The sequence below is a fragment of the Chanodichthys erythropterus genome, chromosome 15 (assembly GCF_024489055.1).
Source record: "Chanodichthys erythropterus isolate Z2021 chromosome 15, ASM2448905v1, whole genome shotgun sequence".
In the NCBI taxonomy this organism is placed as follows: domain Eukaryota; kingdom Metazoa; phylum Chordata; class Actinopteri; order Cypriniformes; family Xenocyprididae; genus Chanodichthys; species Chanodichthys erythropterus.
The window spans coordinates 10105708-10249886 of NC_090235.1; the positions used below are offsets into that span (position 1 = coordinate 10105708).

Consider the following 144179-nt stretch of genomic DNA (forward strand, 5'->3'; position numbering starts at 1 on the left):
ACCACAAGGGAGCGACTGTGGTTCTCACTTTCTGTGCAGGCATAAGCATCCGTTTGTTTGCTGCCAAGAATTAGCCGATCTAAAGCACTCAGGTCAAGTTGTTATATGTGGAAGGAAGACATCATTGCCAGAGTCCTTTTGTTTGGATCCCTCACAGTTACTGAGACGGTATTGTTTAATAAAATGGAAAATGTTGGAGAATTATTTGCATACAAAGAGGATACCTGGTGGGTAAGCCAAATTTTCTCTGGCATCACTGTTGCTCTGCTCCAGAATCTGAGAATCAAAAGTGACTGATTTTCAATGACTTGTGGAATTGTAAATTTGTCTAAAACTAGATAAGGCATCATAGAGTTGCTGCCCACCCTTTGGAACTTTACAAAAATGCATAATATTTACATGTATGGATTAGGCAGATGCTTTTATCCACAGCTCTATTTTTATGAGAAACATAGAAATGATTGGGACTGAGATATGTTTGCATTCTGGGATATGTGAGCATTCCTGTAGCTCAAACAGAAGAGCATGGCTAGCAACATCAATGGGTTTGATTCAGGGAATGCATGAACTGATAAAATTGCCTTCATTGCAATGTAATGTTTGCTACATGCACAAATGTAAATATGCTAATATGTTTAATCGCTGTCAAATGGAAATGAATAATGTATTTTAACTTTAAGAAAATATTATAGTGTTATATTGCTGGTTACCCAGCATGCTTAGCAGCTAAGGTCAAATAGAGTCAGTTTGATCTGACTGTTAGTTTTGTCTTTTTCGAAAAAAAAAAAAAAAGTCTAGGTTTTATTCATTTTTATTTTTTGTTTAGTTATTTTAGCATATCAAGTTCAACTAAATGACAACGTTGACTTGGCAAGTTTTTTATATTTTATTTAAATGAATGTTTATTTTATTTCAAGTTACAAAAATAGTCCGAAGAGTGTAGTGCTGGCTTTCCAACTGTATTTGCTGATGTTTTTTTGTTTGTTTGTTTGTTTGTTTTGTATTTTGTTATTTGTTATTACTGTTGCCTTCTATGTAAAATGTATGAAAGCCCATTTCTGCCACATAAGGAAAAAAATCTTGCATCTGTAAATACATAAAAAGTAGAGAATTTATGGCATATTAAGTCATATTTATGAGATGAAAAGATGGCTTTAAGTCATAATTTTGACTTTTTATCCCATAATTTCGCTTTTTGGACTTAGTCTATCATAAATCTGACTTAATTTGTCATAATTTCATCTTTTTCTGATAATTATGATTTAATATGTCAATTTTAACTTTTTATGTCATCATTTCAACTTTTTAAATCTCATAATTAGGATTTAGTGTGTCATAATTTCGGCTTCTTATGTCATAATTATGACTTTTTAAACCAGACTCTTGACTTTGAATGTCATAATCTCAACTTTCTAAGTAATGACTTTGACTTTTCATCTCATAATTTTGATGTCATAATTTCAGATTTTCATCTCATAAATATGATTTGATACATCAACTTTACTTTTTATCCCATAACTTTTTAATCTCATAATTCTGACCTGGTATGTCATAATTCAGTTTTTTATGTTATAATTATGACTTAGTATATCATAATTTTGACTTTTTGTCATAATTACAATTTACCAAAGCATTTTTTTTCTTATTTAGTAGAAATAAGCTTCCATAAAAATGAGAGATGTTGGATATTCTAATATTATATTATTAGCATTTTTCTGGCCAGTGATTTCTTACCAGATCATTTTTGAAGGGGGATGGGACGGACTTTTTTCTTCTTAAAAAAAGTCTTTGTGTGCACATTATCAGGGCTTGAACTCCACGTCCTCATCAATTCTTAAAACAGTCACCAGCTCTGACTTTTCCCAGATTCTCTCCAACAGTTATGTAACCTTTTTGGTTCTCAGTGAGCGTGTGAAATGGCAAGCGTGTGTGGATCCTCAGCAGCGGTGTGTGAGGTGCAGGTCCCCAAACCTTCACAATGGCTCCAGCTCTATCAGACCTCCCCAGACATCAGCTCATGGGTCTCACCTTCCGGTCTGACCCAGGCCTGACATTTTGATGAGGCATTCAGGCTGTTCTAATGAGCCGTCAGCAGGTTTGGCGTCTCCCTGCCACCCTTCACTTGCTGCAACGGAGGTGCTGTTTTTATCCAAGACATTCCAAGCAGTTCCACTGACCTTTCCATCATGAGCCCTTGGAAAGCTCTGATTAGATAGTGTTTTTCTTAAGGAAGAATGGTCAGGATAACCAAGATTACATAAGGAAGATGGCTTGAACTAACTTGCTCAAGATTTTCTTAAGAGAAAAACAGAGCATAGAAGAAGACACTTTTGCGATTACACTCAATATAGCGCCCCTTGAGGCAGTGTTGAGAATGCAATTCATATTGCTTCACATTGTGAAATATGCTCAGACACATTTTAAGATGCAAAAATACATTAAAGGTACAATTTGTAAAATTTTTGCAGTAAAATATCCAAAAACCACTAGGCTAGTGTTATATATTTTGTCCAGCTGATTACTAACAATATCTCTAATGTTTTCAACTACTTGTAAATCTTGAAAATTCCCATTCTAAACAGTGACACGGGGCAGTGCAGTCGCCTGTCAATGACGCAGTTACCTTTGTTACCGCCTTTACTGACGTAGAAACCACATGAAAACAGTGCTGTGGACAAATGCGGAAGTAGAGTCTAGCGTCCAGCAAACCACTAGCTTGCTTCAAGCAGTTCCTTATTTACTTCTTGCACGTTTTATGGTGGATTGTGTTAATTATTTATGGAACATAATTACTGTTTACCATCTGCCGCTGGTTCTGTCAACAAGGACAGCTCCCGTAAACTCATGACCGAAAAAGCGGAAGCGGCGCCGGCGACTGTGTCATAATAAAAGTCCCGCTGCTCGTGAGGCGTGTGTTGATCGATCGCTCCAGCTCCTCGTTCAGCTCCCGCATCACTCGGTCCTGCTCTGCTTCATACTACAGTAACGTTAATAATCGCATCCACGAACATGAGTTCTTCCAGACTCCAATCCCTATTCTTTTGCACCGTCCGTTGAGATGGAGACTACATGTCCCAAGTTTCCACTCTAAAACTTTACGTCATCAAACTAGGCCTTTGTTTTGAATAGGCTTCTAGCGACCTCTAGCGGAAAAAAATATCACAAATTGTACCTTTAACACTACCTGTGTTTTTGAGACTGTTTGTATGGAAGCTTGTTTCCACCATGAAATGAAAAATAAAAAGGTAATTACGACTTTAATCTCACAATTCTGACTTTTATAACAGAATTGTGAGTTATAAAGTCAGAATTCCGAGTTATAAAGTCAGAATTGCGCGATATAAAGTCAGAATTGCGAGTTATAAAGTCAGAATTGCGAGTTATAAAGTCAGAATTGCGAGATATAAAGTCAGAATTGCGCGATATAAAGTCAGAATTGCGAGATATAAAGTCAGAATTGCGTGATATAAACTCAGAAATGCGAGTTACAAAGTCAAAATTGCGAGTTAAAGTCAGAATTGTGAGTTATAAAGTCAGAATTGCATGATATAAAGACAGAATTGCATGATATAATGTCAGAACTACGTGATATAAAGTCAGAATTGCGAGAGATAAACTCAGAAATGCGAGTTATAAAGTCAGAATTGCGAGTTATAAAGTCAGAATTGCATGATATAAACTCAGAATTGCAAGTTATAAAGTCAGAATTGCGAGTTATAAAGTCAGAACTGCGTGATACAAAGTCAGAATTGTGAGATATAAAGTCAGAATTGCAAGATACAAAGTCAGAATTTCGAGTTATAAAGTCAGAATTGTAAGTTATAAAGTCAGAATTGCAAGATACAAAGTCAGAATTGCAAGACACAAAGTCAGAATTGTGTGATATAAAGTCAGAATTGCAAGATACAAAGTCAGAATTGTGTGATATAAAGTCAGAATTGCAAGATACAAAGTCAGAATTCCGAGTTATAAAGTCAGAATTGCATGATATAAACTCAGAATTGCAAGTTATAAAGTCAGAATTGCGAGTTATAAAGTCAGAACTGCGTGATACAAAGTCAGAATTGTGAGATATAAAGTCAGAATTGCAAGATACAAAGTCAGAATTTCGAGTTATAAAGTCAGAATTGTAAGTTATAAAGTCAGAATTGCAAGATACAAAGTCAGAATTGCAAGACACAAAGTCAGAATTGTGTGATATAAAGTCAGAATTGCAAGATACAAAGTCAGAATTGTGTGATATAAAGTCAGAATTGCAAGTTACAAAGTCAGAATTCCGAGATATAAAGTCAGAACTGCGTGATATAAAGTCAGAAATGCGTGATACAAAGTCAGAACTGCGTGATACAAAGTCAGAATTGCGTGATATAAAGTCAGAATTGCGTGATATAAAGTCAGAATTGCGTGATATAAAGTCAGAACTGCGTGATATAAAGTCAGAATTGCGTGATATAAAGTCAGAATTGCGTGATATAAAGTCAGAATTGCGTGATATAAAGTCAGAACTGCGTGATATAAAGTCAGAACTGCGTGATACAAAGTCAGAATTGCGTGATATAAAGTCATAACTGCGTGATATAAAGTCATAACTGCGTGATATAAAGTCAGAACTGCGTGATATAAAGTCAGAATTGCGTGATATAAAGTCAGAATTGCGTGATATAAAGTCAGAATTGCGTGATATAAAGTCAGAATTGCGAGTTATAAAGTCAGAACTGCGTGATATAAAGTCAGAATTGCGTGATATAAAGTCAGAATTGCGTGATATAAAGTCAGAATTGCGTGATATAAAGTCAGAATTGCGTGATATAAAGTCAGAATTGCGAGTTATAAAGTCAGAATTGCGAGTTATAAAGTCAGAATTGTGAGTTATTAAGTCAGAATTGCGTGATACAAAGTCAGAATTGTGTGATATAAACTCGCAATTGTGTGTTATAATGTCCTATTGTGAGGGAAAAAGACATTTTTCTTATATCTTTAGATACATTACTTTATATCATGCAATTCTGACTTTATAACTCGCAATTGCCTTTTTTAATTTTTTATTTACTGGCAGAAAGAAGCTTCCATATGTTTGAATCCCTAACTGTAAGTATCAGGACTTGTACACTGTAAAAAAAATATTTTTTTTAAGTTGTGAATAAAAATATATATATATTATTGGCGTATATTTGACAAGTAAATACTATTTCAGTCTTTCCACTACAAAATGTTATGTTTAATTCAATGTGTTGCTTACTGCTTCTTTATAATCATTTGTGGAAATTTACTAGCAATTTCTGAGTAAAAATTATTTTGAAGTAAATCGTACTTTTTTTTCAGTGCAATTGCGAACACCCCTAATTATCTCCAGAACTTTTGCTTTTGTAGCAGTCAGAGTGGCAAAGAAAGGATCTAAATAACTTCATAAGCAAGTTAGATATAAAGGAACACAATGAAAACATGAAAAGTAATCACTCTTGACTAAAAATAGATTTGGTACATGGAGATGCCTAAACCAACATTCTAGGCGGTATCGAGGGGGGTAAAAGCAAAGTGAAAGGGTGTGAGTCATCGCCGCATACCCTCCCTGTCTGGGTAAAAATACACACACATACACGCTCTCAGGAGCATACGGTCTCCACGCGCCACTGGTATTACCTAACTCCAAGAGTGGGCGGCAGCCATCGCCATGTTTAATTCATCAACGCTGAATTAAATCAAGTGAAAAACTTGGAAAAGCATTATTACACCTTCAATCTCTTCTCTGCACTTTTCATCTCATTTATTTTCCAGTTTTGGTCTGCTATACAGGTTCTCAATAAAGAATGATTCATATGTCTCATCAGTTATGAACAAAAGGGAATAAAGTTCACCAACAGTGTGAGCAAAAGTTTTCTGAATTACCAGTTGATTTATTTCAGCTAAAACATTAAATTGTGCATGCCATTAATCCAGTGGCGGTTGGATGGTTTTGCTTCAAGATGCACATTTTGCATTGGATATCAAGTGTTGAAAAATTAATATTAAAAGATTTAATAATTTATTGCCAGGTTCCAAATTTGCCAAAATACTGTAAAGCTGGATTGGATGCACGGCCTGAGATGTCAACAGCAACAGACAAAGAATTTCTCTTCCATTGGATATTAAAGGTGCCCTTGAACCCTTTTTTACAAGATGTAATATAAGTCTAAGGTGTCCCCTGAATGTGTCTGTGAATTTTCAGCTCAAAATACCCCATAGATTTTTTTATTCAATTTTTTTATCTGCCTATTTTGGGGCATCATTAAAAATGCTCAGATTCTGTGCGAGTTCCCTTTAAATGCTCGCGCTCCCCATCCCCAAGCTCGCAACTCTATAGTACATAGCATAAACAAAGTTCATACAGCTAATATAACCCTCAAAATGGATCTTTACAAAGTGTTCGTCATGCAGCATATCAGATCATGTAGTATTTATTTGAATGTTTACATTTGAATCTGAATGAGTATAATATGCTGCAGCTAATGGGGCTAAAGCTAACATTACACATTGTTGGAGAGATTTATAAAGAATGAAGTTGTGTTTATGAATTATACAGACTGCAAGTGTTTAATAATGAAAATAACGACGGCTCTTGTCTCTGTGAATACAGTAAGAAACAATAATAACTTTAACTACATTTAACAGTACATTAGCAACATGCTAACAAAACATTTAGAAAGACGATTTACAAATATCACTAAAAATATGATGTCATGAATCATGTCAGTTATTATCGCTCCATCTGCCATTTTTCACTATTGTTCTTTCTTGCTTACAGGTCTGCATAACTTTTGTTGATTCGGCTGTGCTGCTCCAGATGTTAATACTGGCATGTCTAATGCCTTGAACATGGGCTGGCATATGCAAATATTGGGGGCGTACATATTAATGATCCCGACTGTTGCGTCACTGTGAGATTCTAGAAACATCCTTGTGCCGTCTCTTTTCATCATGTGATCTTTCTCTGTAAGAGATGCAGGCCTCACGAGTGACCTTATATTCCTTTTATGTACTTCAGTCACTGAACTGCTAGTTTCACTTCTTATATTCTAATTATATAATGCAACTCTGGACAATAAACTGTGTGCCATGATTGAACTGCACTTTATGTGTCTGTCTAGTCATTGGTACCCAGGTATACCTGCTTTTCTGTGCTACATCGCTCAACCTGAAAGATCTTCTTAAAATACTTCTTAAAAAAGATCTCCAAAATATTTTATCTGACAGTTTGGGGGCTCGTCCGGGATACGGGGGGGATTCTCCCTGTGAACTGGGAAAAGAGAAAAGCGCGCCGGGGATCGGAGGACCTACGGAAAAGGGGGTAAGTGTTTTTGGATATTTCTTAAATGAAGTATGCACTTACCCCTGTAGGATCCTATTATAACCTCTCGTGGAAATACGAGAGGATTTTTTTTGTAATCACTAGTAACTAGTGGAATATATCCATTGTTGTTACACTACGGCTGGCAACAGTAGTTTTAATTAACTATTAGCATAAGAGTGATTGGGTTGAATCACCAATTGTTAGTGGAATTTATTTTCCATTGTTGTTACACTTTGGCTGGCAACAGTAGCTTTGATTAAGCTATTAACTGGGGTGGTTGGAAGTGCAGTACTGATGACACTGTACTTCGGATCACGGCAGCGTATACTAATTTGCGGAGAAAAAAAAAAAAAAAGGAAAAAAGTTTTTTAATATTTTGATATTGATGAAAATGATTTCAATTGTTATTGCATGTTGATATATTGTGACATAAAAAAAGGTGTTCTAGGGGCGACCCGAATTCAGTTTGGCGGGAGCCGGACTAATTTGGCGAGAGCCCAAAATTAGCTGAAAACACCCAAAAAAAAAGAAGGTGACATAGTGGCAATCAGGACGAAAAGTCTTGTGCGAGCCTAACCTAGGACCATCACCCACGTCACAATACGATGCATGTACGGCAATTGAGGTTGGGAAATTGAGTACAGAAAAATTTGCGTACGCTACTAACACTGAAATCAATTACTAACACTGAAGTGGAAGATGGGGGGTTCGGTCTCTAGACCACTACCTAATGAAATGCCAGTTGAATTCATGTTTAGAAACAATCAGGGATTTTACATTGAACCTTATTTCAGTAATATGGCAGGGTGGTCAGAACAAATTAAACCACAAATTGAAGTATCATACCCCCGAGAGGGTTCGTTTACAGAAGAAAATATGCAATTGGCTAAACGATTAGTGAAGCAGGGATGGGGGGACCCGCAATGGGATTATGATTATATGTCAAAAAGTTTTAATGTCTGGAAAGAAATAAAGAAAATTTGGGATGAGGGGCCAGAAAAGAAACAGATAGCTGCTTATGTAGCCCAGAAAAAGCACTCGTAGCAGAAAAAAAAAACCCATCCTACTGTATGGGTATTGAACCATCTGCACCTTCTGTGATAAAACCAAAAAGTTGCAGAATGATTCGAAAGTTGTAAAAAGGGGAAGCGAAACTGAGGCGCCCAGCCTGAATGCAATGGTATGGCTAAGAGCTGGAAATGCGATATCTGTGAAACCACTAAAAATGTCTGATATGGAGTCAATATGTAAAAGCCTGCCTTCTCCTCAGAACCCTGGTAAATTCGTGGCTGTTCTGCAAACACATACAAAATATGCTCACCTTACAGGGGCAGATTACAGAGCAGTTCTGTTGAGAACTTTGGTAGGAGATGTCACTGAGACATTGTTAATCGATGAATGTCCAACATTGAAACGTGAAAATGATAAACCAAAAGGCTCAGGTACAGCTCCCTCACCCCATGTTTATTACTGTGAAGAGCCTGAAAACCGTAATACCTTTTTTTAAGGAACTGAGAGCTTTCTTAGTCAAACGCATCGGTGCAAAACAGACACCTCAAGGGATAGTGCATGACCAAAAAGCAGAAGTAAAACCACCCTTGACCCAGCTAAGAAACTCAGCAATAGTTTGCTGTTACTGTAGGTGAGAAGGTCATATACGCCGTGATTGTAGGAAATTAAAAGGTCACCAAAGGAGGAAGCAATGGGTGAAGCCACAACAACAGAAAAATAAACCACCATTAGCCACGTATCCCACTACAGAGCATGATAACCAACAACAAGGGAGCCAGAGTTCCCCAGTCTGAGTCAGTTCCGACTTATCAATGATGACCCTAACATTTTCAAATCATAGTGAAGATTTAGCTTATATTACATTGATGGTGCATGGTCAGCCACAAACGTTCCTTTTGGATTCGGGAGCAGATGTGACATCAGTGACCTCTGCACATTATGAGGGTCCAATCTCTAATCAAGTAGTTAACTCTGTGGGTATATCAGGAACTGACATCACATGTCCCGTAACACCTCTTGTAGAAGTAAGAGCTCCTGGATTTAAACCATTTTTTCATAAATTTACAATTATAACAGGAACTCTAATTAATTTATTGGGGTATGATATGTATAAATTGAACATGGATATTAAATTTACTGATAAACAAGTTGTGTTTTCCTTCCAGTCCAGTTTGCAGGTCTCAGTGAATCCTTTGCCTACATGGGAGAAGCCCAGTGAACCACAGCCTGTCTCACCACAGCCTGACACACCTCAGATGGTACATCACATGATTAACCCATCATTGTGGTCACAATACAATGACAACACAGGTTTCATAGACATATATATAAAGCTTATAAAGCTAAATTGAAGACTAACAAACCAGTCTATATTAAACAATATCCTTTGTCTACAGATACGGAACATGGTATCAAACCATTAATTGATAATTTTGTCCAGCAGGGTGTCCTCGTACCAATACATTCGCCGTACAACACGCCTGTGAATCCAGTGGTCAAGGCTGATCGAAAAACTTGGCAATTGACCCAGGACTTAAGGGCTATAAATCAGTTGATAACACCGTTGGCACCGGGCATCCCTGACGTTCCAACTGTTAACTCTATCCCGTGTACGCACAAATATTTCACGGTTATTGATTTTTGCGCAGCATTCTTCTCTGTACCTGTACATCCAGATACTCAGCCCATTTTAGCTTTTACGTTTCAGGGTAAACAGATGTCGTGGACATGTCTTGCTCAGGGGTCCATTGATTCACCCACCGTTTTCTCGGCAGCAGTGCAAAGAACATTAGCTAAAATGACTGATTTGCCTTCTACAGTTTGTGTGCTTCAATACGCAGATGACATCCTGGTTTCCGGGGAGACAAAAGAGGACTGTGAAAAGGCCTCCATCATCGTCTGCAATGTGCTCGCCCATCGGGATTGAAGGCCTCGAGAGACAAGCTTCAGTGGGTCAAGTCTAAGGTGACATACTTGGGACACATTATAATGCCAGGTTTGAGAGCTATCTCGACTGATAGGGTCCAGATGATCAGAAAAATGAAGTCCCCTCGAACTGTACAGCAGCTACAAAGCTTTCTGGGGTTAGTGAACTATTATAGATCATGGATACCTGATTGTGCCATACATGATAGGCATTTGCGAAACCTGATTGACCACAAAGCTCCCCCAAGTACTTTTTTGAAATGGACTGATGAGGCAGAGCTACATTTTACTGCCTTGAAACAAACCATCACTACGGCACCCGCGTTGGGCCTTCCAGACTATTCTCGAGATTTTCATTTGCATGTCCGAGAGGCGGAAGGGGTGGCTCTTGGCGTCCTGTTGCAACAAAATGGCTCCACGTATAGACCATTAGCATACCTATCTAAGAAACTAGATAATATAGCTTCAGGTATGCCAGCATGTCTTTGTGCTGTAGCTGCGGCTGCTCTGGTTGTACAGATGGCAGAAATAATGGTTTTATCGCATCCACTGATCCTTTATACCTCTCATCAGGTAGGAGCTATCCTACACAATATGCAAAATACAGCATATGACAATGCAACGACGCTCAGGCCATAAGGCAATCCTGCTGGCTACCAAAAACCTCAATATTAAGGAAACAGCATCCATCAACCCTGCGCTATTAGGCGTTCTAGGTATGGCTGGCATGGTAGATAATGCGACAGATCATGACTGTATCATTGAATTGCCTTCCTCATGTTCTTCCAGGGCCGATCGTTCGGATACGCCCCTGGATGGGGGGGTGGGGGGGGGGGGGGGGTGGGGAGGATATTTATATTGATGGGTCATGTTCAAAACCTTCTGATGGCGTCTACCTTTGTGGCTATGCTGTGGTGTCAGACACTGGAGAGGTAATAGAGGCTTTTGCCTTGGATTATAATTCAGTCCAAGCTGCTGAATTAGTAGCGTTAACTCGAGCATCTGAACTGATGGCAGGAAAACATGTAACTATTCACACTGATTCGAAGTATGCATGGGGGGTGGTGCATAATTTTGCTAAAACATGGGAAGCTAGAGACTTTAAAACAGCAGATGGCAAACCCATAGCACACTCTAACCTAATAGGACAATTGACTAAGGCAGTACAGTTACCCTCCGAAGTGGCCATAGTAAAGGTTAAAAGGTCAAGCACCAGGGGATGATGAATAAGATGCAGAAACAGAAACGCAGATGAAGCCGCTAAGGAAGCGGCAAAGACCCAAATCAAATCGACATTTGTTGTGGGTAACCAGAGTCAGGTAACTATGACTACTCATATAACGAATATACCTAACATTGACATTAAGATCCTGCAGAGTCAACCAACATAGGCTGACTTGGAGCATTGGGGAAAACATGGATCCTTATCAGGCACTACCAAGGCTTGTCACACATAAGCTGTGCAAAAGTAGTACAGGTAATCAATCAATTATATTGTATCGCAGATGTACACAAAATGGCGAAGCTCGTTTTAGATGCATGTTTTACATGTGCAAAAGTAAAACCGCACAGACCAGATAAACATAACACACTGCCGCATCCGCAAACACTGTTTCAGAATCTGCAGATTGATTTTGCGCACATGCCGCCAATAGTACTTTGAAATACCTTTTGGTAATTGTGGATAGATTTTCAAAGTGGCCAGAAGCATTCCTATGTCCGAAAGAGGATGCTAAGTCTGTGGTAAAGATTCTAACCAAAGAAATTATTCCTCGATTTGGTATACCTACCACTATTGAAAGTGATAATGGGACGCCATTCGCGTCTAGGGTAACACAGCTCTTGGCCAAAGCATTGTCGATTGATTGGCATTTCAACACAACCTTCCACATTGTCAGTCATTGTCTGATGTGGAACAACTTAACCAAAACCCTCAAGGGAGGGCTCACAAAAGCCTCCATAGGTACCAGAAAGAAATGGCGAGATTTGCTACCCATGGTGTTGACAGAAATAAGAATGACTCCATCTTCCACTACTAAATTATCGCTGTTTGAAATACTAATGGGTAGACCTTTCCTGACCCCATGGGTCAAAGGCCACACAGGCATTACTTCCCTAGGTGATCTGGAGCTGATACAGGAGGACTACGTAACTTCCCTCATCAAGAAACTGAATTCTGTATATGCTGATGTTTTTCTGTCTTCCTCTCCCCTTAGAAAAGCCTACTTACCCCTTTGTTCCAGGACAGACTATGCTGATCAAAAGCCTGAAACTGACAAAGGTGGGAGAACCGAAGTATCTTGGACCAGCTACAGTGATCGCCAAAACGAGGACAGGAGTTCTGACAGATGACTAACCACAGTGGATACACGCATTGAGAATAAAGCACTGTCCTACAGGAGAGCAGGCAAGCTCCAATTCAGAATAGAATCTCAAATGGGGATTCACCTTACTGCATAACAGGGAGGAGCAAAACATTGATTAAGCTGAGGAAGGAACTACCTCTAATAGTGAGGTGGGGGTTATCCAAAGCCAGAAGATAGATGGCCCATTGAGCCAAACCATGTTAACTCCTTACACACCTCTGTATGCACTAAGGGCCAAATTTTATTAATGGATATACCACCTCTAAAGTTTTACAGTGTTCAGTTGCAGAAGCTGTTGCAGCATTCAGCAAAAATATTGTTCAATTAGCTAAGCGCTCCCTAGAGGAAGAACCAAGATTGGAAGAGATAATTTTTGAGAGACCATATTCAAACAGAATCATGTTTTCCTGTTCACAACAAAGTATGGAAACTTCAAAGTGTTTAAAAAAAGGATATATGTGTATGTGTGTGTATGTCTACAATAATCAGATCTTATGTGCACAATGATGTTCCATAGGTAAGACATTCTGTCTTAAAGTGGCCATTGTGAGATTCTAGAAACATCCTTGTGCCGTCTCTTTTCATCATGTGATCTTTCTCTGTAAGAGATGCAGGCCTCACGAGTGACCTTATATTCCTTTTATGTACTTCAGTCACTGAACTGCTAGTTTCACTTCTTATATTCTAATTATATAATGCAACTCTGGACAATAAACTGTGTGCCATGATTGAACTGCACTTTATGTGTCTGTCTAGTCATTGGTACCCAGGTATACCTGCTTTTCTGTGCTACATCGCTCAACCTGAAAGATCTTCTTAAAATACTTGATCTCCAAATTATTTTATCTGACAGTCACAGTCGGTGTTATGTTGAGATTCATCTGTTTTTCAGTGGTCTTTTGCACAAATCAAATTAACATAAGAAGGAGGAAACAATGGTGTTTGAGACTCACTGTATGTCATTTCCATGTACAGAACTAGTAATTATTTAACTATGCCAAGGTAAATTCAATTTTCAATTCAAGGGCACCTTTAAGCATATTTATTTAGCTATCCTCTATGCACAAAATTATTTTGTTAATTGCATATCATTATTTGCATTTTCGATTTAATTTTTAGAACAGACCCCATTTTGAAGTGACCTACCAGCAAAGAATCACTGAACTGTAAAATAAGTTCATTTAAAGGGGCTGTAAGAATTTTTAAGTATTATTTGCTTTTTTCCCAGTGTGTGAACAGCTTAAAAAACGAGCCCTTCCCAGACTTCTTAGGTTGTCTATGAAAGTCTGTAGACTGATTTTTAAGAGAAGGACTAGGGACGTTTTTGCCGGGAAAATCAAAAGAATGTGACATTTATGCGCGCTCCCGAGAGCCTCTCTTCCATTCTATGACACATGAAATCAGTGCTTATATCCTATATGTTCTGGATAATGTCGTAAAAGCTATTAGGTTACTGTAATATCATTCTAAATTAGATTAATTCAAACTACAGTCTCACATAGTCAATAGGGTCTAGTGTACTCTCAAATATACTTTATAATCTGTGTAATTTTAATTACCTCATCTGTCGATAATGCCGGTGTTGTGTTTAGTTTAAGTGGAAGTATTAAGTATTTATCGCTGCAAAGGTATCTCAAACTTATTTTTACTCCTAAAGAATGAAAAAGAACTTATAACAGCACGATAAACAACATCGGGGCCTTCAATCATGTCGTTTAGTCTCTAGTCTAGTAGCTACGTCACGGGTGCAAGCACGAGCAATAAGTTGCTGGCTGCAGTTGACTTAACGTCCACGTGACCAGAGTCACTAATAACAAGAGTTTATGGATTCTACATAACAATAGTAATTAAAATCAGTTGCATAAAAAAAAAAAAAAAAAGTTATTTAAGTTGCATAAATATTGGTGGAAGATGAGCAAATAAGTGACTGTACTTGTGCTTTGGATGAAATGGAAGAATAGCTCAGGTTATTCACCCGATATTGTGCTGTTTTGCTTTAAAAACAAACCATAGAGACAAATTATGTAAATGATGCAAGCATTTTAAAACAACGCTGTAATCTCCTGCGACTCATTATACCAGAAGACCCTTCAGGTTCATGGAAAAAACACAAGCCTTTTCTGCCTACAGCCCACAGGAGGCGCCAGAGCACAGACTGGAGACGAGGGAAACGTAAGTGGACAAGACAAGTACAGAGCATAGTTGACCCAAAAAAGACAATTGAATTCTGTCATGTTGTTTCAATCCTAAATGCTGTTTAAATTTTATGTTTTTGTTTTGAAACACAGGCAGTCTTCACACAGCTCTTCTGAACAACAACAGTTTTACTGTGAATGAGATCTGTTTAGGCATGTAACAATGAGAAAATAACTGAACAACGACTTAAATATGGGTCTGTTTCTCACACAAAATTAGCATAAGAGTTAAGAATACTTATAATGTTGCACACAACTTTGCTCTTTAGGATATCATTTGTTCTTTTTGGACGGTCGTGTTACTATATGAGCTGTTGATGTATGGAGAAGAGATTCACGGAGATTATTTTGCTTTGTGTTCCACAGAAAAGTAACAACATACAGGTCTGGAACCGCACGAGGGTGAGTAAATGTTAATAAAATGTTACATTTTTGGGTGAACTATTCTTATCAGATCAAAACTTAACAACACAATAAGTTTCAAGTTTATGAAAGTCTGAGATGGTTTCTGTTTGTTAAAGTTTCAGTTTTATGACTGTCTGATGACATTGGTTTCTCTTTCTTATGATAAGGTGAAAGTTTAATCAAGACAATGTTCTTTTACAGAATTATAAGATTAAGTTGTATGTTTTACACAAATATATGAATGTATTTTATACAACACTGACTCAAAATGTGCTAAAAATTGAAAGTATTTAAAGTATTATTTCACTACTATAATGATCCCTTTATTTACCATACCATTTCTTTTTATTACCTTTGATGTAGCAAAACTGCACATCTTTCTGTTAAAATTGTTTAAAAAAAATGAACCTTAAAGCCTCCACCATTTTGGTTTTTATTTTTACAGTGAATTTTTCTGGATGAGGGCATGTAAGGGACAAATCATAGAAACATGAATATATTGCATATTGTGTGACATGCACTGTAATTTCCTTTCTTCTCTCTCCCATTAGAGTTCAAGACTCCAGAACTTTCTTGCTCAGCTGTAAAGCGCCTTCATCGATCGGCACTGTGCTTCCAGTGGGGGCGTTTCACAGACAGTTACCCAGAGATGATGCCCTTTCTGCAGGTATGTGTCAGTGTTCTGGTCCCTTGAGCTGTGGAGCTCGAGGAGGATTATTAGACTTGGTGTGTGGACCATAAATCAGCTGATGTATGATCCAGCAGAAGTCTCCCCCGAGCAACGGGATTCACCCACTAAATCCAGGATGGGTAATAATGTTCTTTTCTTCTTGCTGGCAGGGTTTTGGCATGATTCCAGATCCGTTTGGATGATTTAAGAGAATAAAATTAGTAAGAGCTAAAATGATTGCTTCATGGGTTCTTTGAACTGAAGGAAGTTTTGCTTGAGAGGCTTGGGTTAAGTTTAAAGACATGCTGTGGGTTTTATCAACAGCATTTAAGGCGTGTTGAAAATTTTAACTCCTCCTTCAGTTTGAAAAACAAACAACAATCACATTTACAGTAATGCAGTTTACAGTGGAAGTCTACATTTGGCTGATATAAACAATATAATTTTGTATTATGTTATGTTATTAGAATGCAATAGTTCAAGACTTTATAAAAGTACATTACTGGAAACATGCATGGTTTTACAGCCGAGGGACGAATCAATAGCAGGCCTCAGATGCTGTCTAGAGAGCTCTACTTGTTTTGGAACAATTCATTTGATTGTGGCTGGAATTTTGCAAACCGCAAACCTGACTCAAATTGAACTATGGAGTGATTTGATTTATATTCATTTGGAAGTGAATGGAAAAGCTCATGCTGATATTTTCCTCACTTTCTACTGAGTTATCTGTACAGGTCTTTATTTGGCATGTTCCGTTGAGACGTCAACCCATACCGACAATCTGCCTGCTGCTTCTTCTGGAAATGTTGACTCTGTTCTGGTAAGTACTGGATGCCCTATAATGTTGCCTCAGTGTTGTTTAAACGTTGTATCCGACAAAAATGGAAATATAAAAAAAAAACTAAAGTCATGACAGTGAGAAAGAAGCACTTTAATTCCTCATTGGCTGCAAATAAATCCCTTTCTCAGTGACTTCTAATGACATTCCCGTCACTTACAGATGGAAAAGAAGGATATTTTTTTCTCCTCAGACTGGTTTGGTGAGGTTTTTCCCCTACAAGAAAAATCCCCTTAATTTTTTTTTTTTTTTTTTTTTTTTTTTGTCAGGACATTTAGGCTAAAGTTTTTTCAGTCTGCCATGCTGGATGGGACATTTCCATTGGTAGCCATAGAGGAATGCAGATGCATTTAGTCCATTTTGATTTTGTGTTTAAACCACTTCAATTCTAGCACAACTATTATTCCTTTTCACATAAATTATGATTATAGGAGCAGATTATCAATTAATAAACTTGTCGCTGTGTCCCTTGACCTCAGAACACTTTTACTGTAGTGCATTTTAAGCATATACATTTTAATTTTTGCATACATAATCAGCTCCTTATTTATGGATTTTCTGACATGATAAACTTGCTCAGTAGCTGGTTCTTGCAATGCGGAGAACTCTGGTACGAGGAGTGTGAAACACGACACTTGACAAATGAGCTCAACACGTTGTAGAAACAAGCTAAAATGGCGTGGTGGCATCAGCAACTTTTTTTTTTATCTCACATTGCTTTTGCTCACACTGTCGGTTTAGCATAGAGTTTTGTTAAATGTAAACTGGAAATTCACAGTTGCTTGTTGTGGAAGAGCAATAGGAACATATGTGTGTGGTGTTATGGGAAGAATTAATAGTGTGTTAAAATGATCACTCAACTGTAAATTTTCAGTTTAATTTCTGTATAAATAAAAATATTCTTTTTTGGGTACTACAGTATTGACTTTTCCCAGTACCTCTTAGAAGCTCATCCAGCTAGACAAAACTGACATTCTTGGATATTATAGAAAACAGTCAATGTCAACAAAAAAGTAGAAAAAACATGAAGTTTTTAATATAACAAATACTTGCATGGTGAAAAAACATCTAAACATTTTGACCAGTTGACCAATGGTCAATTTACTAACACAATAACTAGGTTTTGAAGCATGCCTCTCGACTGGACTCCTTTCTGTTTACGGACGTGACGTAATGACACACAGAGGAACTGCTACATGCTTGAATTTCCCGCGGAAATCCGCCATGTCGCTCTTATTATAAAACATTATTACAAGCTTACTGTCGTGAATCTAGACAAGATAAATAGATAGTTTTGAACACTGGCTGGTTATGTACTTGTTCAAAAGTTGATTTTGGATCATTTTTAACCAAAAAAAGTTGTGGACTGCAGCTTTCAAAACCAGATAACTATGAACAAAAGTTCTATTAATGTTACTGCAAGAATGTTTGTTCATAACTTTGAGAGAACCTTGCCAGAACGTTTGCCAAAGTTCTGAGAACATTCCCTGTTAGTTGGGCTGACATCTGTTTCCATCCACCTATTTTTATGCACATTTTGAGATATCGCTTAAAAAAATGCTGGATGGAAATGGCAAAAATGTGCATTAAAAACTTATGCACTCAATTGAGGCGGATACATTTTTAATCTGATAAGAAAACAAGCACAAACTAAAATGGAAACACATTTAACAGTTAAATCCCTCGATGCGCAACAAAATACTTTGCATGGAATGGATGTGATTGGATAACTGGACTAACCATCGCACAGCATCTTACATGTTGGTTTGATCATTCTGAAATGCCTGAGCCAAAGTCTGCCATCAAAATGATTTGGTATAATTCCCTGCCAGAAGCGTCATCTTTTATCATTTTTATTACAGATATTTTGTACCAATTTCCCTGGAAGTGACAGTTTTGTTCTCTTGAACCCATAGGATGGAAACTCTGCTTTATTTGAAAAGGTTTTATGCAATATTCCAATTTTGCATATAAATTACATTCACAATTTTGGATGGAAACATAACTACTGTCAACAAAAAGCTAGAACAAAAATAACATTTTGGTTCTGAATCCTGAATTGTATGTTTTGGGTGAGTAACTACATTTTGCAGACATGTAGTAATGTTGTGATTTCCCATAAACCAGACAGCTGCACTTACGGTTTACAGAATGTTAAGACTGTTTAAAAAATGAACCAAAGTAAATGAGAAAAACTGTAAAATAATTTTGCAAAAATGACATCTCAGACACATATTTTCATGAGATTGGACCAGTTTTTAAATCATTCAAAAAATATTTTTCAGAAGACTCTCTCATCATGTAGCCTATAATTGCTCCAAATCCAACCTGAACACTTATGAATCACAAACATCTCAGAGCAGCGGGCCATGCGTCAGTGCCTGAATCATATCGGCAGAGCCACCTGTGGGCTACCTCTGCAAACACACTATAAAACAAGCCTGCTCAAAAGACATCAAAACCTTGGAACGATTTCCGTAAAGGTGAAGAGGAATCAAGACGGTTCTAAAAAGAAAGTAAAGAAATAAATCAAGAGAGGCAGCTTAAATGGAACTTAATTGATTGAGTCCATACGGAAAGCAGCATGCATTAGGAACACCTGCACTGCCGTCCGGACTGAAATCGCACGTAATGCAACAGCCTAGCAGATGGCTGGGAACAGAGGTCAAATGCCAGATGAATGAAGAACAGAGGAAATACTGCTGTCTGAAAAAGCACTTAGCACTGTTGCTTTAGGTCAGATCACAGAGCGAAGACAGATGAGGTTAGACCCCAGAGAGGAGAAGACAGAAGAGTCAAGAGAACCGGAAAGTAAATGACCTTGGTGCAGTAATAAAACGAGGATCACACAGCCACAAGCTTGAAAAAAGAGTCACAATGTTGCTATTGATATCATGCTTGTGTACACAGTTAGCAGCCATCCTTTTCTCATTAGGGCTGTTTGGGATATTCCAAGGTTTCCAAAATACAGTGTTGTTTGTTGATCCCACAGGCATGTTTTCATGAATACATTTCACGCCACTTGAAATGTAAGCAGATTTTAACAGCAGGGATATAATGGCAATATTGTGGTCTTGGTTGCCAATATTAGAGGCCTTTTATTCATTTATGACCTTTCTTTTCTATAAATAACACAAGAAACAACAAAGTGTGATTTGTTATTGAATACAGTTATTTACATTGGTATTATGGAATTACCATGTTTTTTTAACAGAACCATAATTCATCACTTTTTGACATGAAAAGTATTAAAAAAGAAAGTTAATAAAAATAAAAGACTGCTGTGAAAATAAATACAAATAATAAATAAATATCGTAAATTACATGGTTTTCTTTGAAGTACCTTGGAATACCATGGTTGCATGTGGTAATTTTACAGTACCGTGGTGTGCATGAGCATACCACAGTAAATCTGATCCCGTAACTGTACCGTATAAGAAAAGCCCATTCCAGAACTGTGGATGACCAATATCCAGAGCTTTAAACTGCTTAAACTCTTAGATGTGGGGCAACTGAGTGTCAACTCATTAGTTTGAACGCAGCATGGGGTGGAAGGATGTTTGCAGGGGAGAAGGAGGGGCGGGGCGTGGGAGTCGGGCAGTTGCCGTGGCAACAGCCTCAGTTATGTAACATCATATGGTGGTGTGTAAACAAAGAAGTCAGTGCAGTGATGAGAGAATGGGCTTCCCCCGCCCTACACCACTTAAAACCATTACAGCACATCACATCATCCATATTACATAAAGCCGCTCTGCAGAGCCCATCGGACAGTTAAACACTTGACTGCAGTTATCAAGGCTGACTGACCATTTTAAAACAGAGTTTTAAAAATAGTTTGCATATGAAAACTGACATGGTTTCAGTGCTGGTAACAGAATGATAGATTAAAGTGTCGATAGTCAAATTGAGATATGAATGATCCTAATTTGATAGGGATAAAGCACACATTGTTTTTTCTCACAGTCTTTTGCTTGGGGATCTTTTGCAGTTATTTAAGAATGTGAGAAAGCAGAAGTGAAAGAAAAAAATTGAGAACGATAGATTGAAAGAAAATGTGCAAGAAAGAATTCAAAAAAGGGAAACTGGAAAAAAGTTTAGAAAGAAAGAAAGAAAGAAAGAAAATAAATTACAAAAGGAAGATTTGAAGAAAGTATGAAATGATTTAAAGAAAATGCATGCAAAAGTTAAATAAAATGAACAAAAGAAAGGCAAAAGGAAAAATATGAAAATAGATAAGACAGACAGACAGATAGATAGATAGATAGATAGATAGATATATAGATAGATAGATAGATAGATAGATAGATAGATAGATAGATAGATAGATAGATAGATAGATAGATAGATAGATAGATAGAGTGGGTACGGAAAGTATTCAGACCCCCTTAAATTTTTCACTCTTTGTTATATTGCAGCCATTTGCTTAAATCATTTAAGTTCATTTTTTCCCTCATTAATGTACACACAGCACCCCATATTGACAGAAAATCACAGAATTGTTGACATTTTTGCAGATTTATTAAAAAAGAAAAACTAAAATATATCACATGGTCCTATAAGTATTCAGACCCTTTGCTCAGTATTTAGTAGAAGCACCCTTTTGATCTAATACAGCCATGAGTCTTTTTGGGAAAGATGCAACAAGTTTTTCACACCTGGATTTGGGGATCCTCTGCCATTCCTCCTTGCAGATCCTCTCCAGTTCTGTCAGGTTGGATGGTAAACGTTGGTGGACAGCCTTTTTTAGGTCTCTCCAGAGATGCTCAGGGCTCTGGCTGGGCCATTCAAGAACAGTCACGGAGTTGTTGTGAAGCCACTCCTTCATTATTTTAGCTGTGTGCTTAGGGTCATTGTCTTGTTGGAAGGTAAACCTTCGGCCCAGTCTGAGGTCCTGAGCACTCTGGAGAAGGTTTTCGTCCAGGATATCCCTGTACTTGGCCGCATTCATCTTTCCCTCGATTGCAACCATTCGTCCTGTCCCTGCAGCTGAAAAACACCCCCACAGCATGATGCTGCCACCACCATGCTTCACTGTTGGGACTGTATTGGACAGGTGATGAGCAGTGCCTGGTTTTCTCCACACATACCGCTTAGAATTAAGGCCAAAAAGTTCTATCTTGGTCTCATTAGACCAGAGAATCTTATTTCTCACCATCTTGGCAAACTCCATGCGGGCTTTCATGTGTCTTGCACTGAGGAGAGGCTTCCGTCGGGCCACTCTGCCATAAAGCACTGACTGGTGGAGGGCTGCAGTGATGGTTGACTTTCTACAACTTTCTCCCATCTCCCGACTGCATCTCTGGAGCTCAGCCACAGTGATCTTTGGGTTCTTCTTTACCTCTCTCACCAAGGCTCTTCTCCCCCGATAGCTCAGTTTGGCCTGACGGCCAGCTCTAGGAAGGGTTCTGGTCATCCCAAACGTCTTCCATTTAAGGATTATGGAGGCCACTGTGCTCTTAGGAACCTTAAGTGCAGCAGAATTTTTTTTGTAACCTTGGCCAGATCTGTGCCTTGCCACAATTCTGTCTCTGAGCTCTTCAGGCAGTCCCTTTGACCTCATGATTCTCATTTGCTCTGACATGCACTGTGAGCTGTAAGGTCTTATATAGACAGGTGTGTGGCTTTCCTAATCAAGTCCAATCAGTATAATCAAACACAGCTGGACTCAAATGAAGGTGTAGAACCATCTCAAGGATGATCAGAAGAAATGGACAGCACCTGAGTTAAATATATGAGTGTCACAGCAAAGGGTCTGAATACTTAGGACCATGTGATATTTCAGTTTTTCTTTTTTAATAAATCGGCAAAAATGTCAACAATTCTGTGTTTTTCTGTCAATATGGGGTGCTGTGTGTACATTATTGAGGGGAAAAAAAATGAAATTAAATTATTTTAGCAAATGGCTGCAATGTAACAAAGAGTGAAAAATTTAAGGGGGTCTGAATACTTTCCGTACCCACAGATAGATCAGACAGACAGACAGACAGACAGACAGACAGACAGACAGATAGATAGATAGATAGATAGATAGATAGATAGATAGATAGATAGATAGATAGATAGATAGATAGATAGATAGATAGATAGATAGATAGATAGATAGATAGATAGATAGTAAATAGCAAACACAAGTGCATCCATGTGATTTGAGGAAGAGGGACTCAGGTCTTGAGGTCTCTGTACAAGCGGATCATTGTTTCTAACAGTGTGACAGGCACATGTCGTCCTGCTCTGAACTCCCTCCAAGTTATTAATAGCTCAAATCTCCCTTTGCTTCTAGTGTGGAAGAGCCAGAGGAGACTTGCTTCTGTTTTCTAGTATAATGTGATAACATAATATAAGCCTATATTAAGTAAGCCCATCCAAAAATAAAAATTCTGTCATAATTTACTCACCCTCATGTCATTCTAAACTTGTATTAAGTTCTTTATTCTGCAGAGGATATTTTGAAGCCTGTTGGTAACCAAAAAGTTTTGGTTCCCTTTGACTTCCGTTGTATGGACAAAAAATATAATGTCAAAAAAGTCAATGGGAACCGAAACTGTTTGGTTATTATGATTCTTTAAAATATCTTCTTCATTTTCCACAGAAGAAGAAGAAGGGTTTCATGCAGGTTTGATGAAAGATAACCCAGGATTAAAAATGACCTTGTTTAAAACATTTTATCCCATTAAGAGGTTCAGAACTTTCCAGAAATCAGGCACACACAGATAAAAACATGTTAGATATTAGGAAGATAGAGGGATATTACAAGTTCGTTTATGTCTGTGCTACATTTTTGATGTTTGTTAAATTTAGTAGCTAAACCAATACGGTTCCTGAATTCTTCAATCTATAACATTTTTGACCATTAACGGATTTCTATTTCCCAGCATGCTATGCAATGGAGTGGATTGGGAGAGTACCTGTAGATGTTAAAATTAAGTGTTATTTTATGTGTCTTTGTCCATTGGCTGGTTCTCTCCACCTATTTTTATGTGCATTTTGGGATATTGCATAAATAAAATGCTAGATGGAAATGCCAAGATGTGCATAAATTCTAAAAATGCGCATACATTTTTAAACTTATGCACTCAACTGAGGCGGATGCATTTTTAATCTGATAAGAAAACATGCATAAACTACGATGGAAACACATTTAATGACGAAATCCCTCAATGCACAACAAAAAACTCTTGTGACCTTGCCTCAACAGTAGATGTGACTGGATAACTCGACTAACCAGTGGACCAATCAAATCGCACATCATATCAAATGTTGGTTTGATAATTCTGAAATGCCTGAACCAAAGTTTGTTACCAGAATGATCTGGTTTAATCCCCTCCCAGAAGCTTCTCACACGAATGTGTTCCCAAACACCAGCATCCGAACACATGATCACATGACAGCGTTTATTGAGTTTAGTCTGCCGCAGTCGTGGCCTAAGTGTTAGAGAGTCAGACTGGTAACCCGAAGGTTGCGGGTTTGAGAATGGGTTACCATTCTTGGCCTTTTTCACTAGTACGTGGAGCTTTAACTAATAAGTGCTAACATGCACCGTTTCATTTAGTTTAATATTCTTTCCACAGTACAAGAACTTCAAATGATGTTGTTTAACATGGTTACAAAAAGGAACTACAATGGAGTCTTAGACACATATATATAGGAAGTACAGCAGCTACAAAATGTAGCCCTGCTAGATTCCATATGCTAACAGCTAATTTGTTTATCTTTAAATAGCCTCTAGTTAGAGATAGTGAATGTAAAGGACGTCCAATGCTGACATGCTATTATATGTTCGGTGAGCATACAAAGGCATCAGCGCAGTGTAAGATGACACTGATTTCCATCTGCGCTGGATGAAGTGCTAGCTTGGGTATGCAAATAACTTATTATTTTTGATGTGGTGCGGCTGAAACACGATTGTTCCCAAAGGACGTCTGTACAGTCTCCAGAATGCACTTAGGATCAGACCGCATGTCACACGCACACGTCTCTAGCATCGCTCAAGGGATGATGCAACACGCCTCATTCATTGAATGTTGACAAACTCTAGCTAGAATTACAGGCAATTACAGATATCCATATGTTGATGTGACAAGCTGTTGTGTATTACAGTGATTTTACCATCATTAATGTGACACGCAGCATTTTAGCATGTTTTTATGAAATGGCAACAGCAACGATGATCAAATAATACATATTCATTTAGTATATTCAGATCATTTCTAAAAAATAAGATACACAACAAGAACAAAGATAGTAAAACAGTGATTAAATAGCTATTAATAGTTTTAGTTTAATATTGCGTGGCCTATAGGTGGTCAACTAAAAAAGAAAGTTGATGAAATATATATATATATGTCTAATTTGACTTCATGCTTGCTTTAGGGATTCATGCAAAAGATATAAAAATAAAATAATCATAAGCAAATTCTTACCAGTTAAGCTAAGTTAAATCATATATCTTTGAAACAATTTAAAGTCAGCATGAAACAGAAGTGTAGGGCGGGGCTTGATTTTGTCCATTTGGATGAATTGATTGGATGGTTCTGGCATGCTATTGGTTGATCTCTTGTGAGTGACAGGTTGCCCCGCCCTCGCTCCAGTAAACACATCATCAGAGAAGAGTAGAGATGTTGCTGCAAAAGGTAGGGGAAGTTATTTTGATAACAGATCAATCATTTATAATAAATACTGCAATATTCCATTAAAAATAAAAATTGTCAATTTTGATTTCATGGTGACTTTAACAAAAGTTTGTAAACATTTCCAAGCAAACGTATTTAAGAGAAACAGCAGAGGCATAAAATGTAGGATGCCATTTTTGTAATCCGTGGTGGTTCAAAGCGAGTGAGTCATAGAAATACTAATATGTTTATTGATATCTCCACTGCAGGCCATCATCATCATCCTCAGTTTTATCAGATGTCAGTTAATTTAACCATTTAAATGCAAGGTTTGTTCATATATGCATGCGTGTGAGATATATATATATATATATATAATTATTATGTGCACTGATGACTCATTTACAATTAAGTTTACGTTAGAGATTGATGCAAAAGCTAAAAACTATAAAACAACTCAAAAACAAATTCTAACTAGCTTAGTTAACTAATATCTCTCAAACAATTTAACAAAAGTTTGTAAACATTTTCAAGCTAACTTAGTTGAGAGGAACAGCAGAGGCATAAAATGCACGATGCCATTTTGTAACGTGTGGTGTTTGAAGGCGAGTGAGTCACCGTGTCAGAATATGGAGCATGTGCGGGCGGCTGGCTGTCATCGAGGCATCTCTGAATGGAACATCTTCACCCCCTCAAACTCAGACGGGGGCTCTGCACAGGGACCTCAAGGGTACGTGTGATGTGACGTGCATCTGCTCTGCGACTACAGTTTGTGGGGGGTTTGTTCTATGCACCAAATGAAATTAATAACGCGCAGTTGGGTCCATCATTTTTCTGGTATTTTTCAGCCGCGGTGCAGGTTGTTGCTGTTGGCCTACCTCAGCTGAAATCGCGGGGGCCCTGAAAGCTGGGGGCCCCAAGAATTGTCACCACCTCTCTCCCCTGCATCAATTAACAATTAAAAATAGTTCATTTTTAGTTTAGTTAATTCAACATTTACTAATACATTATTAAAATTAAAAGTAGTGTTTGCTAATATTATTTAAAGGTGCTCTAAGTGGTCACACGTTTTTAGGCCAAAGCATTTTTTGTTACATACAGCAAACATCTCCTCACTATCCGCTAGCTGCCTGTCCCCTGAACACACTGTCGCCACAAGCTCCGAAAATGGCAATAAAACAAGTCACAGCTTGCGACTGCCTTAAAAAGCATAAACAAAGTTCACACAGCTAATATAACCCTCAAAATGGATCTTTACAAAGTGTTTGTCATGCAACACGTCTAATCACGTAAGTATGGTATTTATTTGGATGTTTACATTTGATTCTGAATGAGTTTGATAGTGCTCCGTGGCTAAAGCTAACATTGCACACTGTTGGAGAGATTTATAAAGAATGAAGTTGTGTTTATGAATTATACAGACTGCAAGTGTTTAAAAAATGAAAATAACGACAGTCTTGTGTCCGTGAATACAGTAAGAAACGATGGTAACTTTTACCACATTTAACAGTACTTTAGCAACATGCTAACGAAACATTTAGAAAGACAATTTACAAATATCACTAAAAATATCATGATATCATGGATCATGTCAGTTATTATTGCTCCATCTGCCATTTTTCACTATTGTTCTTGTTTGCTTACCTAGTCTGATGATTCAGCTGTGCACAGATCCAGACGTTAATACTGGCTGCCCTTGTGTAATGCCTTGAACATGGGCTGGCATATGCAAATATTGGGGGCGTACATATTAATGATCCCGACTATTACGTAACAGTCGGCGTTATGTTGAGATTCGCCTGTTCTTCAGAGGTCGTTTAAACAAATGAGATTTATATAAGAAGGAGGAAACAATGGAGTTTGATACTCACTGTATGTCATTTCCATGTACTGAACTCTTGTTATTCAACTATGCCAAGGTAAATTCAACTTTTAATTCTAGGGCACCTTTAACATTAGTTAATGCATTATAACATGAACTAACCATGAGCAATACATTTGTTACTGTATTTGTTAATCTTTGTTAACCTTAATAAAAATACATCTGTTCATAGTTTGTTCGTGTTACTTCACAGTACATTAACTATGGTTAACAAATACAACTCATGAGAATGTTAGAAAAAATAATAGATGTTACCTTTGTCAAGGTCCAGCTGGTGCAATTATTTTATATTATAAAAGGGAGTTTTAGGTCATTTAACTCATCTCATACTATACCTCATACCTCTAAACAACAGTTATGATTAGAGGATAAAGAAAAGATTACAGAATATGATGGTTAATTTGTACATAATTGTAATTTTCAATCATTGTTTAACACTTATAGCACTTTTTTCCAAGTCTTCTTTTTTTCTTCTTTCCTTTTTTAAATATCGCAATAAATATCATATTGTGGACTTTATATCGAGGTATTATCATATCGTGAGATTTTGATATCATTACATCCCTGTCGTTTACTGTAGAAAATGGTGATGCAAAATGGCGAATTCGAGGAAAGTGAAGAAATGGCTCATTCTAAGGTAATAAAAACATAACAGTTCATTATGTAAGGTCCTTATACACCACTGAAAACATAGTTATGTATACTATATTGCATTTGTGTCAATAGATCCTCCCAAATATTACACATTGGACCTTTAACATGAACTAACAATGAACAATGAACTGACCTAACAAGGATGAATAAATAGGCCTACTGTAACAAACGTATTGCTCATTGTTAGTTGATGCATTAACTGATGTTAACTAATGAGATCTTATTGTAGTGTTACCACAAAACCTGATGATCATGATCTCCAGCATGATTTGATATGCTCCTGCGCTTCAGTAAAAGCTGGAAAATCTGGAGTCACATGATCAGTGTCACTAATTTGATAAATGACCTAAAAAGAGTTGTTTTCTTTGCATTTTGCAAACTCTTAAAATTTTGTTTATCCCCAGCTTTAGAAGAAAAAAAATCCCAGATTTTCAGTGTGCCAAATCCCACTGTTTGTGTGCTTGTTTGGATATAAATATAGAGTGTGAGATAGGGAGAAAGAGAAAGGCAGCGAGGGGGAGAACACACATATATATATCCAGCGTGACGCTGTTCGCCCCCTATTTTTCGTCACCAGCACGCGTATGTATGTGTCCCTGTGGGCTTGTTGCTGGAGGAAGGATAGATCAGACACCTCACCTCTTCCACCTTCATTAAAGTACTATTTATATTCTCAGGGCTGACCTTTCTCATTAAGCGGTGTTTTTTTTAAACACAAACACCCGTGGACGTATTGCGAGATGCTTTGAATGTGGGTTAAAAATAGCAGAGCAGCATTATTTGTGCTATCTGGTAAAGTCTCAGTGTGGTTTAGTATGTTTTTGGTGGATCCTGTGGTCCTGCACACACATGAGGCTCGAGGTCAGCATTCAGTGCATCGCTTCTTGCAATCATGGCAATCGTTTATATTTTGGAAAAAAATAATGACATCAGGTATTGTGAGAACAACCTAAACGTCCATCAATAAATCAGCTTTAATGTGATTCTTGTTGGTATTTGGACTATTTTGAAAAGGTATTGATTAGTTGGTTTGCCATGAGTTGTGACTGTCACTCACTCAGAACAAGGGTCATTTCTGACAACAGACAGATGTGACAGACTGAACTGCAAATATAGATGACTAAGCAAGCATTTAATCTTGCTTTTGGGTCTATCTTTTGAAATACACACACACACACACACATATATATATATATACCATTCCTATATCACCACTGCAGGCCATTAGCATGCATTTTTACGCTTGCCATTTTCTGTAAAGCTGCTTTGAAATGATCTGCATTGTGAAAAGAGATGTAAACAAGAACTGATTTGAATCATTATAAAAAATATTCTAATTATTTTGAATATACGTATACATATCAATATACATATATAAAATATATATAAATATATTACACTAAAATTATAAAAATATATAGTGTAATATAGTTTTCATTGGAATAGCCCTAAAACGGTTTCTATTGACTTACACTGATTTTCTGTTTAAACACAAAATGAACTTGATTTCTCGCTAAGCTCCTCCTTCCTCCTTCGTACACTGCAACAAACTTCACCGATCTGTTAAAGGAATAATGGAATACCTATAGTAAGGCGGATATCTCCAATATTATTCATTTTAAATGCATTATCAAACAGCTTAACGCTGACAGTGACATCAGTGCATATTTTTTTCCTTAGAGAAACATCATTACTAAATCGAGTATACTGAGTGCTTTCAGTTTTGCATGACTGTGAAACATTACAATTCAAGCGTTTACATGTACGAAATGATTTTGCGTATCATCATTACATCGCAAACACACTCTGTGCTGCGTTCTCCATTGTTTGCCTGGATCTGTGCGGGAAAGCCCAGCGCTGGTTGAGGGGCACAACGTGACCTAACAAACAAGGAACCTCCGGGAACACCGTCAGTCCTGAACTATGCGCACAAGGGCCCAGTCTAAGGGGCTCCGCGAGAAGCGACGCTTTGGAAATGACGCTCAAAATGCGCTTTTGCGAGTGACGCTCGGTAAAATCGCATTCATTTCGCTGTAAATGTGACGTTTATAAGGAAGGTTTACAATAATAGTCACTCAGATGGTGCTTAACGCGTTTTATTCAACTGTTCCATCGGCCGTCAGGACACTCCCTGAGCTCGCTTGCTTCGATTGGGAGGCGGAGACGGGACCCCCGTTGACGTCAGTGGGCCTGTCGGTTTCCTGCAATAGAAAGTGAGAGAAGATAGAGCGAGAGACAGGGAAAAAAAACAGACCTCTGACCGTTGAAACCCTTGACAACAGTTCAGACTGCACCTGTAAGTACCAAAAGTTTAGAAATACACGCGTCTTAATAAGCGTTTGGACGCATGGTCCAGTGCGTCGCAAACGCATGCTTTGCGTAAACGCATCTCCAAGTGCTGTTGTTTTGGAACACACTGTTTCCAAAAGATTTTATGGATTGCTTAAACTTGTGAGCATGTTTGTGTGAGTTTTATGCTGATTTTGGCTGGTGTCGGTCGCTCTGTACTGAGCCGGCCCGTGTTTTGTATCTCGCCGAGAGCGCACGTCTCCAGAATCCTAATACGCGGGGTGTAAATGTTTATCAAGCCCGCAACGCTGTTGGAGAGAGTCGCCGAAGCGCCGACCGCGACGGCAGGTAAGCGCAAAACACCTTTCCTCGACCATGGGATGCAAACTGTCGCGTTTCGGATGCGCTTTGCACGTCTTCTGCTGGTTTAAAGGGCATTTTGTTGTCGAATTAGGGAAGTGTTTCTTGTTCATGTCCTGTTGCAGAGGGGTTTTCCCCGGCTCCGCCCTCTTCATGTGTTTCTTAAAGGCAGTAATGCGCCATTCATCCTGAACGCACCTGGATTTGGCGCTGAACTGTGGCATGTAAGCGCAGTGGCTTTTATTGGAAAAGGTTGTGGTTTTGTAGCTGTTAGGTTTGGACACATGGTGACTCATCGCATGCGGGTCTTATAAGCTGTAAGCATGTCAGATTGGCACTTGCATGGTCTGCCTTACAGGAGCAACCCCTGTTTAGTGCCATCTTTTTTTCTTTTTTCTTTTTGTCAGAGCATGCATGCCAAGTAGGCTACGTATACTGTATGTCCCATGTGCAGTAGTTTCTGTTGGCACCATTAGGCTGATTTCAGGGTGTTTCCTAATGGCTTGATTGGCAGATTCTTTATCATTTTGCATTTATGTATTTGACTGATGGATGGCAAGGCATGCACTTTATTAGTATGTGTGTTCCATGGGAATCAAACCCTTGACCTTGGCACTGAAAACCAAGAAAAACATTACAATAAACTACAGTGGCCTCAGCAGTAACTTTGTAACATTTCAAATCTGCAATTGACAAATTTGGCAGTAACATTCAAAATCTGAAATAATGTAATATTAAAATTCTGCAGTAACACTAACATTTAAGTTTTGACAAAACCTAATAAAATTCTGAAGTAACATTCAAATTCTGAAATAACATTATAATCAAATTCTGCAGTAGCATTGTAACATTCAAATTTTGAAATAATGTCATATTAAAATTCTGCAGTAACATTGTAACATTCAAATTTTGAAATAATGTCATATTAAAATTCTGCAGTAACACTAACATTTAAGTTCTGACAAAATCTAATTAAAGTCTGCAGTAACATTCAAATTCTGAAATAACATAATATTTGAATTCTGCAGCAGCATTATAATAATCAAATTCTGAAATTATGTAACATTCAAATTCTGCAGTAACATTGTAACATTCAAAAATTGAAATAATGTAACATTCAAATTCTACAAAATGTAACATTCAAATTCTGCAGTAACATTGTAACATTCAAAAATTGAAATAATGTAACATTCAAATTCTACAAAATGTAACATTCAAATTCTGCAGTAACATTGTAACATTCAAATTATGAAATAATGAAATATTCAAATTCTGCTGTAACGCTAACATTCAAGTTGTGAAAAATCTAATCTTATTCTGCACTAATGTAACATTGAAATTCTGAAATAATGCAGCATTGAAATTCTGCAGTAACATTGTAACATTCAAAAATTGAAATAATGTAACATTGAAATTCTGCAGTAACATTGTAACATTCAAATTTTGAAATACTGCAGAATTTTAATATGACATTAACACTAACATTTAAGTTCTGACAAAATAAAAGTCTGCAGTAACATTCAAATTCTGAAATAACATATTCGAATTCTGCAGCAGCATTGTAATATTCAAATTCTGAAATAATGTAACATTCAAATTCTGCAGTAACATTGTAACATTCAAATTCTACAAAAATGTCATATTCAAATTCTGCTGTAACGCTAACATTCAAGTTGTGAAAAATCTAATCTTATTCTGCAGTAACGTAATATTCAAATTCTGAAATAATGCAACATTGAAATTCTGCAGTAACATTGAAATTCTGCAGTGACATTCAAATTATGAATGCAATATTCGAATTCTACAGTAACATTTTAACATTCCAATTCTGCAAAAAAGTGTCATATTCAAATTCTGCAGTTATATTGTAACATAAAAATGATAAAATAACATAATGATCAAATTCTGCACTGAAACACTGTAATAATATATTATTCCAATTCTGCTATAGGCTAGTTGTGATTAAATACTTTTGAAAAGTGTGCATGTCCTGCAGTGTAATATACATAAACAGAATTTTGCTGATTATTTTATACTTCTTATAATTGGGAAACTACATGGAATATTTTTACTTTCAAAATATTTGTCATCGCAGAAAGTTTAAAATGACTGTGGAGAAAAAAACTAGAAGGCTACATATACACACATATATATATATATATATATATATATATATATATATATATATATATATATATATATATATATATATATATATATATATATATATATATATATATATATATATATATATATATCCAGTATATATTAATTTAAAATATTTAAATATGTGTTGATTTAAAAAATGGAAACATATTTTCAGGTCATCCTAAGATGATCCTTGAAAAAAAATCAAACACACCTAACTATTAGACGCTTCATGTCTTGAAATGGATGCGTCAAATAATCCAAAATGTGTGGTGCAGGGGGGCTTCCTGGACCAGGAGTGACAAACACTATTCTAGGAGTGTGTGTGTGTGTGTGTGTGTGTGTGTGTGTGTGTGTGTGTGTGTGTGTGTGAAACATGGTGCATGCGCTGTGTGTGTGAGTGTATGCTCGAATCCTCGGGGAGGTGATGTCATTGGCGTAGAGCTGCATTCGGTGGGAAATCATACACACTCGTAGTAAGCGTTATGTAATGCGGTGAGACGGAACATTCGCGTGGAATCTGGCACACGCTGGGACTGGATGCATGCGGGATGCATGGGCGAGGCATGTCAGATGTTTGCTTCATACTGCAATGGAACTGAGTAACATACAGAAACAAAAACCTCCTAAACGTTGAAACAAAGAGCATCTTGTGTAGAATGTGGGGTGTATTTACATCTATTCCTGCAGAGCCAAGAAATGCATTTGCCATTCTGAGAGTTGCAGTTTTAAAATGTTTTGAAGTCTGGTGATATTTATTGTAGACAACATTAGTGAGAGAGGATAACAACCAGGCAGATACATTTCCTATTTATCTGCACGGATGCAGTCTAAACTTTGTGTTATAGTCTAAACTTTTGTGTAAATATTATGTAAAATATTTGCTATCATCAACCTAAATTATATTTTAGCATTATATCTGCCACCTTGATCTTTAGATTTTAGTAAATACATGTTCCATTAAAAATGTATCAGTTAACACAAATCAGTCTCTTCTGGTCTATTTTCATCACATTTATGGTTTGCATTAGAGCCGTTCACCCTGAAAGCATTAGAGGGACGTTTTGAATTGGCATTGCCTCAATATTTTCATTTATGTTGAATGGACCTTTACTAATCAGCACTGTGCATTATTCAGAATTGAATTCAGATTGCTTTTTAAATCCCAATACATCACAACTGTTTTCTTTTTTATATATTGTTCAGGAGGTTTTTGGTTTCTATATAAATATATCAAATTAATTTTTAGGTGCTATTTTGTATCTGACAAATTACTTCATATCTCATGACAGTGCTATAAAATAAATTGATCTCGATTAATCGTACATAACATAAAAGTTTATATATATATATATTAATCGCATACAAGTTTATAAATATATTACATGTGTGTATATATAAATCGCGATTAATCGCATCTAACATAAAAGTACAAGTAAATATGTGTGTGTGTGTATGTACACACACACACACACACATATACATCAATGTATGATTGCCCTTTGTTTTTTTGTTTGTTTGTTTGTTTTGTCCAGAGGCCTTAATAATAATAAAAACAAAGACTAGATCTCTTATTAAATTCAAAATGTTTTAATTATATTTTGCTACAAATAAAGGTATTTTAAAGATTTTGAATTAGGGCTGTCAAACGATTAATCGCGATTAATCGCATACAAAATAAAAGTTTGAGTTTGCATAATATATGTGTGAGTAATGTGTGTAAATAATATGTATATATAAATACACACAATTTAATGTATATATGTAAGAGAAATGTTATTTATGTACAAAAAAAATTATGTATATCATGAGGTCAGTATCATGTGACATCATTCAGACACCTGCAAAAGATGACATGATCATGAAGCAAAGTAACTTACTCTTTCTTAACTATACTTACTCATACGCATGCTCCGAAACATCAGGTCATTCGGTACAACCGCTATAAAAGACGGAAAATATTGTAATATTTTAAAAACTTGTATTAAATATAAAATGTTTGATTTGTCCTTTTGCTAGCTAGCTAGATGTCAGCCTTTTAGCAGTGTTTGTAAATATCGTCATTCGGTAAAACCGAAATTTTGGTTAAACCAAATTACTTTTTGGTAACAAATTTTGTCCATCTTGTAAAAAAAAAGACAAAATCAGTGTTAATTGATTAAAAAAACCACATAATATCATTATTAACACTTGATTATATCTCCATTATGTTTTCTTTTTACACTTTAAAAACTTTGTTCGTCAATAACCCACATATATTATTACAAACTTTTAGGATTAATTGATTTTGCAACACTATTTCATGAAGTTGTTAAAAAAAATGTTTGTGGGCCCTTTTAATGTCGCAGTATAGCTAAAGTGTTTTAATGGCTGTTGATTGTCTTGACAGTATTGGTTTAAATATTTAACAGTATGTGTAATATTGAAATGATTCTGAATTTTGAAATTCCCTGCAAGGTTTGCAACACGCCGGAGATGACAGTGTCATTTCTTTGTTTTTGATGTCAGAGGTGTGTGTAGAAGTGCAGTTAGTCAAAGCATTGACTGCAAAAGACCATTTAGATCAGAAATCTGATTCCTGCGCCACACTTGTGTATCTGTGTCAGTCTATCTAAAAAAAATCAGTTCTTACAGACAACACTAGTGATCTGTCACAGTAGCTGGAGCTAAAGACAGAGGAAGCCATGGTTGAGTTGTTTCAAGCAGCAAGAATATGTGTTTGTGGCCTGTTTTGCGTTTTCTTCAGTTTATTTGTCTCTCATCCATCCCAGATGTGCAGATGGTGTCTTTCCTGTGTGGAATAGGAGATTGTCTTTCCTCCCTGTGATCGCCCGCATTCCATCCAGCATCTTTCCGTACGATGTTTCACTGAGCCAGCGGAAAACCACCGAAAATGCCACGTACGAAGCAGAACAACCCCAAAAACCTGAAAGGTAAGTGTTCGCTTCCGTTCGTCCAGGATTTTGTTAGCTTAGGTTGTTTGTTTATTGGGTCGCACTTTTCCCTTTCACCGGTGTCAGGAGGCTTTGATGTGGTTGAAAAGTGTCTCTTTTAAAATGTCTGTGATGTTCATGAAGGGAAATGTTTGCATAGTTAAAACAAAAGAGTGTAGGGTTCATTAGTACATTTGCTGCTGTAAAATACCGGCATTAACACATTTATTTTCCACAAATTAGTCAGTCGTCAAGTTGTCAACTGGTGGTTTCAATTCGACGTGTCTTTCAAAGGTTTTTCTAGTAATTGTAATTTGACGCATTGTAAAATTAGTTCAAAAGCACAGTTTCCTTATTCCACGTTGATGTACTTCCTGTTGAAACAGGAAGTTGTGGATAGTTGGTGGCAGGTGGTATTAGAGGGAGGGGCATTCTTTTCCTATAAATAATTTGCATGGAACCAGTATTTATTGATATTTTGGTCTGTTTTCCTGGAAGAGAAAAGCAGTGAATTGTAAATGCGTAGGCTATATCTGCTCATAGTGATTTAGTTGATGTTTACGAGTACACTAGCATGTTGACAGTGCCTGTTTAATTACAGCTATATAGCAGTATTTTATGTTATCATTTATCTCTGTGTTTTAATTCAAGTCATTTTCATAGAGTTAAAAACTGTACTTGCCATAGCAGAGTATGTAGCAACCCAGATTTTGGAGTGTTTGGATAATCATTGCTTTGAGCTTGGCCAAACAACATGAATAATTTAGTTTGATTACTGAACAGCATCCACTGGAGACAACTGTGACTTTTCCCAATATTAGTATTATTAAATGAAGAGAGAAACAAAAAGTGAAAAAAGTCTTGCAAAGAAATGACCATGATTCTTTCTTGATTAAAAGCAAGTTTAGGCCTTTAGTTTTTGAAGTATATGAAGTTTTCATTACATCTCAACATTTAAAGGTTTTGTTTATCCAAAAATGAAATTTCTGAAGGAGATCAAAGACTGAAATTTAATCACGTTTTTGACCGTCTCAAGAACTGCTTTTATTATTAACTTTTATTATGACAGTCGCCAGTGCTGCTTCCGCTTTTCCGGTCATGAGTATGAGGTAATACAGCTCTGTTTATCATATTAGATACATTTGAGGGTGTTGAGTGTTCACACGGCAGCTGCCGTGAGACACTTGTTTGAGACACACTGCAGTAAGATAGATTGATTTTAGAATATCATATTAAATGCTGGATGTCTTGTGTTGATAAATGGCATGCAATTAATTTTAATACGTTTTATATGATGGAGAAAACTACTGTTAGCTGCATCTGATTATGCTATGTTAGCTACTTCACAAAATAGTGTTTTTCTCTGAGGCATGGTAAAGCATGGTACTCGCAAAAAATCAAGAAAATTAGATTCAAACAATAAGACTAACTGTGTTGCGCTATATAACAACAATTAGTTTTCTGTCTATAAATATATCAAAACAGTCATTCCCTTGTCTAGTAAAATGTGTACAAACCCAATTCCAAAAAAGTTGGGACACTGTACAAATTGTGAATCAAAAAGGAATGCAATAATTTACAAATCTCATAAACATATATTTTATTCACAATAGAATATAGATAACATATCAAATGTTGAAAGTGAGACATTTTGAAATGTCATGCCAAATATTGGCTCATTTTGGATTTTATGAGAGCTACACATTCCAAAAAAGTTGGGACAGGTAGCAATAAGAGGCCGGAAAAGTTAAATGTACATATAAGGAACAGCTGGAGGGCCAATTTGCAACTTATTAGGTCAATTAGCAACATGATTGGGTATAAAAAGAGCCTCTCAGAGTGGCAGTGTCTCTCAAAAGTCAAGATGGGCAGAGGATCACCAATTCCCCCAATGCTGCGGCGAAAAATATTGGAGCAATATCAGAAAGGATTTTCTCAGAGAAAAATTGTTATCATCATCTACAGTGCATAATATCATCCAAAGATTCAGACAATCTGGATCAATCTCTGTGCAAGAGGGTCAAGGCCGGAAAACCATACTGGATGCCCGTGATCTTCGGGCCCTTAGACGGCACTGCATCACATACAGGAATGCTACTGTAATGGAAATCACAACATGGGCTCAGGAATACTTCCAGAAAACATTGTCGGTGAACACAATCCACCATGCCATTCTCCGTTGCCGGCTAAAACTCTATAGGTCAAAAAAGAAGCCATATCTAAACATGATCCAGAAGCGCAGGTGTTTTCTCTGGGCCAAGTCTCATTTAAAATGTACTGTGGCAAAGTGGAAAACTGTTCTGTGGGCAGATTAATCAAAATTTGAAGTTCTTTTTGGAAAACTGGGACACCATGTCATCCGGACTAAAGAGGACAAGGACAACCCAAGTTGTTATCAGCACTCAGTTCAGAAGCCTGCATCTCTGATGGTATGGGGTTGCATGAGTGTAAGCTGCCCATGCCACACGCACATCTGGAAAGGCACCATCAATGCTGAAAGGTATATCCAACTTCTAGAACATCATATGCTCCCATCCAGATGCCGTCTCTTTCAGGGAAGACCTTGCATTTTCCAACATGACAATGCCAGACCACATACTGCATCAATTACAACATCATGGCTGCGTAGAAGAAGGATCCGGGCACTGAAATGGCCAGCCTGCAGTCCAGATCTTTCACCCATAGAAAACATTTGCCACATCATAAAGAGGAAGATGTGACAAAGAAGACCTAAGACAGCTGAGCAACTAGAAGCCTGTATTAGACAAGAATGGGACAACATTCCTATTCCTAAACTTGAGCAACTTGTCTCCTCAGTCCCCAGACGTTTGCAGACTGTTATAAAAAGAAGAGGGGATGCCACACAGTGGTAAACATGGCCTTGTCCCAACTTTTTTGAGATGTGTTGATGCCATGAAATTTAAAATCAACGTATTTGTCCCTTAAAATGATAAATTTTCTCAGTTTAAACACTTGATGTGTTATTTATGTTGTATTCTGAATAAAATATTGAAATTTGAAACTTACACATCATTGCATTCTGTTTTTATTCACAATTTGTACAGTGTCCCAACTTTTCTGGAATCGGGTTTGTAATATATTAAAGCATCTTTAGTGTTTCCATGGTTTCTACAAAATAAAACCAGAAACCGAGAGTAACGCGGGTATGACGTAATTGACAGGTGACTCCTCACATGTCCCAGAGCCTTGGTTAAAATTGCAATTTTCTCATGATTTACAAATAGTTGGAAACATTTGGGATATTGTAAGTTCTCAAGTGAACAAAATATATAACACTGGCCTAGTGGTTTTTGGATATTTTACTGCAAAATTCTTACATATTGCACCTTTAATTAAATAACAGAATGTGACACAAAAAAGAGAAGACACTAAATTGTTTATATTAAATATAATAATTTCAGATGCATATATCAGATACATAGATACATATAAAATACATATAATGCGATTGTAACAAGGTTCGTAAATGTGGGAAGAAGGAGGCGGGAACCGGCGAACATTCAACAAAACTTTAATATAAAATAAACAAACAAAACGAAAGTAATGCCGGCAGACCCTCGCGGACGTCTGCCGGCCACACAAACATAATAAAACATAAAATAAAGTCCAGGCCTGGTCCTCTCTCGTCCTTCACTGATGTCGCTCCTCCTTTTATGCCTCCGGAGCTCCTCCGTGAGAGACTCGAGGCCGGCACGCCTCGCAGGTGACGCTCATTATCACTCGCGTCACCGGCCTCGCGCCGTTCCCTCACGGCTCTCGCCCGCCCTGCTCGTCACAGCGATGTTAAACCATTTATAAGATAACTTACAGTAAACTTACGTTTTTATATTATAGCATTTTTACAGAGTTTTTCTGTAAAAGATTACACATTTTTTACAATGTTAATAACAAGGTACTAAGCAGTTCTTGAGACAATCAAAAACGTGATTACATTTCAGTCTTTGATCTCCTTCAGAACAAATTTGTGTTATTTATTAACATATTTCTCAAAGATAAAGTCTCTTTAAATGTTTCTGTGATCGCACCAAGCATGTCGGTACATGCCAAAATTGCGCTTCCATGCGTGACGTTTCTGTGGAATCCAAGACATTTCCTCTTTAACAAGGACGCCCCCACCTTTAAATCCACCCGCTCGAACAATTCATGCCGTTTCATTTTTTAAAACAAGGTTCCTTATCATTTAAAATGTCAAAGATAAATATTTTTACAGAATTAAAAAGTGTAATTAGAATTTTGTGGTGCAATAAAAATGTCATTTTTGTTATTTTAAAACTTGATTGTCTTGCATAGTGTGGCATTTGACTGTGCGAATGAAAATGGCTGTACTGCAATGTTTTGAAAGAACAAAACGCATGAGAGAGAAAGAAAAATACCACAACAAGGAACTAGAGGATTCCCTCCTTTGTGTTGAGTGGCTGTGTTATTGCTGTCATGGATACAGAGGTGACCTCTGTCTATCAGAACACACCCTTTCTAAAGCATGTCATAATCGAGTCAGACGGTCAAAGATTCAAATCATAAAGCTTTCATTGTTCTTTGAGGTCTCCAGGGTGTATTTACTGTTAGGAAGCGTGTTGAAATCTATGTGCAGACTCAGCCTACATGTCATTTGTTTTATGTGTGGGTCTCGTGACTTTAGAGCAGAGCAGGAATGCTTCAGTGACGCAGTTTGCGGGTAAACGGGCAGGAAGTAAGGAACCTCTTCCACCCATTGGACTCTGTGTTTACTTTTCTGAAACAGCTGGTCTCCAAGCACACAGACGCTCGCGCAACCGCTGACATTACGTCGTTGTCACCTGTTTTTCACTATTAATAAAATTCTAAACCATTCAGGAACGGGTTCTAAGTTATAATGTTAAATACTAATCCGCTTACAGGCACAAGTCACAAACATGTATATATTTATATAAAGTGCATTTTCCATTATATATGTATCTTGTTGCTATTTTGATTTTAAACCTTTGGACATTGCACTATTTTAATATCTTCTATTTAAAGAATAGTTAACCTATTTGTTTACCCACCCTTAACCCTTGTTCCAAACCCATATGCCCTTCTTTCTGCAGTGGAACAAAACTTCACACAGCTCTTTTTTTTATATGGCCGTTTATGTTAACCAAATTTTTTAGCTGCTAAACCGGCGCTTTCAAGTCCAACTTTTGACTCATTGTTAGTGATTAATGACTTGGTCTGTTCCTCACAGAAAGCTATTTTGCAGAAGACTTACTAGTCATTTTTGAACTGCTTTTATGGTGCTTTTGGTGTTTTATGTGACGCTTATCAGATTTAGTCACTACGAACTTGTTGTTGTATAGTGAAAATCTCCATCAAAATGTCCCTTTTGTGTTCCTCAGGAAAAAATAACAACATACAGGTTTTAAATGAAAGTAAATTATGACAGAATTTAAAATTTTGGGTGAATGATTCCTTTAAAACCTATAAAAAGGGTAAAGGCAGCCTTTTTTGAGTTGGAAAGTTGTTCTTTTTTATCAGTGTTTTCATAAATATAATGGAGGAGTCAGAGCTCTTGAAAAATCCGTACAGTAGTAAGTTTTCCGCTTGTACCATGAATAGAGCACAAGGTGTTGGGCTGGAAAAAGGATTTCTAGTGGAAAGTATTGAAGTCATGAAATTCCAGAGTCAGTTTATTGTTAATTTAGCAGTTGAGGAGTGCATGACTTTACATACATTTACTGTTCAAAAGTTTGTGGTGAAAAATACAGTAAAAGAGTAATATTGTGAAATAGTATTCCAATTTAAAATAACTGTTTTCTATTGTAATATATTTTTTAAATGTAATTAATTCCTGCGATCAAAGCTGAATTTTCAGCATCATTACTCCAGCCTTCAGTGTCACATTTCTGATTATTACCAATATTGAAAATGGTTAATATTAAATACTTTTAATTGTTATATATATATATATAACAATTAAATTGCATTCTATACTCCTTTGCAGATAGACCTTTTTGTTTTCTAAAAAAAAGTCCTAAAAAAAAAAAAAAAATCACATGATATAAGTTAAAATCTTATCACGGAATAAGAATATTTTTTCAGAATAACTCAATTTTGACCAAAATGTCAAATAGAACCTATAATTAATTGTAGTGTATGAATATGTGTGTGTGTGTGTGTGTGTGTGTGTGTGTGTGTGTGTGTGTGTAAAATACCAGGACATGACTAATTCACATTGTTTTAGTAACCACAGTTTAGATTTTCCTATACAATCCATGATTTGCTCACATGATTTTCACAAAACAAAACAAAATGATTTACACACATGCAAGTAGGACTTATATATATATATATATATATATATATATATATATATAGAAGTCCTACTTGTAATCATTTTGCTGGGATTGTCTAGGAAAAAACAAAACTGTGGTTACTAAAACTATGCAAATTAGTAATTTCCTGGTGTGTACTTCCTTAAAACACGTAATGTTTCCCCCCCCTCGGGTTCCCCCTGTGTTGAAATCACATTCCTTGGTTTAGGGATGGGCCGAGGGCCCCTAAAATCATCACAACCGTTCACCGGCCCTGTTTGCATGCACAAAGATGGTAAAGTACACTCTTCATAAATGTGGGTGTTATGTTGAATGTCGAACCACATTGCCCTTAAGTGTCCCAGTAACATCATTTTAGAATGGTGTTGTCGGTAGGGTGGCTGTAGGCGGTAAAATTGCGGCGTGCCAATGCAGGAAGTTTCTCCTGCGGGCCTTCCTCTACTTCCCATTTCTAAAGCGCCATTAAAAACATTCTCTGTCTGAGACACTGAATTAACCTGCTCTCGGGCAAACACACTTCGCCCACACACAGGTGGTGCGGCTTGCAGACTGTTGCAGCTTGTGTTCGTGGGAGATGACCGCAGAACGCTGAAATGGAAAAGCCCTATTTAGTGCAGCACACGCTCAGTAATCGTGTGAGACAGACGCTGGTGTCGTAATCTGGAACGTCCCTCTGAAGCTGTAGGGTAAATGTTTTACCCAGAATGCCCATTTTGTCTGTGTGACCCAGCAAACCTGTTAATAATCGACTCGTGGGTATGTTCGCTGACCTCCCGTGGGTCCAAGCGTGTGATTGCGTAACCCGGACCGTTGCTGATAATCTCAGGTGTCACGCGCGTCGGGCTTCTCACGGCAATGATGGATGGATCCATAGATTCAGAGTTGTCACTTTAAATTGATTTTGTGGCAGATGCCTCTGTTTCTGTCTCAATTCAGTCTGTTTTCTCCGTTGGTGCAGGATGAGACTAACCTCCTTTAGGAATAACGTGGAGGAGAGACACGCATAGTAGCGGTATCGAGAGTTTCTGATGGTTTATGAGACGGGGGAGTTTGATTCGATGTTCTCTTGCATGGCTGTACCAAGTTTGACATCAAACAAACACTGTAGGAGTATATATCTGTAGACCTATGCTGTTTTTTGTTGACGTATTTAAAGACCCTGTTTACATTTGAAATGATTACCGGTGTTGTGCCGAATTTTGACACAAGGTTCATATGGTTGGCAGAATGACATTTTGATAAGAATTGATTATTTCTGTATTATTTGTTTTAGGATAATGCAAATAAAGTATTCATTCTTTGTGGGAAATTTGTGCAAAATAGAAACAGCAATGGAAATTATAGCCACTGTGGGATGTAAGATGCGATGCAATAATATTCGCATAATGTTTTCTTCTCTAAGAAAATTTAGTCATGTGACTTTTTTAACATGTATCTAGAATTTTTTTCAGTAAATGTGATTATGTGGTAGTTTATGTCTTCTTACTTTATTAAAAATTGCATTCATGTCAAGTGTTTTTATATGTGAATTTTGGAGATTTTATTCACATTTTCATGCAATATCCCAAAATCTGCTTAAAATACACTACTGTTCAAAAGTTTGGGGTCATTAAGATTCATTTTATGTTTCTGAAAAGTCATCTTCACCAAGGCTGCATTTATTTGATCAAAAGTACAGTAAAAACAGTAATATTATGAAATATTATTACAATATAAAAAATAACATATTTTAAAATTGTATGTTTTCTAATTGAATATATTGTAAAATGTACTTTATTCCAATGATCAAAGCTGAATTTTTTTTATGATACATTTTTTAAAGAGTCTTTGATAAATAGAAAGCTCAAAAGAACAGCATTTATATGAAATAGAAATATTTTGCAACATTATAAATTTCTTTACTGAAACTTGTGATCAGTTTAGTGCATCTTTGCTAAATAAAACGATTAATTTCTTTAAACTTTTGAACAGTAGTGGATGGAAACCCAGCTAAATGCATGTAAGAAGTATATTAATCTGTTGTCAGACATTTGAGGATATTTTGAAAGTTTGACTTCTGAAAGTTACAGTATGTTTTCACAGTACAAAGAACTGTTTTATTTCAAAAGGTCAAAAAATAATTTCTCATAATGTGTCCCATTGAATGAGCCACTGTACGATGAATATTTATCCTGTAATTCACATTAGTTTTACGTTTGTGTTTAGCTGAGGAGATGAAGAGATAGAGAGGCTGTCTGAATGCCATTTGTTGTGCTCACATTCGCTTCAGTGCTGTAGCGATCTGACCCTTCTGACTCCCCCTAAGCATCAGAGGTCAAGAGGTCAGGCTTGGGGTTAAGAAGGGGTCTTGATCTCAGTGTAGGCCCTGAATTCTAGCCTGTCGATCCCAGACACAGACCCCATGAATATCCCCGAGTTGTTTCTGTCTAAAGTTAAATGGTTCTGGCATCTCTGTTCTTTTTATAGCAATTCAGACGTAAAGCTGCTATGGCAGCTGATGTAAAATCAGCATAGTTAGGCTGTTCTTTCATAGTAATATACAAGTCAGTCTGTTATTTCACGAGAGCATGTTTTTCTGGTCATGTTTGAAGGGCTGATCTCAAAGAAAGTGAATATTTTCATGTGAACAAGACGTGATATCAGGGAAATCAAAGCAATGCACTCCTATATTCACACTGACATCAGATGACAAGTTTTTTTTCCCCTTTTTTAACTTCTGCTTCCTCCCTTTTTTTCTGGTTGTTTTGCTAACCTTTTGCTAGCTAAGCTATTTTGCTTATCCTGCGTCTTTTAGTTCTATGATTGTGTGTTTTTGGTTTTCCCATTCTTTGCAGATTGCGTTATGACTTTGCGGAAGTTGCTTTGCGGCACCTATAGTAATGAAATGAATTTGCTTTTCGTTGTTTTTAAATATTACTCCGGCTCTTGGTGTAAACAGGGCTTTTTGGTTGAATATGGTTGTTATGAACAATGACAGTATTAGAAAAGTTTGTTGTTTATTATATTTTGAATGAAAAATATTGCAAACCCTAATGCTCAAAATAATTAATTGGTTTGAGTAGCGTAAACTTAAACAAATTAGTTCAATCAAATTGACTTTGGATTATTTAGAATTTTCTTTTGAGTTCACAAGTAATCTGAATTAATTGTTTTGAGTTTTATGAACTTGTTTCTTTTAACTTAGACAACATTAAATTGAACTGAAACTGGGCTGGGATTTCTATTTCCCAGCATGCTTTGTCATCATGACATTTGAAAGGGAGTAAATGTTAAAATTAGCTAAGTGTTATAAAATGATTTTTAAGCTAGATTAATGTTGAGTGGGAGATTTAGTAGTGTTTATTGTTTTGCCATGCTAAGTTCGAAGAGTTTCTGTTATGTTGGGTTTTTTGGGGGGTTTCATGGTGACAAGTGGAGCATGAGCTTAGTTTAAGAATAGATATATGTTGAATGTTTTATTTTGCTATAGCATAGTATTGTGCTACAATGAACAAGTTAGCATTTACTGAATTAGCGAGTAAGTTTCCACTACTAAAAATATTTAACATAACATGATCATTTTAAGTTAAATGTATGAATTAGCCTACTCAAATATTTCAAGTTAGGAGCAATTAAAATGTATGAGTATGAAATAAAAATCTGACAGTTTTGCTTACTTAAACTTTGAATTTCTTAACTTTTTTTTTTTTTTTTTACTTATTCGGGTTCACAGTGCATTATGAATCTATTTCTGAATCTATTTAAATACTTTTTTAAAGCACCCAAATTGTAAAGAACCATTTTATGTATATACTGTAAGTATACACAAGCATACATGTTGTTATGAATTTAATACATGCTTATTAAAATGTAAAGGATGATTCTTATTCCTGTATTACTTTCAATTTAGGGTGAAATATGAGCGTATGAATGAAACATTTTGCACAACAGAATCATATAAATTGACTCGGCTTTGTTAAAATGTGGATTTAAATGAAGTTCAGACCCTGACGATGTAAATAAACAGTCTGAAATCAAATACCTCCCTACTATATAGAATGTGAAAAACGGTATACACCAACAGAGTGGTATGTCCGAATGCATATTATTTGAAAAACAGTAAGCTAAAGTACCCGGATGACCTACTACTTGTGCTAAGATTCTGAACTGCGCATTTGATAGGCACTTTACTATCCCATTAGGCCACAGGAGAGGATTTATGAATGCCAGTGAAGCGACTGATGCTGGTAGGTCATGTGACAGTAACAGCATGGCGGATGTAGTATGTCCAGATTTAATCCATATTCTTCATACTATATAGAACATCCGTTTTTAACGGTTTGTGCAGTAAATTCAAACTGAAATGTAGTACCTACTCAGAGACAGTATGTGATTTCGGACACACTGAAACTCTGGTGACCGATTTAGATCTCTCAAAGGAGACGCTGTGATGGAGTTTTGTTGCTGCTTCAGATGGCTGAATTTTTACCTGTTGTGTCATGCTTATGAAGGCAAACCAGTATTTCTACACTTTACTGTACAGTTTAAATAATGTGAAACCCATGCTGTTCTCTCTCTCGCGCTCCTTGTTCCCTGCGGCTGGGATCACCCTCCGTTTTAGCAACAGTAACTAAAACAGATGCACAGCAACAGGTTTGGCCATGTCTGTTTGGCTCCCTGCAAACCTTACAGAGAATTGTGTGTTTGTGTGTGTGTGACAGAGAGAGAACAAAATACTGAATGTGTGAGAGTGGTTTTCATAGTGACGTATGGAACAACTGTGCATGTGTGTGTTATCCAAACCTCAGTTATAATATTCTCTGGTCAGTGAAGATCTTTAAAACGGCTTGTACGTATAACGAAGGGAAAGGTATAATTCTGCTTTTTATTTCTTCAAGGAATAATTCTTTTTCCCCTATCCATGGAAACACTGACTCTTTCCAGTAATTAAGCTATAAATTTAACAGCTTAGCTTTAAAAAAAAAAAAAAAAAATTCCTGAAAAGGAAGGGGGTCCAGCACATGTTGGTTAGCAGTCGTACAGCTTGTTTCTTTGTTAGCGCACCGTGGAGAACTGCAGGCGGCCACTTTAGGCTCATTGGTCAGAAACTTTGCCTGAGTTACAGTTGTCTACTCTAGTGAGAAATTGTTCCCATTCTAATTAATGAGATGGTTCACTGTTTCACGCAGTGTGATCTTTTTTAAATTATAATTGAAGCAAAGTAGTTGCAAAACTGTGGCCCACTCATGGAATAGTCTTGTTCATCAATTGCACACTCTTGCATTATGCGTTAAAAGTACATATTTCACTGCCGATGGGGAAAATCATACTTTGCCAGTTTTTTTTTTTTTTTTTTTTTTAAAAACAGAAGGAAATTCTGTGTAGTTTTTATTGGTGCATTTTGTTAATTGTTATTTAGAATTTGGAACACTTTAATCCTGATTTTCACATACTACTTATAGGCAGATAGTATGGATTTCATGTGATAAATTACACTGCTGTTCAAAATACAGTAATATTATGAAATATTAAAATAACAGATTTCTATTGTAATATATTATAAAATGTAATTTATTCATATGATCAAAGCTGAATTTACAGCATCATTACTCCAGTCTTCAGTGTCACATGACCCTAATCATTCCTAATCTTTCTATGATTTTTTTTATTTTTTATTAAATAGATAGTTCAGCATTTATTTGAAATACATCTTTTTTTGTACCACTATATGTCTTTACTGTCACTTTTGATTAGTTTAATGCGTCGTTGCTGAACAAAAGTTGATTATTAATTTCTTTCAGCCAAAACAACAACAGAAACCTTACTGACCAAACGTTTGAACAGTAGTGTATGCAATAATGTTTTTATGAACTTTAAAGAACATGTTTTATGAATTTTAAAGAATTTATATTGGATTTTCTGTGTAAATTGTTCATGTATTTGGGTCAATGACGTGGCATTTTTTGTCCAAAGGCCTTTAATAATAATAAAAAACAAAGATGATATTTAAGTATGTAAGGTAGTACAACTAGATCTCCTTTATTGAATCCAAAAGGTTTTAATTATATTTTGCTACATATAAAGGTATTTTGAAGTGTCAAAAGGTCAACTTTAACCATCCAAAGGCCAATACAGCCATTTTATTTGTGATTAAAATATCTTAAAATGTAATAAATGTATATATTTTTATTCTGGCATGATTTTATAACATCATATATCAACATAGTGCAAAATGGGATTAACATTATGTGTAGAAGTCGTCGCTTTGTTATGAGAAAGAATGTCCAGAAAATAAATATCATTGATATCATTCGGAGTAACCAATATAAAGGGACCATTTTGGATCAAGTCATGTGGTCAATATCATGTGACATCATTCAGACACCTGCAAACGGCCACATGGTCGTGAAGCAAAGTAACTAACTCTATCTTAACTATTCGAAAAATTCATGTTTTCACTTGCTCACCGAAATATCTGGTCATTACAACCGCTATAAAACATGGAAAATGTTGGAATATTTTAAAAACTTGTACAAAATATAAAATGTTTTATTTTCCTTTTGTTAGCTAGCTAGCAAGCTAACTAGATATCAGTCCGTTAGCATTGTTTGAAAATATCGTCATTCAGTATAACCAAAAGTGTCATTCAGTAAAACTGAAATTTTGGTTAAACCGAATTACTTTTTGGTGACAAAAGCAGTGTTAATTGATTATAAAAACCACATAATCTCATTGTTAACACTTAATAAAGCTTCAAAATTAATTCTCCATTATGTTTTTTACACTTTTAAAAACTTGTCAATGAACCATTTACACATTCATTCTGCTCCTGTTTTATGAACGAGACTGATTTGTAATGCACTAATTCTGATTCTTGCATACTATTTAGGGTACATAGTGTTTGAATAGGTATGCAGTCATAGTGCTATTCGTTTGGTCACATAAAAATAATTTTAAATCCACTAAAACTCTATGACTGACAAACAGTATTTTCTGGTTCAAATCGGTTACACAAGCAAGGAGTTATATTTCATTTTCCTACGGCCGTAGTTGCTTTTGTTTAACAAGCTAAATCTGTTTCCAAGGTCACGTCTAAATGTATTTAACATTGTTCTTTGAATTGTTTCTGTTATGCAAGAAAGCCTTACAAAAATTGACCATGCATGGTGACAGTAGTTTTTGCTAAAAGGTCCAACAAAAAAGACTGCGCAACTTGATATCGGCCTCCATTGTCTTGGCTTTTGGCTTTTACAGTAGCAACAGTAACTGTAGTAATCTGTGTTTTGGTTGAAACTATGGTTACCATAGTAAAAAATTACCCTCACTCTTGAGTGTTTGTCCTCTTCTTGGACGCTTTCAGCTGTCCTGCAAACCCTCAAACTGCTCACTCTCGTAAGGTTCACAATACAGCCGGTGTAAAATTGCAGCTCGCGGCTTCCCTCTTACTGCACACAAGATCTCTTTTGGCTATTGTTTGTTCTTGCATATTTTTTTTTCTTCGTTCCACCCCCTCACCGTGCCTGAACACCATTCAGACTTTCATTCTGAATGTCTGTCAAGCTCTGACTGTGTATCGGACTAAAGTGACTAATGCTGGACCGACGCCACCCACCTGCTATAGGCTGAAAAGGTTGTGCGAGTGTGTGTGTTCTCACACTTCAGGCCTGCATGTTGCCTTATTTTCTCTTCAGAGCTGATTCACAGAGGTATTTCTGTGTGAGCACTGCACGACGTTCTAATGTTTAGAAGAGATTTTATATTTGCATGCACATTTTCAGGGGATACGCCCACATACGCAGGAGTTTAGGCCTTTGAGTTTTGCGGTTAAAACAACGATTCGGCTCAGTTTGGCATGACAGATTAAGATAGCAACAGAACAGTGTGTTTTCATCTCTCTCTCTCTCTCTCTCTGTGTGTTTTCACGTAGTCAGTGCACCACATGCTCATTGCCGCCGTGTCTGTCAGCATGCTGTAATGCTCTTTTTGTGTCTCTGTTTAAACGCATTGCAGTTCAAACTCTCTCACACTAATGGACAGAATAGAGTGTTTTGTTTCTTGTGGTTGCTGCTTGTGAATGAAAAAACACCACACTTGTTAAATTTTACAATGCTCGTACAACTGCGCAGATTAATTAAATCCTGCAAGTAAATCCCAGAAATGTATCCCAGATCCACTGAGCGATCTTGCTAGTCTTAAATGTGTAACCCTGCTGTGTTTGTTCTTTCTGAGTCGAACTGCAGTTTTAGGCACATTTGTTTCGTGCAAGCTCCTGTTTTTAAAGTCATAAAACTGCATTTGTGACCTATTTTGCTCTCGTTATGTGATGTATTTCAATAATATTCAACAAGAAAAAATGAGGGCAGAATTGATTAGATCATACAAAGCGTGTGTTTAATAAAAGAATGAAGTCAGATCTAAATGTGAGTTTGCAGTGCATTGTGGGGGATATATCCAGTGTTATTTTTGTGTCATTTATATGCTATTATAGTAATATTTTCATGTTTTCAGTTTTCATTTTATTATGTTTTTTTGTGCTTTTGTAATTTTTTTATTTAATTATTTATTTTATTTAAGTTTTAGTAAATTTGGTACTTCAACCTAAACTTATTTCAGTTTACATTCCAAGGAAGTTTTTTTTTTATCTAAAATTTACATTTTGTTTTATTTTAGCTTTATTTCATTTAACAATAACAACACTGCTGTTCCCCTCCTGAATCATCACCGGCAAACTCTTTTGACCAGGACATGGAGCCTGAATGTCAAGTTCACCCTCCAGAGCATCTTAATTTGTCCTAATGGAAATGCTTCTTTTCAAATCTGACGTTGTTTTCTACATTTTCTATATTAATGTTAAACCGACGTTAAATTACTGTGTTTACTGTTTCAGAAAGGCTGCATTACCTACAACAGTAGCATAAAACAATACATTTTTGACTATTAGTTAACATTAATCAGTAGTTTCCATGTAGTAGGCGACATCAGCCAAAATGGAAAGTCTTTTTCGACTTGATTAAATATTACAAATTAGTCCTGTCAAAATGATTAATTGCAATATGTTAGATGCGAGTAATCGATTTGACAGTGCTTTGAGCGCTGTTGAGCGGATCAACATCGATTAATTGCGATTAATCACATCTATTTTTTTTCCTTAATATGTGTGTGTGTGTGTGTGTGTATACACACGTTATAGACACACACATATAAATTATACATGTGTTTGTTTGTTTGTCTGTCTGTGTGTAAGTATATATACGTATGCACACACATATATATATATATATATTAATAATAATAATAATAATATATACACACACATATATATATTATGCAAAAACTAACTTTTATGTTAGATGCGATTAATCAATCTGACAGCACTATTACAAAACACACGTTTTTCAGTAACATGCATCGATGGATTGTGCACAACACAGAATTTGCATTAAAAAAAAAGTGTCCTCTAAAGTGATGCACTCTATTTTTGTGTGAATGTGGCTTTGTTTGAAAGCAGAATTGCTCTAAAGATATCAAACCCTGACTGTGCACCACCGGAAACCCTTATAAGGGTGTTGTGTGGGGCATGCCTGTGTGTGTGTGTGAGAGACTACACTGGCAAAGCCTAACGGTTTACACAAGCGAAGCTCGATCTAGCTGTTGCTAGGGCAACAGGAGCAGCATGAGTCTGTGTGTGCAGGTGCCGTTCCTGTGTCTGACTGCGGGAGGAAGCGGGGAGAGAAAGAGAGGGCTTTTTTTCTTTTTTTTGGAAGGAGGATTGACTCTGTGAACGATTGATTATCTGTGGGAGAGACCCCAACGGGAACGAAAGGATGACGATACAGGAGAAGAATGGTTTGAGAGAGAAAGAAGGGTAGTTTAATAGAGAGGCAGTCCTGAACGGGAGCTCAAGGACCCAGCGGGAGTCCGGTAACCCAAGTGACTTTCATACAGAGAAGAATGGAGAGGAAAAAAAGATGTAATACAGAAAAAGGATGCAGGGATAGAATGAATTCAGCTATAGCAACTCCTAGAGAAGCAGATGTGATGGCTGCTGTCGAGCTCCAAACATGAGTAAAAAGCACATGAAAGTAGTTCTTTTGGGAGATTTTTATGTTTAGGGTGAGCTGTTTCTTTAAGGACTTGTTTATGTGTGCATGTGTACTTAGATCTCACAGCCAGAAGAATCTGCTGCCTGCGCTGCTCTCTCTCTCTCTCTCTCTCTCTCTCTCTCGTGTGTGTTTTCAGAGGCGCACAAAAGCAGATTCCCCCAGCACAATGCCAGATTCACCCGGTCCGTTCTGGAAATTCCTCCAGTTCTGACGGGGCATCTGGGCTTCTCCAGGAGCTTTGCCAACCGCTTTCCTGCTTCATTCAGACAGCTCCAGTCCCTCGTGTCTTTACTGAGGTCACAGTCATAACAGACAACACAAAGACTGTTGCACATGAATATAAGCAAGTGTTTTTGGCAGATATCATACAATTGGTTGAATTGGTTGAGGTTTTTAGTACTGCTGATATATGATGCAGATTAAATATTAATTTAATTATAGCAAATGAGATGCAAGTAATTTAACAGTTTTGTGTACATTTTATTTAAATTTCAATTGTTCAAAGGTTTGGGGCCAGTAAAAAGAAAAGAATACTTTTATTCAGTAAGGATGCATTCAATTGATCAAATGATTCAAAAGATTTCTATTTCAAATAAATGCTTGAACTTTGTATTCATTAAATAATCCTGATATTTTTGACTATTTCCCTAAAAAATGTTAAGCTGTTTTCAACATGGATGTTTCTTGCCATCACAGAAATAAATTGCATTTTAAAATGTATTAAAATATAAAGTTATTTTAAATTGTACTTTTTGTAAAAATATTTTTTTATCAAATACATGTATCCTTGATGAGCGTAAAAACCATATTGTATTTAAATGTTAATTTGAGAGATATCAGTATAATCTCTCTCTATTATGAAACCGCTCATTGACCTGGATACTGATTCATCAAACTGATAAAATACACGAGCTATATCAACTTTCACTCAATCCATATTACACACTAATGGACCCTTTCTCAATACCAAATACAACCTATTATTTAAATAAAATAATATTTATTGAACAACAATATTTAAATTAACAACAATAGCCATTATAAATGACAATAGGAAATAAACACGATTGTACAATTCAGTCAAACGTACAAAAGCAGTGCTCTACAGGATGTAAGTTAAATATAGCCTTTATTAAATAATTCAATTCAACATAGCCCAATTCGATTCGCTCGGGAACAAATAATAAGACCAAAGATTGCCTGTTTTATGTACCCAAAATGAATTATATCTCATGTTTAACCACTATAAGAGATAGCGGAAAATCCCAGAAGCACTGGTTGAGATGAAGCTGTTCTCAGCGGGTACACGAGCACTGAACGGCCTGGAGCTCGCATCTCCGAAAACGTCTAAACAAATTGTAAAATTGGCACTATGATTAAATACGAGTCACATATTTCAGGTCTAAACAACTACATTCTCGCCTAAAAAAAACTCTTAAAACTACAGTTCGTGGAACAACAAGTGTAGTATTTGTAAAGTAAACTCTAATTGCAGTGAACTCTAACACAAGCATCCATTAACCAATGAGATTCGTAGACGTGACCAGTTTTTAAAAATCCAATTTGTGATATTCCTGCTTTTTTTTTTTTTAAACACTTTCAAAATGGATATTATTCATTCCCTTCTCTCAAATGCTTTGTAAAAGATGGCCAGGAATAGTTTCAGATGTTTCCTTCTGTGTTGCCATAACACACTTTCTCTTGCCCTTTGACCTCATATTGCAGTCTGTCTCTTAAAGTTAATGTTTGTGTATGTGTAAAAGTGGAAAATACCACTGTTTCCCTTTAAAACGGATTCACACTCTCCGTGGAAGAGAGCCAGAGCGAGCCTTGACCCTCGCCACAATCTGTCCACCAGCAGGACGCCTCCTCTCTCTGTTTCTCTGTCTTTAGCCTCGGCTTTGTCCTTGTCCTTGAATTTTCTGTTATTTTCAGCTCAGAATGCCTTTGTAAGGTCATGTAATACAATAATACAAATAACTGATTCAGAAAGATTCAACTCTCTCCAGCTTTTATATTATATTAAAGCATTAATTATAATGGAAATGCTGGGTATTTTTAGGGGTAATATTGGGTATTTTCCACACACACACTCTCTCTCTCTCTCTCTCTCACTCACACACACACACACACACACACACACACTATAAAACTAAAGCTGTATTTTCATAAATACTACAAGTATTCTAGAAGAAAACATTTTGTATTTTTTAAATTTTTATTTTATTAACTATTTGGTATAGTATACAGTAGCTTAGTTTATAATGTTAAACTAAATATTTATTATCATTCAGCTGATGGTTTAGGTGTCATGAAGGGGAAATCACTGAAAAAACAGAGTTGGAGCTATCAGAAAGGCAAATAACCAAGTGTCTGAATGAACCATTGCGTTTGTGAAGTGCTTTTCATACAAGTGAAGTGTTTTACATGTAAATGAGATTCAGCACATTATTATGAAAGTGAAGCACCTCGTGGATGATGCGAGACTGCCAGCGAGTTCCTGTCCAATCAAACGCGTCAGCGGAGACGAGGAACTTACGGCTGACAGATGTGCGTGCGTTTGAAGCGTCGTTCGGATCGGCAGTGCTGCTCGTGCTCTTCACTGCAGGGTCAGAAGTTTATGGCTGATGTTAGTATTGATTGTGTAGGCCGACACACACTGTATACCGCATGTTCTCCATACCTTTGAACATGAAACTGCATTCGCTGCAGCTTTTGAATGAAACAGAATGTTCAGAGGGAAACAATGTAGGGCGGAGCTTCGTTTTGTACTTTGGAATTTGATTGGATCTGATGGGTTCTGATGTTACTGCACTGTAAAAAATATGTACATGATTTGTTATCACAACATTTTTTCTTTTGTCAAATCAACTTGGATAATTACTGTGGTTCAGATAACACAGTATTTTGAGTTTCTGTTTCTGTATTACCTCAAAGTTTTAACTTCATTGAACTCAAAATTTTAAGGCAACCAGGTAACTTACTTTTAATTTTTAAACCAAAAATTATTTTTTACAGTGTGGTTAATATAAATTTTTCTCACCCCACCCAGCTATGATTATGTGTTCAGGAAAATAAATATTACTGTTTATTATTATTATGATTATTATTATTATTATTATTATTTATTTATTTTCTTTTAATGCAGGGTTATTTTAGTTCTTATAGTTTTTATAGCTTTTATATTTAAATTATTTAATGTAATTTAGTAGTTTGGTTATGCGATTTTTGTCTTTTTTAAAAATTAGTATTTAGTTTTTTTTATCATTTTAGGTTTTTTATTATTATTTCTAATTAATAATTTTAGTGTTTCAGCTTATTTCAGTTCTATTTTTTTTTTTTTTTTTTAGTTTAGGTTTTTCATCTAATATTTAACTATCTTCATGCCTTATGGTCACATTTTATTTTATTTCAGCTTCATTTCAATTAACATAAATGCTGTATTAGTTTTATTATTAATGTGTAGATAATTACCCTCCATTTAAGTTGATGTAAATTGCCATTCCCAACTAATTTGACTTATTCTGGATATTCAATAATAATAAAAAAAAAATGTAGGTTGGGACTCTTAATGTTCATTTCAACATTTACAAAATTTACATTATTAAAATCAAATGTTGCATTTAACATTAGTTAATGCAATGTGAACTAACATGAACGAACAATGAGCAGCTGGATTTTTATTAACTAACATCAACAAATACTCTAAGAAATGTATTAGTTCATGTTAGTTAATACATTAACTGTTGTTAACAAATGAGATCTAATTGTAAAGTATTAAAAAGATATCTGTTCTTATCCAGTAAATGAACAGTATATGAACTCTATTCCTTTTAACCCAGCCACAGAGAAAATACCTATTGAAAGTCTGAAGATGAGTGTGTGTGATGGCATCATGATTATATTTCTGGTTTATTATGATGAAAAGGGTGTGAACTAAATGATTTGAGAGGCGTGTATGATTTAAATCGAAGAGCTTGTGGAATATAATAATGCTCAGTATTGATTTTTGCTGAGAAAATGACCGAAAGGGCGTGCTTGGGAAAAACTCGTGCTCACAGAAGGAGCAGAGATTGATTGCTGAATGAGTGCTAAAGAGGCACGTGAAGGTGTGAATGTAGAAGCGAGATGAATGGGGAGAGATTATGAGCAGGAAAGGGTTAAACCTTTCTGCTGTGAACATAGAGAGAGAGAGTGAGCTGGGATGAATGGATGTTTGGGGAAAAAACGAAAGACAGATGTTGATTGGCAGAGAGGGATGAATGGGGAAGAGGTGGATTCGTGTGAAGCGGGAGATGTGGTTGCGGTTCATGTGTGTTCTCATTTGCCCTCTAGCAGAGCTTCATCCTCTTGCGTAACGGGGGCCGTTCCCTTCAGCAGCTGTTGCCATGGGAATTCTGAAGAAGGGGGGTGCGAGCATTCCTGTGAATCTCCTCTGAGTCTTCCCTCTTCTTTCCCTTTCGTACGTCAATAGATTAGAAGCAAATTAGTTAGAAACCATGCATTTCCTGTTGGGAGAACACAAGGGCGGCACCCAAACTCATCTGACAGTTTGAAATCAAAACATTGACTCTGGCTGTGTTTGCAGTGGAAGACTAGAGTACTGTTGTTTACTACATACTGTTTTTTTTTTTTCTACCGTTCGTAATTTTGGAAAGAAATTAATACTTTTATTCAGCAAGGATGCATTCAATTGATTAAAAGTGACAGTAAAGACATTTACAATGTTACAAAAGATGAAAAAAATAAACGCTGTTCTTTTGAACTTTCTATTCATCAAAGAATCCAGAATTTGTTTTTATCTGTTTCCACAAACAGATAATATGCAGTAAATCAGCATATTAGAATTACTTCTGAAGGATCATGTGACACTGAAGACTGGAGTAATCACAGAAATAAATTACATTTTGCAATATATTCAAATAGCAAATGGTTATTTTAAATTGTTATAATTTTTCACTGTTTTTACTGTATTTTTAATCAAATAAATGCAGCCTTGTTGAGCATAAAATACTTCTTTCAATAACATAAAAAAAAAAAAAAATCTTACTGACCCCAAACTATTGAATGGCATGTATGAAGCAGTTTGCAAAGATAAACATTAGTATGCGACACTGATGTCACATGACCTCGTCATGTTGCATTTTTAATTGTCATCCACTTGTCATTTCAGAAATAGCATTCAAATGATTCTAAAATGATTATTTAGCATTTTTAGAACCATTTTGTGTAAAAATGTCAATGTGAAAAAAATGGTTAATATTACTTTTTGTTCATTGGTACAACAGAAAATTAAATATAACATTGCATTGTGGGTATGCAGCACAGTTTGTTCAGTAGCATATTGCACATTTCCATGCATACTGAAAATGTGCACAATACTTAGGCGCTGTTTACACTACACCACTTTCAAATAATAACGGAAAACCTTTTATTTGTTTTGGCCATTCATTTACATGACAACGCCGTGAAAATGCAAACTTTTGAAAACGGGTTTCAAAGTGCAAGTTTTGTCTCCGTGTAAACTACAAAAATACTTATTAGTGAAAACGGTGACGTCAGGCGTATTACGTGATAAGTCTAAAGGCTTTACAAAGTGACATCGCCAACTACTGGCCTGCCGTAAACAATACAGTTTTTAGTCATTATCACGGATCTGTGTGAATGTTTTGACAATACTGTCGCCCGTTACATCCACCCAGGATCGCTTAGAGCACCTTTAATAGACAATTTTTTCATAGTTTGAAGAACATTTTATGGGGCCCTATAATGCCCTTTTTCACAAAATGTAATATAAATCTCTGGAGTCGGCAGAATGTGTCTGTGAAGTTTCAGCTCAAAATCCCCCACAGATCATTTATTATAGTTTGTCAAATTTGCCCCTATTTGGGTGTGAGCAAAAACACGCCGTTTTGTGTGTGTCCCTTTAAATGCAAATGAGCTGCTGCTCCCTGCCTGCTTTCCAGAAGAGGGCGGAGCTTTAACAGCTCAACAACAACAACAAAGCTGGAGAATCTCACGCAGCCAAAATGAGGATTGTCAGAAACGGTGTTCAGCCTTACATTGTTCAAACCGGAGTCGACACTGATGGAGAGACTCAGGAAGAAGTTACAACTTTTAGAATGAAACTGGACGTTGAATGGTTAGTGGATACATTTATGTAGTTGCTGTGGAGTTGATTCAACTCATGTGCCGCCATGTTTATCTTTTGTGCAAAACCTAACTGTATAGACTGTAACTAAAACAGACAAAAACTGTAATAGACAAAAACTGTAACTGTATAGACGCCCACTGTACATCGCCCACCTATTTGCCAAACAGAGCCATACACACCAGGCTAATGTTTATGATTGCTGTCAAATGCTGTGAATGGTCTAATATATTTTCACAAAAAACGTTTTTTAGCAATCAAGCTTGCCAGGTTCAATTTGCAGGCTATCCAAGATAAGGAGACTCTAAATAGTGTTCTGTACTCATCTGTGCAGCCAATGACAGAACAGTTAGCATGCTTTGCTTGAACATTTACCATGGTGTTAGGACTAGTACACTGTTGTCACTTGCGAAAAACAAAATGGCGGCTCCGTGGATGGAAACATGCAGATTAAGGGCCGGTAATATTATAATAAGATCCCCTTCCTATGTCACAAGGGGAGTGAAATCTGAGCAGCTCATGTTTTTCACATGCTTGCATCCTTTTTCACATGTTTTGGGTCGGTAGATACACCAAGAACCTGATTATTGCACTTAAACACAGACAAAGTCAGATGTCCCCTTTAAAAAATCTAAAGAACCTTTTTTCTCTATAAAGGACTTTTTTGGAATGGAAAGGTTCCATGGATGTAAAAGGTTCTTCATGGAACCATAGACCGCAATAAAGAATCTTGATTTTTAAGTTTATGTTAGTATACTATTCCAAACATAGCTTTGATTTTGTTTTATTTCTAGTTTTCAGTCAGTGTTTTGGGTTAGTGTATATGGGTTTGTTTGTGATTGTGAATGTGTGAGGGCTTATTTATAATATTAAGGTTGTGAAAGTGTGTGTCGTCTGAGCGTGAGAACCGCTGGGCTCTGACTAAACTGCGCCCGAGGTCTATAAGTATGTGTAAGTCTAGGTGTATGATGACTAACTCTATATCCATGTGTGTTTCTGTTGGAGTGTGAGAACAGAACTCATCCACCCATAACACGAAGATCTAGCAGGTGTTAACCAGAGATTCGCAGACAGCTGTGTAGGTAAGCGTGTGTTTGTGTGTGTTTGCACACCTTCCGGTGTGTTAGCATCTAGCGCGCACAGGTGTGGGACAGCGGTCCTCTGTCTATATATATATGTGTGTGTGGGCGCAGTTTACCGCAGCAGATGACAGGAACATGTCATGATCGTGACTGGTCATGTTTTTCGTTACTTTTAGTTGTTTTTCACCTATATAGAGGCTTTTGTGTGTGTGCTACTGTGTGTTGTGTTGCCCAAGAGTTGTGGTCGATGATGAATTTCTCATTGCAAAATGCTGATTTCTAGCATTTTTTTTACGTAGAATGCAATGTAATATTGGCTAATAAGATGTACACAGTACACTTTTTATATATTTTACATAATATTTTTTCAAAGTTTATTATTGTCTGTCATTGAGGCTGTCTGTAGATTTTGACACACATTGAATTTGCACTTCTTTTAATCGGCAAAGTGAGCATGGTTATCGTAATGTAAATCTGTCAATATCAGTTTACGGTTTATGTTGATAATCTCAAGATGTATTAATGTAATGTAAATCTCTATACAGCCTAATTAGTTTAGGTCTAAAAACTTAACATTATGTAAATATGAATGTTACTTGGCCAATTATTCATTTAAAAGCTTATGTTGATCATTAAAAGGGCCCTTGATTATGATTTCACTTTTTTAACTTTAGTTAGTGTGTAATGTTGCTGTTTGTCAGTTTTGTTGTTGTTGAGCAACCAAAGCTGTTAAAACTCTGCCTTCTTCTGGAAAGCAGCAGCTCATTTGCATTTAAAGGAACACACAAAAACGGTGTGTTTTCACCCAAATAGGGGGAAAATTTGACTAGCTATAATAAATAATCTGTGGGGGGACTTGTATTACATCTTGTGAAGAGGAGTATAATAGGTCCCCTTAAAAAATACCGTAATGTAAATCTGAATGTCCATCTCAATGTTTTGTGGTTACTGTCAGCTGAATGATAAATAATTGTCTAATATGTTGGTAATTTTTAAATATTATTTGATTAATGTGTTAACAGCCTGTGACATTTTAATATCATAAACTCAATATAGTAATGTAAAATTATCTTCATATAAATCCCAGAATATCTTCTAATTATTTGGTTATTGGCAGATGTTGATGTTCTAAAAATGTTATGTAAATGTGACCAATTATTATGTTGATCATTTCAAATGTCATGAAAATATAAATGTATACATCAACATTTTTGGCTAATATTGGTTAATCGGTTAACAGCCTCTTAAATGTGTGAGAATATTGTGATTTCGATATCGTAATGTAGTCTAAATCAGTTTAGTAGTCGATATATCGTTAGTAGTCTATATCACTATCTCAGAATATCATCTGATTATTTGGTTATTAGTTGGTTATTCATCGATAATATCAAAATGTTGTGATTACCCACATCAGATGACAACTGAGTAATCAGCCTCAACATAATATCCAAATTTTGAAATGTAGAAATATCAGCCGAATAATCCATTATTTACCAATGTCGGTAATCTCAAAATATTGTTTAATAAATCAGTAAGCGGAATGTGACATTTCAATAACGCTTTATAGTGTATATCTTGATCTAAATCCCAGAATTTCATCTATTTGGTTATCAGCCGATGCTGATAATCTAAAAATGTTGTACCATTATATAAATGTTAATATAGGCTCCATTTCAAAATGGCAGCCAATTGTTTGTTAATAATATCAAAATTGGATGTCTCAATGTTATGATTTACTGACATCTACGGAAGAGGATTAGGGCCAAGAAATAATAAAAAAATAAAACTATCTCGAGATTAAAGAAAAAAACTTGTTAAATTTCGAGAAAAAAGTCAAAATAAAATGTTGAGAATAAACTCGTTAAATTATGAGGAAAAAACTCGTTAAATTTCGAGAAAAAGGTCGAGATAAAATGTTGAGAATAAAGTCGTTAAATTACGAGAAAAAAACTCGTTACATTTCGAGAAAAAAAGTCGAGATAAAATGTTGAGAATAAAGTTATTAAATTATGAGGAAAAAGTCATTAAATTTCGAGAAAAAAAGTCTAGATAAAATGTTGAGAATAAAGTCATTAAATTACGAGAAAAAAGTCATTAGATTATGAGAACAAATTTGTTAAATTACAACATTTTATCTCGACATTTTTTCTCGAAATTTAACGACTTTTTTCCTGTAATTTAATGACTTTATACTCAACATTTTATCTCAACTTTTTTCTCATAATTGAACGACTTTAATCTCGAGATGGTTTATTTTTTGTATTATTGCTTGGCCCTAATCCTCTTCTGTAGACATCAGATGACAACTGAATAATCAGCCTCAAAATAATATTCAGATGTAATGTAAATTTTGAAGTATCTGCCAATTCATCTGTTATTTACCAATGTCATAATCTAAAAATGCCATAGTGAAAATCTGACTGTAAATCACAAAACATTGGCTAATTAATTACTGTAATTGCCTGGCAGATTTGAGCGTTTTTGTGTGTGTGTGTGTGTGTGTGTGTGTGTGTGTGTGTGTGTGTGTGTGTGTGTGTGTGTGCATCTGTGCTGGGCTCTGTTTGTCTGTGTACATCTCTGAGCATGTTTATGTTTTTGTGTGGGCGGCCGTGCCGTGTGGAGTGTGTGGGCCCGACTCGTGTATTAATAGGAGTGTGTGGCAGTACCGTGGGCGGCGACACTCTGCAAGTGGGTTAGAAGCTAATCTGATGCTGACAAACTCTCGGCTTCCACCGCTGTGTGCGTGGCTCGAAGCGTTCAGCCGAAGGAATTAGGCAGCCAGCTTTTTATAGACCTTCCGTCCTGCTTTGTGTCTCTCTCTCTCTCTCTCTCTCTCTTATTCGCTGAGAGAGGAAGTCAGCGTGGCGGTAGTCAGGGCTTTCCCTGATTTAGCGCAGGGATTAATAACACTGAAAAAGTAGTTGGGAAAAAAAAGAGCAGAGGAGGAGGAGACACCGAGATACAGGGAAGGAGGGAACGAGGGAGGGTTGGTAAACGGTAGCTTTTACACAAGCGAGAGACTGAGTGAGCTATCAACACCCAGCCGGCTTTTCAGTCGAAATCGAAAGAAACAGAAAGAGACAGTTTCTAGGCGAGGTCTGTCCGCTGTCTGTTGTGGTCGGAGGTGGTTACGCGGTCGGTGTGTATTTGAGAGAGAGGACACACTCTGAGGGGAGGTCCAGGTGTTCCCCAGCGGCGTTCCTCTGCGATTCAGGGAAATCCAGCTTGTCCTGATACAGACACACTTTCACTGGAAGACAAAAAAACTGCTCCAGCCCTGCCATCACTATATCAACTCTGCTCAGGTACTCTGTGTGAAGGTGTGCGATCATATGTTTACCTCCTTTCTTATGTTGGTTTCTTTTTTCTTTCTTTTTCTAGTCTTGACTAGACTAGATTTGTTTTGAATGATTGGCCCTTTCACCTGTCTTTACATACATTAGTATTTTTGACAGTATTGCACAATTGACCAGCTTTGTTTATTCACATTTTTTAATTATTTATTTAAAGTGTTGCATGATTGGTCAGCTTTATATTTGCATTCAATGAAAGTGATGCACAATTGGGTCAGCTTTGTATTTATTTATTTATTTGTTTGTTTGTTTGTGTAACATTATTACTTGATAGGTCAGCTTAATGTTTTTGTTTTGTTTTTTTATTGTTGCCCAATTGGCCCATATTACAGTTGTATTTTTTTTTTTTTATTGTTACATAACTATGCCAGTTAAATGCTTTATAATATTATTATATTTTTTATTATATATTTTATATTTTTGTAAGTGTGCAACTGGCCAGATTTGTGTTCATTCTATTTTTTTTTTTTTTTTTTTTTTTTTACTGTTTATATTTGTATTTTATAAAAGCATTGCACAATTAAGTTTTGAATTTGTATTTTGTTTATTTTAAAATATTGCTTGATAGGTTAGCTTAATATTTGTAATTGCTGATTGTTGCCTGATTGGCCGGTATTACAACTGTATTTTTAAAAAAAATGTTGCATTCCTAGGCTAGTTTGAAAAAAAAAAAAAAAAAAAAAATATATATATATATATATATATATATATATATATATATATATATATATATATAAAATATTTAATGTTGCACAGTTGGCCAGCTTTATGCACTTTTTTGTCAGCTTTATATTTTCATTTTCTGAAAGTGTTGCATTAATTAATGAATTAATTAATATTTATGCTAGTTTGCATACGTTTGCCCTTTTTAAATTGTTGCATGCCATTTATTTTATTTCTAAATGTTGCATAATTGGTCAGCTTTTGATTGTGTTGCACATTTGGTCAGATTTGCGTGTCTCAAGTGTTTGATTTATCCGATCTTAAGTTTGTATTTATTTGTTATTTTTCACTTTTTTTATTCTTTTTCTTGTGTATGTCAGTCGTCATGTCAGGATTACTGTAGGTTAGCTTATGGTCGATTAGTGCAGCAAGGTCATGAGTCTCTCCTGTCTGCTCTAATGGTTAATAGTCTTAATAGGGCGGCCTACTTTAATGCTGACCAGTGTCAGAACAACATGCTACATGCTCTTTATTTTATTTTTGTTGCCTGGTTGATTTTATTAAAGACTCAGGATAGCCTTTAGGAGTCGTGATTGAGGCTCTGCAGGGGTCACAGGGGGATATTTCCCCTCCTCCACCCCGAGGGCCGAATAACTGGCCTGGGTGGAGAGGATCAGCCCAGAATGGATGAACGGTTATGTAACAGAGTCAGAGATGGACGTAATGCTGCAAACACACAGCACAGACCTGCCTCGAGAGTTCTGGTTTACATTAACACCAGAAAGACAAATGACCCCCATTAGCAGGCAAAAAGTATTGTTAACACAGTCACAGGACGTTTCATGCAATGTGTGTGTTAAGTAAGAGAGTTTGGCATTTGATGGGCCGCAGCTGAAGCTGTGAGATCAAGACATGGAGCTCCGAGTATGAATAAAGTTAGCAAAGTAGTATTTGTTTATGCAGGACTCAACATTAAGGATGACCAGATGGAAATTAAATGACCCTGTCACTATATCTCACTGACTTATTGATCTTTTATTGCAGTTTTTCAAACACTAATACATATATATAAAATTTGTTTTTATAACCCATATATTCCCCAATAATTGTATTCGTTGTACCCACTGGGTGTAGACCACTTTAAAAGTTAGACATCAACACAGAAGTTGATAATGAAACTGAGGAAGGACAGCAGAAAGAAAAAGACGAGAGAGAGCGAGGTGTGGGAGCATAGAAAAGATGAAAAATTATGTGCAGTTGAGGTGCATTGCGGAAGAGGTGAAGATGAAGGGAGAGATGGATAATTGTTATTTGTAGATTCTCCGTATCGCTCGTCTCACAGGGTTTGTTTTGCCGTTTTAGATTACATAATGCTGCCTCCAGCCAGGCTCTAATCGGAGCGGGAAAACATGGAAAACAACTCTCAAACAGACACACACACTGCTGTTCCGACGGTCTGTAACTCGTCATGTTGCTTTGGCTGACACTCTGAAGCGCCAGGCAGCCTGACATACACACACTCACACACATGCTGCTGCACGGTGAAAAGAGCCAACAGAAATCAAATGATGTTCTCATAATATTTTCCTGTAATCTACTGAAACAGATTTTGTATATTGGCTGTATCCTAATTCAAATAGATCCTAGTCTCTTAAGACTAGAATTAGTGTAATGTTTTCAGTGGACTTTAAAAGAAATGTGCATTTGGTGCATGATTTTTTTTTTTTTTTTTTTTGGCTGATATTACCCACAACCCCTTGCGCTATGAAGGAGGAGGAGTTTCTGACAGTTCTCTATAACCAGGGTCTAAAATTATTACTTGCTAAGTGCCGTATATGCAGTGTTGGGAAACGTTACTTTTTAGAGTAATGCTTTACAATATTGTGTTACTCCCTAAAAAAGTAACTAATTGCGTTACTTGGTTACTTTTTTATGGAAAGTAATGAGTTATATTACTCTTGTTTCTTTTCTCACCTGGGCTGGGCTTGCTTGTTTTTTAATAACAAAAAATATTTATTTTTGGCAAATGTAAAGGCCCTTTCACACCAAAAGTGCAAAAATGCAATGCAAATTGCTAATTCACACCTGTACAGTAGAGGCCGCTGCTCAAACAAAACTTTCAGCTGTGCTGCCGTTCTGGATTGAAGAAGAATAGGATACAGGAGAAGGAAGTTCACTGCTTTTACTTCAGCAATAAAAATTAAAAAAACATAAAACACAAATGTGATATTTATCCACAGTCATGGTTGAATGGTTCAAAGAAGGTCAGCAGCAAAGACGTTGGTTAAAAAAGTGAGATTAAATACATAAAGTATATTTGCTTAATTTAATATATTTAATTATTACAGGTTTGTGTACAATTCTGAGATTGCATTTCACTGTTTTTATTCATTTTGAGGAATACTGAATGTTTTTGTGCAAGTGAGATGAGTAAATGGATGTTCACATTTAATCTAGAATTACAATAACCATCATGTTCACACAGCGCACACAACACCTCTGCTCTTATTTCTCTCAACATGGGTTTACATCTCTCAACTGTCAGTCAATAAATGGGGAAAAAGTAACTTGCGTTACTTATTTGAAAAAGTAACTTGGGTATTTTGTTGTAAATTTAAAAAAAAAAAAAATCTGAAAAAAGTAATCTGATTACGTAACTCACGTTACTTGTAATGCATTACCTCCAACACCGCATATAAAAGTACAAGTTGGCTTGCATAAAATGTTAATTTGCAGCATGGTTACTTCAGAAAGATTTTCAGAAATATGGATAATTAATACGTTCATGTTGGATTGTAAGTGAGGTGATCTCATTATACTGCAGAATTTGCATGTTGTGAATTTTAATTTACAATTTGTAGTTCACTTCAGTGGAAAGGGTGTCATCACTGGTGTAGTGTTTTTTCCCCCTCAAGAATTCCGTGTTGGAACATGTAGAGTCATCCTTGAGTCAATTCAGAAGAACAAAATCACAATACGTCATGTGGTTTTACAATACAGTCCAAACACAAAGGATGTTCATACTTCAGAATCAAAATGGTTGTTATTTAAGCGAAAAGTCATTGATGTGTTTTTACCTAGAGCAAGCGATATCAGGAGTCACAGGAACTAGATCTCAGGTCAATATGAAGGTGTTGATGGCATGAGGATGCAATAGTGTGTTTCGTATGAAGACAGGAAGTGTAAACTTCAGATGAACCAGCCAGAGGGACTCTGTTATTCACAAACAGACAGGAGGAGCCCAGAGAGACAGAGAAACACCTGTCACCTGTCTCCTGAGGCACACACACATGCAGGAAGTCGGATGATTAGTGTGCAGTACTATTGACACCATAACATGACGAGTACTATTACTCATTTTTGGGTTTAATAAGCTTTGTAATGTAACTCTGCAACATTTGTGCTCTAGACATAAATGATTACTCAAATTGTGTTTCAGTGTGTGTGTGTGTGTGTGTGTGTGTTTTTGTTTGTTTTTTTTTGTTTTTTTGAGGAGAGGTGAGCTGTTACAGTACTAAGAAAATGATTGATTGTACATTTTTCACCAGGCAGATGATAAAACGAAAACTTCCTAATTGACTTGCATTGTAGACGTGAGTCAAATCTAGAGATCACAATATGATAGAATATCACTGAGACTTGAGCCAGTCATGTCAAGTCAAGTCAAGTCACTTTTATTTATAAAACGCTTTATACAGTACAGATTGTTTCAAAGCAGCTTACCAGTGATAACAGGAAAATAATGGATTCTGGCTGTTGTTCATCTGAAGGTGGCAAATCAACCAAGTTTTGGATACTTATTGATTTTTGATTTTGTTAATATTTTTTCTGTAGAAAGACAAACATAAATAGTGATGAAAGCCAAAATATGAAATGTCACAGATGTATATTTACTGAGTAATCCACTGTTTTGTAGAGGGGGTCAAAATGACAATTTTCACCTAAGATTTGGAGCCAATTTACATGGGTGTAAAAATGACTTTTGAACATGGAGCTGCTTTGAGATCCCCATATCTATGGGACTGAACTATATAGGGCCTTAAAAATAAGGAATACAAAAGAAAATTGAAAGAAAAAAAGTATCTGCTGTATGCAAAGTGATCCACATTTGTTTTTTGACCACTGAAAATGTGTACAATTTACTCATGGAGCCACTTTAAGATCTCCAAATCTCTTTGATTGAACCATTGAGGGCCTTTTAAAATGCAGATACCAAAAGGAAAGTTTAAGAACCAGAATCTAAAAGGATATTAAGATATCTTTAAAACTTCTTGAGTTACAGGCATGCACACTTGAGGCAAAAAACACAAGAAGTGTTCACTGTTGGCATAAGATTGCTAAAGTCAACATATTATACTATTTAGGTTTGTCTTTCTACAGACAAATCTTAACAAAATCAAAAATTTGAGACTGAGACCTCTGGTTGCGTTGACACTGAATGACCCTGAAGTCAGTTCAGTGTTGAACTGATTTTAGTTCAGTTTCAGATAGACTGTCTGTCTATCTACCTATCTTTTAGCTGTCTTATCTGGTTTAAGTTGGACATAGCTGAATTAAGCTGGTCAAACTGGTCTCCCAACATGGCAAAGCTGGTGTTTAGGTGATTTTTGCAGGTTGGTCAGCTATTCTCCCAATCCGACCAGCTAATCAATGAATTAAACTGGAGTAACAATTTACTCCTGTGATAAAACCTGAATTTTCAGCATCATTACTCCAGTGATCAAAACCCTTCTACAACCAGCCTGCTAAACCAGCTATGACCAGTTTGGAAGACTAACTAAGACCAGCCGATAAGCTACACACTATTCCTTATCTGAGCTCGTACTTCCTTTAGGAAATGTAAATCTATAGTTTGAAAAGAAGCCTACAGTTTGATATTATTATGTCTACTGTCATGAAATTTAACATAGTCTGTATACCAATCGGATTCCTTCCCTATACTTTTCTATAGCAACACTTTGAAATGTCATAATGTTATAATCAAGTTTACCCAGCAGTGAGACAATTCCATGAATGAATGCCATGAACAGCCTCGTACTAATGAGCTCGGAGGGATTAGCATGTTCTCTCTAAACATGACCCATGCCGAATCCCCTCGGCTGACCCGTAACACGCAGCGTTCACTGCCTTTTTAGCGCTGCCTCGTCATAATTCCACTGCTATTGACTTGGCTAAATCCATTTAGCGGGGGAAATCACAAATTCTCTTTCACATTAGCGGTGGCCAGAGCGGGCAGTAGTTGTTAACGGGCGCTGTGTGGAGAAATTAATGGGTTTCGAGTGGGAGGATGTGGGGAGTGACATGAGAGGTTTCGCTAATTTAATGTGTTTGCGTAAGACCAGAGAGAAATCCTGCCCTCGATCCTTTAAAAGAAATTATGACACGTGATTTGTCAAATGGCCTCATTTAACATAATGTCATGTGACAACAAAATAGCATATTGCTGCTTGGAAGAGCTTTTCATGTTTTGGGTCCAAAAGTACTATGGATAATGTCATTAAAATTTTATAGCTGGACAGAAAATCTGTATTTCTATTCTGTTTAGTTCATTAGAATATAGTTAGTTATAGTCTCGTCTGCTCACCAAAGCTGCATTTATTTGATTAAAAATCTAGTAAAAGCAGTAATATTGTGAAATATTATTACAATTTAATTGAACTGTTTTCTGTTTAAATATATGTTGTAATTTATTCCTGTGATCAAAGCTGAATTTTCAGCATCATTACTCCAGTCTTCAGTGTCACATGATCCTTCTAATCATTCTAATATGATTTGCAGCTCGAGAAACATTTCTAATTATCACATTTGAAATAGAAATAGTGTTACATTGTAAACGTTGTTACATTAATTTCTTTAAAAATAAATAAAATAAAATTTCTGTTGGAGTAGTGCGGTTGTGTTAGCAGTTAGCTGAAATATTCCAGATCTGTGGTGATTAAGTGAGCAACACGGGATCGATTCCAGCCTGTGACGTGTCGTCTTCCCATTCTGCCGTTTCTGCCAATACAAGGTATCAAAATCCCAGAAAAGAAATAAAAAGAAACTGAAAGGATTCTTAAGTGAAAGCCAGTGGATGCATCCTCACAGCCTTAAACAGTTCATCTACGAGACGTTGTGTAATTACCGTAAATGGCACGCCAGCTTACAAAAGAAAGCATTGCCCTTTTCTCCTTTTCATACGGTAATATTAATTTTTGATGAGAGCTGGATTCTTTGGCTTCGCTGGAAGTATGGATGAATAAACCTCAGCGGCATAAAGGACGCGAGTGAATGTGCTTTTGTGTTGGCGCGATACAGTCGCGATGACAGCTGCATTCGACACGAACTCCGCGATTCTCTCACAGAGCGCCTCTAAAAAAGGGAACGGTGATGGAAGAGAGTTCTCCAGCGTGAGGCCTTTTCTTTTTCTCATTATTCAAACTGTCCTTTTGTCACATTCAGATCGGTTTCAGATTCAAATGCAAAGAGACTCTTACAGCAAAGCTGGATTCAGTCTGAGGGAGTGAGAGAGATTGATTGAGTGTAAAACAGGTATGTTAATGCACAGGTATGCTCATTTCAGAGCTTGCTGGTTTGCTATTACTTTTCTGAGCAATTGGATGTATGATTTTCAATAGCAAAAAATCCTATAGGCTTTAATTTTGAAGATAAGATCTAGAGACCAGAATATCATAGGTGGGATGGGCTCTTTTTTTAAACATGACTTTAATATGTTAACAAGGTCTGCCCTCATCAAAGGTTTGCTTTGGTGACATTTTGGGTGTTGGTTTGCAATGTAAAAGACACCTCTGTGTGACTGTTTAACAGTATTTTTTTAACTTACCAATGAGGGGCTTTGGATAAGCTGCCAAAAATTCCCCTGATATAAAAACATTAGCAGGTTATAAAAGTAAAACGCAGGGGATTTCCTAACTATGTTTATTTGTTTTCACACTTACGTTTACATTTATTCACATGTAGCCAAAATGAGAACGATTTTGTGTAATTGTGTCATTGAGGTTTGAGTGTGTACAAGTACGTGTAACTGGTTTGGCTGCTATTTGGTTTGTAGATCAAAAATGTTGTTGGTTCTTCAGATCAGTGTTTGGTTTCTGGGTTCTTTAAACCCCCAGAACATTGATGGATTTTGAGAATTAGAGTGTAAAAGGTTCTTTGTGGAACTTGTGGAAGGTTCTTCTCTGACATCAGGCTGTTTTTTGTTTTTTAGGGTGTTCACACTCATACACGCAGAAATGTTTCCAGAACAATTAAGGCTGAGAGCTTCTTTCTTCCAAAAACAAATAACAGACTGCAATCTTGTTATCCTGGCTATTTAGATCCGGGATTAGGCCGTGTCTGTTTCCAAACCGAGCGCTGATTGGAAGTGACACTGATTTCCTTTGCCAAGCGTCATGGAGTTTTTGCAGTGTTGTCCAGTGCAGAATCCCAGTCAGGAAAGAGAGGCTGCGTCGACTAAAGTGCTTTTCTGTTTTTCTTTCATTTCTTTGAATCAAAACTTTCAAGAGTGAAATCTCATGTAACATGTCAAAAACATGTCTCATTCAAATAAAAAAACAGAAACGAGAAATTATATTTACTTCAAGAAAATGAAACCTACACTCTAAAAAATGCTGGGTTAAAAAAAAAACAAACAAAAAAAACAAGTTGGGTTGAAAATGGGTTGTTTTAACCCAGCGGTTGGGTTAAATGTGGGTAGTTTTATTTAGCTCAACTATTGTTTAAAATTTACTATATGGCTGGCTTAAAACGAACCCAAAATATGTTGGAAATTAACATTTTACTGATATGTTTAATAAATGAATATTTATTACATTTCTTATTAATAAATGCTCACCTTTTAATTATTATTATTGCCTCTAGTAATTATGTGTCTGATTTTTAATTTCCAACCTATTTTGGGTAGGCCTGTCACGATAACTACTTTTTGGTGTACGATATATTGTTTCAGAAATAATTGCGATAAATGATATTATTGTCATTTTAAGATCATTTTATGCCACTGAATATATAAACATAATATAACAGCATAATAATGCAAGTAGGCTACACACTTTCAAATGACAACAACCATTTAATTATTTAGATCATGGAAATGAAGGATCAAAAAATGTAATATCCTAAATAAAAAAACTTGAACAAATGGTAAATATTCTCAGTAAAGTAAGGGTGCACTACTGCTGAAAAAAAAAAAAAAAAAACATTACTTAGCAGTCAGATGTCTGTATGAACAAAGACATTTTTATTTGCACCCGAACAGTGGATTGCAACTTTGAAATCGAAAGCATTCAGACTTGTTCTTCCATACTGTCTGTAGTTGTCAGGAAAACACTATAAAGCCTCAAATAACGCCTTGTTTTTCACCTGTCGATGACTGCTCTGTGTAGGAATTGCAGATGACAATGTTGGTGACATTCATTATCATGCAAATATAATGGGCGATATATTGCGTCACCAAAAATTATTGAGGTCAGATACATGTATTGCGCGATAAGTCGATATATAGATTATTGCGACAGGCCTAATTTTGGGTTCATTTTAAGCCAGACATAGTCATTTTTAAACAAACTGCCCAGCACGTTGGGCAAACAACACAACTGCTGGGTCTGTCCATTTTCAACCCAACTTGGGTTGTTAAAAATCCAGCATTATTTTCATAACAATTAAGCATATTTGGTCCCTATTCTCTTTACTGAAATGCAAAAAAAAAAAAAAAAAAAGTGTTATAGAATTTTTTGTTCAATTGTCATGAAAATATAAATAAATAAATAAAAATATATATATAATACAATATTGCAAATATAATATTGTCACGATGAAACTAAATCTTATCGTTTTTCTTTATGCAAACCATATACTGTATATATTTAGATTTAGATTGAAGTGTGACCTGGACTTGTTTTTGTGGGATTTACCCTTAAGTGTAATCCTGTAGAATCGTGTTTATTGAAATCCCCACAGTTGGATCAGCCCAGGGCTTAGAGGGTTAAACCTGCCCGAGAGAAAGAGAAAGCAAAAAAGGAGAAGTCCAAGAGGGGCGCTCATAAAGGAGGGATTGTGTGGGATTGTGTGAGGCAGGATAGAACAGGATCGCCCACTCCGAGCTCCAGCACTGATGATGACATCATCTGTTTGTTTGGTCAGGAACGGCTCGGCCTGCCCTGACAGGGATTCCCCGTCCACTCCACATGGACACCATGTGACTTCACTCTGTGTGTGTGTGTGGTCCTGGTAAACAAAATGTCCCCACAAAGATGGCAATATCTGAAATACTTGTCCTTGTGAGTACTTTTTTGGGTCCCCATGAGAGTAGGTTAAGGGTTAGGGAATAGAATATACAGTTTGTACATTATGTCTATAGAAAATTCCCCTATAAAATCTGGAAACCCAGTGTGTGTGTGTGTGTGTGTGTGTGTGAATGCCTGTGGCGCACAGTCACATTTACACAAGTGCCTCCTATTTTGTGGATTGAAGGGTGTGGTTGCCTTAACTCGGCAAGCAAGACACTTCTTAGAGAAAGACGAAATGCACACTTTTGCTTTAAACTTTCACAAGCTAGTTGGGTGAATTTCAGAAAATCTGTCAAGAACTCTACTAGACCATATTTCTCCAAGAAAAAAAGAAATAAGGAATTATGTTCTGCATAATAAAGCCCATTTTATGGACCATACATTTTTTATGACAAATAAATCCCAAATTCTCTTTACCTGTAATGTGAAAATTATTATACATTAAAATTACATTTATTTGCAGTATTTACATCCTATTTTTTTCCCAGCCTTTAATTAACGCTGATTCAAAAACTGTTAAGTGCAATAAGAGAATCTGATGTTACGGGAGGCGACAGGGAGCAGCTATTCTGCTGTCAGTCAGACAGACGGCTGTAAACGGACAGCCACACACACACACACACACACACACACACACACACACACACACACACACACACACACACACACACACACATGCGCAGCTGCACGCTGTTCCAGATCACTCTGGATGCGATATATTATCCTGACACAATGAGGAAATGAAAACTCACTTCAGAGAAGTGTCACAGATTCAAACATGTCAGCTGTGCCTGAAGAAAACAGGTTTGCCAATCTTTTATTTTTAATTCTGAAAATATAGTGATTCTATTTTTAGGTTTCTGTTGCATTTCAGATATTCTTAATTACAAAACATATGTACTTTCAGGCATTTTAGTTTCTGTTTTAGTTTATGTATTTATATCTCTTATCTCTGTTGGATACTGTGAAAATGGGAAATGTTATTCATTTCATAATACTGAACTTATGTTGGTTTTACTTTTGGTGTGTTTCGGTGAATATCATATTTTCAAGGCTGATTATCAGATATTTTTACAAATTGAGGAGTGTAATGAAATATATATAAACAATATAAACACTAGGATCTTTAAAATTTTCAAAAATGTATCATAAAATCTATCAAGCTAAGATATGACTGGTTAGCTTTTAACCTGTTGCATTCTCATGCACGTATATCATTGAAAATGTTGAAATAATGACTTGATGGTAAATGGCCTAATTTTAGATTCGGGGAAGCTTCGTGTCATTGTCAGTTCACACTCGTGTTTCCCTGTTTTAAACAGATTCTGTTAAGTCTAGTCTTGAGCTTTAACTTCTGCATCTGAAATGTGAAAAAGAAAAAAAAATCACACTCTGTGTAAATGTTTGTCTCTTTATAGTAAATATGTCTTTTTCAATTTTCAATGTTCTGAGAGACAGCAATTTATCACTGTTGTAGTGGATGCAAGTTTGTGTTAATAACTTTAAGATCTGAATGAAACATTATATTATTCACGATTTGTTTAAGTGATGAAATGTTTTTAACCAAATTAGATTATTTATAAAATATATATATATATATATATATATATATATATATATATATATATATATATATATATATATATATATATATATATATATATATATTATAAATTATAAAAAAAAAAAAAAGTCCAAAACTTTGTTTGTTTGATTTTTGGCTGGGTTTCACGTGAATACTCCTAATGCAGATGTCCGAGTTGATAGCGTTTGGGTGCAGTAAATGGTTTGTAAAAGTATTATGGAGTGGCCAATATTGTGTTTGACACATTCTGTTTTTATTCACTTTATTCTTGAAGTTCAGTGTTGTTCCTCTACTCTTTATTGAAATACAGTGCTCTGTTTTGGGAGCTGTGGTTTCAGGCTGTAATGTACTTGGTTTGTTTCATTTCTTCTTTATGGGAGGTAAAAAAAAAAACAGGAGTATGCTATTTTGCGTAAAGGCGCATACTCGACCGCCCCCATTTCCAGTGGTGTGATTCTTTAGCAAGAACAGCTGTTAAGATTGCAGCATCAATATGACTCATGTAGCTCATTTTGGTTTTCCTCAATTTCTCTTGAGCAAATCCACAGCACAACAGAGCCAGTTTAAAGATCGGCCTGTGAGTGTAAAGATACGCAATGCGTAAAAAGTGACTCCCACCTCCGAGTGCAGGTGAACTGCAGCGGGAAACGCTTCTACCATGCGGATTCTCTCAAGTCCCTTTGTTAGTCTGTTTAGCATTAGTGCTCATTAATTATTTAATACAACAAGTGTTAGTCTCAGGTAGATCAGTCGTTGATGAATAATTAAGGCTGTGAATGAGGTGTGTGTGAGAGAGACCGCGCGGATGAATCACCTCACCCAGCTGGATCCAGCGGGAACGTTCATTGAGAGAACGCAGGGCCATTTATGAAGGGAGTGAGTGGGAAAGATCCCAGCATGCACTGCAGGAGTAACTCAACTATCCCCTTATCAAAATAGGGATTTATCTGTTTTATCTATTATTAGCCAAACTAAAATGTCATTGCATTGTTTTTTTTTTATTTTTTTATTCTGGACTGAATTCAGTGTGCGGTCAGCAATTTTCTTGTTTGTTTGCAAATCCATTATTAGCCACCCAGAAAACTCTAGCAACTGCATAGATACACCCTGACAACCATCCAGAACACTTTAGTAACCAGCATAGCAGTGCCCTTACAACCATCTAGATCCTGGGGACCCACTGCTCTGCACATTTTGTTTATCTCCCTTATTTAACACACCTGATTCAGATAATCATTAGGAAAGAGCTCCATGAACTGAGTGTGTCAAATAAGGGAAACGTGAAGAGACAAAATGTGCAGAGCGGTGGGTCCACATGACCGGGATTGAAAAACGGTGATCTAGAACACATAGAACCAAAACATAGCAACACCATGACAACCATCTACAACACTCAACAACCACATTGCAACACCATGCCAGTCACCCAGAACACCCTAAAAACATGTAGCAGTGCCCTGACGACCATTCAGAACACCCTAGAATCCACATAGCAACACACTGACAACCTTCTAGAGCATCCTAGAAAACACACAGCAATGCCATGACAACCACTCAGAGCACCCTGACAACAATCCAGAACACCCTAAAAACCACCTAGCAGTGCTCTGACAACCATCCAGAACACCCCAGCAACACCATGACAACCATCTACAACACCCAGCAACCACATTGCAATGCCATGACAGTCACCCAGAACACCCTAAAACAATGTAGCAGTGCCCTGACGACCATTCAGAACACCCTATAAACCACATAGCAACGCCATGTCAACCACCCAGAACACCCTAGCAACCACATAGCAACACACTGACAACCATCTAGAGCATCCTAGCAAGCACACAGCAACACCATGACAGCCACCCAGAACACCCTAAAAACATGTAGCAGCACCCCTGACAACCATCCAGCCACATAGAAACAACCTGACGTCCATCCAGAACACCCGAGCAACCACATAGCAACACACTGACAACTATCTAGAGCATCCTAGAAAACACACAGCAATGCCATGACAACCACTCAGAGCACCTTGACAACCATCCAGAACACCCTAAAAACCACCTAGCAGTGCTCTGACAACCATCCAGAACACCCCAGCAACACCATGACAACCATCTACAACACCCAGCAACCACATTGCAATGCCATGACAGTCACCCAGAACACCCTAAAACAATGTAGCAGTGCCCTGATGACCATTCAGAAGACCCCATAAGCCACATAGCAACACACTGACAACCATCTAGAGCATCCTAGCAAGCACACAGCAACACCATGACAGCCACCCAGAACACCCTAAAACCATGTAGCAGTGCCCTGACAACCATCCAGAACACCCTGTCCAACCACACAGCAACAACCTGACATCCATCCAGAGCACCTGAGCAACCACATAGCAACACACTGACAACTATCTAGAGCATCCTAGCAAACACACAGTAACGCCATGACAACCACCTAAAACACCCTAAAAACCACCTAGAAGTGCTCTGACAACCACCCAGAACACCCCAGTAACACCATGACAACCACCCAGAAAACCCTAAAAACCACGTCGCAGTGCCCTGACAACCATTTGCAAAACCCTAGCAATGTGGCTGAGATTTCATGGGCAAACACCATTCATATTTTCTTCAGAATGTAAAACTGTAGTTAAATATGATGTGCTAAATGTCTCGTGGTCTCTCTGTGTGTTCACATTATGGGAATATAAATATAACTGTAGTCTAGGAGGTGTATGTTTGTCCTAAAGATGCGCTGGATCAGTGTTTCACCAGCGTGCCCACGCAGACTTCACTATCAGCTCCGTCTACTGCTGCATCCACCCACCACTTCCTGCGGGGGCAGTCGCGCGGCACACGTGTATGTGTGTGTGTGTGTGGAGTTCACAACAAATGGTACTGATTTGTAAGCATTCTTTGTGGATAAGAAGTGTGAATTGATGCCACAAGTGTGTGAGGTGCTGATGTAAGTGTACAGGATATCAGTAACAGATGCGTGTGGCATGTATGTGTGGGACGCAGAGGTCATGATCCAGAAGTGTGGTAAGAAATCTCAGGAGAGTAGATTCATCTTATTTTGCATCTGTAGAAAGGCTGCCACAAGTTCACACGATGGTGCTTATTTCTGAACTGTACTGAAAACTAAATGCAACTTAAGCATCTGTGACATACTGTAGATTACCAAAGAAAATCGTCTTGACTAGAAGAATTTGTGTTTACAGTTATGCACTTTTAATGGAAGTCCATGGTGCAGTGCACTGAAACATACATCAAAATACACAATGTTTTGAAAGCATAACCACAGGCCTTAAATATTACACTAGTGTTCAGAAGTTTAAATGTATTAGATGTTTCTTATACTCACCAAAACGTCATTTATTTTTATATATATATATATATATATATATATATATATATATATATATGAAAAAAAAAAAGTAATATTGTGAAATATTATTGTAACTTAAAATAACTGATTTTCTACTTGAATATATTGTAAAAATGTAATTTATTTCTGTGATGCAAAGCTCCAGTCTTCAGTGTCACATGATCATTCAGAAATCATTCTAATATGCAGATTTGCTGCTCAAGAAACATATCTGACTATTATGCATATTGAAAACGGTTGTGCTGCTTACAGTTTTTGTAGAAACCATGGATTCTTTGAATAGAAGGTTCTTTTTTATTTTATTTTAAATGTATTTACTGTCACTTTTGATCATTTTAGTGCATCCTTGATTAATAAAAGTATTAATTTCTGACTCCAAACATTTGTACAGTAGTCGATATGATTTTAAACACTCCTTATCCCATAGACTTCCATTAAGTGTGATTTTGGTAACACTTTAGTTTAGGATCCAATTCTCACTATTAAAGGTACAATTTGTGATATTTTTTTCCGCTAGAGGTCGCTAGAAGCCTATTCGAAACAAAGGCGTAGTTTGATGACGCCAAGTTTTAGAGCGGAAACTTGGGACATGTGGTCTCCATCTCAATGGACGGTGCAAAAGAATAGGGATTGGAGTCTGGAAGAACTCATGTTTGTGGATGCGATTATTAACGTTACTGTAGTATGAAGCAGAGCAGGACCGAGTGTTGCAGGAGCTGAAGCGATTGATCAACACACGCCTCACGAGCAGCGGGACTTTTATTATGACACAGCCGCCGGCGCCGCTTCCGCTTTTCCGGTCATGAGTTTACGGGAGCTGTCCTTGTCGACAGAACCAGCGGCAGATGGTAAAAAGTAGTTATGTTCCATAAATAAGTAACACAATCCACCATAAAACGTGCAAGAAGTAAATAAGGAACTGCTTGAAGCGAGCTAGTGGTTTGCTGGACGCTAGACTCTACTTCCGCATTTGTCCACGGCACTGTTGTCATGTGGTTTCTACGTGAGTAAAGGCGGTAACAAAGGTAACTGACGTCATTGACAGGCGACTGCACTGCCCCGTGTCACCGTTTAGAATGGGAATTTTCAAGATTTACAAGTAGTTGAAAACATTAGAGATATTGTTAATAATCAACTGGACAAAATATATAACACTAGCCTAGTGGTTTCTACGTCAGTAAAGGCGGTAACAAAGGTAACTGACGTCATTGACAGGCGACTGCACTGCCCCGTGTCACTGTTTAGAATGGGAATTTTCTCATGATTTACAAGTAGTTGAAAACATTAGAGATATTGTTAATAATCAACTGGACAAAATATATAACACTAGCCTAGTGGTTTTTGGATATTTTACTGCAAAAATTTTACATATTGTACCTTTAACTAGTTGCTTATTAGCATGCATATTACTTTTAAAGAACTTATTAAAGGATATGAACTCATTCCAGGATTTTTCTCCATATAGTGGACTTTAACACAACTAACGGGTTGAAGGTCCAAATTGCAGTTTCAATGCAGCTTCAAAGGGCTCCTCATGATCCCTGATGAGGAATAAGGGTCTAATCTAGCAAAACAATGTAATTTTCTAAAAAAAAAAAAAAAAACATATATACTTTTTAACCACAAATGCTTGTCTTGCACTGCTCTGCGTTCCGCCACGTATTACGTAATCACATTGGAAAGATCACACGTGACGTAGGCGGAAGTACCGACCTAGTGTTTACAAAGTGAACATGCAAAGGGTAAGTCAAACGGTCTTTACAAAAAAAAAGGTAAAACAACTATGTCAGATGATTTTGAAGTTCAAGGAGAAAATGATATGGAGATTTTCGCCCTACTGCCGTACTTCCTTCTTCAACCCATTGATCTCCGTTTAAGTCTATATGGAGAATAATCCTGGAATGTTTTCCTCAAAAACCTTAATTTCTTTTCGACTGAAGAAAGAAAGACATGAACATCTTGGATGACATGGGGGTGAGTAAATGATCAGAAAATTTTAATTCTGAAGTGAACTAATACTTTAATGCCTTATTCTACATGACCATGTTCTACATCCTTAATCCTACCCAATACCTAAACTCAACAACTACCTTACTAACTATTAATAAGCAGTAATTAGGAGTTTGAGGCAAAAGTCGTATTTGATAGTTAGTTTTAGTGAGAATTGGACCTAATCTAAAGTGTGACCGTGATTTTTATTGACGGTTACTTTTCTGTGGCAACCTCAAAGTCTATTCAGTCTTTTTCAACTCCATCATTTGTGAATATTCATTGATTTTTAAGGGTGAGAAAATGTAGGGAGCTCATTTACAGCTCTGTATTTGAAAGAGTTTCTCGTCACGTCGTTCTCATTCTTTGTGATTCCAGCCGTCTCTTTATTTTCATGCATTATTAAGAGCGGCCTCTGGCTCGCAGTAGTGCGCCTTATCAGTAATGCTCCGTTCTCTGCCACTGACTCTAGAAACATCAAACTCTCCAGACGTTCCTAAGAGTGCTGCTGTTCTTAGCCAAGAAACACCTAGAAAGACGAATTCTGGAGGGGGTTTTTGGAGCCTCCTCAGAACTCTTCCAGTTTTCAGGAGATGTTTCCGTGTGCTGTTTGAGGGGTTTTGTGGAGATGATGCCATTCAGAGCACTGCAGAGCTCAAGGTATCTCTCGCTCTCACTTTCCTTCGTCTCTTCTTGACTCTTGACAGGGGAGTCAGGAAATTAGAGAAGGAGACTCATTTCAGGAGAAAGAAAAGAGGAAGTTTGGACAGCAAATGATGATGCAGCTAATGAAGATAGAGCGTTGTGTAATGCGGTCTGAGATGCCGTGTGTGTGTTGTGTGTGTTTATATTTGTCTGTCGGTGTGTGGGCTCTGACAGTAATGAGGAGGGGAAGGTTACTGACTCTGCTTCTGGTAAGCAGCTCCCTTGTTTGTCTCTTGCGTGCTGATTGGTGGCTTCAGGCTCATCAGAGTTTCCTGTAAGGAAACCTTGGGAACCCTGTGAACTGCATGGTCTTTTTTCTAGAAGAGGATAGTCTGTGCACCATTTTCCACTGTATAAATGGTGTTGTGTATCGTCCCTCAAGGTTCCTCATGTTCTCTCGTCACTGGGCTGCTTCTAAACTTTGCTTTGTTTCACTTTCACATTGTGATTTAAAAGGGTCATATCATAAGAAATCAGAGTTTGATGTACTATGAAAATTTTCAGAACGTCTTCTGCCACTAAATAAAAAAATAAAAAAGGTAATTGCGACTTTTTCTCACAATTCTGACATTTTAAAGGGTTAGTTCACCCAAAAATGAACATTCTGTCATTTATTACTCACCCTCATGCCGTCCCACACCTGTAAGACCTTTGTTAATCTTCTGAACACAAATTAAGATATTTTAGTTGAAATCCGATGGCTCCGTGAGGCCTCCATAGGGAGCAATGACACTTCCTCTCTCAAGATCCATAAAGGTACTAAAAACATATCTAAATCGGTTCATGTGAGTACAGTGGTTCAATATTAATATTATAAAGCGACGAGAATATTTTTGGAGCGCCAAAAAAACAAAATAATGACTTATTTAGGTGATGGCTGATTTCAAAACACTGCTTTGGGAAGCATCGGAGCATAATGAATCAGTGTATCAAATCTTCTGTTCGGAGCGCCAAAGTAACGTGATTTCAGCCGTTTGTCAGTTTTACACGCGATCTGAATGATGATTCGATACACGGATTCATTTATTAATTTATGCTTCCAGTGTTTTGAAATCAGCTATCACTAAATAAGTAGTTTTTTTGTTTTGTTTTTTTTGCCGCACCATAAATATTCTTGTTGCTTGATAATATTAATATTGAACCACTGAACTCACATGAACCGATTTAGATATGTTTTTAGTACCTTTATGGATCTTGAGAGAGGAGATGTCATTGCTCCCTATGGAGGCCTCACAGAGCCATCGGATTTCAACTAAAATATCTTAATTTGTGTTCCGAAGATTAACAAAAGTTTTACGGGTGTGGAACGGCATGAGGGTGAGTAATTAATGACAGAATTTTCATATTTGGGTGAACTAACCCTTTAACGTTAAAAACGTTAGTCTTTTTCCCCTCTCTATTGGATATTATAACACACAATTGTGAGTTTATATCAAGCAAATCTGACTTTATAACTCGCAATTCTGACTTTATATAACACAATTCTGAGGAAAAAAATTCAGAATTGTGAGATAAAAAGTCACAATTTCCTTTTTTTTTTATTTTTTTTTATTCCATGGTGGAAACAAGCTTCCATACTTTTGTGCACCAAGGCTGCATTTATTGTTTTCTATGTGAATATATTGTAAAATGTAATTTATTTCTGTGGTGCAGAGCTGAACTTCAGTGCCACATGATCCTTCAGAAATCATTTTAATGCTGATTTGCTGCTTCAAAACAAGACATATTTCTGATTATCAGTGTTGATAGCAGTTGTGCTGTTTCATATTAAATCGTGGAAACTCTGATTCTTTGAACAGAAACAGTATATTTTGTAACACGATAAATGTCATTTTTAAACAATATAATGTGTCTTTGCTGAATAAAAGTATTAATGTTTTTACTGAGGGGGAAAAAAAAACATTTAAAAATGTGATATGACCCTTTTAAATGCTGCAAGGTCAGAGAGCAAAAGGTTACTGTACATGCAATCAAAAGGCTTTTCCGAGTTCAATTTCAAAACAAGTAGATTTGATATGACAAATAACTAACAAATGTTCTAGGCGGATGTTATTTCAGTCCTGCGGCAAAATGTAAGGGTGTAAATCGCAAAACTGATCCAGTGCGGTTGTTTGTGGAAATCCTTGAGCAATCAACTGAGGTTTTTGGCTCCAACAGCGTGGGGTTGGGAACAGCAGTGTCTGATTCGGAGGAATCCTGGAATGAATTCCATGGAAGTGTGTCTTTTGAGTACTTGCTCTGTTATTAGTTTGTGTGTGCAAAGGGTCCAGATAAAAGACTGACAAAGGAAGTGCTATAGTTCACTTCATTTTTGCAGATATTTCCTCCCGAATGGCATGTTTCTTTTGTTCTTTCGGTGGTGTTGTGTTACTTCATGCGTGACAGGACGCATAGGTTGCATAATATGCTTTAGTCATGTGATTCCCATAGATTGACAGGCAGCAGAGATGTTGTCTGATTTGATCACATCTGAGACAGACATACAAATGCTTTGTTGAGTGTGTGGACAAGTCATTCTGATTTAGTGATCCACTCTTAATGTTAGATTCAGGCATTGTATGCTGGTTTTTTCTTTAGTGTGTGTGTGTGTGAGAGGAAAGGGAGCCCGGCTGGTTTGCGGGCGCTCAACCTCTGTATGCCATAACAAGTCCAACACTATCAGGCAAATGACTTTAACCTTTTGGCACCTACTCTGTTATTTGTCAAAACACGTGGTGTGGGAAACTAACAGCGGTGTTACACAGCCAGCCTCTGATGATTTACGTGCAACTTACTGGAGAGCTGAATGCTGTAAACAGTTCAGTCTGTTTTGTCATTGTAGATTAGATAAAATTAGGTAAATTTATTATCAATTTTCCTCCATATACAGGGCTTAGCAGTAAGGATTTTATTTTTCTGTCCCAGATTTGTACTTAAAAGTCACTGTTTGGATTTAAATAGGCAAGTGAGTCTATGATTGGATCGTTGTTGCAGTGATTATTATGTTTCTAGCATGTTATATGTTTAGCAACAGTTCATCTAACCCTAACTGAGGGAGTGTGTAGCTTTTCATTTCTGAAACAACCATGTAGGAAGACTTATCATGGCCATATTCCATAATGACTATATTACATATATACATATATTATATATAGTACACACATTTATGTGTAATAAATGTGTGAGTATAACAGTTTATTATATGTGCAATGTCAATTCAGTTCACTTAAAACCAGTCACATTGGAACTAGCTGATTTTTTTTTTTTTCCAGCTCTTGCCATTTCTTTGTGCAATATGCATTAGTAGGCTTTCGAACAGTCTGAGGCTGAGACTATTTTTCTAATGACCCTGCTCTTCAGGACAGGTACACTCAGTCCAGCTCTCATTTAAAATTTGTTTGTGAATAAGCACCACCCACTCATGTGATATTTATACCCACATGCTGCTCGCACTGCCACGGCCATTAAAACCAGATCTCTGATCACATTAAATTTCCATTAGCCTCTATGTCGTTAGCGCACATACACTGACATCTAATGAAGTCTCCTGGACCAATCGAGATGACCAGTGCGTGTTTCTTCAAGGAAGAAAGCCGCTTAAGAATTCCTGGTTGTCATGGCAGCATTAACCAGGGGAAATTTCAGCCTGTATTATTGTCCTCATTTTACCACCTTTGTGCAGCAACTCTTTTTCCAAATCCCCTTGCTAAGTGTTCCACTGAATCTGAGGTTTAGAAGCTGGTGTGGTCGCTGTTTTGAAAGGAAAATCTTGTGCTTTTGGGGAAAACATGAGTGTGGGAGAGGAGGATGGAGAGATAAAGATCTGGAGAAGTATTGAGAGAGGACCGACTGCTGTGGTTTGTCCCATATGTCAACTGCAGTCGAACCCTATGCCATTTAATAGCAATGGCAATTGGTCTACACTTCAAGGAGTTCCTCTCAAAACACTACAGTAAATCCACCACATCTACAGACTCATGATTTGAGAACACCATCATAGAGAAAAAGAGGAAGAGAAAATCTCTAGAGGAGATTCTTTGCATTGTGTTCATGACTAGCAACTTTCTGAAGCGTTTCTGTTCTTCTTTCACTCTTAATTTTGTCATGAGGTTCCTTTCCTGTCAGGTCATCAGACTGTGTATTTGTGTTGTAGGTGAAAGCATGACTTTTGAAACTAGAATGACAAATATAGAGCCCTACACCTGACACATTTTGTCAGATTCTAGCACTTTGTCCTACACTCTCAGAACAAAATGTGCAAAAATTGTACCTCTCGTATTTACCACCAACAGATACATGGTAAAATAAAAGCATAAATTAAAATTGATCATCACATAAAGCAATCGTATCTCTTCACAAGACTTGGATTAAACTGTTCGATTCAAATGGATTCTTTTTGAAGGATCTTTAAGTGTTGTTTACCTGGACTTTCAATGGAGGGAGAGTAAACCTCTTTAGGTTTCATTAAAAATACCTTAAAGGGTTAGTTCACCCAAAAATGAAAATTCTGTCATTTATTACTCACCCTCATGTCGTTCCACACCCGTAAGACCTTCGTTAATCTTCAAATTAAGATATTTTAGTTGAAATCCGATGGCTCCGTGAGGCCTTCATAGGGAGCAATGACACTTCCTCTCTCAAGATCCATAAAGGTACTAAAAACATATCTAAATCGGTTCATGTGAGTATAATGGTTCAATATTAATATTATAAAGCAACGAGAATATTTTTGGTGCGCCAAAAAAAACAAAATAACGACTTATTTAGTGATGGCCGATTTCAAAACACTGCTTCAGGAAGCATCGGAGCATAATGAATCAGCCGTTGGCAGTTTGACACGCGATCTGAATCATGATTCGACACACTGATTAATTTGTGCTCCGAATCTTCATGAAGCAGTGTTTTGAAATTAGCCATCACTAAATAAGTCGTTATTTTGGGTTTTTTTTGGCACACCAAAAATATTCTCGTGGCTTTATAATATTAATATTGAACCACTGTACTCACATGAACTGATTTAAATATTTTTGTATTACCTTTATGGATTTTGAGAGAGGAAATGACATTGCTCCCTATGGAGGCCTCACAGAGCCATCAGATTTCAACTAAAATCTTAATTTGTGTTCCAAAGAATAACGAAGGTCTTACGGGTGTGGAATGGCATGAGGGTAATAAATGACAGAATTTTAATTTTGGGGTGAACTAACCCTTTAATTTGTGTTTTGAAGATCAACTAAAGTCTTATGAGTAAATGATGACAGAATTTTATTTTTTTTCCCCCGTTTATAGGTACATATTACTACTCTAAGGTACCAATATGTCTCTTTTAAGGAGTTGATAAGGTACAGTGTTGTCCCGTCAAGGGTACTGCATGAATAGGTACAGTTTTTACTTTTTTTTTTTTTCTTTCTGTGTAACCAGACATGAAGTTTCACGTAAATCTGTTTTGTCCTACGCATCTGTCACCGCTATATCAGTTCCTTGATTTCAATATTGGTGTGATGTTGATTTGCACAGTGAAAAACTTTTGGAAACTTTTCCTGGTTAGGACACAGTTGTTAATCTCATGTAACAGTTGAAACCAAGCGTAATCATCTCCGGTAATGATTTTCCTAAAGCATGCAAAGAAGTCACTCTGCTCAACAATACTCTTGTGTTTGAGGCTGCTTTGCATTCGCTCAGTCCACAGTTGAGGAAGCGGCACCTGCAACCACTCTCTTTTGCTTCAACCAAAATATTCAGATTTTGATTTCTCGTCCACAGGCTTTGAGTTCTTCTATCCTTGGTTGAGTTCTCGAATGCCATTACACCCTAGGAATTCTGGGACAGGGTTGGGCAGAGGGGGATCCTATTTGCGGTTCATTAAGTAACATTTGTTATCTGATCCCTCATATACTGGTGTCCATATGCTCCATTGATTGCTCCAAACGGATGAGGGTAGGATAAATCTGAACGTGTGGTTAGACCAAGCGGTTCAAGCCTATAACCGTCTGTGGTGACTCAGCATCTAGAAATCCCCCAGATGATGGTGCAGAATGTGATGGTGTTATAATTGGTGATGACTGTGATGTAGTGCTGCTTGAGGTGGTTAAGTGTTACGAGAACGAGTGAAGAGTGATGTGATGCAATGGAAGAGACTAGTGTGGGAATGAGAAAAGTTTCCATTCTTAGAGTTTAGATGAGCCCTCCAGAGATACGGCGCAAGTTCAGGCTCTTACAGACACACCGTTCATGCTGACCTTAGTATTACTGAGTGTTAAATCCAATGGCTCAGTGAGGCAATGACACTTCCTCTCTCAAGATCCAGAAAGCTACTAAAAACATATTTAAAACAGTTCATGTGAGTACAGTAATAATGACTTTTCAACAATATAGTGGTGGGCGATTTCAAAACACTGATTCGATTTACAAATCGAATCAGTGACTCGGAGCGCCACAGTCACGTGATTTCAACAGTTTAGCTGTTTGATAGGAGATCCAAATCACTGATTCGATTCATAAAGCTGCGAAGCAGTGTTTTGAAATCGCCCATCACTATATTGTAAATATGTTTTTAGTAGCTTTCTGGATCTTGAGAGAGGAAATGTCATTACCGGCTATGGAGGCCTCACTGAGCCATCGGATTTAATCAGAATATCTTAATTTGTGTTCCGAAGATGAATGAAGGCCATATGGGTGGAGAACGACATGAGGGTGAATAATAAATGACATTATTTTCATTTTTGGGTGAACTAACCCTTTAAGAAGTGGTTCTAAAAAGCATGTTGAGACATTTCCATTAGAGAAAGAAAAAATGAAGAATATTTCTTAATAGTAATTTTCACTCAATATTTCTTAATGAAATTATTAAAAATTCATATGTGACTGTAATGCAAGAAATTAATTTTCTTGATTTCCATCTTGAAACACTATTTAATATTTTAATTATGTATATTTTATTAATAAATAATACAATTAATTTTTTATCATATTTTATCATCTATGATGGGGACATGAAAATGTACTGCACAACAGGAAAGACTCATTGTTTCTAGATTGATCAAAAGTTTCTCCATTTTTATAACTTTTGTATTGCACAAGTTCCAATTTTACATTTTATTTTTTAAGACTAAAAGTTTTTTTTTTTTCTAACAGACATGATTTTTTTCCTGAATTATACTTGCATGCACATACAATGTTAGCATGCACACTTGCATACAGTAATAGTTAACTGTCAAAAAACTATTTGATTTCACCAGGCCTTGTGTGGAAAGTGATGCTGGATGTGGATTGAAGGGAAAGATTTGCTAAGATTGGGTTCTATCTAAATATATAATGGGTTATATAACAAATTGAGTTTGCATAGAGAGAAAGAGAGGGGTGGGGGAGTTAATCAAGGGTGTGCCTTCAGCCCACTCATCGTGACATAACATGCTGCGATCTTGATCACCGGGCACCCCCTCGCAACTCCACCCTGTTCCTCATGCAGTGAAGAGTGTCATTCCTGTTACAGTGATCCTGGGAGTCTCTGCCACGGCATTTTCCAAACAGCAAGCAAGGATTCTTTCCGAAACTGCGCTGGTTCTCGCTTCACAGTGAGACATTGTTTTCAAAGCAAACTAGTGTTTGCTCATGCTTTGTAATGGGGTTTTGTGGTTGAAACAGACCACGCAAATCTGTTCTGCTTTTAGATGCTTTTTTGTTTTTGTGTATGCCATGGCTGTGTGTGTATGGGTGTGTGACTTGAGGTAGTGAAAGGAGATGATTGCTTCTTATTCCCCTTACAGCACATGTACATGCATACATACACACACTCGGTACACACTGTCCTGGCTGGTCTTATATAATAATCAGTAATTGCATTCTAATATTGGGTATATTCTCAGTGTGCATATCCCTCCCACACACAGAGCAGATGATATGAAATATTAAATGTCTGCTGTACCTGTGAGATGTGGGAAGGAATGTTGTGTTTTTTTTGCAGGCCTATACAGTATTATATTATATTATGGTCATATGGTCACCACTGTCTCTAGTATTGATAATATATTGATTTAATAATAATAATAATAATAAACTTTATTTTATATAGCGCCTTTAAAGTTATATCTCAAAGCGCTTCACAGAAACATATAAATACAATAAACATACATTTGAGCAGAATTAAGAGGAAAAAAAAAAAAATCACTTGTATGCAAGCCTAAAAAAGTAAGTTTTAAGTGAAGATTTAAAAACACTAAAAGAGTCAGCATGTCTGATCTCATTGGGAAGAGCATTCCAGAGTTTGGGAGCAAAAGAAGAAAAAGCCCGGTCACCCATAGAGCGTAAACGTGTAGAAGGTACAATTAAAAAGCCAGAATCAGAAGAACGAAGATTGCGTCTTGGGGTGTATGCAGTTAAAAGTTCGGACAGATATTGTGGCGCTAAACCATTCAAGGCCTTGTAGGTGAGCATGAGAATTTTAAAATCGATGCGAAACTTGACCGGTAGCCAGTGCAAAGACTCCAAGATGGGAGTGATGTGCTCACTTGTCCTGGATCTTGTCAGGATTCTGGCTGCTGAGTTTTGGACATACTGTAATCTGTTTATGGTAGATTTGGAAACCCCAGCAAGCAGAGCATTACAATAATCGATACGAGAAAAGATAAATGAATTGATCAGTTTTTCAGCCGCCGAGAAAGATAACATGGGGCGCAATCGTGCAATATTTCTAAGATGAAAAAATGAAGTTTTGACCATATTTTGGACATGAGGATCAAATGTTAAATTTGCATCAAATATCACCCCCAAATTTTTTAATTTAGTTTGAAACTCCAAAGCAGAGCCATCCACCATTAAGGTTACAGCATCAGCTTTACGAATTTGTTGGGGTGAACCGATGAGCATAACCTCAGTCTTATCGCTGTTAAGACAGAGAAAATTATGAGACATCCAAATTTTTATCTCAGAGATGCAGTGTTCTAGAAAGCCAACAGCCGTATTATCGCCAGGTTTTGAATGAATATAAATCTGGGTGTCGTCTGCATAAAAATGGAACTTAAGACCCAAGGATCTGAGAAGTTGACCCAGGGGGAAAATGTACATACTAAAAAGCAAGGGACTCAAAACAGATCCCTGGGGAACTCCAAATTGCACTGCCCCAACTTTGGATCTGCATCCCCCCAGGGACACAAACTGCCTTCGATCGGAGAGGAAAGACTTGAACCATTTTAATACTGTGTCAGTAACACCAAAAACAGTTTCCAAACAATTGAGTAAAACAAAATGATCCACTGTGTCAAAAGCTGCACTGAGATCGAGAAGAATAAGAATTGAAAGACAGCCAGAGTCCGCAGCGATTAACAAGTCATTTGTGACCTTAACTAATGCTGTTTCAGTGCTATGTAATTTGCGGAAACCAGATTGGAGGGGCTCAAAAAGATTATTGACAGAGAGGTGAGCGTATAATTGAGAAGCCACAGTTCGCTCAAGCAATTTAGCGAGAAAGGGTAGATTTGAGATGGGACGAAAATTATTAAGGTTGTCCCAGTCTGCGTTGGTCTTTTTTGGTATAGGTGTTACAGCAGCAATTTTAAGTGCAGCAGGCACAACACCCATGCGCAGTGAGTCATTTACTATGCTCAGGACAACAGGGCATAAAGAGGCAAAACATGATTTGAACAATTCACAAGGTATGGGATCAACTATGGAAGTGGTAGATTTCAATTTTGAAACCTCCTTTCCAAGGGAAACAGAATCATGTGAAGCAAAATTTGAGAAATAGGTGCCAGAAAAATGTGTGATCCTAAAAGCCGAATCAGACGAAACAGGAGTAATAATGCATTTGCGAGCATTGGCAATCTTTGAACTGAAATGATCAAGAAACCTATTACAAAGATGAACTGAGGTAGGTACACTAGAGGAGCTGTTTCCTTTGAGAAGTTTGTTAATGGTATGAAACAGTCGTCTGGAGTTATTTTGGTTATTGTCAATTATCTGAGAGAAATATTGAGACCTGACTGAAACAATCTCTGCCTTATATTCAAGTATATGGTCTTTCCAAGCTTGGTGATGCACATTCAGGCCAGAAAGACGCCACCTAAAAATGACTGTATTTTGAAATGCTGCATCACTCTGTCCTGCATTGTACCATGATTTATGCTTATTACTTTTACCCCATATTGGATTGGCATGTGGCTAACATGGAAATCTTTCTTTTTCTGTTTCAGATAAAATAGAGGAAGCACAGAAGGAGCTCAAAGACCCCAAAGTTGCACACAAAGGTATGATTCATCATATAAAATAACATTTCTGCGACTGCTCCTTTCAAATAGCATCCACAGGAAGCTTTTCTGTCCTCCCCCTGCTCAATACCAGAACATCCAGTACCTAAGCTATTTCATACTCTCACGTCTGTTGCTTTAAAAAAGAATTGCTTGGTGTCTTTGTGCAGCAGTTGAATCACTCTGTTCATTAAGTTTTAAAGGCAGAAGCTTTTCTGTGGAATCCAGGGCAAATTCCAGAATATTTTTTCAGATGTGCCTTTATTCGGCTTCTTAATGTTTAAATGTTCTGCCACACCCTTTGCTTGTACTGGACTGTATGACTCTATGATGAGGTTCTCTGGTCAGCCAGCTACTTTCAATGGTCCAGCACCTGTGTTGGCTTTCACCTGCGGCCATCACATTTAGCGCTGCTGTGCGTGCACTCTGTGAATGTACCTGCCACACTTTATACCATGGCAGTTAACGTAGCTTTGGGTTAACACTAGGGGTGCAACGATTCTCGGTAAAAAATCGAACCGTACCGTTGTCCACTTACGGTTCTGCACGCACTTGCACCGCGGTTCATTTCGAATGACGACACATCTATATGGTTTGTTGAAAATAGCAACGTTTGGATAATGTATGTTTCAGTCGATGAATACGCATTCTCGCTTCCCAAAACGTTACAACAGAGATGATGAAAAAGCGTGGACTAAACTGTCACTCTTTGTAAACTCTGTTCACTGCGAGTGCCGTATGCTCGAATATGAGCAGTCATTTACGGCGTCATCACCCGGGTGTTGATGCCGCACGAGCGCAGGTGAGACCTGAACAGTGCACATTGCTATCTGTGTTTAAACTAAACTCATTTAAGCCTTGCTAATTTAAAGCCTTGCACACACAAATTATGTCAACATGCCCGTCTTGGCAAGTATCCTAACAAACATAGTCGGTTATCTCTTGAGTGAATGTATAACAGTTAAAAAAAGAGCTTGTGTAACCGGGCCTAATTGTACTGGATCGTGCATTATGTCTTAAAGGGAAAGAGGCCTATTCCTGCTTGCCTGTGTTTTTAATGTTAATCAACAAATGACAAAGAAATCACTCACTGCTCTTGACTGAATAGCTTTTGTAACTAAATACTTAACTAACTAACTTAATCTTTATTTAATTTATACAGTGAAGACAACATACAGCGTTATTTTATATTTGATTATTTTATTCATTTTCTGTACCTGAAAACTACTGTTAGATAGCTGAAAAACACTGTTTATTTATTTGAATCTTTGCTCTGTTGTATTGATTTGTGCTGTTGCTTGTAGTTTGATTATTTGTTCTTATTTTCTTTATTTTTATTTGACAGTATAGTCCTTTTTTCCCTGAACATAGCACATACCAAATATACCGAAACCGTTATAAAACCCGAACCGTGAGCAATTTGAACCGTTGCACCCCTAGTTAACACAGGAGCAGCCATTTCAAAGCTGCGTTTCACCAGCATACATTGAAACGCCATAGATGTTGCATAATAGGCTGGAATTGGAAAGTCTTATAGATTATGTAAGACTTTTTTTTTTTTTGAAGCACCATGTTACAGTAATAGCATGAAGGATTCATTTTAAATATTAGGTTATTAATTATTAGGTTTATCCTGGCCTTATTTTTCTTAGTGTTCATGTTGGGATGGGTTACATCAGAATGCAACTGGTTCAACACATAAACCCCTTCTCAAAATACTTCTCAAAAGTTCTTTACAGCAGAGTATTATTAGAGTAGATGCAAAGTCCTAGATTAACTTCACTGGAATACAGTGGCAGGAAAAATGGGTTCTTACTCATCCCAAAAGTCAGTCCAAAGTCTGTAAACAAGTGCGAGTTTAATCAAAAAACAAACACAAATGTATTTTATATTGTTACACTTGTTAAGCTTTTGTCTTGTGTTTCCTTAAACGTTGCCATAAATGATAGCAACAGTAAGAAAACTGTTTCTCCCTTCTTTCCCTGCTTGAGGGGAAACAAGTGGTATCAAGTGGGCGTGGCAGTTAAAGAAACAGAACAGAAATTATACATCCATAAATTATACATTCAGAAAACATAAGAAATAATAATGATACAGGAAATATCAGAATTGCCTCTCAAAGAAAGTCACAAAAATTCGCTTTGTTATTACTTGCAAATCAACGCTCTAAACCAGGGGTGGGCAAACTTGGCCACTGTCCTGCAGAGTTTAGCTGCAACCCTTGATTAGCTGGTTCAGGTGTGTTTGATAAGGGTTGGAGCAAAACTCTGCAGGGACAGCGGCCCTCCAGGACTGAGTTTGCCCACCCCTGTTCTAAACAAACAATAATAATAAAAATTATTGACATATTAAATTGGCTCTTATAATCCCGAAAGTTCACACAAATATGGGAAAAATGGCATTTCGCTATGCTGCTCCATTTGATTGGAACCAGTTGCAAGACAAATTACGTTTAAAAGATTTGGTATTACTAAATGATTTTAAGGGTATTTTAAAGGATCTAGTTTCTGAGTCATTTGATTTTAATTGTTTTTGAGTGTTTTTGTGTATTTCTGTATATATAAATTAATGTATTTGTTATATGTTCAACTAAATGTGCTGCCTGTCTTGGCCAGGACCCTATTGTAAAAGAGATTTTAAATCTCAAGAGTTTTATTTCCTGGTTAAATAAAGGTTAAAAAAAAAAAAAAAATGGCAGTGATGTCACCAGTTACCATGTTAATCCTGAATCTGTTAAAAGCAGTTAATTAGCTCAGAGCTCATGGATGTCCTCATATCCTCTTTCTACGTTCTCTAGAAACATGTAAGGAAGTTATCTTATTAAGGTAACAAACAAACAAAAAAAGTTATATTGAAGTCTTGGTGTAATCCTAACAGGTTATTTGAATTTCTGGGGAATTCTGAAGGCATCCAGGATTTGATGACTTTGTAGTTATAATGCTAACCACTTCTCTCCACCAACCATGCCAAGCAAAGTAAAGAAGGGAAACCCTAATAAGTGCAGGGTTGCCACAGATGTTCAGGCTTGGTTATGTGTTTTGTAACTACTTGGCGCCAGGCACACAAAGAGCCTTCAGTATAACTTTAAGACCACAGGGAGTCAAAACACAGCAAATGCGGTAAACTCTGACCATCAGTGCGTAATTGTGAACAAGTTTCAGTTGTGTATGCTCTATGGCAGGTTTCTTTTTCCAAATTAATAGTGATTTGTTTTCTGCCAGATGTTGACATAGGTGCTCAGGTCTTATAGCCCAAAGTATCTTGACCACGTTCAATCTTGGGACAGATTTCATGAATTCACACAAGCTTATTCATCGACAAACACCTGCATGCAACTTATGTGTTATTGTCTTTCTCTGCCAATTGTCTGAGAGCTTGTAGAAGAATAGAACAAGGTAAGGCTCATCCTAACTAACACAATTGCAGTGTTGAATGAGATATCGGAGAGCAAGTTAGGGAGGGTTTAGAAAGAGAGAGCGAGAGAGGGATGGTGACAGAGGGTTGAGAAACGGAGAGTGGGTTTTGTACATAATGATGCGTGGGCCTCAGTAGCAGCTCAGGAGATCTTCTAGATTCCAAAACAGTCTTGTCTATGTGCTAGCTGTCAGAGGCACTGATACAGCTTATAGTGAACTGGGTATGCTAAGAAGAGGATTGTATTTGTTTTTTATTGTGAATTGAAGTTCTTTGTCTACACTACAATTCATCAACTCTCGTTGCTTAGGTATGTTTTGGTTGGTCTGAAATCGCAAGATTTTTGCTGTTGTTGATTTGTCTTTATATCTTTTTGCCTGAATTTCGGGTTAAACATACTGTTTATGTTGATGTTTAGTTGTTGTGGAAAGAGCAGTCTATGGTTTGATTTTGTTTTGCTTACGAGCTTTGCATGATGAAAGGTATTCTGCCAAAGGGGGAAGAAATGAAAGCAGAAAATAACAGACATGGGTGTTTGTTTTGAAGATTGACAGGAAAATGTATGTGTAATTTGTGAATTGATAGATTACATAAACGTTGACTACATTTGATCAAGAATCTTACGTAGAGCACCCTAATAGAGATTCATTTGGTTTTTAGGTTTTAGGCTTTATCTGTGCCTTTTTCTATTTGAGCCATACGTGTTATTGTGCTGTACTGTACTGCAGTCAAAACTGTCAAAAATAAAAATATAATTACAGTAATGTCAATCATTAATTTTCAAGTTTCTTTTTAGAATAAAAATTGTATGAGTAATAAAGGACATTTATTCTGAGTTTTGGAAACTCAAAAACGGCCTCTAATTTAATATTTAAAATTAATCTAAAAGATTTGGGTTACACATTTACTCAAAAAGATTTGTAAAGGTTAATATACATATTTTTATTTTTATTTTATTTTTTATGTTTTTCTTTTTTCCTCAGCCTTGTTGATAGTCATAAAGATTTGTCTATTTAAATAAGGAATATTTAATAGATTATTACTCAAATTATCTGGAAAAATCTCAAAAGGTATTGGAGAGAGTAATATTAAATGTCATTTGGGTTGTTCATTAATTTTTTGTCCCCCCCTACAGACACAAACGAAAGTACTGGCAGAAACTCTGAGGGCATTAAAGGACTGAAGAGGAAAAAAGTTGTGGTACAAAACCAGCTAAAGAAAATACCAAAATCTCCTGTCAAAAAGCAATCGCAAACCAAGAAATCCATTTCTCCAAACATCTCTTCATCTAAGGAAGCCACACCCTCTTCTTCTTTTTCAAGCAGTCCATCACATGGATTGCCTGACCATCAAGATGCTGAAGATGTACCGCAGGAGGCATCTGAATCTAGAGCAGTAAAAGTGGAGCACGAGGAGACATCAACCTCAGAGCCACAGGCTCTCAGCCGCAAAAGTTCTGCAGAAGAACCTTGTGCTGCAGGGCCAGTGCGGACAAAAAGAGGGAGCAACAGCAGCAACAAAAACGCATCTCCCTCTCACACAAGTGCTCCCCTTGAGGTATTGCTCAAGGCTATGGAGCCAGATTTCAATACACTGACAGAAAGGAAGAACAGCAGTCCAATAGGACATCTTGGAAAATCCGTTTCCATTCCTGTCACTTATTCTGACTATGCTGTCGCTATGCCTGCTGTTAATTTCAATGTCCAGTCACAACCCTCATTTGTGCCACCATTCAATGCAGCCAAACACTTCTACAGCAGTGTGGCATCTACAGGGCAACACACAACACAGCAGTATGTGAACATGTCAGGAAATCGTCAGCAGGACAAACCAGGGTTCCAGAAAAGCTACAGTTTGGGGCCTTCACTTAACTTGACGCATGCACCCGTTCCATCTGGATCAGGTGGTTTCCCTCAAAGTCAGCCCCCTGTTGTTCAAACATGCCAGTCTCTATCAGCCACAGTACCCAATTCAATTCAAGTCCCCGTCACACCTGGTTTCAACCCTGTTCAGATGACAGCTGTGGTCAACTTTGGCGCAAATCAAGTATCTGATATCTCTGCAAAAGATCAAAAGCCAAAAAAGCAAGGGAAGTATGTCTGTGAATACTGTAAAAGAGCTTGTGCCAAGCCAAGTGTGCTTCTAAAACACATACGGTCCCACACAGGAGAGAGACCTTACCCGTGCGTGACGTGTGGCTTTTCATTTAAGACAAAGAGCAACTTATACAAGCATAAGAAGTCTCATGCACATGCCATCAAACTGGGTTTGGTTAAAGACTCTGGAAGTGGATCCCTCTCCCAAGAGTCCGATAAAGGTCTGCCAACACATTCTGATGTGGAGGAAAGCGGGGACAGTGATGAAGAAGGCAGTGCAGCTGACTTGGACCCGGATTCTTCACAGAGCAGCCTAACGGCATTATCCGAGAGCAGTTTGCAGAGTGCAAGCATGGTACCAGGAAGTCAAGGAGAATCCGAGCATTTGTTGGTGTTTGAAACTCTGAAACCATTGGTTACACAGAGAGGATGTGAGCCAAAGGTCACTGCTGCTCTCCCTAAAGTGGTTGTCCACCCTGTAAATGTTTCACCTTTGCGTGCAGACAGCCCTAGAGTTACAGATTCAGCACTTGAACATGCCACAGCCCAGAGGCAAAGGGATTTCCCTCCAGCAAACCTACGGTCCAATGTAATGGTTCTGTCCTCACTGAAAGAAGTGGATTGCACAAGTCCTCTACAAGATTCAGTAAGTGAGGATGAAGATCAGCATTGTAAATCACCACTAGGAGGCAGCCATGCCCAGCTACAAAGGCAACAAGCAACTGATTACTCTCAACAGCCACAAGGCAAGTGCCTGCTGAGTCCTCGGAGTCTTGGAAGCACTGACTCTGGCTACTTTTCACGTTCTGAGAGTGCAGATCAAGCTATGAGTCCCCCAAGTCCTTTTGTTAAGATAACTCCACCAGCAGAAACCGACATTACAAAAACCCCACAAGTTCCTCCTTCCTCAGTTGTGACAACTGTCATGCATGTAGCATCTATTGAGAAGCCTCGAGTTCCTTCTGGACAAATGCGTCCACCATTGGAAACTAAAGCTCTATCGCTTGAGGAGCGAATCTCAAAACTGATCTCAGACAACGAGGCTGTTGTGGATGACAAGCAACTAGACAGTGTCAAACCCAGACGAACTTCCCTTTCCCGAAGGGGTAGCATTGATTCTCCTAAATCCTACATATTTAAAGACTCTTTTCAATTTGATCTAAAACCACCAGTAAGAAGATCTAGTTCCAACTCAGACATACCAAAATCTCCTTTCACTCCTACGGACAAATCAAAGCCAGTATTTCTTCTTTCTGTACCACCTCAGTATCCAGCCATGGATTGTTTACCAATTACAAGAAGTAATTCAATGCCTACCACACCTGGCCAGTCAGCTCTCTTCCCCAATGTAACTCCTCAGCCTCACCCACTAAGGATCTGTCAGTCATTTGATGACAAGATTAGCTCACTAAATGATGATGTATTCTCTTCAGCTCCCTCTACTCCAAATTCTGCTGTACATCCTCGTACCCTTGTGAGGCAGATAGCAGTTGAGGATTTGTCCACAAATGATGGTCACGTTCTTATCTCAGTTCATTCCATGGATGAGAGCCATCACGGACCAAGTATTACACATGAGCTGAGAAGTAAGTCTTTTGAGCATGCAACAGAAAGAAACCGAAAACCCCAGCAAAACAAAGGGACAATGTATGAATGTGAGACTTGTCGTAACCGTTACAGAAAACTGGAAAATTTCGAAAATCACAAGAAGTTTTATTGTTCTGAACTGCATGGTCCAAAAAACAAGCCTATGCATGCCAGAGAGATTGAGCCAGAAGTGTTTGGACGTGGAATTCAGCAACCTCTTTTAAACAGGAATGCAGTAATTACTGGCATTGTAGAGCAACCACTCATGGTAAGAAAAAGAAGGAAGATTAAAAGTGTTGGAGATGATGATGACCAGTCTCCAACTGAGACCACTCCTCCATGTTCAAGAAGTTTCGACTCCTGCCAGACCTCGACAGGTTCGATAGGGCGACCTTATTCTCACCATACCCAATCTTTAAGTAACTCTGCTACTTTAGGACAAATACAAATCATTGGTAGAGCTGCAGAATCGCAAGAGACAAGACTATCTCCAATAAGAGAGGCTCAGATCAGCACACCAAATAAAGAAAGAGGTGACCTCCAGAGACAAGGAAGTGGAACTTCAGTCATTCGACATACCAACTCCCTCAGCAGACCAAATTCTTTTGAAACATCAGAGTCCATTGACAGGTCATCTCCAGTTGATCCTGTGGAAAAGGAAGTAAAGAGCTCTGTAAAAGGCCATACAGAGGCTGCAGTGAGTTCTTCTTCACAAAGTTACCATGACAGAATGTCTACACCTAAATGTGCCAGCCAGGGGATGGAACCTCATGGTAAGCAAACCTTTACCATTGCTAGTGATGGCACACCTGTACAGCAATCACGGCTTGTGCGCCAGAACAACATTCAAGTCCCTGAAATCTTAGTAACGGAGGAACCAGATCGAGATCATGAAACTCAAGTTGTAGAATCAACAGAGAAACCTGCAGATACATTCAACTGGCCTCAGAGGAGTGAGAGCTTGTCTAAACTGCCGACAGAAAAACTCCCCCCAAAGAAAAAGCGCATTAGACTTGCTCAAATGGAACACTCATCTGGCGAATCCAGCTTTGAGTCAAGTCTCTCTCGTAGCCTCAGTAGAGATAGTAGCTTGTCAAGGTGCTCTAGTATTTCAGCCTCTTTTGACAGAGATGATCCACCAAGATCTGACAGCCCATCAAGGGCTGATAGTGTTGGGAAGCCACCAGAAGCTCAAGGGATCCCTGTAGCAAACAACACTCTTGGAGTGCCAGGCATGATGAGACGCGCTACCTCAGAACAGATCAGCTGCACTCAGTCATCAGTGGAAATTTCTTGTGACTACCGTAGCAAATCCTTTGACTGCAGCAGTATGTCACCCAGCAGGGCTTTGCCACCAATGCAGACTGCCCTGCCAAAAACCACACAGTATCCTCCAGCTACCCAGGTGCCTCTCATTGAAAGAAGAAGAGGGCCTTTAGTACGTCAAATGTCCTTGAAGATTGCACCAGACCCTCAATTGGCAGTGAAACAGACTCCCCCCATCCAAAGAGTCCCCTTCACCAATGAATGCTCTGGGTCCCAACCTAGACCAGTAAATCTGAACACATCTGCTCTTGCTCAGTCCTTTGTCCTACATTCTGGAGAGGCCCCGCTAACGAAAAATGAGCTAATGGTTCAAAGCATCAACCTTGGAAGCCAAACCCAACAACCCCAAGTTCATGGTCTTCCACATCCATGGCATCAGACCTCAAGGGTTGTGGCATGCCACATGCAACCTCTGGTCAATATGGGGGCTGGTCATACGGACATTCAGAAGAGCTCTGATGAAAAAAATCAAAAGAGCTTTGAACCTAAATACCAAATGAATTGCTCCGTTCTAAAAACAGGCCAGACATATTCTTTAGCAGGTGTGAAAGGCACGCAGATCACATTGCCAGTGCTAACAATACCAATTGCTAACGAAATTAAAGTGTCACAGCCAAATGATGGAATGCAAAATGTCTATGTAGCACAACCAGCTTATCAGGCTGTAATCAATAAGCCTCCAATTGTACTGCCTGCTGGTGCACAAGTTGATACAACATCTCATATAACGCCAGCATCTACACCTGTACCACAGATTCTAATCACCCATGAGCACACCCTAGCACCTGCGTCTGCCGTTTCTAAGGTCAACTTTCCTACGGTACATGTTGTGAACAGTAATTCAAAGATTGGACCAGAAATCCAAGCACACAGGCAACATGGGTCTGTTGCTGTACAGATGAAAAACAACATGAAAACCACTGAGCAAAGCATTCTGTCCCTTGGTTCACTGCACTGTACACAAAAACTGGCTTCTGCAAATTTATGCCCCCAAGAATCCACTGCCTCAAGCAAGCGTATGCTCTCCCCTGCAAACAGCCTGGACATTGCTATGGAAAAGACACAGAAACGGGCTAAAGATGAGCATGGAGCTGCATGTCTCACTGATGGTAGATCTCTGAACTACTTGAACTCAAAGATGTCAGAAATGACCAGGCAGAGGAAGTTAATGCTGGTTAGACAGGTCTGTACCACAGAGCCAGTGGATAGCCCAATTGAGACTGATGCCCCAGAACAATTGCCAGAGACTTCAGAAGCTGAAAAGAACACCCAGGATCCAGTATCTCAGATAACAACAACTGAGGTCAACGAGCAGCAGATGGAGAGCAGAACACCTACCACAACACCTGCTACACATTCTTCACCCGGAGTTCAAAGCTATGCCATGCCAGAGAATTCCACTCTGAAGCCACAAGAGAAACCTGAGGAGCAGCGCTGGTCTCCATCGAAATCTCCTCTGAGGCCTTCAACATTTCAGGGACAAGTGAAGTTAGCTTCGTCTGTGTCCGTTGTCAACACCAGAGACAGCCATCGGCTGTCTTTCCCCAGTCTGAAAACAGCTACAACCTTCACCTGGTGTTTTCTCATGAAAAGGAAATCCCTCCACATCCAGCAGACAGACCAGAGGATCTCTGCCTACTCTGCATGGGTAGTAAACCCAAACAATCCCAATCCATTGGGACTTCCCACCAAAGTGGTTATGTCCTTGTTTGACTCCAAACAGACATCCAAGAAAATACATTACACCCAAGCAAAAACAACAACTTTGAAATCTGACATCTTGACCTATTCTGGGAAGCTGAAGGATGTCTTGCCAAAAGTAAGAGCATTTTCACTCAACTGATGCTGCTTCAATAGTTAGCTTTTATATTGTTTGCTGTTTTACATTTTTAATGCATTTTTTATGGTGCATGCATGATTAACAAATTCTTGTATTTTGTATTGTTTTAGGTTTTGATTCAGCAAAGATCTGTGCCAACTGAGAATAGTGGAAAAATAAAACCAGAGACTCAACCAATAAATCAGACAGAGCCAGACAGAGACTCATCCAAATCTGAACCTCAACGAGTGAAGATCTTTGATGGAGGGTTTGTAAATCTTCACATTTATGTTACTCCACTTTCAAAATATTTAACAGGAAATTGTGTTTTAATATGTTTTTTTTGTGGTATATTTTCAGTTACAAATCAAATGAGGAGTATGTGTATGTTAGGGGACGTGGAAGAGGAAAATACATCTGTGAGGAATGTGGAATTCGCTGCAAGAAACCTAGCATGCTGCGGAAACACATCCGTACTCATTCGGACATCCGTCCATTTCACTGCACGCACTGCAACTTCTCTTTCAAGACTAAAGGTGGGTTCACAGTCTGAAACACTGATTTGAAAGCTGTGATGGGTACATTTTGTTTTCTTCCTCAATTGGCAATTATTGTTACAAATAATGAAAAGGACAAAAAAAAAAAAAAAAAAGATATTAAAAAAAAACTTCATTTTAATCCATAAAAAAATACCATCATAAATAGCAAACTCGTACACTTGCATAAGGACAAATCTAAACATGTTTTTAACTTAAAGTTTTCATTTATTTTTAATCAAATGTGTCAGAATTTGAGAACAGTTAGGTAATTTAGGAATGGCTGGAAATATCTTTTTTTTTTTTTTTTTTTTCTTACCTGCCTTTTTTTTTAAGACTGTGCCTGTTCTCTTAAAAAAGCCAGTATGATTCATCACAGTTGAACTTCCCACGCTGCACTGCAGAACAGCACACAGTGTCAGACCAGCCCACGTTCCTTTAAGAACTTATTTATCAGTTACTCACCCATTACATAGAGCTAGTGCTTGGGAACATGTCATGCTTATGTAAACCACTCCCATGCCCTGCATCCGCCTCCCACCTGAGTGACCTCTCTGTTCATTTATCCACACAGGGAACCTAACCAAGCACATGAAGTCCAAAGCCCACAGTAAGAAGTGTATGGAAATGGGAGTTGCTGTGGGTATTATTGAGGACCAGGACACAGAAGACTCAGGTAGATGTCTCTCATGTGTTTTTGGGAATATAAGTCTTAAAAAGATATTGAATAGGGGAGTTTGTTTCATGAGGACCCACACTTTTACCAAGCAACTCAGAAAGCAGAAACTATAGTTTTGTTTACACCATTACATCATTTTTAACAACAGAATCAACCTGACCATTAATAGGTTTACTAATAATAGTACCATCTGTTAAATGTGGAATGTCTCTAGCTATGTTATGTTGCAGTGATGATCAATGGCAATGCCACAGTCTAATTAGAGATTCTAAACGCAGTCTTTTTCCTTGTTAACTCTTGGTGCATGTGGGCGGCATACACAGCATTTACCATGAGGAAATTGCAGCATCTAATTTTAGCAGGAAAGAGAGAAAAAGAAGCTGTGAGCTTTCTCTGGTCTCAGTTACTGAGAGCATATTTGTTTTCCTCTCACACAGTTCCGCACAAGCTGTGAAGCACAGGCTGCATTTGTGGTCTGAGGTGTTAATGTCTTCCCTATATAATGAGAGGAGTATTTCTAGACCTGTCATTCCTTATTTTGCTATGCAGTAGATGTCAAAGCTATAACTCAGTAAAGTGAAAGCTTTTGAAAGACCAAACATTACTTAAAGATCCCTAAAGACTAAAGGTCACACTATGCCAGCGGTGAAATGATTGTGAAAAATTAAAGTTCCTAGGAGAATTTTCCAAGTAGAACCTAACTCTTTTGTAGCTATGTGTTAAGATTAGCTGTGCTACATTATACAATTCCTTCCGCTCGTTTTGTTCATTAAGTTGTTTTTTCCCCCAAAGGTGATCGAGGAAGAGCAGGAAGTGCTGACAGACAGGACTCAGATGGTGATGACTCTGATGGCCCAGATGATGAAGATAACGATGGGGAAGAGGAAGATGAGGAGGACAGCCAGGCAGAGTCTGGCCTTTCTGCAACACCTTCAGTTTCTGCAAGCCCACAGCATTTTCCTGCTAACCAGGCCGACACAGCTCCTAGCTCTCTGCTAGCTCAGATGTCCATCAGCCCGAACCCAACCCCAGCTCCCCAACCTCAGCCTCCTCCAGCTTCAGACTCCCAGAACTCAGACACGGAGTCTGTGGCTATGATGAGCCCAGTTTTACTGGTCAGACAGATGTCAATTTCTGCATCCTGCTCCAGCCCCGGCCCTAGTCCCACCTCTTTTACATCCCACCCTGCCCCTGCCTCTGAATCCCAGACCTCTGATACTGACTCCGTACACATGATGAGCCCAGTGTCGCCTTGCAGGCAGATGTCCATCGACTACCCTGAATTTGACGTTCCCCCTAGTCCCCCAGTGCCAGGCAAGGGCGCCAAGCTCGGCCAGGTGAGACCCATGTCCTCGCAATCACTGTCTTTCTCGTCGTACATCCCTCCCTCTCTACATGTACACCTCACCCCATACCAGTACCAAACCCCATATGCATTCCAATGTCTTGAGTCTCGCATGCCTGGCACGTCAGCAAAACTGCTTTGAATGCATGAAAAGGTGAATAGAATTTTAAATGGTAGTCAGTGTCTGCAATTTTGTGTTGTTTGGCAGTGTTGATAAAAGTATTCATAGCATTGTTTTTTTTAACAGGATGGAGTGTCGAGCACCATTTCCCAGCCTGCAAGTGAGTGCAATGCCAACGTTGACCGTGGTACTCAGACCTCTTCTGACCCTCTTCAGGGACCCCTGCACTTTCCAAATGCAGGTCCGATCCACGAGCCCAGAGTAGGAGCCACTACTCATCTCTTCAGCCACCTGCCTTTGCACTCCCAACAGCCCCCTCGTTCCCCATACAGCATGGTACCTGTGGGTGGCATCCAGCTTGTTCCCGCCGGCTTGGCTGCTTACTCAACATTTGTACCTATTCAGGCCGGGCCAGTCCAGCTAACCATCCCAGCACTCAGTGTTATTCACAGGCAGACTGGCAGCCCCCTCCCAGCCCCCAACACCTCGCCCCGTCCAGAAGGTTCTCCGACCCAGCCGCTGGTAGTCCAGGAACCAGTCAGTAGTGTACTGCCGTGTTTCCCTCTGGGCCAAGTGGCAGGGCTTCAGACACTTGGTGCTCCCCAGACTGCCCTGCAGCCTATGGGTTTGGAGACCTTGAGTGTGGTGGGTTTAGCCAACTCCACTCAGCTGATGCCTCAACAGAGTCTGCCATTAAATGCCACCCTAGGCGTGCAGGTGTTGGCAGCTAGCCCCACCCCTCAGTGCAGCACTGCTTCCCCAGCACAAATCCCTGGCCTGCAGATCCTCAACATTGCCCTGCCTGCCCTTATCCCATCCCTCAGCCCTCTCTCAGCTCTCAGCCCACTCCCTGCAGCCCAGGATAAGCCACGTAGCCCTGAGGGTGTAGCATCTGTACCTTCACCAGCACAGGTTGCAGAATCACTACCAGCAACTATTCCCTCAGCCAGTCCTCCAACAGCCAATCCAGGAGATGTTCCTACAAATGCAAAGCCATCCACAGACATGAAGCATGTCCCTCAAAACAGCACTAGCGCTGGTTCTAGGGATACAGGGGGCACAGAGAAGACAACAGCCATGGTGGAAAAACCAAAAATACCACCACAGCCATCTTTGCTCTCCTCCCCCATATCCTCTAATGAGAGAGGCTGTGATCTTGCACACAAGGCAACAGCAGGTGGGGCTAGTGAAGTAAAACCACGTCAACCTGTCTCTAGACAACCAGTGACCGATGACTACAATGAAGCCTCCAGTGATGATGAGGATAGACTTGTCATAGCTACCTGAGAGTCTCAATAAAAGCTCTTTCTTTTCTGCCTATGAATTTCTCTTTCTCTTTCCACCTCTTTCTCCCTCTTTTTTTGTAAAACTGTGTCACTTTGTAAAACTGAAACACTTCAGGAGGTTTGCAGCTCTGCAAGCCTTCTCTAAAAGCACATTTTCTGACAGTCATATTGTATGTGCAATCATAAATGATGACCAATTATTTTATTTTGTACTCTTTTGTCAGCACCAGACAGTTATTTTCTTTTTGTACATGTTGTATAGACAATTGTGCCTTTTTGGAGTTTCACGTTTAGAAACCTGTATATAATATCTTATAAATCTAGTAGTTGCCTATTAAGTTGATATGGAAGTCAAAGAAGAATGGAGAAAATTTGTTTTATTTTTAAATGTTTTCATTTTGAAAAGTTTTATGTCTATCATAAATTGATGGGGAAATTAATGTTGTACTGATATATATAAACATTTCTATGGCTTTTGGGGGTCAGTGTTCCTGTGCACAGATGTTGTGGTCAAGTATTTATTATATTACACCTGGTGCCCATTTTGAACTCCATAAGTCCATAGGTATGAGTAAAATGGTGGCTTTACATTTGCTGTATCTATAATATCGACAGTATCAGTAAAACCTTGTTTACAAGTGCAGAAACGCCTCTGAAGTCTCCTTTTTTTTCTTGTTTTTTTAAGCGGTGTAATTAGCTTTCTGATTTGTTGGCTTTTTTTCTCCTTTAATCAACCTTGTAGAAAGGGTTATTCCTGGGGCTCTCCAAGACACTAGAATTATTCAGCAGTTCAAATCACTAATGAGGAGCTTGGAGAGGCCAGCAAATGACGTCACCAATCAGCTCCTTTACGAGGATTATTGACGGCGACATTGTCCTTGTCTCAAGAGGCTTGTAGCAAAAGCTCTCATTACAGCCACGGAATGACTCATTCAATTGACAGTATTTGCTGTCTGCCGCTGCAGTCCGCCAAGACTGTGACTCAATAGCGTCACCTGCTGGACGGGTCTTCTCACTGCAGGCAAAGCAGAAGAGTACAGGGCGCATCATGCAGGAAGGTGGGGTGGGGGAGGATGTTGCTTAGTTACCCAGCCCACAGAAGAACATGAGAGTGGGTGAGACTCTCTGCAAACAGTTCTAAACATTCAGTCCATCCACACCTGGTGAATTTAGTCAAAATGAGAGCAGAACATTGAAAATCACTTGCACATACTAAACTAAGCTGCATCCAATGGAATGTCATTTCTAGATTTGACTGCAATCTAAATCAAACTTTAATCTATTTTAATCCAAATTTTCTTTCATTGGTAAATGTGCTGTTCTCTTGGGAAAAAATGAATAAATAAAGATAAAGTATCGTTACGACCTGTATGTACAGGTGAGGCTTAACCTTGACTGAGTGTGATGTCAGAATATTTGGAAAACTATTACTGTATTCATGCCACCCTTGCCTGAGGAAAGCAACATTGAAAAACAGAACAGCATATTTCCATAATTGTCCTTAATGCAGTATCCATATTCATCTGATCTAAATAGATTGCCTTTATTGTTGTCCTAATTCTCTGTCTTAAATGGAACAAGCATGAACAAGCTTCACGTATGGAATCTTCGTGCTGTATTTAATACATTTTTGGAGCGGGTGGAGGGTTAGCTGATTGTTAGCATAAACTGGCACGAGTTTTCCATTGGGCAGGGTCAGAGCTGGAGGCTAAAGTTTCTGAACTCCTGCTAGTGAGACCTTTTAAACCTAAAGTGATTCAGGGTAAATGATTCTAAATTACTCTAATATATCTGTGACAAAAATAATATTCATAGCTAGATTTACAAATGTCAAAAACGATTATTTGAATGCAAATTTATACTGTTGAAGCTCGACCAGTTTTGTGAGTTGTTGTGTTTTATAATTGATTCACTAGTTAAATTGTGCTTTATTTTGTTTAATAGCAGGTTGAACTTAATATAGAGTACAGTAGCGAGGGTTTGTTTCCACGAGTTTTTTTTTTTTTTTTTTTTTCTGGGCAATATCGACGAAAATGCTCAGTAGATTTTTGGAAGCCAAGACCTGAAATTTCGCGTCTATACACAATAACAATTTGTAAAACGTAACCAACCCTGGTCTAGCCTATATGAATATATAATACAAAGAAATTGTGGAATATATTACTTACATCTATTATTCACCTTGTTCCTAACCTCTTTTGGAGTCTCAGTATATTTTGTGTGCGTAGTCTGTACTCGCGCGCCCTCCACTGCCCTGTAGGAAAACTACTCGTAAGTCATCTTTCTTACCATAAAAACTTGGCACCGAACGACCGCCCGGCGTCTCCATCCCGCTGGAATCTCAGGAATACAAAGTTCTTATCTCGCTCCACACGTTGCTTGTCTGTGACTATGAACAAACAGCATTGTGTTCGCGTGAGCGAGCGGGCGGGAGGCGGAGAACGCGAGTATATAAGCGCTCCTGCACAAGAGTGTGCTCGAGACTCCAGAATAATGCATTGAGAAGACAGCAGCTTAAAAGTGCAAAACTGAAGCTTTTTAACTGGTTGCGAATTTATTGGACTATCACCGTTTGTGCCACATCTGGGACTTGCATAAGATTAAATAAAATGGATTTGAGGATTATTTTTCCAGTGTTGTCCATGCTGTCATCTGGAATATTTGACTTTGGTATGTACTTGTTTTTATGTGTATTTATAGCCAATATTTGTGGAAAATGCCTATTATTTGACTACTTTTTAAATAGTGTAGGCTACTCTATTACTTTTTAAACCATTAAACAAGTTCGAATGTGTTAAAATACAGACAGAAAAGTGCAGGGATCCAGATATAATAAAGTATTAGTACAACATGATGTTGATTAAACAACATATGCTAGATAAAGTTTTAATATTCTTGTAGTCTATATGTTGAGCATCACTGTCATTTTTAACTGAGCGTGACAAATTCTAGATTTTCCAGTCCATCAAACATAGGTTGTGCAACTTAAGAATGTAAAAATCGCAGTGCATGTTTGTAGGTGGAAATCTTTATCTCACAACAGCTTAAGAATTCAACATCATTTTATGATTTTAGCTGCTCCAGCATCTTTGGGTCATGGCACAGCACCAGGCACGTCAATCCCTGCCCACCACTCCAGGACTAAGAGATGTTCCTGCGCAAGTTTTCTGGATAAAGAGTGCGTCTACTTTTGCCACCTGGACATAATATGGGTCAACACACCAGAGTAAGTCATAACAAACATTATATCATGGAAATCAGAAGAGCATATACTATCGAATCTAAATATAGATAGAAAAAATATGAATCTATGACGTTTCATGACTTATGAATGCACAAAAAATCTGTAAATCATTATAGAATTATTAATGCTTCATGCTTATGGCATGACTAAATTTGTTATCTAATCATTTCTTTCTTTTCCCCCAGGCGAACAGTGTCATATGGACTTGGAAACGCTCCACGGAAGAAGCGCTCAGTCACGGAACCTGTTGTGCCCAAGTCACGCTGCAAATGTGCAGATAGCAAAGACAAAACATGCTCTTCATTCTGTCAAGCGAACAATGCATTACGGTAAGTACACACCGAATGCAAATAAGGTGAACGTCATCATAGTTCAAATCCAGATAGTTTTAATCTTAAGACCAATTTCAAGGACGAAAATATTTGGGACACACTTGTTTTCTTAAGCATGAGCTGTGTGTGGGAACCTCAGTATTAATATACAGCCATAATATCTGTCACTACATGACTTGGGTGAACTTGCAGAAACAGGTTTCAGTTCTATTTGTGGACCTTTATCAAACTTGCTCAGGAATTGACTGCTGAACTTTCTTTCATAGGTATAAAGCAGTGTCAGACAAGGCGATCCATGCCGCCCAGGGCCACGATTGCGCCGAGAAGCAATGCAAACACAAGCTGGCAGACAATCAGACAAAGATTAGACGGTAAGACGAATCAGATACATATAATGAAAAAAATAAAGCAGCACATTCTTATTCTCACGTACATTTGAGAAATAATTGTGTGCTGTAATTACAAGACTCTGTAAGATTGATGTCTCTTGTGGCTGTGACGAATAACCTGACATTAATTTTCATGACAGATATAAGCGCATTGACTTTGAAAGCAAATAGTTTTTCTGTGGATTTGTGTGGAGTGGATTTTACCCTCACTATGTGTAGATTATGGTTTTATTATTATATGAAATCTTAGATTTCAGTCTATATTGAACCCTCAAAGCCTCTGAGTAGCTGATTTATGCTCGCCAGGTAAATCTGGTCAGAGGTTCCACCTGTGTTTGCTGTGATATTGACCTCATTGCTTTGTTTTTCTACAGGGTGAAAAACACAGAACAGATTGGTGATGTCCTCTCCAGGGTGAGGGCTGTCAAGAACATCCATCTTCTCCTGGAGAAATGGCGAGTAAGGCAAGCACCACAGGCCACGAGCGAGGATGTCTGAAAATGCTGCATCGTAGAGATCAACCTTTTGAGCTTCGATGATCCACTACAGGATTTACCTGGATAAGAAGCTCCTATCTACTCATTCTTTGCACATGTCATGCAATCTGGTGTCATCAGGTGTGTTGGAATACCTGCAGATGCAACCGTTTTGGATTGCGGTCTCTGTCATAAGGTCTTCACTCTCGGAGCGTGTCAGCATCGGTGTGGAGCTCAATGGGACGAAGAATCAAATCTGATGGAGATGTTGACTGAAACAAACCAAACCTCAAATTTTCAAGACTAACCTCTACCAACTTTTCTGAGCTAGAACTGTTGGTGCATGGGATTAGTCAGAGAAGCCACTGTGTCCTCCACACGGGACGCTTAAGATTAAACTGATCGCAAATAAAGACTTTGCATTGAAGATACTTGTTGCACAGGAGGAATATGCTGTAACAAATTAAAACTGTGGACTCCAGAAACCCAAAGTGGGGTGTGATGCCCATCCAGACTCTACAAGCCAACGATTCTGGTGGAAGAACGGCTCTGGTTCTTGTTACTGGACTTTATACACTGTAAAACAATGAAGCTCTGCAATTGCATCAATGGAAATGTTATTTTTTTACATTTATATTAAATATCTTTAATTAAGCCATATTGGCTAATAAGATTTTTCTCAATGTTATTTCTATGAAATTATTATATTTAATTGCCATTATTGTGGTAACCATTTTTAGGCAATAATAAATATTTTGCATTATTTAAACAACTTCAGTTGATTGTGAATGTTTCTGTTTATTTTGTTTAAGTCCCACTGAAATGCATCATTTCATTTACGGCAATCATTTTAAGTTAAATGTAATCATGCATATATATTTATATATATATGCTAACAAAAATGCGCTAAAAAGTACCATAGTTTATTACGTAACTATTTTAATCTCTCAGTACCGTATATACTGTAAAAGTACCATGGTCTCACCATCTGATACCATCACTGTACCATGGTGCTGCCACGTTTTTGTAAGCAGACATTAGTTTGTGCCAATTTTGTCTTTTACAATGATACATTTATGAGCAACATTGGTGACACATAATACAAAATATATATTTTTATTAACATAACTTTTTTGAAGAACCCAATGATGCTTCACAAAGCACAAACAAGCAATTTCAAACACATAAACAAGCATGCATGAGCGAAACCCAAAAGAAGCAGGTAACATACAGAGGCATTACAGGGATCAGTGAGTTGGTAAGCCTTCAATGAACACAGGTCAGATGGCTTATGTGTGAGCTGAAAAAGGCACATGAAAGATGAAAGATGAAGCAAATTGGATATGGTAAACAAAAATGTTCATCCATTAGTTACGTATCAAAACATTTAGTTTAATCTTAAGGCAAATTTTTCAAACTTTAAGACAGCACTTTAAAAATATATGTAAATACTGAAAGCATTGAAAATAAGGTGATACATAATTGGCAATGACAGAATGGTTCTTGGACTGAAAGTCTGGACCGAAGATCTGGGTCAGGTGTGAGATCTTGGCAGATTTGGGTCTTGAGGGATTGAGTCTTGGGTTCAAGGGTCTGTCTGACTATCCTATTATTATACTATACGATACTCTCTCTCTCTCTCTCTCAGATACACACTGATCAGGCATAGCATTATGAGCACTGACAGGTGAAGTGAATAACACTGATTCTCTCTTCATCACGGCACCTTCTTCAACACGTTAGTGGGTGGATATATTAGGCAGCAAGTGAACATTTTGTCCTCAAAGTTGATGTGTTACAAGCAGGAAAAATTAGCAAGTGTAAGGATTTGAGCGAGTTTGACAAGGACCAAATTGTGATGCTAGATGACTGTATCAGAGCATCTCCAAAACTGCAGCTCTTGTGGGGTGTTCCCGGTCTGCAGTGGTCAGTATCTATCAAAAGTAGACCAAGGAAGGAACCGTGGTGAACCGGCGACAGGGTCATTGTTTGCCCAACCTGCTGGGTAGTTTTATTTAAACCAACTATTGTTTAAAAATTGCTATATGGCTAGCTTAAAATGAACCCAAAATTAAAAACCAGATGCAATTAGAGACAATAATAGACAAAAGGTGAATGTTTATTAATAAGCTTTAATATTTTATTAATATAAATTTAATAGTTTAATAGTGTATTAATATAAATTTATTAATAAGCAATTTAATACATTTTTATTGTTTAATAATTATTCATTGAACATTAATAAATGTTCATTTCCAACATACTTTGGGTTAATTTTAATTAAGCAATACAGTAATTTTTAAACAATAGTTGAGTTAAATAAAACTACCCAGCAGGTTGGGCAAACATTTAACCCAACCGCTGGGTTAAAACAACCCAGTTGCTGGGTTTGTCCATTTTTAACCCAACTTGGGTTGTTTTTAACCCAGCATTTTTTAGAGTGTAGACTGGCTGTCGGCTGCAATATGAAAACTAAGAACATGTAATATGTAATATGCAATATGAAAACATAAGAACACACTCATGAGCATCAATCACTTCACTGAATACTTAAATTATTACCTTACGATTCATCCGTTTTCAGATCCATGTCATTTGAATATCACAACATTGATGTTGTATTTACGAGAAGCAGAGGTCCAGCAAGTCACGTATTTCCTGGAAAACTCAAACAACTGGATGTATTGACTACGTCATAGCTTTCAGAGAAGAGGGAGAAAATGGCTGCGTGAGCGGCTTCAACATGCTGTCTGTCAGAGACAATAACGTGCATAATACATAACGCACATGAGTATACATTTGTTCTTCACTCGCTGAAATTGAATCTGAATGATCAAAGAACTGAGTGAAACACCCGACACTGCATGCTAAAGAGAATAAACGCCAATCCAATTGAAAAACTTTGCCGGGTTAGTGAACATCGTTCAGCATGTTGGCTTTGACAGACATTTTAATGCACGAACTAAGCATTCTAATTCTGACATTCCTGTTTTGAATATTTTCAATAATTTTCTATTCTTGACTGGTCTTTTTTTCATCATTTTGGCATTCAGTGAACTTAAATGAGTGATCTTGAGACGAATCCTGGTAGTCTTCCAATTTGACTCTCATATGCTGATTTAATATTATAAACTTGACAGGTGATTTTTATAAAAATTGAGTTTGAATACTATCAGTTTAAAAGATTAAGGCAGTTATCAAAGTTTGATAACATTTTGTTTAACTTTCCAATAAAAGATGATACATTTTTACATTTCTCCTTGGTTAGCCCCTACTACAACAAAAACAATAACAAAAACTATATCTATACCTATACCTATCCTATAGGTCTATGCTCTATACCTTATATGCACTGTTTATTAAAATTAATTTACACCTACAAACATCCAAAAAAAAGTATGTTGACAAGACTGCAGGTAATTTCCAAAATATCATTTTGATTTGCCTGTCTTTGTCCATATGTGTAGAAGAGAGCAAGAGAAAGAAATATTCTAGGATCCTATAAAGTTGAGCACAAAGGCTGACTCTCCTCTTGAGCTGTGCACTTTTCGTATGCGGGTCTCCAGAGGACTGGAAAACTGGCGTAAGTCATTAGGGCTTGAATAGACCTGAGCACAAATAATGGGCCATTATGGCACAAGGAATCTCCTCGAACCGACAGGCATTCAGTGTGTATGGAGCGAACAATGGAAGATACTCTGGGAGGGGCGGACACGCCTCAGGCTTCTGACGTCTCTGCGTGCTGCCGGGGTCACCGCCCTGAGTTACCTTCACACACACACACACACACTTACACACACAATGCATCTACCTTACACACACATACACACTGCCACATAGTAACACAAAACATTGACGCAAACATGGACTAAATTCCAGTGAAGTCCCGGGACTGTTATTTTGAGTTTAACGGTGCTGGCTGATGGCTGTTCCAGCTCAGTCTCTTCACTCATCATCTCAGAGCTAGGCAGTCATATAGAGTTGATTGATGGGATCATGGCTTGTTGAATGGGTGCAGATCAGTGTTTTAAATGATCTAGGCTGTCTTTTGCACTCCTAAAAATACTAATTATTCTTTATATGGCTCAGAGATCCTCCTCAATAAATAAATGTGTCATGGAGTGCAATTGTACTTATACAGGTGAGCTGACTCACTAATATCTCTGCAGTCATCCATACACCTGGCGGAGAAGGATGACACACTGGATCTTTAGCAAAACCAAAGTATTGCAAAACCTTGTTATAATGTTTTGGTCAAATTTTATGCCAGCATTACATGTATTTTTCATGAATTAGACATTTCCAAAATGCAGTGAGCACATTTATCAAGGATGGCGAAAAAAGTGAGAGAAATTAAAATACGTTTCAAGTCCAATGATGATGAAAATAGGGGAAGTAGTTCAAAATAGCAGCTCGGTTTATTAAAGAAAGCAAAACAGATCTCCAAATGGGTGTGAACACAGTGAAACAGCGTGCATGGCACAAACAATACCACACAATGAACTGAATGAACTGAGGATGATGAATGATGGATGATGAACTCAAATATGAACAGGTGTGTTAATGAATCAGAAATTATAGTAAATAACAAAGAGTGGGAAAATGGAACAAAGGAAACGGGTAGAGAAACAAACTAAAAGTCCATGAAAATGAAAGTAAAACGCACTAATCGTGATACCAATATTTGTGTGCGCTCTTATTAGACTATTGAGTCGATGCTGGCTACACTTCTGTTCAAAAGTGTTTTTTGTTTGTTTTGAAAGGAGTCTTCTGTTCACCAAGGCTGCATTTATTTGCTTCAAATGCAGTAATATTGTGAAATATTTTTACATTTTCTATGTGAATATATTTTAAAGGTGCCATTGAACGTTTTTTTACAAGATGTAATATAAGTCTAAGGTGTCCCCTGAATGTGTCTGTGAAGTTTTAGCTCAAAATACCCCATATATTTTTTTTTATTAATTTTTTTAACTGCCTATTTTGGGGCATCATTAACTATGAACCGATTCAGGGGCTGCTGGCCCTTTAAATCTCATGCTCCCTGCCCATCGATCTCACGACTCTATTAAACAGTGAATTTACAAAGTTCACACAGCTAATATAACCCTCAAATGGATCTTTACAAGATATTCGTCATGCATGCTGCATGCATGCTTCGGGTCATGTGATATAGTGTTTATTTGGGTGTTTATATTTGATTCTGAATGAGTTTGATAGTACTCCGTGGCTAACGGCTAATGCTACACTGTTGGAGAGATTTATAAAGAATGAAGTTGTGTTTATGAATTATACAGACTGCAAGTGTTTAAAAATTAAAACAGCGACAGCTCTTGTCTCTGTGAATACAGTAATAAACAATGGTAACTTTAACCAACAGTAGCCTACATTAGCAACATGCTAATGAAACATTTAGAAAGACAATTTACAAATATCACTAAAAATATCATGATATCATGGAACATGTCAGTTATTATTGCTCCATCTGCCATTTTTCGCTGTTGTTATTGCTTGCTTACCTAGTCTGATGATTCAGCTGTGCACAGATCCAGATGTTACTGGCTGCCCTTGTCTAATGCCTTTCATAATGTTGGGAACATAGGCTGGCATATGCAAATATTGGGGGCGTACATATTAATGATCCAGTCTGTTACGTAACAGTCTGTGTTATGTTGAGATTCGCCTGTTCTTCTGAGGTCTTTTAAACAAATGAGATTTATATAAGAAGGAGGAAACAATGGAGTTTGAAACTCACTGTATGTCATTTCCATGTACTGAACTCTTGTTATTCAACTATGCCAAGGTAAATTCAATTTTTAATTCTAGGGCACCTTTAAAATCTAATTTATTCCTGTGATCAAAGATGAATTTTCAGCATCATTACTCCAGTCTTCAGAGTCACATGATCCATCAGAAATCATTCTAATATGCTGATTTTCTGCTCAAGAAACATTTGAAACAACGTTTTTGTCAAATCTTTTACTCTCACTTTTGTTCAATTTAATACATCTTTTCTAAAAAAAATATTAATTTATCTCTCTCTCTCTCATATATATATATATATATATATATATATAATTTTGAAAAATTACATTTTTTATATTTTTGATACATTTTACTAGTGGGTGCAGGACACTATAGTTCATTTATGTTAGTGAGGATAGCAAAATAAAGTAAATTGTGACGTATTACACCCAAAAATCCTTCATACAGTGGACTACCAGTAAAATCGATAAAAAAAATAAATAAAAAAAATTGGAACCAAAAATTACACTTTGACCTGACCATGTTTTGTTTAAGTGTTATCTGACATAATTAAGATTATTTTTTTCTGACATTAGATATTGACTCTGAGATCTTGTCATACTTTATTAATATTTTTTTTAAACTATAGTGAATAAACTGTATTAATGAATGAAATGTTCAAGGTGTCTGAATAAATTTTGGTTTGACTGTATATATCTTATATATATATATATATATATATAGTTTTGAAACAGAGCCATCATTTCATAAGGCCAGGTACTTCATTCTTCATTCAGTCTTTTCATCCTAATCCAGCTTTCTCTGTGGTAAACACACATTTCAGACACACACAAACACACCTCTACGCCTCCAGTCATCTCCATCAGCAACAAAACAACTTCAAAAAGCTATTATGGAAGATCCCCAAAACATTCTCAGAATTCTTTCTTGACAGACAGCAATTTGCAAATGTCTAATGAGCTCAGATGTATGCACTTACTGTGCTTGTATAATATGAAAAGTTGGCACAATAGATGGTGGGACGTTTCGACCAAATTTAGTCTCATTAACTAGACTTTTGACTATTTACATAATGTTTTTTTTTTTTCTCCATCCAGATTTTAGACAAGTACTGATAATGTGATGTTTGCAAACTCTGACTCGAGCCTGTCTAAATGCGTTTTTTGCAAATCTCTAAAAGAATCTGAGATATGAAAGAGATCCACATACAGAGTAAGTAGTATTATATCTCCGACGGAGATTTAAAAAAATTGATATAGTGCTGAGGAGACTTGATATAACATGCATGAGAACACTGTGATTTTCAGATCATATCTGTCTTACAGAGTCTGTTGACACTGCCAGGAAAGCATCATGTTTTTATACTCAGAAGCAGAAAGTGAAAGTTAGACTGTCTATTTTACCAGAATAAACATATTTTACTTGAAGATGGTGAAAAAAAAAAAAAAAAAAAATGGTGGAGAAACAATTTTCACTTAGAAATTGCTAGTAAATTTCCCAAATAATTACAAAGAAATGGCAAGTAACACATTGAATTAAACATGAAATCTTGAAGTAGAAAAACTGAAATACATTTCTTATAATGTTTAAACCTTAAGCTAAGCTTTCAGTTCACAAAAAAAAAAAAAAAAAAGACAGAACTGAAGATTATTATTCCAAAAACTATTACCACTTCAATACTAAACACCTCAGGAAAAGAAAGAATACGTCACAGCCTGGTGTGTTTTGAGTAATATTCTGAAAGAAAAAAGGGTGCGTGCGAATGGGTTGCGGTCATGAACTCATCTAGTCTTACACATAATACTGTATTCGCTTGCACTTGACATTTAACCACCTAAAAGGTAAAAAACCATATATAGGTGCTGCAGGCAAAACCTACTAACTACATACTGAAAATAGAAAAGTGCTCCGAGTGCATTCCAACATACTGCATCATCAAAGCATCATCAAAGCATCCTGGCACGAAACACAAAGGCCTCTGGGAACTCTAGGGTCCCTTGCCGCCACAAATCAGACAACGCCTTTTACCTTTTGCCAGGTGAGTAGAAATGTCTCCTTTGGCTGAACCAGATGCTGTCTGGTTATTGGAAGGAACGCCTACGCCAAACCTTCCATCATCTTTCATTGGAAGGATCCTGCTCCATTGAATTCCTATTGAAATGCCGAGAGGAAGATTTGCAGATTTCAAATAAATGCTTAACGTTCTATTCATCAAAGAATGCTGAAAAAAAAATGTATCATGGTTACCACAAAAATATGAAGCAACACAACTGTTTTTAACATGAATACTAATGAGAAATGTTTCTTGAGTATCAAATCAGCATTTTAGAATGATTTCTGAAGGATCATGTGACACTGAAGACTGAAGTAATGATGCTTGAAATTCAGCTTTGATCAGAATAATACATTCTAAAATATATTACAATACAAAAGAGTTATTTTAAATTGCAATAATATTTCACAATATTACTGTTTTTACTGTATATTTGACTAACATCAAGGTCCGAAATGTGGTTTTATTAATGTTTAAGTAAGCCTGATGTTTAAAAGATGCAACTTTGATGCTAGTCATCTCATTTGAAACACAGCTAGATGTCACTTGGGACATGAATGCTCAAATCGTCCAGACAGACAAAGGTCTGTTGAAGAGATCCAAAGATTCCCCAACCCGGAATACTACAATTACTCCTGCGATGCCACAAAACGAGACATTGTTTCCAAGTTGGAGGCTCCTGACGGACCTTAATGGGGTTCTGGAAAGCTAAGGACACATTCTTTCATGGATTTTTTTTTCCTTTCCCAAAACACCATTTTTTTCCACACTGCTGTCACTCTCATATACTGTAACTGAAGCCTACTTGACACTGCATACCACACTAATAGACTGAACAAAAACAAATAAGATGGGGAACACTATCCTGGGGGAGGAGTTCCTCCTCAATGCTGAAATTCACTGACCTCATTTTCAACAAAATTGTAGTGAATAGTTCAAGTAATTAGACTCATCATTGTTTTGGTGCGGCACTCTGAAGAAAAATCTCAAAAGAGGAGTACTTGAGTTGAGTACTCATGTTAAGTAGCTGTTATCTAGCACAGCATGATTTACTCAAGTAGGACATCAACATCCTTCCTGGGACATTCCTACAGTATCAACCAATCATAACCATGATGCTTAACCTTAATATCAGAGAACAGTATGCTCTTAGGGTTCTTGACTTGATTTTTAAAATACCGTTCATGTCAAGAAAAAAAAAAGGTTCTATATAAAGGAAAAATGTCTTCAAGTCCTCCCGCAGTCAATAATTTTATCCCTTTGAACTTATCGTTTATCACCAAAATGACATATTTAAATGTTTTTTCCTTGAAAAGTGTTTGTGCCTTAAAACAGTTTGAATGTAACACCCTTGCCTCATTTGTATATGCAGTTCTATGAATATGCAAATTAGCCCCGCCTCCACTCACTCGCACCAGTTCAGAGATCCACTCATTGACAGTCACACGTTGATGTGATTGGTTACAAAGTAGTTTGTGACATCAGAAACACCAGCTATTTCAAGCCACATTTTTGAGACTGTCTTTTGTTCACTGCAGTTTTAAGGATAAAATACTCAGCAATTTGCACATGGTTAGTCTTGAAGCATATTAAAAACATCACAATGACATATAAACAACATTAAAAGCTTGATTTTCACCACAGGGAAATCTTTAAAGAAATGTCTTTCACCCTGTGGTGAAAATCAAGTTTTTAATGTTGTTTATATGTATATATGTGCAAACCATGTGCAAATGTATCAGTAACACCATTTCTGAGTATTTTCTCCTAAACCTGCAGTGCTCCAAAGACGTAGTTTGGAACCGCCCCTGTATCCCATCACAAACACGTAACCAGTCCTGTCAATGTGTTGGATGGGCAGGACTTTTTCACTGTGAGCACAAGAACACCTTTAAGAAGGGACAGGAATAATTTGGTACATAGCAATATAGCGGGTGAATTATGTATGATGTAGGCCTATATTATGATGTTACTATATGCCTTTCTCCACTGACTTTCAATGATGTTCAAATCATTTCTATGGATGCTGAGTCTTAGAAGGCAGTTGTCTGACAGAGATGGCGAACAGGAACATGTGTAACATTAGCAACACATTATTAGCTGTTTGATAATGCAGTCAAGTCAAAGGCTAATCATATTAATTTCCATTATGTGCCCGACGTTGTAGAGAGCGACACATAAAACGCATTTCCATTCTGATACATCAACTTGTAGACGAGCCTGTATAATTCACTCTTCCGCTTCTCCTGAATCAGTGTCTGGCTGAATTAAACCAATATTTCCACTTGCCATTGTATGGCTTTTTCACAACAAAACCCACCCAATTGCTACTCAAAACTAGCCCAATTGCATTTCAGGGGGGTCCCTGGTAACATTCGCATTCCAGGAGTTAATTTGTGTTATTTGGGGTTGTTTCAACCCGCGGACATGAAAACCTACCTGCGGCAAAGCCGCAGACTTGTCAACACTGACTACAGTCGACGACTGAATCCAGTAGTGGTGTGATTGAGTGGAGGCAGGGACAAAGTTGCATATTCATGCTTTCAAGTAGGTCTATACTAAATGAATCAAGCGTAGAGTCACATTCAAGCTATTTTAAAGCATGAAGAAATTATTTTCATAGGAAAAACATTTAAATATGTCATTTGAATGTGGAAAAAATGATTGACTGCATGGTTATTTCAATTTTTTTCTAGTCATAAAGTATGTTTCCAAGCTGTTTAATTCATAAAATTAATCATAGCAGCAAATCATCATATTAGAATCATTTTTGAAGGATCATGTGACTTTAAATGCTGGAAATTGAGCTTTGATCACATGAATTAATTACATTTTAAAATATATTAAATTAGAAAACAGGTATTTTAAATTGTAATAATATTTCACAATATTAATGTTATTACTGTATATTTGATCAAATAAATGCAGACTTAGGGATCAGACGAAACTTCTTTCTCACAAAATTACTGCTTTTGCTGTATTTTTGATCAAATAAATGCAGCCTTGGTGAGAGAAGAGACTTCTTTCAAAAACATGAGCTCAAACATTTGAACAGTATGTACCTTCCAATATGGGTTCAAACTCATAGCTATAGCAGATCCAGAGGTGCCAGTTTTAGTGAATGGGGTTTCGGTGTCAGCGTAACCCATCAACATGTCATTTCAGACACAATACGAACAGACGGTGCTCTGGCTCCTCTTCTGTTACGCTCAACTTTCCTACATAAGAGGACAGACTGAAAGAACAGAGCTATTATCTTACTGCTATTATCTCATGACACCAAAACATCAGCATCACACCACAGAATGTTCTGGCAGAAATTACAGAATAAAACATAAATAAATGCGCAATGTTACCGGAAATGATTTTGTCAGAAACAAAAGCAAATCAGTACACCTTTCCACAATGTTTCAAAAGAGATTCACTGAGAAACACTATTATAGCCGCCTGCTCTTTTTGAAACATTAAGGCCTAATGACCTGACTTCTTCCCCTTCGGCTTCTCATGCACTCAACCTGATTTATGTCAAAACACTAAACACCAGCTTTTATTGGGGCAATTCAGGGGGTTTTCAAGCTATTCAGAGCACTCTTGTGAAAATAAGGAACATTATAAAACGTATAGTTCCGGCCATTGATTCTGATTGGTTGAGCAACGTTCGAAGCCATTGTAAAATTCCCAAAAACATACAGCTGGCCACATTACATGAGTATCGCTGCGCCACTAAATGTGTATGTTGCTGTGTCTGTCTTAGCAACCACTCTTAGCAATGAAAACATATGTTTGTTCTCAAATGATTTTGTTCATTGAAGCTTACTGTCGAAGAGTATTGTGGGAGAGATATCGAGTGTATTACCTGAATTCAGATTTAGCATTTTCCTTCAGGTCAGTCCTATAATAATAAAAAATCTGTTTGAATGTGTGCTGCGATCTTGTCCTTTTAACATTTAATGGGTTTTCCTGTGCCCTGCAGACACTGACAGCACTAGTCAAAGCATTTGTCATTTGCGTCTTGTTCCGTTTTCACATCAAATTTCAATATAAAAGTTTTTGCGACTGAGTGACTCGCTCATAAAGACAATCTTTGCTGCCATCTAATGGCATAATAATGTAACTTCTGTTGCTGTTCATGGTCAGTTACTATTTTTTCCAGCGGAAGGAAGGCTTTTAATGATTTTACCTCATGAAAGTTGCATTGATACATATTTTTAATTTAATATTTGTATTGTGTGGTAACCGTTTTATAAAACCAATAAGCCCCTTGAAGCCTTGTTTTACAGTTAATTTTTAACAGCTAACGTTAAGGGGGTCCGCTTCGCGTCATGCCTAACAACGTGTTATAAATTCACTGTAAACCACGGCTTCACGGGGCTTATTGCTTTATTTAAAGCCGCTTGTATATGAAACCCTGCAACTGCCACTGAGAAACACAATAATCATTCTAATAGACCTCCATCCAATGAAATCACCAGGTTTCTCTATAAAAATAATTATATTTATATTTAATATGCTTAATTTTGCAGGTTTGAATAAGACAAACATGGTAAAAAGAAAATATGGTTGTAAAAAAAATTCAGCGCACTGTTGCAACTTGCAAGAAATCCAATATTGAAAAAGAAACGTGACTTTCTTCAGTCACTGGTACAATATGAAACACCTCAGAAAGACTATGACCAAAACATATTTCGGTGCCAATAAATATTAGATATCTAGCAAGCTCTGGTAGTGTGAGAGATTGTATTTGTAAAACAATCCTGCAACCATTCAGTGTGTGATGAGTGTTTATTTACTTATCAGTTTATTAGAATCTTTTATAGGCCATAATTTGGTTAAATCATTACATTTAACTTATATTCAAATAATTTAATCTAATATAATGCCAACAGAACCACAATACTAAAATAATATAGAATAAAATAAATTGCATGGATGTCCTTCTGATAGACTTTCATCCAATGAAATCAGCAGCTTTCTCTATGAAAATCAATTGTTTATACTAGATCTCGGACTTCAGTGGTCCATGATAAATTAATAAACAGAACATTTCTTAAATGTTTAAAGTTTACTTCTAATATCTAAATCTGACTTTGTCTTCAAAACTTCCTGGGAAGTTCCCATTGAGGATTTCAGCAATCATAATTAGGAGGTTTGTTTGACTTCACTTGAATTACATGCACCTGTTAGGAAATGCATCATTTATAATTCTCCTATTTCTAGTATTTTCTGGCAAGCTTTATAACTAGTAAACACATACTATGAATCCACTCGTGATCTGAAAGCAGCAATAGTGTTGCTTTATGTTTTAATTTGGGAGACTAAACATTTGATTGGAAAACAGACGTAATGAAACATTAATGACAGCACTTATTACCCTGGCAGCCATCAGCTCCATGACCTCAAGCTCTAGAATAAGGTTATACATGATTGTAGGACAAACACAGCAGCCTGTTCCATAATATTTAAATGCAACAATGGCATTTTCCAACACGATGACGAGGGAGAGTGACATAAGATCATTCATACAAAGAGATGTGCTTAAAGTTTTAAAAATGTCAGTGTAACTGCCACAAGACATGAAGAAGAAACTATGTGGTGTCTGACAGTGTGACGCAAATACAAATCAAACTCAGAAAGCAAAGAAGGCAAAAGATAACAAACATAATGCAAAAAAAAAGAATAAGAAGTGAACTCTATCAGTCTATAGCATTTCACAAATACACTATTTACTGGTAAATTACCATTAAAGGTACAAAATGTAAAATTTTTGCAGTAAAATGTCCAAAAACCACTAGGCTAGTGTTATATATTTTGTCCAGTTGATTATTAACAATATCTCTAATGTTTTCAACTACTTGTAAATCATAAGAAAATTCCCATTCTAAACAGTGACACGGGGCAGTGCAGTCGCCTGTCAAGGACGTCAGTTACCTTTGTTACCGCCTTTACTGACGTAGAAACCACATGACAACAGTGGCGTGGACAAATGCGGAAGTAGTATCTAGCGTCCAGCAAACCACTAGCTTGCTTCAAGCAGTTCCTTATTTACTTCTTGCACGTTTTATGTTGGATTGTGTTACTTATTTATGGAACATAACTACTTTTTACCATCTGCCGCTGGTTCTGTCGACAAGGACAGCTCCCGTAAACTCATGACCGGAAAAGCGGAAGCGGCGCCGGCGGCTGTGTCATAATAAAAGTCCCGCTGCTCGTGAGGCGTGTGTTGATCAATCGCTTCAGCTCCCGCAACTGCTCTGCTTCATACTACAGTAACGTTAATAATCGCATCCACAAACATGAGTTCTCCCAGACTCCAATCCCTATTCTTTTGCACCGTCCATTGAGATGGAGACCACATGTCCCAAGTTTCCGCTCTAAAACTTGGCGTCATCAAGCTACGCCTTTGTTTTGAATAGGCTTCTAGCGACCTCTAGCGGAAAAAAATATCAAAATTGTACCTTTAAGAGATCATGTGCCATATTTACTAACAGCTTGCACCAGCGCAAAACCTCTTTTGGAGTTAAAAAGGTACTTTCAGGATTTACTAAAGACACGTGGTGAAAAATTAGTGCTGAAAAGGTGTGGACACATTTATTTTTGCTGCTAATCATATTGCATATGCATTTGTAGGAGTTTCCCTTTCAGACTCAAAATTTATGGGAGGAGAGTATTTAAATTAATGGTTTGCACTAGTCAATTTATTGGTATTTGTGGTATTATTTACTGCCAAAAAAATCATGTCTTAAAATCAGACACTAATCTGTGCTGCTCTTGGTGGATCGTGTTAGTCAGTAGAAATGATCCAGCTGTGTCTGTGTTCTATTATTTGATAGACAGATGACACACAGAACTTTCCATTCCCATCGGTGCTTTTTTGGAATTTTGCTCTCACAATAATTTGCCCTGTTTAGTAAATCTGGTCCAATGTGTGAATAGGACCTTTTCAAAAATACCAGTAAATCAGTTCTGGCGATGAGATGTTGTAACATTGCCATTCAATTACCGATATGATGTGTGAACAAAGAATGAAGATTACCGGTATGAGCATGTACGAGATCTGCTTTGGGCCAATCATAAAGCTCTGTCGGAGTACGTTTTGATGCTTTAAGGGTCCGTTTACACAACACCGTTTTAAAAACATAAAACTTTTTATGCATTTAGGACGTTCATTTACACGATAACAGCGTTTTGGGGTGCTGAAAATGCAAACTTTTAAAAACTGTTTCAAAATGCATATTTTTGAAAACGATACCGTTATCGTCTTGGTATAAACTACAAAAATACAAATTTGTGAAAATTTGCCATGTGCATGCGTATTACATGTTCAGTCTACAGGCGCGAAATGTTTTTTTTACAAAGTAACATCGCCAACTACTGGCCTGGCAGCAGAATACAGTGTTTTTTAATCGTTTTTACGGAACCGTGTGAATGGGGATGGTTTTGACAATGGTGTCAACTTTACATGAAAAATGCAAATTACTTTAGTCGTCATTGTCGCGCCAGTACCTTTAATTGCTTTTTATGTAAACATGCACTTAAGCCGCGCACACATTTAACGATTGTAAGGCCGATTATGAATGTAAATTGATACTTATGACTGATCGTGCTCAAACTCGGTCAGTTGCGTTCAGTCTGCGATTACAGTCGGTGTTCAAATTCCATGTGTGAGTATATAAATCTGTTTCAATCGCTGTATGTTGAGCTCAGTCTTAGAATGTTTTAGCTAGTTGTTAAATGTGTGCCCGGCTTAAGAAAATCTGACATTGTCGCACACTTGCCTTCTTTTCTATTCATCAGAATGCTGGAACTCTGCTGTTATTGCATAGTAACTGCAATACTATAGTAACTATTACATATCTCATGTTTTAAACAGCAAAATCGCATACCGTGTGACCGTCCCCTTACACCTGTCACTCAGAAGTAAAGAAAATGGAGTCAAATTAGACAGACAGTGAAACTAAATGTTTCTTTTTTTCCAGGTGGGTGAAGAAATCGGATCAGCAATTAAAGGTCATTTCAGATGATTGACATCACAGGAGTTTTGTATGTTGGTACTGATGTGTGAATGGTAGCCTATCTTACCAGTAAAAGACGGAGCGCCGTTGCATGTGTGAACAGCACATTTGTGTAGGCTGTTTGACGGAAAAAGTTGTTCTGCTAATTTACGGTAATTTACCAGGATTGCTGTGTGAAAGGTTTTTTTTTATAGTAGGCATTTACTATAGTATTTTATAGGAATTTATAGTAACTACTGTAAAATCTCAGAACAATTTGCGAAATGCAGGGGAAATAAATACAAAATATTTCACATTTGCAACTCATTTTACTTGCACAATTTGACAAATTTCCATTTTCTTTTCTTCTGAATAAACGGGTTGGGTTGAAAATGAACAAATCCAGCGGTTGGGTTAAATGTTTGTCCAACCTGCTGGGCAGTTTTATTTGACCCAACTGTTGTTTAAAAATGATTGTATGTCTGGCTTAAAATGAACCCAAAATAAGTTGGAAATTAAAAATCAGACACATAATTACTAAAGGCAACAATAATAATCAAAAGGTGAACATTTATTAATAAGCAATTTAATAAATGTTTATTGTTTAATATTAAAGCTTATTAATAAATGTTAATTTCCAACATTATTTGGGCTCATTTTAAGCAAGCAATACAGTAATTCTTAAACAATAGTTGAGTTAAATAAAACTACCCAGCATGTTGGGGAAACATGAGTCAAAACAACCCAATTGTCCATTTTCAACCCAACTTGGCTTGTTTTTAACCCAGCGTTTTTTAGAGTGAACTAACAGCTGTAGCTAAAGTTTTCTGTAGTGTGACTGATAGTGTGCAGTGAAGGAAAGCAGGCTGTCTGGAGTAACACTGTGATGTTTTCATACAGATACTAATGTCACTGGCCTGAATCAGTCTCTCTGTCAGACGTGTGTCTCGCGGCATGAAACAGGTCAAAGCAGGGGCCAAGAGGATGGAAAACATGCAAAATACCTGTCTGTCAGTTATGTCACACTCTTTTTACAGAAAGAAACAGCTCACATTCTCATATGTTATTGATTTAAATGCCTCAATTACAGCACAATGTAAAACCTAATGAGTTATAATAATTATTATTGTTTTTGTCTCCTCCGTACAAACAGTCAGCAGTGTGAGTTCCCTGCGTCCGGATACAAAGCAGACCTCCGAGGCCTGTGCTGCCCATGCACTGCCATGGAATTCTGGGTGGCTGGACCACAGAGGTCACCACACAGCAATGCTTTGCTCCACAGACCTCAACCACACTGTGACAAACAAGGTATAAAGAAAATACAGTTCAGCACACTGTTGCAATGTGCAAGAAATACAATATTGAAAGAGAAACATGACATTCTTCATTCCCTAGGACAATACCTCAACACTAAAATATATATTGCTGTGTCAATAAATAGTTTTCTATGAAGCTACTGCAGTGTCAAGGATTTTCTTTGCAATATGCCCAACCTGCAACCATTCAGGTATTTATTTACTGAACAATTTTATTAGAATCTTTTATCAGCCAGGTGGATTAAAATTATAATTTAGTTAAATAATTGAATTTAAAATTTAAATAAAAATGTTTAATCTAACTTCAGGGTAAAATGCCAATGGTGTCAAAATAAAATAAAATAAAAATATTTATTAGCATCTTTTATCAGCCAGGTGGTTTAAAATTATAATTTAGTAAATTATAATTTAAATAATTTAATGTAATTTTTAAATTAAATATTTTGATCAAACTTAAGGGTAAAATTCCAACGGAATCAAATTAAAATAATAAAATAAAATAAAGTTTTATTAGCAAATTTTATCAGCCAATAATAAATCATTTATAAGCTAAATAATGTAATTACATTTTTAAATTAAGTATTTAAATCTAACTTACAAGTAAAATTCCAACTGTATCAAAATAAAACTAAAAAAAAAAAAAAAAAAAAAAAAAAATATTAGCATTTTTCATCAACCAGGTCGTTTAAAATGATAATTTAGTAAATTATAATTTAAAGAATTTAATGTAATTTTTTAATTAAATATTTTGATCTATTATCAGCCAGGTTGTTTAAAATAATAATTTAGCTAAATAATAAAATTTTATAAATCAAATATTTAAATTTAACTTACGAGTAAAATTCCAACTGTATCAAAATAAAATAAAAACAAAACAAAATAAAATAAAATACAGTTTTACTAGCATCTATTACCAGCCAGGTGGTTTAAAATTATAATTTAGGTAAATAATTAAATTTTAAATTAAATATTTCAAGTATTAAATATTTCAAGTAAAATGCTAACTGTGTCAATGGTTTAAAATTTTATTTTAGTTAAATAATTGAATTTAATTATTATTTAAATTAAATATTTTAATCTAACTTAAGGGTAAAATTCCAACGGTCTCAAAATACAATAAAATATTAAATTTGGACTGCATTCTTCACCTGTAGCTGTGATTTCTGTCAGTCAGTCTGCATGCGTTTGTTGTTTGGAGGCAGTGAGGAAACACACTGCCAGTGTCTATACTAACATCCTGTCGTCTGCAGTCCACAATTGTTTGTGTCTGTGCCACGATTGTTGAGGGCCTTTTTCAATATGATCACCATCATCGTGTTCGTCAAAGGAATTTTTACAATGCAGTACAGTAGTTTATAGGAAGTGTGACTGACTGTACGTGGAATCTTGCACTACTGGAATTCCAGGCCACAAATTAATAACCTTGACGTATTTGCATTTTGTTTAATGCCAGGAATCTATGGCATCATTTAAAGCCACAAAGATAGTTTACCTATAAAAACACATTATTAGCGCATTAAAGACATTAGCAGATATAAATGAAACTGTGAAATATATATTTTTATACAGTAAACGCATAGTTGTTGATGTTATACCATATGATTCTTCAAAATGAAATAAATCATTATAATCATTATAAAAGCTAACATTCAATGTAAAGGACTAGATACTTCCACTTTCTGTTGAGGATCTGATTTGCACCTTATTCGCTGAAATATTTATTCAAATTAGGCAGGCCAATGGTGCAAACATGCACACAAAATATAGGCTGATTGCAATTTTCATAATGCAATTTCCAATCTTGCAGGTCAGTCCTGAGTGATAGTTTGAGAAAAACTAACTGCAATCTGTCATACTTGAACAAGACGCCTGAACGGAGTCTGCAAACAATTATTAAAATGTAGTTATTTTTTTTTAATAATATAATTTAAGGGTATGCAAAATAAAATAAAATAATAAAATAAAATAAAAGCTCTCCTAAGAAAGCACTTTCTGTTTTTTTTGTTGATAATATCATTCATAATTGAATTTAATGAATATTTAAATTAAATAATCTAATTTAAAGGTACAAGCAAATGAATCAAATAAAATAAAATAATAAAAGCTCTTCTAAGAATGCACTTTCTGGTTGTTTTATTGATAATATCATTCATAATTTAATTTGATTCATGTTTAAATTAAATAATCTAATTTAAAGGTACAAGCAAAATAATAAAATAAAATAAAATAAAATAAAATAAAATAAAATAAAATAAAATAAAATAAAATAAAATAAAATAATAAAAGCTCTCCTAATAAAGCACTTTCTGGTTGTTTTTTTGATAATATCATTGATAACTGAATTTAAATAATATTTAAATTAAATATTCTAATTTAAAGGTACAAGCAAAATGATAAAATAAAGAAAAAATAAAACAAAATATCTCCTAAGAAAGCATTTTTTTGGTTGTTTTATTGATAATGTCATTTATAATTGAATTTAATTAATATTTAAAATAAATAATCTAATTTAAAGGTACAAGCAAAATATAATAAAATAAAATAAAATAAAATAAAGTAAAATAATAAAATAAAATAAAATAAAATAAAATAAAATAAAATAAAATAAAATAAAATAAAATAAAATAAAATAAAATAAAATAAAAGCTCTCCTAAGCAAGAATTTTCTGGTTGTTTTATTGATAATATCATTCATAATTGAATTTAATTTATATTTAGATTAAATAATCTAACTTAAAGGTACAAGCAAAATAAAATAAAATAAAATAATAAAAGCTCTCCTAAGCAAGAATTTTCTGGTTGTTTTATTGATAATATCATTCATAACTGAATAATCTAATTTAAAAGTAGGAAAATAAAATAATAAAATAATATAAAAACTCTCCTAAGAAGCATAATTTTTGATAATATCATCTCTGTTCCATGCATATATTTCCCCCTGAAACACTTCACAGAATAAACTGGAATGCAGTGCTAAAATAAAAGGGCCAAGAGGTCCCGTCTGGACGCAGGGGACACTGCAGCACAAATGAGTTTATCGTGCCGTCCACTGACTGCTGTTTGCTCAAGTGACAACTGCATCCTGTCTGAAAAGTGTCGCTCTTGTTTTCAGACCTCTGCATCCGAACCAGACTGCCCCGTATCAAACACTTATCACCCGCCTCAAACAGGCCAAAACGCTGGCTGAAATTCAGACATCTGCACGCTACAGGACGGTGCAGAGGAAGAGAACAGATGATACGGCAAGGTATATCGGAGTTTGGAACGAGACTCTGAGATAACTTCTGCATTCCCTAACAGACTATTCATGCACTTAAAGGGACAGTTCACCAATTTACTCACCCTCATGTTGAATCTTATTTTTCTTTAAAAAATCATGTTCTTAAAATTTAGCTCGTTTTTGAAAAACATGAAGGTAAGTATTTTTCATTTTCAGGTAAACTAGTCCTTTTTTTTTCTGTTTCCCTTGTTATCTTGATGGATTGAAGCGAATGAGGGATGAAAAGATAGATGCATGAAACACGCTGCCCTCACCCTCTCAGTTTATCTTGGTGCTTTGTTTGTTATTCTAGCCTCCATGTTTCATGTCAGAATTCTTGTGCCCTTTTGTCAAGAAGAGCGATTCTACAAGAAAGAAAACAAACAGCTTTCAGAGGGTCTTTTCAGGGGCAGGGATGGGCGCTCATGAGCGATGGATGTTGGGACGCTCTCATTAGGTGACTAGTAGGGAAGCGAGCGGCTGCTGGTGTTAGTTCAGGGTCAGCTCACCTATTCACACAAGCTTCTGTGTACACAAACATGTCCAGAGCTTTCACACATCAAGATCCACTAAGAAAAGTTGAATTTGGACATGAACTGAATTTAAAAAGCCTCATTCAGTGCTGATTAAAAGCAAACAACTACACTAATGTTCAAACCTTTGGAATCTTTAAAGGATTAGTTCAACCAAAATTTAAAGGGATAGTTCACCCAAAAATGAAAATGTGATGTTTATCTGCTTACCCCCAGGGCATCCAAGATGTAGGTGACTTTGTTTCTTCAGTAGAACACAAATGATGATTTTTAAAGGTGCCCTAGAGTCAAAATTTACCTCGGCATAGTTGAATAACAAGAGTTCAGTACATGGAAAAGACATACATTGAGTTTCAAACCCCATTGTTTCCTCCCTCTTATATAAATCTCATTTGTTTAAAAGACTTCTGGAAAACACGCGGATCTCAAAATTACGTAACAGTCGGGATCATTAATATGTATGACCCCAATATTTTCATATATGCCAGATGTTCAAGGCATTAGACAAGGAAAGGCAGTATTAACGTCTGGATCTGTGCACAGACTAGGTAAGCCAGCAAGAACAACAGTGAAAAATGGCAGATGGAGCAACAATAACTGACATGATCCATGATATCATGATATTTTTAGTGATATTTGTAAATTGTCTTTCTAAATGTTTCGTTAGCATGTTGCTAATGTACTGTTAAATGTGGTTAAAGTTACCATTGTTTCTTACTGTATTCACAGAGACAAGAGCTGTCGCTATTTTCATTTTTAAACACTTGCAGACTGTATAATTCATAAACACAACTTCATTCTTTATAAATCTCTCCAACAGTATAGCATTAGCCGTTAGCCACGGAGCATAGCCTCAGACTCATTCAGAATCAAACGTAAACATCAAAATAAATACTATACTCACATAATTCGAAGCATGCATACAGCATGCATGACGAACATCTTGTAAAGATCCATTTGAGGGTTATATTAGCTGTGTAAACTTTGTAAACGCACTGTAGTACAGTCGAGAGCTCGTGTGGCAGGGAGCAGGCGAATTAAAGGGGCGGCGCGCTGCCAAAATCAGTGTGTAGTTAATGATGCCCCAAAATAGGCAGTTAAAAAAATTTATTAAAAAAAATCTATGGGGTATTTTTAGCTGAAACTTCACACACACATTCAGGAGACACCTTAGACTTATATTACATCTTGTGAAAAAGCATTCTTGGGCACCTTTAACTCCAACCGTTGCTGTCTGTCAGCCGTATAATGCATGTCAATGGGAGCTACATCTACAAGAGTCAAATAAACATGCACAGCCAAATTAAACCCTGCGGCTCGTGACGACACATTGATGTTCTGAGACACAAAACGATCAGTTTGTGTGAGAAACCGAACAGTATTTTTTACCTCTAATACAACACTATGTCCAACGGCCTTGAGCGTGCGCACGGCATCCTCTGTGTGAGGTGTGTATGCGCTCTGGCGGAAGTGGAAGTGATCTTTCACGCGTATACATCACTCATTGTTTACACAGTGCACAAACATTGTAGGTACGTCAGCTAATCAAAATGGTACTTACTTGCGCTTATCCGGATTGTTCAAACTGACTTAAAACTAAAAGATTACGTTCTCTCACGTGAACTCATTCGGGAGTGGTGACTTTCCCTGTATTCCCAACTTCTGAGCCTGCTCACCTGAAGTTATGGTTGATTGCTCTTTGGCTGGATATCAACACACCCATTAACATACTAAAGTTGTTGAGGGTCTAATGATGATTTTATCATCCTGATGATTTTACATACCCAGGAGAGGATCACGTGCGACTTAAACCATCAGCTGTGCCTATGGTTTTTCCACATCCAACTGAGGTATGTAAACAAGATCTTTGTAAGCATCCTTTTTTATTTGTAAAGCTGCCCTTACGAAAAGTAACAAAATAAAATGAACTTTTGATGTAATAAAACCATGTTTTTTAGTGGTTTACTTCCATTTATGTAACAACTGTTGTACTACAGGCACCATGTTTAAACTACGCCAGAGCGCTTGCACACCTCACGCACCGGATGCCGTGTGTGCGCTCAAGGGAGTTGGACATAGTGGCGTATTAGAGGTAAAAAATGATAAAAATACTGTTCGGTTTCTCACACGTTCTCGTTTCATGTCTTAGGACATCAATGTGTCGTCACGAGCCGCAGGGTTTCATTTGGATTTGTCTTGTGAATGTTTTTTTTTAGTCTTATAGACAAAGTTCCCATTCACTCGCATTATAAGACTGATAGACGGCAACGGATGGAGTTAAAAATTATAATTTGTTCTACTGAAGAAACAAAGTCCCCTACATCTTGGATGCCCTGGGGGTAAGCAGATAAACATCAAATTTTCATTTTTGGGTGAACTATCCCTTTAAATTCTGTCATTAATTACTCACCCTCATGTTGTTCCAAGCCTTTTGTTCATCTTCAGAACACAAATGAAGATTTTTTTGATGAAATCTGAGAGCTTTCTGTCCTTCTATAGACTGCCTTTGCAACTGGGGGGGGGGGGGGGATCGTTCTGAAAGTGATTCCAACGATATCTTTTCTTTATATCGTTGTTGTTATAGCTGTGGTGTGGACAGTGATATTCTTTAACGATTTTGAGAACTATATCTTCATCATTATCATGATAAAATGATTTCAAAATTATCACGGTTTCCACAAAAATTATCAACATTGATGATAATAATGAACATCAAATCATCATATTAGAATGATTTCTGAAGGATCATGTGACACTGAAGACTGGAGTAATGATGCTGAAAATTCAGCTTTGGTCACAGGAATAAATTACATTTTAAAATATATTACAATATAAAACAGATATTTTAAATTGGAATAATATTATACAATATTACTGTTTTTACTGTATTTTTGACCAAATAAATGCAGCCTTGGGGAGCAGAAGAGACTTCTTTCAAATATTATATCAACCACAGTTTTTGGAAGAGTAATGGTGCTGTTTGGCAAAACTAAAAACATTTTTGTTAAAAGTGTTCATTGTTTTGACGTTATTGACAGCTTGCTGTCAGCATATTCACACTCATAAATTGAAAGGGAGCCAATTCTGACATTTGCCCAACCCCGGTGTTGCACAAAACACTTGTACTAATTTCTAACGGAAACATGCTGTTAATGCTTAATGAAAGAGAGAGAAAGAGCAGAGAGCGGTAGGAGGTTAAGACGGGGCAGGTGAAGTGGAACGGCAGGTATAGAGCTGAATGCAGCCGTCCTCTTTGAAGCACAGCCGTAACTCAATCCTGAGGTTTGGACTGGAGCATAATGGTGGTCTATAGTCCATTCAGCACACGGAGGGAGTCCAGGCCCACCAGCGGATCCTCTTTAAAACACGGCGCCTCCTGAGAGCGACTTATCACCTTTAGCCTCTCACTGAAAGGACCCTCTCTCTCTCTGGACCCTTTCGTCTTTGTTGACTGGTCTTTCTTTTCCTCTTAGAGTAACATGCATTTTTCTGGTTCATTGCTTTTCAGGGAAGCAGGGGTGAAAACGGCACAGACATGGTCGAGGGCCGATGGAAGACTTTGTTCAGGGAGGTTATTTTTCTTTTTTCTTTAGGCTCATCACCCTGCTGACCTTTGACCTCATCATAAACTCAATCAAAGCTGGTGAAGGATTTTTCACCAGCTTCTGTTGAACTTCAAATCCCGGCTGATGACAGTAATTATGTTGAAATATATTACTGAAGGTGGGGAATTTGTTAGAAAGCTGTGCTTTGATGGCTGTAGTGGTGATTAGTAGAGTATCCGTATGCTGACAGACCGTCTTAAACCCTCTCGGAGAAATGTGTCTCTAAATTAAAGCAAACTAACCACAAACTAAGAAAAAAGTCTATACACTGTAAGAAAATATTTTCATGATTTGTTATCACAACATTTTTTCTTTTGTCAAATCAACTTGGATAATTAATTTGGTTCAGAGTTTCTGTTGATTAAATCAATCGCCTTCATTGTATTAACTCAAAACAGTCATAATTTTTTTTACATGACCATTTTCTCTTTTTGACTCTATATGTAATTGTTGATATCGTGCCTGTGATATGTAAATGACCTCTGTTATGATTGGCTAACGATTCTTGACTATTCTTAATGATTGGTGAATAGTATTAATTTCTTCAAATAAATAATTAAGTATGGATATTTTTGGATCTTACTGATCCCAAACTTTTGAACATAGGTTTCCACAAAAATATGAAGCAGCTCAACTGTTTTCAACATTGATAATAACCAGAAATGTTTCTTGAGCAGCAAATCAGCATATTAGAATGATTTCTGAAGGATCATGTGACACTGAAAGGATGCTTTGACTAGAAAGTTTCAAAAAACATAGTTTATTTTAAATATAATTTTTTTGTAAAATTATAAATTTCTTTACTGTCACTCCTGATCAACTTAATGTTTCCTTGCTGAATAAAAGTATTAATTTTTTATATAAAAAAATCGTACTGATGGTAGCGTGTGCATATATAACTTAATATTTACATTTTAATATAGTGATTATGCCATATTGAACTACAGTACAGCCATTCAAGTGCAATAATGAACACAATATAAACAAATATAACCTTCTATATGAGTTATTGCAAACATCTCAAACACTAATATGTAATAATCCTAAAACTATCCCAATTTTTTTTTTATGATATAGCAACAAAACACTGTTAATAATAAAAACTACACTTTATGAGTTCTTCAGACTTTCATTATATTCTAATTGTATGCTTGCGTTCAAATTCGAATTCTTGATTTCTTTTTTTTATTGAACAAATTCATTCTCAAACCTGAATAAAGCACAATCCTGGCACAAATTAAGAATCTGCTTATCTTATTTATTATAATATTGATATAAACACAGTCATAGCGTATTAACTGAAAACATAGTGACTCACATTCAACATTTCCAAAGCTCTGACTCACTTGTTTTGCCACTGAAGCCTTTTGCAGTTTCAATTTCTGCACAAAGTTTCCTCACAGACATTAATTCAGCTTGTATAAGTATTCTTAGCCGCCTCCAAAGAGTAAATATTTTCAGGTGTGTACAATGAATATATCAGTCTCCCATATTCAGTTTCTTTCTTTTCATGAAGGTGTGGCTTTATTCAATTCACCTGCCATTTCACAGCATCTGTGGGCATGTGTTGCCAACGCCGTGTTGACAACCTTTGTTTGTAGATACCATAGAAAACTTTCGCTGCCGGCTGCAATAATCGCATACTTGATGAATCATTGGCATTATCACAGGAGAGCTTACTGTAAGAGACCCAGATTACGATCTTATTCAGAAGTGTTTACTACTAAACCTTCATACATTCTTTAGGCCCAAGAATAGCAGTTGTTTATTCTGTTGAATCATGCGGAAAAACTCTACATAGCACAATAATCTTGTGCCATTGACGCTCTTTGGCTGGATGATAAGTATGAATGTCCTCAGATCGCAAACAACCTTATCTACATGTTCCAAGTGAATCTTATGCTGGTGTATCTCTCTCTGTGATGCTAGTGTGCATTTTATTCCTTAACCCAGGATAACAGCTACACACCGCCAACCGGACACCCGGTGCAATGAAGGAACTAATTTCCAAGAAAACAAATGCATGCTTAAGCAAATATAATGTCATTTTCCTCATACCTTGGTTGAAGTAATATTTTGATTAGTTTGCATGTTACTTTCAACTTAAGTCAACATGAAACTCCATTCATTTTACTTCATAATATAATGACATTCTAAGTTAAATAGGAAATACTGTACAATAGAGAGATGGGACTTGGGGTGGGACTTTTTGCAGAGTAAGACTTCTGGTAAGCGATATAGTAAGAAAAGGGATCTAAGTCATGAGATATTAATAGGGTATCATACAGTCAATTTTTTGCTGCATCAGGAAATAAATCAGGAAACTGGTTTTGAGTTAAATACGTGTGAATAAACATATTTATCAAGCATGTATAACATATGAGTTAAAAATAACTGCTTAACTATGATTCATAATGCATTTGTAAATTACTTATTAGTCATTAACAAACACCTTTATAAACCCTTAAAGACAGTGTTACCAGATTTTGTTTGCGCACATTAACAGATGTTTTCACTACATGAAATTCATTTCCCATTCATTTCTAATACAATAATTTTTGACCATGAGGAGTACGTTTTTCAGGACCATTTAACCTTTTCAAATCATGTTTTATTGTGCTCACATAGCAAGTGCTAAAACCTTTAGCAAGCTTCCTTCCATTCTGATGAAGTAAAAAATTCTAAAAAACCAAAACATAACATTTTTTGATCAAAAAAGACAGAAGAACACTAGAGTATGGAAGCTTGTTTCTGCCACTAAATAAAAATAAAAAAGGTAATTGCAACCTTTTCTCACAATTCTGATAATTTTTTCTAGCAATTACGAGTTTTTATCACACAATTCTGACTTTATATCCCATAATTCTGACTTTATATCTCACAATTCTGTCTTTATATCCCATAATTCTGACTTTATATCCCATAATTCTGACTTCATCTCTCGCAATTCTGACTTTATATCTCACAATTCTGTCTTTATAACTTGCAATTCTGACTTCATCTCTCGCAATTCTGACTTTATATCTCGCAATTCTGACTTTATATCTCGCAATTCTGACTTAACTCGCAATTCTGACTTTGTATCTTGCAATTCTGACTATATCTCACAATTCTGACTTTTTATCACGCAGTTCTGACTTTATATCACGCAATTCTGATTTTATATCTTGCAATTCTGACTTCATCTCTCGCAATTCTGACTTCATTTCACGCAATTCTGACTTTATCTCTCGCAATTCTGACTTCATCTCTCGCAATTCTGACTTCATTTCACGCAATTCTGACTTCATCTCTCGCAATTCTGACTTCATTTCACGCAATTCTGACTTTATATCTCACAATTCCGACTTTATATCTCGCAATTCTGACTTTATATCATGCAATTCTGACTTTATAACTCACAATTCTGACTTTATATCTCGCAATTCTGACTTCATCTCTCGCAATTCTGACTTCATTTCACGCAATTCTGACTTTATATCACGCAGTTCTGACTTTATTTCACGCAATTCTGACTTTATATCATGCAATTATGACTTTATCTCTCGCAATTATGACTTTATTTCACGCAATTCTGACTATATCTTGCAATTCTGACTTTATCTCTCGCAATTCTGACTTTATTTCATGCAATTCTGACTATCTCTCGCAATTCTGACTTTATTTCACGCAATTCTGACTCTATATCATGCAATTCTGACGTTATCTCTCGTAGTTCTGACTTTATTTCACGCAATTCAGACTTTATCTCTCGCAATTCTGACTTTATTTCATGCAATTCTGACTTTATATCTCGCAATTCTGACTTTATCTCTCGCAATTCTGACTTTATTTCATGCAATTCTGACTTTATCTCTCGCAATTCTGACTTTATATCATGCAGTTCAGACTTTATTTCACGCAATTCTGACTTTATCTCTCGCAATTCTGACTTTATTTCATGCAATTCTGACTTTATCTCTCGCAATTCTGACTTTATATCATGCAGTTCAGACTTTATTTCACGCAATTCTGACTTTATCTCTCACAATTCTGACTTTATCTCTCGCAATTCTGACTTTATATCATGCAGTTCTGACTTTATTTCACGCAATTCTGACTTTATCTCTTACAATTCTGACTTTATTTCACGCAATTCTGACTTTATATCTTGCAATTCTGACTTTATTTCACGCAATTCTGACTTTATATCTCACAATTCTGACTTTATATCCCATAATTCTGACTTCATCTCTCGCAATTCTGACTTTATATCTCGCAATTCTGACTTTATATCTCGCAATTCTGACTTAACTCGCAATTCTGACTTTGTATCTTGCAATTCTGACTATATCTCGCAATTCTGACTTTATATCTCGCAATTCTGACTTCATCTCTCGCAATTCTGACTTCATCTCTCGCAATTCTGACTTTATATCACGCAGTTCTGACTTTATTTCACGCAATTCTGACTTTATATCTCACAATTCTGACTTTATATCTCGCAATTCTGACTTTATATCTCACAATTCTGACTTTATATCTCACAATTCAGACTTTATCTCTCGCAATTCTGACTTCATCTCTCGCAATTCTGACTTTATCTCACGCAATTCTGACTTTATATCACGCAGTTCTGACTTTATTTCACGCAATTCTGACTTTATATCATGCAATTCTGACTATCTCTCGCAATTCTGACTTTATTTCATGCAATTCTGACTATATCTTGCAATTCTGACGTTATCTCTCGGAATTCTGACTTTATTTCATGCAATTCTGACTATCTCTCGCAATTCTGACTTTATCTCTCGCAATTCTGACTTTATTTCATGCAATTCTGACTATATCTTGCAATTCTGACTTTATCTCTCGGAATTCTGACTTTATTTCATGCAATTCTGACTATCTCTCGCAATTCTGACTTTATTTCACGCAATTCTGACTATATCATGCAATTCTGACGTTATCTCTCGCAGTTCTGACTTTATTTCATGCAATTCAGACTTTATCTCTCGCAATTCTGACTTTATTTCATGCAATTCTGACTTTATATCTTGCAATTCTGACTTTATCTCTCGCAATTCTGACTTTATTTCATGCAATTCTGACTTTATCTCTCGCAATTCTGACTTTATATCATGCAGTTCAGACTTTATTTCACGCAATTCTGACTTTATCTCTCGCAATTCTGACTTTATTTCATGCAATTCTGACTTTATCTCTCGCAATTCTGACTTTATATCATGCAGTTCAGACTTTATTTCACGCAATTCTGACTTTATCTCTCGCAATTCTGACTTTATCTCTTGCAATTCTGACTTTATATCATGCAGTTCTGACTTTATTTCACGCAATTCTGACTTTACCTCTTACAATTCTGACTTTATTTCACGCAATTCTGACTTTATATCTTGCAATTCTGACTTTATTTCATGCAATTCTGACTTTATCTCTTGCAATTCTGACTTTATATCATGCAGTTCAGACTTTATTTCACGCAATTCTGACTTTATCTCTCGCAATTCTGACTTTATTTCATGCAATTCTGACTTTATCTCTTGCAATTCTGACTTTATATCATGCAGTTCAGACTTTATTTCACGCAATTCTGACTTTATCTCTCGCAATTCTGACTTTATCTCTCGTAATTCTGACTTTATATCACGCAGTTCTGACTTTATTTCACGCAATTCTGACTTTATCTCTTACAATTCTGACTTTATCTCTCGCAATTCTGACTTTATCTCTCGCAATTCTGTCTTTATAACTCGCAATTCTGACTTTATATCTCGCAATTCTGACTTTATTTCATGCAATTCTGACTTTATCTCTCGCAATTCTGACTTTATTTCACGCAATTCTGACTATATCATGCAATTCTGACGTTATCTCTCGCAGTTCTGACTTTATTTCACGCAATTCAGACTTTATCTCTCGCAATTCTGACTTTATTTCATGCAATTCTGACTTTATCTCTCGCAATTCTGACTTTATCTCTCGCAATTCTGACTTTATTTCATGCAATTCTGACTTTATCTCTCGCAATTCTGACTTTATTTCATGCAATTCTGACTTTATCTCTCGCAATTCTGACTTTATCTCTCGCAATTCTGACTTTATTTCATGCAATTCTGACTTTATATCATGCAGTTCAGACTTTATTTCACGCAATTCTGACTTTATCTCTCGCAATTCTGACTTTATCTCTCGCAATTCTGACTTTATATCATGCAGTTCTGACTTTATTTCACGCAATTCTGACTTTATCTCTTGCAATTCTGACTTTATCTCTCGCAATTCTGACTTTATCTCTCGCAATTCTGACTTTATATCTTGCAATTCTGACTTTATCTCTCGCAATTCTGACTTTATATCATGCAGTTCTGACTTTATTTCACGCAATTCTGACTTTATATCATGCAGTTCTGACTTTATTTCATGCAATTCTGACTTTATCTCTCGCAATTCTGACTTTATATCTTGCAATTCTGACTTTATATCTTGCAATTCTGACTTTATATCATGCAATTGTGAGTATACATTTCACAATTCTGAGAAAAAAAGTCATAATTTTGAGATATAATCTTGCAGTTGCGAGGAAAAAAAGTCAGAACTGTGAGATAAAAAGTCGCAATTACCTTTTATATTTTTTATTACATGGCAGAAACAAGCTTCCATACCAGAGGGTTAAAATTGTGGATCTAAACCAAAATCTCTGCTGCACTGTCGTAATTATTATTATTTTTTAAATGCTTTAAACCTATATATATATATATATATATATATATATATATATATATATATATATCATATTATAAAAAATAAATAAATAAATAAATAAATAAAACATTTTGAGTACTGGATTAATACTTTTATTCAGCAAGGATGTATTAAATTAAGAAAAAAATGGCAGTAAACATTTATAATTTTACAAAAGATTTCTATTTTAAATAAACTGTCACTGTTCTGTGTGGCTGTAATAAAGCGTACAGCACAAGGAGATTCGAAGAAGTAGTATTTAATAAACTTAAAGATCACTCAGGAAATCCACACTAAAACAACAACGTAAACAAGACCGTACAAAGAACTGAATGAACTGAAGGCTTAAATACACAGACAGAGTAATCATTGTAAAACAGAACAGGTGTGTAAATTAGGAACTATGGAAACTAATAAGCACAGGGAACTCGGGCAAACCGAACAGGGAAAACTAAACCAAAACAGAAAATACATGTATGTTACATAAATGCGGTTCTTTAGCCATCAAAAAATTCAGAAAAATGAGAACAAAATATGAAGCAGCACGACTGTTATCAACATTGATAATGTTTCTTAAGCAGCAAATCAGCATATTAGAATGATTTCTGAAGGATCATGTGACACTGACGACAATATTATTGCATTTTTGATCAAATAAATGCAGCCTTGGTGAGCATAAGAGATTTCTTAAGACAAAAAACGTACCCAAATTTTTGCATTTTTTATGTGGGGATTAAGAAGTATTTAAGCATTTCTCTCTGTGTAGAAAATAAAAGAGCCAAGTGTTTAGTATCAAACGCAATCTCGGATGCCGTGACAGTATTCCGCTCCAGTGCACGGCATGTTATGTCACAGTCCAAACCCCAGAAGACGTGCTGTAATTGCTAATAAACTGCTCTTTTTGCTGGTATGAACCAGCATTCGTTCTGAACAGGGGCCTCAAGCTTCATCTCACGCAAAGTAGCCTCCCGTGACACTGAGAGCGCGCTAACACGGATCAGGGAGGAACCCCAAACACGCTTAACTGCTCTCAGACACACACACGCTGACAGGCGGCTCTTTTAGCCGGTTAATCCGCAGACTGATGGGAGGATGAGAGAGCGACACGGCAGGCGTCTGGGACCTCCGGACTCAAGCGGTGTGAGCTGATGTCACTCTGCTTGACCGACCCCCACTAACTCCTAATAAACACATCCAATAGCACTGCGAGGACAGGACACACACTGGGCCAGAGCTGGCTCTATACACAAACTCAGATTTGTTTTTAAAACGAGTTTTCTGTGAACACAATTGATGTGTGTGATAGAAGTACAAACTGAACTTTCACATGTTCTGGAGACAATATGAGTGGTTCTTGCATGTATAAAGGAATATGTCAGTCAAATCACTTAGAAAAGAAACAGCACACCTCTTCTTAATAAGACACATATTTAATAATAATTAGGGTTTGGGGCTTTTAAGTAGAGTGATAGTTATGTTAGTCAGGTCATGAGAGACAGCTGATACCAATCAAGTCTCAAAATACAGCTAAGCTAATGCCGTTCAAAAGTTTGGGGTCGGTAGATTTATTAATGTTTTTGAAAGAAGTCTCTTCTGCTCACCAAGGCTGCATTTATTTAATTATAAATACAGTAAAACAAACAACAAATGTAACACTAACTTTCCCTAATCCTAATAGGGGTTTGGTACAAGGATATACAGTGTACCTGACCATCAGGAACATCCAGCTAGGCACATCCTCAATTACCCTTGGAGTAATCCTTGATGACCAACTGACCTTCTAAGACCACATTGCAAAGGCAGCTCGGTCATGCAGATTTGCACTACACAACATCAGGAAAATCAGGCCCTTTCTAACAGAACATGCAACACAACTTCTGGTCCAGGCCCTGGTCATTTCTAGGCTTGATTACTGCAATGCTCTTCTGGCTGGACAGCCATCATGCACAATCAAGCCTCTACAAATGATTCAGAATGCTGCAGCACGTCTCGTCTTCAACGAGCCCAAAAGAGCCCACATCACGCCTCTCTTCATCTCTCTGCACTGGCTACCACTTGCTGCTCGCATCAAATTCAAGGCGTTGACGCTCGCTTACAGATCTACCACAGGCACAGCACCCTCCTGCCTCCACTCACTCTTACGAGTCTACACTCCTACCAGAAGCCTACGCTCATTAAAGGAGCGAAGACTCGTGGTACCATCACAGAGAGGCAAGAAATCACTTTCCAGAACATTCTCGTTCACTGTTCCTTGCTGGTGGAACGATCTTCCTGCCTTTATCCGGAATGCTGAATCCCTGGCAATATTCAAAAGACAGCTGAAAACTCATCTCTTTCGTGAGCACTTAACCTCATCTTTAAAAAACAAAAAACTTCTTATTCTTATCCTTTCACTTCCTCTAATCCCTCTCTATTGTAGCTTTTGATACTCTGAGCACTGCCTATAACTTGTATTGTGAGCACTTCTTGTCTATTTGCCTCGTCATGAGGATTCGCTTGTTGTATTCTTCACTTGTAAGTCGCTTTGGATAAAAGCGTCTGCCAAATGAATAAATGTAAATTTAAATGTATTTAAGGAATCCACAAGCTATAAGATAATCAGGCCAGTTTTGGACCCAATGCTCCCCTACCGACAATCCTAGGTAAAGTCCTGATTATCTTGATGGTACTGCAGATTATCTTATCAGATTTTCCTGTGGTGTCAGGTGTGTTAAGAATGATTCATTCTGCTTGGAAGAACGTCGGAGCCGCCCTGATCTCAATATGGTGCAATACCCAGATAATAAAAAAAATCAGAAAGTAAGCTGACGGAAGACAGAAGCATAACACGACTTTATCCAAACCTTTTCCCTTTTTTTTACCCCTGCAAATTTTCTGTAAATATCAGTCCAAACACTATTATCGCCATTTATTCTTGCCCGTCGTCCGCCATGTTTGTTAACTCTAAAGTCATATTTGACTGCAAGAGATTTTGTAAGATGTTCACAGTCTGGTTGTTTTTGAATTGTGCGGTGCAGTTTGGGAAGTGGTCTTGGTCGAATCATGGCACTCCATACAAATCTGTTAAATCTATGATCACTCTTAAATCTATCTCTGACATTTTGAAAATCTTTTAGTCCAGGCCAGCCTTTAGATGAATCTGTGCTGTCAGTAATTATGACTCAAGTGCCTGAAAAAGCTCTTGATGATTGACGTGAACGTACATAACTTTTTAACACATTTTTACTCTGGTAAGCGTGCGGTAGAGCAAGACCTCAAGACAGGATGACGAATGACTCTCTTTAAATTAGGAATGTAAAGTTCAGAGTTGGAATGTAAAGTTCTGAGTATGGAATCTATGTACAGTGATGGAATGGGAGCCATCAAACAAATGCACTCTTCACAAGTGGAAAATATTGAGAGATGAGCTGGAGTAAGATGGAGCAAGAGACAAATTCAGCAGTGAGTAATGAGAGGTGATGTTAGAACAGACACAACACTCTTAATGTAAATATAAAGGTTTCTCAGTGGTTCTTTGCAACACTTCATTTTAATCAAAGAAGCCTCTTCTTATCAAGAAGCTGTTGCAACATACAATAGCATCTTGTGTACTGTCTGTGTATGAATGTGACCAACAGTTTTGAGCAATCTCTCGCCACAAGTTACAACCCATGTTAACATCTTTGTATTCGTCATGCTAGAGTTGTGCAAATGAGGGTTCTTTCTAACCTCTTCACACAATCTCTCGTCTCTGTAGGCCTCAATTTTCGCTGTTGCTTGCATGCTTTTTGTCTGTTCTGTTTATGCAATTATTCTTCGAATACCTTGTGAATCGACACCCCCAGGGCACAGTTG

General features: G+C 37.0%; 2 protein-coding genes across 5 annotated transcripts; both read left to right on the forward strand.

Moving 5' to 3' along the window:
• The first annotated feature begins 30085 nt into the window (after positions 1 to 30085).
• On the forward strand, positions 30086 to 106546 carry hivep1 (HIVEP zinc finger 1). 4 transcript variants are annotated; one of them, XM_067361722.1, is made up of 9 exons: positions 30086 to 30179; positions 35452 to 35613; positions 90381 to 90434; positions 94984 to 100676; positions 100808 to 100944; positions 101037 to 101212; positions 101787 to 101888; positions 102684 to 103228; positions 103484 to 106546. In XM_067361722.1, the coding sequence occupies exons 2-9, from the start codon at positions 35574 to 35576 to the stop codon at positions 104642 to 104644; spliced, it is 7908 nt and encodes a 2635-aa protein (XP_067217823.1). In that variant the 5' UTR covers positions 30086 to 30179; positions 35452 to 35573; the 3' UTR covers positions 104645 to 106546. The 4 variants fall into 4 exon arrangements, with proteins under 4 accessions (XP_067217823.1, XP_067217826.1, XP_067217824.1 ...); XM_067361725.1 differs by having other exon boundaries at positions 102684 to 103390; positions 103484 to 103615; XM_067361723.1 differs by lacking the exon at positions 30086 to 30179 and adding an exon at positions 30214 to 30520.
• Positions 106547 to 106875: 329 nt separating this feature from the next.
• edn1 (endothelin 1) lies at positions 106876 to 109848 on the forward strand. Its single transcript, XM_067361726.1, has 5 exons — positions 106876 to 107313; positions 107719 to 107869; positions 108073 to 108216; positions 108486 to 108590; positions 108983 to 109848. Exons 1-5 carry the CDS (start codon positions 107253 to 107255, stop codon positions 109104 to 109106), a joined length of 585 nt encoding a protein of 194 aa, XP_067217827.1. The 5' UTR covers positions 106876 to 107252; the 3' UTR covers positions 109107 to 109848.
• Positions 109849 to 144179: the final 34331 nt, after the last annotated feature.

What these genes read in the sequence shown, in the direction of transcription:
- edn1 (XM_067361726.1), top strand. Translation starts at nt 107,253, where the DNA reads ATGGATTTGAGGATTATTTTTCCAGTGTTGTCCATGCTGTCATCTGGA. An exon ending in ATCTGGAATATTTGACTTTG is followed by an intron (nt 107,314 to 107,718) that starts GTATGTACTTGT and finishes TTATGATTTTAG; the next exon opens with CTGCTCCAGCATCTTTGGGT. An exon ending in ATATGGGTCAACACACCAGA is followed by an intron (nt 107,870 to 108,072) that starts GTAAGTCATAAC and finishes CTTTTCCCCCAG; the next exon opens with GCGAACAGTGTCATATGGAC.
- hivep1 (XM_067361722.1), top strand. Translation starts at nt 35,574, where the DNA reads ATGCCACGTACGAAGCAGAACAACCCCAAAAACCTGAAAG. An exon ending in CCAGGACACAGAAGACTCAG is followed by an intron (nt 101,889 to 102,683) that starts GTAGATGTCTCT and finishes TTTCCCCCAAAG; the next exon opens with GTGATCGAGGAAGAGCAGGA. An exon ending in AGGGCGCCAAGCTCGGCCAG is followed by an intron (nt 103,229 to 103,483) that starts GTGAGACCCATG and finishes TTTTTTTAACAG; the next exon opens with GATGGAGTGTCGAGCACCAT.